This window comes from Anabas testudineus, chromosome 1 (assembly GCF_900324465.2).
Source record: "Anabas testudineus chromosome 1, fAnaTes1.2, whole genome shotgun sequence".
Taxonomy (NCBI): domain Eukaryota; kingdom Metazoa; phylum Chordata; class Actinopteri; order Anabantiformes; family Anabantidae; genus Anabas; species Anabas testudineus.
Genome location: NC_046610.1, coordinates 4083159 through 4227337, shown reverse-complemented (window position 1 = coordinate 4227337; position 144179 = coordinate 4083159). Strand labels below are relative to the sequence as shown.

The 144179-nt window shown below is 38.1% G+C and overlaps 10 protein-coding genes across 10 annotated transcripts; 7 read left to right on the top strand and 3 right to left on the bottom strand.

Moving 5' to 3' along the window:
* The first annotated feature begins 7853 nt into the window (after positions 1–7853).
* Positions 7854–9936, top strand: LOC113162287 (cationic trypsin-like). Its single transcript, XM_026360345.1, has 6 exons — positions 7854–7917; positions 8168–8354; positions 8740–8940; positions 9049–9110; positions 9362–9519; positions 9644–9936. The coding sequence occupies exons 1-6, from the start codon at positions 7881–7883 to the stop codon at positions 9818–9820; spliced, it is 822 nt and encodes a 273-aa protein (XP_026216130.1). The 5' UTR covers positions 7854–7880; the 3' UTR covers positions 9821–9936.
* Positions 9937–50296: 40360 nt separating this feature from the next.
* On the top strand, positions 50297–53229 carry LOC113162288 (cationic trypsin-like). Its single transcript, XM_026360346.1, has 6 exons — positions 50297–50413; positions 50648–50834; positions 50984–51163; positions 51254–51315; positions 51544–51701; positions 51856–53229. Exons 1-6 carry the CDS (start codon positions 50368–50370, stop codon positions 52033–52035), a joined length of 813 nt encoding a protein of 270 aa, XP_026216131.1. The 5' UTR covers positions 50297–50367; the 3' UTR covers positions 52036–53229.
* A 1069-nt stretch (positions 53230–54298) lies between these two features.
* On the top strand, positions 54299–55876 carry LOC113161794 (kallikrein-8-like). Its single transcript, XM_026359597.1, is given in 7 exon segments — positions 54299–54344; positions 54446–54626; positions 54755–54940; positions 55511–55640; positions 55723–55729; positions 55732–55769; positions 55772–55876. Coding segments are annotated over 7 exon segments (693 nt in total).
* A 6788-nt stretch (positions 55877–62664) lies between these two features.
* On the top strand, positions 62665–65023 carry LOC113161792 (trypsin-like). Its single transcript, XM_026359594.1, has 5 exons — positions 62665–62735; positions 63469–63649; positions 64381–64433; positions 64549–64718; positions 64841–65023. Exons 1-5 carry the CDS (start codon positions 62687–62689, stop codon positions 65021–65023), a joined length of 636 nt encoding a protein of 211 aa, XP_026215379.1. The 5' UTR covers positions 62665–62686.
* A 3604-nt stretch (positions 65024–68627) lies between these two features.
* LOC113162289 (anionic trypsin-2-like) lies at positions 68628–70574 on the top strand. The gene is made up of 6 exons (XM_026360347.1): positions 68628–68737; positions 69063–69246; positions 69483–69668; positions 69763–69818; positions 69925–70073; positions 70191–70574. Exons 1-6 carry the CDS (start codon positions 68701–68703, stop codon positions 70368–70370), a joined length of 792 nt encoding a protein of 263 aa, XP_026216132.1. The 5' UTR covers positions 68628–68700; the 3' UTR covers positions 70371–70574.
* A 10657-nt stretch (positions 70575–81231) lies between these two features.
* LOC113162158 (anionic trypsin-2-like) lies at positions 81232–83147 on the top strand. Its single transcript, XM_026360186.1, has 6 exons — positions 81232–81284; positions 81513–81699; positions 81849–82028; positions 82114–82175; positions 82406–82563; positions 82760–83147. Exons 1-6 carry the CDS (start codon positions 81239–81241, stop codon positions 82937–82939), a joined length of 813 nt encoding a protein of 270 aa, XP_026215971.1. The 5' UTR covers positions 81232–81238; the 3' UTR covers positions 82940–83147.
* Positions 83148–84420: 1273 nt separating this feature from the next.
* On the bottom strand, positions 84421–94381 carry rac2 (Rac family small GTPase 2). The gene is made up of 7 exons (XM_026360026.1): positions 94245–94381; positions 88808–88879; positions 87712–87829; positions 87200–87262; positions 86143–86302; positions 85463–85596; positions 84421–84855 (listed from the first exon to the last, which is right to left on the bottom strand). Exons 1-6 carry the CDS (start codon positions 94277–94279, stop codon positions 85466–85468), a joined length of 579 nt encoding a protein of 192 aa, XP_026215811.1. The 5' UTR covers positions 94280–94381; the 3' UTR covers positions 84421–84855; positions 85463–85465.
* Positions 94382–96328: 1947 nt separating this feature from the next.
* On the top strand, positions 96329–106367 carry cyth4b (cytohesin 4b). Its single transcript, XM_026359648.1, has 13 exons — positions 96329–96467; positions 98760–98842; positions 99029–99093; positions 99680–99746; positions 100554–100672; positions 100978–101058; positions 102104–102216; positions 102433–102581; positions 103215–103326; positions 103738–103814; positions 104455–104526; positions 104618–104772; positions 105484–106367. Exons 1-13 carry the CDS (start codon positions 96449–96451, stop codon positions 105563–105565), a joined length of 1194 nt encoding a protein of 397 aa, XP_026215433.1. The 5' UTR covers positions 96329–96448; the 3' UTR covers positions 105566–106367.
* Positions 106368–107273: 906 nt separating this feature from the next.
* On the bottom strand, positions 107274–115501 carry fam83fb (family with sequence similarity 83 member Fb). The gene is given in 6 exon segments (XM_026359646.1): positions 107274–108068; positions 108437–108863; positions 108865–109180; positions 110535–110656; positions 110974–111141; positions 114939–115501. Coding segments are annotated over 6 exon segments (1563 nt in total). The 5' UTR covers positions 115422–115501; the 3' UTR covers positions 107274–108021.
* A 1273-nt stretch (positions 115502–116774) lies between these two features.
* On the bottom strand, positions 116775–120954 carry grap2b (GRB2 related adaptor protein 2b). Its single transcript, XM_026358817.1, has 7 exons — positions 120916–120954; positions 120310–120397; positions 119497–119588; positions 119014–119136; positions 117707–117869; positions 117444–117524; positions 116775–117284 (listed from the first exon to the last, which is right to left on the bottom strand). Exons 1-7 carry the CDS (start codon positions 120924–120926, stop codon positions 117045–117047), a joined length of 798 nt encoding a protein of 265 aa, XP_026214602.1. The 5' UTR covers positions 120927–120954; the 3' UTR covers positions 116775–117044.
* Between the last annotated feature and the right edge of the window lie 23225 nt (positions 120955–144179).

Below are 144179 nucleotides of genomic sequence, written 5' to 3'. Positions count from 1 at the left end.
TTAATTGTGTCAAGATCCACATTTTACTTTAGTTTTTCAATCTCCATTTGTTGTTTCAACTGCATCTACAATAAATACTTCTGCTGTCCAAATGTTAAAGGGTAAGCAACTGGGCTAAACACTGCATGGTATTGGACACTAACAGGTTGCATCCTAAAAACTTCCTAGAAAAGAGAGAGAGCTCATAAAACTTACCTAACGGAAACCTACTACATAGTGTCACCATATGAGGTCAATGACCCTCCATGAAAAAGAAAGAAATGAAAAGAAAATTAATTTATTTTTTAAAAGAAATTAACAGTCAGATTTGATTTTCACACTTTCAAAGTGTCTATATGGGTCCACTGCATTATTGTGTGTGTATAAGCTGGAGTGTTGGTATATTAACACTAATAAGACTCATTTTTGCCTCTTTTGAAGTAAAAAAAAAAAAACACTTCTCTGCACTAATCAGTGTAAGTTTTTCTCATCACTACTGTTCAGTGTTAAACGTAAATTCTCCAAGTGTCATTTGTTAACTACACAACTGTTACATGATGTAACACTATAAGGTCTAGAGTTATTATAAATTATTAAAGATTACTTGGACCAAAAATATTGTAAAATAAATGTAAAGTTTTGCTCATAACATTTATTTTAAAACGTTCACCACATAATATTTTTAATAACTCCACTGTGTAACAGTATACTTGTTCTGTCACTGTGCACAAATCCTAAACAGGACTGTTGATAAGTAATCAGAGTTTTGCTAAATACGCAGGTCTGTCCAGCCAATAGGGTTGATCTGAAGGATTTAAAAAGCTGCCACTGTCTCACAATTTCCATCATCGAAGGACAACAATGGCTCTTCTGTCGCTTCCCCGCCTTCTGCTGTGGAGCTGTGAGTAGTGATCTGGACAGAATGTTTCTTTATCTGCTTTATCTGTACAGTGCATGTCTTTTTTAGCCTACTTATGATACTTATTCCTTTCATTTAGCACTCTTGGCTCTGTCAGCTGGGGACTATAGATTCTTAGGTGTCCTAAAGTCAGCGCCCAATGAAGACACGCAGCTGCACCATGTTGAATTGATCCTAAGAAAAGGTACTGAAGAACTGTACTGTGGTGGCTCTCTGATCAGTCCCAAGGAGATTCTCACTATAGGCAACTGCTGGCAGGAAGGATGGTGAGAAGGATTTACTATTAACCATTTATGTCTCAATATTTAGCTTGAATCTCTACTGCCTTTAATGTAAAGTTAGCTCCATTACCTTATTTATACTGTGATTTGGTGATACAATAACTCAACAATACCATGAATGTTTGTCTCTCTGCTTGAAGGACCACATATGCAGTTTTGCCTCCAGCTGAGGTACAAATCACAGACCCACCAATTGTCTATAAAGACAACAAGGACGATTCTGATAACATCATAATACTGACGCTACCTCAAAGCGGAAACACTGAAGCGATGTGAGTTGTGATATTTGAACGTTTGTGTTAAAGGATTCATCTATAAAGACAACCCAGCTGTTAACAGTGATATAATATCAAATTGATTTGGTTTTAAAATGACATGTAAACTTTGATCTTGTAACGACAATTTAACAGAAAAATATTAGTTTGACATAAAATCTATTTAAAAGTCTAATTTAAAGACTTTGACTGCTGATTATTAAACAATTGATTGTGAGGGATTTTTGTTTAGTTTCAGTACATTTTTTTACTTTAAGCTTTTAATGTAGAAAAAGTTAAAAAAAACTCACAGCTTACCTAAATAAACTGAATATGATACATTTTATTGATATTTTTAGTTTTTAAGGAGTTGTAAAAACAATGTTGTGTTTTTCAGAGGTGACATAGGTGAAGCTACGGGTCATGGAGCCTCTCATGATGGTAAACCCATTTTCATCATTTGATTTTTGGTGGTTTTAATTAAATTGATGTTTTCTATTATATAAACCCATTTATTTGAGTTAAAATGTTTGAAAATTTCATATGAACGTTTTTAAAATGTGTTTTCATATGAGTACATTTGTAGAACCCATAGGTAAATTTAATTTGTCCGTTAAATGCTCCTGAGTGATGTGGCAGAGTCCAGGTTAACTGGAATATTCTAAATAGGTGTTTGTGGGTTTGTGTAGAATAGAGTGGAGAAAAGAAAGAGGAGGTGAAGAGGAAGAGAACGTACTAAAAAACTAAATAAATAAAAACTGAAACAGGACAGGAATGGAGACAGTTATTTTTGTTTAATGAATGTTTAGAATGTTAAATGCATTAAAATGTTAAAATGCAGTTTCTTATTTCCTGTTTCTCGTCATTGCTCTACAGAAACCCATGGACATGGTGAAGCCAAAGTTTTGAAGCTGGATGATAATCCGCGAAATAAAATAGGCCAGGTTCTTCTTCGTCCTTTTTGAAATAAATACATGAACATCTTTATCCTGACAGCATATACAAATAGTCCAAATCATTCTACTCTTAGGGATAAATAATAATAATAAAATCTTTCAGCAGTAATAATTATTTAATAGTAACATAATTATTATTATATGACCTTGTTAGTTATAAAATTGTACTGCTTAGAAAGAGTATCACAACTGAGGTCTCTGTTACTCATTGTTCACAAAAATCTATATAAAAAAACACTGCTCATCACATTTCACATCTAGTTTAACTCACATTATCTTTCTTCACCACTTTTCAACTTTTCAAGCAAATAAAAAATACACAAAAAACTTGTTGGTATTTGTTTTTTTCCTTGTGTTTGTTACTAATAGGGCAGGGTTGGAGTTCAAGGACATTCAGTTGGATTAACTGGTTCTGCATTTAATCTCAATCTGCTGAATGTGTTTTAGATCCCAGTTAAACACCAGGGTTGCACAGTCTACTTAGACAAACTGGTTATACCCTACCATCAATACAATCTGAAATGCTTTGACATGACATGGTGATGGTATCAGCCTCCATCACAGACACATCTAGTGGCCATAAGTTGTCTGAGGAGCTCAATAGACACCTGTACTGTAGGACTAATTTATGGAAATACATGATGTATGTATTTTCAGACATTGTGCACAATGGTATTATATGGTATTAAGTGGATTTTAGAGGAATGATAGTTTTTGCCACAGTATATTCCTTATCAGGTGGAAGTGGACGGGGTTTATATTAGTCACATTTTCAAAATTGTTTTTTGGTCACTTATGCTTCCTTCTCTTCATCCTGTTCTGTTTATTTCTTGTCATTCCTCACATCACATCGTCTTTTTCTGTCTTGTCTTGTTTCCTTTCTAAATACCCTCTCCTGTGTAAGGAATATAGTGCACGAAGGAAAGGGGAGGAAGTTATTTGTGTTTAATCAATGGTTACCCTGCTTTTCATACAATATAATACACAAAATTTTACTCTTTTTCCTTTTTTAATTACATCTGTCTGCTAAGAATTGTGTTTCTTTTTCAACATAGGTAGGCTGTGAAGGGGAACTTGTGTAGCAACACTTCCCCTTCTTGCTTATGCTGTAAAGATGAGTAGGTGTTTTTTTCTGTCTTGCTAAAATATAAGCTACTGGTGAGGCTAGGTGAAGCTGTCTTGCTAACATTTTGTTAATCCAGTCTGAACTTTATAGCCTTTTAATTACTCAGACCTTAATAATTGCACTAGTTGCAATAATTTGAACATTGTGAAATATGTGTGTAAAATGTTACTTATTAAGCTACCTAACTTTTGTACCCTTAATCATACATATTTAGTTGTCCTCACATATGTTGCGCATCCTTGTTTTTCTGTTATTCTTGTCACCAAGACCCTGATTTACTAAGATCACAAATAGGAAGCACTGAATTGCATGTGCAACCTTGAAAACTGCAAATTTTTTTTCCTTGTGGGTTTTGGCCAATCATGCTGATTCTGACTCTAATGTAGTTTGTTTCCATTTTACTTGTATAGTGTCACACAATACTTTTTCCTGCATTTAGGACATTTTCAACATCAACATACATTTTGCAATTTTCTGCGAAAATTATCTCTATTTTGTTATTTAGGTATTTGTCAATTCTTTGAACATATAGAGGCTAATTACTTTCGGAACATGTTTACATCCACATTAATATTTTCATTTAGTCATCTACGCTTTCCAAAGTGACTTGCAAGGCAAGCAAAATATCTAAGCCAACAAGAAGAACTTTAAGAGGCCCAGATTATGGTAAATCTGCTACTTTGGTGAGGGTCTGTTTGTGCACGTTTTCAGACTTGCCACTCAATATATTCTACACGGTTGTCAGCATGACATGGTAAAAGCATATTTTGGAGATTGCTCTATAAGGGACATAGTATTAGCACTTTTAAGTGAAGTGCTCTAGGAAGAGCTGTATCTGTTTCATGGGGTGTAAGTGCAAGATTATTATTATTATTATTTATTTATTTTTGTAATGATTTAAGTGCAGAAAAAGTTAGGAAGAGTTGTGTTTCAGCAGATTTTTTAAAATTGAGAGTAAGGCAGCTGACTATGGAGAGGTGGGTAGCTTGTTCAACTCTCATGCAACCACTGAGCTAAAAAGTTGCCTGGGATCTTTTGAGGTGAGGGGACTACAATACATTGCTTGCTGGCAGACAGGAGTGGGTGGGAGGATTTAAGATGTGAATGATGGAGTTCAGGTAGGCAGGTGCTGTTGAGTTGCCCATAGGCAAGGGTCAAGGCTTTGAACCTGATGCAGGCAGCTACAAGAAGCCAGAGCAGAGATCTGAAAAGTGGTGTAACATCTTTTTGGCTAATAAAAAATAAGACATTTTGCATTTTTGATCATCTGGAGGGGTTTTATTGTGCATATTGGTAACCTAGATTCAGTGGAGATAATCACTGTAGACTCTGTTAATGCTGATTTTGTGTTGTATTGAAGGTCCAGATGGGAAGACAAGAACTTCAGTGTTGGAGAGTTTGAGTTAAAGATGCCGTTCTCTCATGAAAGCACTGAGTAAGCTGTGAAAAACTTACAAAATTACACAATAATTATCAATAATGTTCTTGGATTACCACCATTAGGTGCTGCTGAGTGTTTCAAAGCGATTCTTGAGCTCAAGCTTGTACTGTTCTTGTACTTTTGGAATTCTTAGTCTTAGTCTTAAATAAACCAACATAAGTCGATTTCAAGCTCAAAATTAATATTATAACTAATTTTAAGTTGTATAATTGTATAAATGTATTTATTTTTTTAAAGTACATTTTATACTGATATTTTTAACGTTTTTGTTTTGTTATTGTTACACAGTTATTGGTACATCGGACACTCTTCAATGTTTAGACATTGAAGTTGTTGGTTGTTAGAATCTCCAAAACTCTCTGGAGACTGATGACCCATCTGATGACGATCTATCAACATTGGTTCTGTGCCAAAAGTGGACGTAAGGTAAGGTGAGTTGGCTTCTAAACTTACAGCATAGCTTTGTTAACGTCATTACGGTTTTATTTTCTATTCGATTTAACAGCAATCTGTAAAGAATATCTATAACAAGAAAGATATATTTTTCTTGTACAGGGTGACTCTGGTGGAGGAGTGGTGTACAAGGACAGGATTTATGGTGCTATCACTTTCTCTGGTGCTCGTAGACACGCCGTTGTTGAACCAGCTGCATTTATGAAAATCTGTCATGAGCCATACTTAAAGTGGATCACACAGACTGTCGGTGTTGATGATAAATGCTGTATCTTATAACAGGAATTTTACATCTATTTAGAAAACTGTTGAATTGAAACAATTAACAGGTTCTCATTAAATGTGTAAATCAAAACTGTGAAATTTAAAATTCTGTTTAAAAAACTTATTTTTCTCCTATGGTATTTCTTGTCATTAGTGCAGTATAATATATATATATATATATATATATATATATATATATATATATATATATATATATATATATATATATATATAATATACCTAGGAGGTGGCGGACAGAGGGATGTTGTCAAAACTGAAATCCATCATGGATAACCCCTCCCACCCCCTCAATCACACTGTGGAGGTTCTGCGTAGCTCCTTTGCTCACACACATCCTGGTGCAGGGAGTGTTTTTGCTTTCTTCACATAACTCCACATGAGAGTCAGTTCAAACCTTGAGAACAAATTCTGTCCTAAATGCCCCTTTGGAGTGTATTCTTTAAAGTTAGAGTTTTTATCTTTTACAGCCAGTGAGCTTGTGCTGTCTTTTACTGTTCATGCTGATGTGCAGATTGAACATGGAGATTTGACATGAAACACATTAACACAACTAAGAAAACAGCTACTCACAGCAGAAGTTAAAAAGGGGAAGTTTTTGAAAACTAAAAAATAGCTAAAGTTTTTCACAACTCGTGGACGTAAACAAGATTAAAAAATAATCTGTAATTAGACTCTGTATATTCAAAGGAAATATAATATATATATATATATATATATATATATATATATATATATATATATATATATATATATATATATATATTCATATGGAAAGGTATATGTAATTTCAAAGAATGGACAAAATAAATAAATAACCATGGTTTAATGAAATATATAATTTTCACAGAAAGCTGAAACTTTGACTCTGGTTTCTAGTGGTTCTCAACATACTTAGGCCCTGACTTACTGAAGGTTTGTGTGTACTAAATCACAATTTGCACATTTGCCTTCATAAACATGCAAAGTGAGTAGCTTTTTCACAAGTGCAAAAAATACAGGGACGGTAAAATGCAAAGACACACACAACGTTATTTATCAAGCCTGAAAGCGAAATGCAGTGGCTGATATTACATCTAAATATAATACCTTTGAAAGTCAGGTGAAATACACAGAGTCCTAACTTTAATATGATTGCGGCAAAATACAGCTTAATCAGAGAACATTACAAATTTAAATATTGAGTTTTCTTCTTCTTCTGAGCACCTTCGGTGCTCACAGAACTGCTAAAGACTTTTTACAGCACTGTGCTGGCTTCTGCAGTCCCATATGCTGTGATGTGCTGGGCAGGGGGCAGTACGGAAAGAGACCGGAAAAGACTTAACAAGTTGGTTAAGAGAGCTGGCTCCATCCTGGGCTGCCTGCTCGATACCATCGAGGAGGTGGCGGATAGAAGGATGTTGGCAAAACTGAAATCCATCATGGATAACCCCTCCTACCCCCTGAATCACACTGTGGAGGTTCTGAGTAGCTCCTTTGTTCACACACAGCCTTGGATGTGACAGGCAGTGTTTTTGCTTTCTTCACATAACTCCTTATGAGAACCTTGACAACAGGGTTTGTTTGGAGTGTATTCTTTAAAGTTAGAGTTTTTATCTTTCACAGCCACTCATTGAGCTAATGCTGTGCTTTACTGTTCATGCTGATGTGCAGATTGAACATAGAGATTTCACATGAAACACATTAACACAACTAAGAAAACTGCTACTCACTTTCACAGCAGAAGTTACAAAGGGGAAGTTTTTGAAAACAAAAAACAGCTAAGGAAGTTTTTCACAACTCATGTGGACGTAAACAAGTTCAAATAGAATCTTTAATTACCATCTGTATATTCAAAGCATGGACATGCCTGCTGCTAGTCAAACAGCAGAGCAGATATAATCAGAGGATATATATATATATATATATATATATATATATATATATATATATATATATATATGGCAGTTAAGACTTCAGAAAATGTAGGAAAAAAAACAAAAAAAAACATGGGGTATTGGCAATCACCCAAAGTTCCCCATAGTACGTTTCTGCAATCTATTGCAAAAATAAAAATAAAAATTTTTTTTTTAAGCCAAACAGGTTTTATCTGCAAATCTTCACAACATGATTGGTGTTTCTAAAAGTTAACAGGAGAGTGAGAACGGACTTAAAAAGCCACCTCTGTTGCACCAGTACGTCAAACTGAAATGGCTCGACTGGTTCTTCTCTATCTGCTGTGGGTTGGTGAGTCCTCGAGTATTTGTTTAGTATAGTATTTGTGCTAGTATTTTGCAAATACTGTATTTTACTGTATTTTAGAAACGTCATAATAATTTGATATTTTAATGAAACTGTACATCAGTTGTACTCTACTGATCTTCTCCCTCATTCTTTCATGAGTACTATGAATGTGTGTACTGTGTATGTACATTTACCAGTTTCTATTCCACTGAGAGCAGCTCACCATCACTGGGTGGGGAACTGTCTCTTTCAGGTGTCACAGTGAGCACAGTGGTGCATCTGCAGAAGAGAATTATTGGAGGTCAGACATGTGGACAAAATGAGCGTCAGTACCACGTCAAACTGTCCACTGATGCTGATGGGTCTTCCCTCCATTGTGGTGGCTCTCTAGTCAGTAACCAATGGATTCTAACTGCAGCTCACTGCAAGTATCCGGGGATGTAAGAGAAGTTTTCAAGCCTTTAATACAATTTGAATTCTCATTATCAATATACCTTATATACAGGATCATACAGGTTATACAGGAAATTAACCACATGAGCATCTTTAATGAAGCTGTCCCTTTTATGTATTGATTGAAGTCTGTGATATGACGGTAAATCCACCTTGTTTTTTTAAACACTTCTGTCTACTTCTACTTTTAAAAACGGTTAAGACAAAGGCTAAAACAGAAGATGACTCAAAAGCAAAATGGCGCACTAACACCCTCACTCCTCCCCGCAAATATCATCAATATCTGAATGACCTGAGAGATATGGGTCCTTAAAATCCTGCCAGATTTACAGCTGATGTGTGTATTTGTGTGATGTTGTTGTGTTGTTGTAGGTATGCTGTTTTAGGTGTCCATTCAGGCACAAAACAAGTAGTGGAAATTAAAGACCCACCTGTGATCTTTACGGACAAGGACGAAAACAACAACGACAGAATCCATGACCTGATGCTACTGAAGCTGCCTTCACCAACTAAGATTAAACCTGTTGGACTTCCTGACTGTAAAAGTCCCCAAAGTACCCCACCTCCCAAAATGTGAGTTTTTAGACAATAAAAAGTGCACTGGACTCTTGTAAAATGTATTTTGAATTTTATATGTGTGTCTCTTAAAATCTGTGATTATTTTTAATATGTTTTTCCCAGAGGTGATAAAGTACAAGTTGCAGGTTATGGTGCCACATCTGCAGGCCCAAATAATGAATTAGGTGAGTAAATTTAATTTATCTATTTATGTTAAATTATTTGTATTTAATATTTTTATTGCTGGCTAACTGTATGTGCAGTATGCATATAAATAAACCAACATAAGTAGATTTCAAGCTCAATATCTATACTTTAACAGACCAGTAACCCAAAATTGAAATTTTAAGTTGTATAATTGTATGAATTTCTATTTTTTTATTTAATTACATTCTACACTGACATTTTTCATGTTTTTTGTTACATTGTTACACAGTTACTGGTACATCGGACACTCTTCAGTGTTTAGATATTGAAGTTGTTGATTGTCAGACTCTCCAAAACTCTCTGAAGACTGATGACCCAAGATTCTACCAAACTATAATCTATCAACATTGGTTCTGTGCTAAAAGCCCAAAAGTGGACATATGTAAGGTGAGTTGGCTTCTAAACATACAGCATAGCTTTGTTAACGTCATTACAGTTTTATTTTCTAGTCGATTTAACAGCAATCTGTAAAGAAAATCTATAACAAGAAAGATATATTTTTCTTGTACAGGGTGACTCTGGTGGAGGAGTGGTGTACAAGGACAGGATTTATGGTGTCGTCACGTTCTCTGGTGCTCGTAGACACGCCTTTGTTGAACCAGCTGCATTCATGAAAATCTGTAACGAGTCATACTTAAAGTGGATCACACAGACTGTGGGAGTTGATGCTAAATGCTGCATCATGTAACAGGCATTTTACATCTATTAAGAAAACTGTTGAATTGAAACAATTACAGAGACAAATTGACAATTAACTGATTCACATTAAATATGTAAATTAAAACTGTGAAATTTAAAATTCTGTTTAAAAAACTTATTTTTCTCCTGTGGTATTTCTTGTCACTAGACAATACGATATATTATATATTATACAATACTATAATGTTATTCTTCTAACAGGACTGTAAACAATAAACCTATATGACTTTAAAATAAATAAGCAAAATGAGCATCATTGTGTCAATGATGTTTTTATTTTATGTCATGTAGGAAGAAAATATACACAGAAATATTTTTATGCAATTTAGCAAGTTTTGCTAATCAACATCTAGAGTTTCATTACCATGAGTCTAATTATTACCTGTAGAGTATTTAGCGATCATTATTAAAAAGTGAGGAGTAGAGAAAGTTATACTTGTTGGCTTCAGATCCAAACCTCTAGAGACTTCAGGGATTCAGTATTTGATACTTAAAGAGTTCAGTTTTAGTGGAGTGGTGCTTTAGTGTTTCCACTCTACTCTAGCTCCAGTCACCATTTCTGTGTTGATCATCAGTTCATCTATTGAGCTTAACAGGTCACATTTCTAGAACCTCTCTCACAGATAAAAGAGCACCTCTACAGAGATGGCAAACACATTCAAATGCATCTTTCACAACCAACCACGCAGCCTTTCAACACATTTCAACATCTGAATTTACTGAAAGCAGTCGGCACTGTTACACTGACAATACTGTTGACTCTGCGCATATGAGAGAGCTTTTCATGATTATATGGTTGATACTGGGGTGAAGAGCTGCTTCCTCCTCACTGACTCTAAGAATTCCTGCGTAATTATGTCAGAATTATTTAAGTCACAGCTTAGTACAAACAACCAGCTAATGTGATGGAGAGACCACAAGGTCAACATAAAAACAACCTTATTGTTAACTGTACAGACCTGACCTGACATCATTACTGAGCTTTGAGCACTTGACATTAATAAAGGCCATCTTCACTTCACATGTTTCACAAAGTGATAACTACATACACAGATACACCTGATCTACTGTAAGTTGATGGGGACAAGGACATGATACCACTACATCCATCCATGAGACTGAATTTTGTAGGATAGGAAACATCCTACAAATTGCAACTATGCACATATAATTATTTACTTGAGCCGTAAACAACCTCTTACATTTGTGAACATGCAACATGTGACATCGAAATATTGCTGCTGTCTGCTACTAACCTGAAATGTAACATTCAGGGACAATATTACTTTTATCAGAAAATTAATATGAAATTAAGTTATATGTTCTAATTTTCAACTTCACAAAATGTGCTTTAACAGTTAGTTTTTTTATTTCTGTCCCATGTTCTCTAATGTTTCCTAATAAGAAACCTTTTATTAAAGGTGTAAAAGTCCTAATTAATGACTGTGTTAATGTTCAAAAAAATCATTATGTAAAATTCAACCTTAACACAACAAGGGACCATTTTTTCTGTTCTTTCTGAGTTTTGGAAGTTTTAAAAAAACTGAATCCATCTAAAGAATAACACAGAATGAAAGGGATGAGCTCAGGGTCCAGTATATAGAGGCAACAAATCAGAAACCAGGCAAATTATCCTGTGAATACTAACTAGTGATGTGTGTTGTGGCAGTGTCCAAGTTAACTGGAATATTCTAAAAAGGTGTGTGTGGGTTTGTGTGGAATAAAGTGGATAAATAAAAGAGGAGGTGAAGAGGAACAGAACGTACTAAAAATCAAAATAAATAAATAACTGAACCAGGACAGGAATGGAGACTGTTATTTATGTTTAATGAATGGTTAGCCTGTTTTTTTTAATACATAAACTGTTTTTTATTTCCTGTTTCTCATCCTTTCTCTACAGAAACCCATGAACATGGTAAACATGGGTCAGAAGCTGAGATTACTGCCATCCTGAGGGACACAGTCACTATAATGATTAAAATTATCATGAACAGGACCATGATAAATACTGGTACATGATAAATGATAAATACATGCATCATGTATTTCCATATGTTAGTCCTACAGTACAGGTGTCTAGTAAGCTGCTCAGATAACTAAACATCTCTGGAGGCTGATACTGCCATCAGTTTGTGCAACCTTAATCTTTAAGTGGTTTTAAGACACATTTATACCAGTTCAGGTCAGTCTAACTGGTACAGACTAGCCCTGACTGTTCTTTTGCTGCTTTGAGTCATAATTGATTTGAAGTGATAAAGCAACAAAGACAGCACTGAAGACTTTACCACTTTTGTTGTGTCAAATTATTGTTCTACTTCACTGAATGATCAGAATACACCTGCACACATACATGTAAAGCAGAAAATCAAAAAGATGGAAACCTGAGCACATAGTTTCAGTTCTAATCCTCAACCATCACTGAACTTCTGATTGTACTCAGAATGTAAACATGTTCGGGCTTCCTTCAGCAGCTATGCTGACAGGTCTGGAACACATCTGTAGAAAATCAGAGTGTTCATGTGTTTCTTTCACATTCATTTCATGTTTACATTTGTCTTCTTTTCTACTTCAAACAGGTGTTGAATCAACTTGTACAGGCAGCATCTGAGATTCGTGGGGTGTGTACAGCAGCTGTTCTGTGAATCTCATGGTTACTTAATTAAATGTTGTTTTTTTTGTTCTTGTATGATTAGAAACACAGAAATTCTCAGCAATGTTACACTACCAGAGACACAGACAGATCCTGATGTTCCTCCTGGGACAACACAGAAACCCTGGGTTACTAATAAGAGTGAAATCAGTCCAAAAAGGACAAAATCACCGTCTCAGTTTTCTCTCAAGCTTTTGTTTTCATAAAATTAACTTATCACAGCTATTTGAGATTTTTATTTAAAGTAATGACAATTTCTACTCTGTGTGCAGACAGTTTATCAGTGTGCCCTTGTGGTGATCCTGACTAGCAGAGACAATTCTAAAGTGTGCTGGGGCCCCAGGCAACAAGTCACAAGGGGCTCCTTCAACCAGGGTTCATCACCATTATGTTATAATAACACCAACAAAGAGAAAATGACCAAAAAAGAAACATGTCATTTATTATCATTAAGAATCTTTTGAGGGTTTGAAGGTTCTTCTGGGTCATAACTTTCACTTGTCATTTTTTGTTATTCAAATTTCATTTCATATGGACAATTTCATTTAACTTAGGTCTAATACAAATCTTGCACCATAGGATTTGACATTTACAGCTTAAAGTATCATAAAACCACTAGGCTGTCACTACAGATATGGAAACCATAATAAAATACACACCTCTCACTGCCCTCTTAGTACTCAGTACTCTTCTTCAAATTTCTTTGCATCTAAATTTCATAACTTAGCATTTACCTTTCCGTTAGTTCATACACACTTTTAATCAGTTAACAGAAAAACTATTGTCCAAGGTAGCTGATTTTTTGCAACTAAATATTCGACTATAAAATACATCCCACCTGTGCATGCTCTACTCAGTCAAGGCAAATTTTTTAAGCTGTGGGAAATTAAGCATATTGTGTTGGAGAAGTTATCACTGAGTTAATGTTTATGTGATATTGTGGAGAAGATGTGCCTGTATTCAAATGACTGAGAACCTCTCTAAAAAGTCACACTGAGATGATGGGTTAAAGATTACTAACTCTGGAGGGATTTCTTGTTTTGCCCAGAAGAATGGTTGCAAAATGTATTAGGAAGGAAGGATATCTGGGTTTTATGTCCTCAACAGAGTAGTTCATGTCATCTGAAAATACTGATTTTCCTGTTCCATCATCTTGTGAGGATGGGACCTGTTCTGGGAAACAATATAATAGCAGGGCCTTTGGAGACCCTGGTCAGGGACTGTGACAGTGACTTAGGAGGAGCTTTATCCCCCCATGCCAATACACAGATACACATACACTTTATTTACATAGTGTTGACATTGTCACATGCACACAGCACCTTGTGTATGCTGCTAGATAACAACAGACAATATTGTACTTGCTTCTTTGCACAACAGACTCCTATTCATATATATATATCAATTTTTATTGTGATCATAGTTATATCTGTATACTTTCTTAAATGTCTTTACTTCTTTTCCTTTTCTTTATAGCCTTGTTTTTTTTTTCTTTATTAATAATTTGCACAGTCTATGGAGTGGACCTGATTCACATTTCATTGCTAGTTATATTACTCATATAACTGTGTCTGTCACAAATAAAGATGTGGAATCTTGAATCTTGAATCAGAGACCACTGGTAAAGTCTTCTCTTAATGCTGCATGTATTGAGGTGGATCATCGCTGGTGATATGCCTCAGGCACCAACTCATACATTTTCAACACAGCTGACTTCACCATTTGATCATTTTGCTGTCTGAAACACTTAAAGCAGACTAGGCCTCTTGCACTTTTCCAGTTAAAATGCACTGCAGAAACATAGTTTTACCTGAATCATTCTCTAGCATTTGCCACACATTCAAACAATGAATGAAGGTGTCTAGATCTTATTCACTAAACGTGAACTACAAGCAAAGGTTTGGTAACTAGATCAGATCGATCATCTTTAAAAACGTTCTCCCTCACACAACCCTTCAGGCTTTCCCTCTCTTGCAAGCTCCAAACAGCACTGTTGTGCGTCTATTTGTGCCTGTTCAGTTTTATGTTTAATTGTGTCAAGATCCACATTTTACTTTAGTTTTTCAATCTCCATTTGTTGTTTCAAATGCATCTACAATAAATACTTCTGCTGTCCAAATGTTAAAGGGTAAGCAACTGGGCTAAACACTGCATGGTATTGGACACTAACAGGTTGCATCCTAAAAACTTCCTAGAAAAGAGAGAGAGCTCATAAAACTTACCTAACGGAAACCTACTACATAGTGTCACCATATGAGGTCAATGACCCTCCATGAAAAAGAAAGAAATGAAAAGAAAATTAATTTATTTTTTAAAAGAAATTAACAGTCAGATTTGATTTTCACACTTTCAAAGTGTCTATATGGGTCCACTGCATTAGTGTGTGTGTATAAGCTGGAGTGTTGGTATATTAACACTAATGAAGAGTCATTTTTGCCTCTTTTGAAGTAAAAAAAAAAACACTTCTCTGCACTAATCAGTGTTTAGTTTTTCTCATCACTCCTGTTCAGTTTAAAACGTAAATTCTCCAAGTGTCATTTGTTAACTACACAACTGTTACATGATGTAATACTATAAGGTCTAGAGTTATTATAAATTATTAAAGATTACTTGGACCAAAAATATTGTAAAATAAATGTAAAGTTTTGCTCATAACATTTATTTTAAAACGTGCACCACATCACATTTTAATAACTCCATGTGTAACAGTATACTTGTTCTGTCACTGTGCACAAATCATAAACAGGACTGTTGATAAGTAATCAGAGTTTTGCTAAATACGCTGGTCTGTCCAGCCAATGGGGTTGATCTGAAGGATTTAAAAAGCTGCCACTGTCACACAATTTCCATCATCGAAGGACAACAATGGCTCTTCTGTCGCTTCCCCGCCTTCTGCTGTGGAGCTGTGAGTAGTGATCTGGACAGAATGTTTCTTTATCTGCTTTATCTGTACAGTGCATGTCTTTTTTAGCCTACTTATGATACTTATTCCTTTCATTTAGCACTCTTGGCTCTGTCAGCTGGGGACTATAGATTCTTAGGTGTCCTAAAGTCAGCGCCCAATGAAGACACGCAGCTGCACCATGTTGAATTGATCCTAAGAAAAGGTACTGAAGAACTGTACTGTGGTGGCTCTCTGATCAGTCCCAAGGAGATTCTCACTATAGGCAACTGCTGGCAGGAAGGATGGTGAGAAGGATTTACTATTAACCATTTATGTCTCAATATTTAGCTTGAATCTCTACTGCCTTTAATGTGAAGTTAGCACCATTAACATATTTGTACTGTGATTTGGTGATACAATAACTCAACAATACCATGAATGTTTGTCTCTCTGCTTGAAGGACCACATATGCAGTTTTGCCTCCAGCTGAGGTACAAATCACAGACCCACCAATTGTCTATAAAGACAACAAGGACGATTCTGATAACATCATAATACTGACGCTACCTGAAGTCGGAAACACTGAAGCGATGTGAGTTGTGACATTTGAACGTTTGTGTTAAAGGATTCATCTATAAAGACAACCCAGCTGTTAACAGTGATATAATATCAAATTGATTTGGTTTTAAAATGACATGTAAACTTTGATCTTGTAACGACAATTTAACAGAAAAATATTAGTTTGACATAAAATCTATTTAAAAGTCTAATTTAAAGACTTTGACTGCTGATTATTAAACAATTGATTGTGAGTAATTTTTGTTTAGTTTTAGTTAATTTTCTTTCTTTAAGTTTTTAATGTAGAAAAAGTTTAAAAACTCACAGCTTACCTAAATAAACTGAATATGATACATTTTATTGATATTTTTAGTTTTTTAGGATTTGTAAAAACAATGTTGTGTTTTTCAGAGGTGACATAGGTGAAGCTACGGGTCATGGAGCCTCTCATGACGGTAAACCCATTTTCATCATTTGATTTTTGGTGGTTTTAATTAAATTGGTGTATGTTTTCTATTATTTAAACACATTTATTTGAGTTAAAATTTTTGAAAATTTCATTTGAACTTTTTTAAAATGTGTTTTCATATGAGTACATTTGTAGAACCCATAGGTAAATTTAATTTGTCCGTTAAATGCTCCTGAGTGATGTGGCAGAGTCCAGGTTAACTGGAATATTCTAAATAGATGTATGTGGGTTTGTGTAGAATAGAGTGGAGAAAAGAAAGAGCAGGTGAAGAGGAAGAGAACGTACTAAACTACAATATAAATAAAAACTGAAACAGGACAGGAATGGAGACAGTTATATTTGTTTAATGAATGTTTAGACTGTTAAATGCATTAAAATGTTAAAATGCAGTTTCTTATATCCTGTTTCTCGTCATTGCTCTACAGAAACCCATGGACATGGTGAAGCCAAAGTTGTGAAGCTGGATGATAATCCGCGAAATAAAATAGGCCAGGTTCTTCTTCGTCCTTTTTGAAATAAATACATGAACATCTTTATCCTGACAGCGTATACAAATAGTCCAAATCATTCTACTCTTAGGGATAAATAATAATAATAAAATCTTTCAACAGTAATAATTATTTAATAGTAACATAATTATTATTATTTGACCTTGTTAGTTATAAAATTGTACTGCTTAGAAAGAGTATCACAACTGAGATAGTCTCTGTTACTCATTGTTCACAAAAATCTATATAAAAAAACACTGCTCATCACATTTCACATCTAGTTTAACTCACATTATCTTTCTTCACCACTTTTCAACTTTTCAAGCAAATAAAAAATACACAAAAAACTTGTTGGTATTTGTTTTTTTCCTTTGTTTGTTACTAATAGGGCAGGGTTGGAGTTCAAGGACATTCAGTTGGATTAACTGGTTCTGCATTTAATCTCAATCTGCTGAATGTGTTTTAGATCCCAGTTAAACACCAGGGTTGCACAGTCTACTTGGACAAACTGGTTATAACCTACCATCAATACTGTTTGAAACGCTTTCACATGACATGGTGCGGTATCAGCCTCCAGACACATCTAGTGGCCATAAGTTGTCTGAGGAGCTCAATAGACACCTGTACTGTAGGACTAATTTATGGAAATACATGATGTAAGTATTTTCAGACATTGTGCACAATGGTATTATATGGTATTAAGTGAATTTTAGAGGAGTGATAATTTTTGCCACAGTATATTCCTTATCAGGTGGAAGTGGACGGGGTTTAAATTAGTCACATTGTCAAAATTGTTTTTTGGTCACTTTTATGCTTCCTTCTCTTCGTCCTGTTTTGTTTATTTCTTGTCATTCCTCACATAACATTGTGTTTTATCTGTCTTGTCTTGTTTCCTTTCTAAATACCCTCTCCTGTGTAAGGAATATAGTGCACGAAGGAAAGGGGAGGGAGTTATTTGTGTTTAATCAATGGTTACCCTGCTTTTCATACAATATAATGCACAAAATTTTACTCTTTTTCCTTTTTTAATTACATCTGTCTGCTAAGAATTGTGTTTCTTTTTCAACATAGGTAGGCTGTGAAGAGGAACTTGTGTAGAAACACTTCCCCTTCTTGCTTATGCTGTAATGATGAGTAGGTGTTTTTTTCTGTCTTGCTAAAATATAAGCTACTGGTGAGGCTAGGTGAAGCTGTCTTGCTAACATTTTGTTAATCCAGTCTGAACTTTATAGCCTTTTAATTGCTCAGACCTTAATAATTGCAATAGTTGCAATAATTTGAACATTGTGAAATATGTGTGGAAAATGTTACTTATTAAGCTACCTAACTTTTGTACCCTTAATCATACATGTTTACTTGTCCTCACATATGTTGCTCATCCTTGTTTTTCTATTATTCTTGTCACCCTGATTTACTTATTTAAGATCACAAATAGGAAGCACTGAATTGCATGTAAAATCTGGAAAACTGCAAATTTCTTTTCCTTGTGGGTTTTGGCCAATAATGATAATGCTGATTCTGACTCTAACGTAGTTTGTTTCCATTTTACTTGTATAGTGTCACACAATACTTTTTCCTGCATTTAGGACATTTTCAACATCAACATACATTTTGCAATTTTCTGCGAAAATTATCTTTATTTTGTTATTTAGGTATTTGTCCATTCTTTGAATATATAGAGGCAAATTACTTTCGGAACATGTTTACATCCACATTAATATTTTCATTTAGTCATCTACGCTTTTATCCAAAGTGACTTGCAAGGCAAGCAAAATATCTAAGCTTACAAGAAGAACTTTAAGAGACCCAGATTATGGTAAATCTGCTACTTTGGTGAGGGTCTGTTTGTGCACGTTTTCAGACTTGCCACTCAATAATATATATACATGGTTGTCAGCATGACATGGTAAAAGCATATTTTGGAGATTGCCCTATAAGGGACATAGTATTAGCACTTTTAAGTGAAGTGCTCTAGGAAGAGCTGTATCTGTTTCATGGGGTGTAAGTGCAAGATTATTATTATTATTATTTATTTATTTTTGTAATGATTTAAGTGCAGAAAAAGTTAGAAAGAGTTGTGTTTCAGAAGATTTTTAAAAATTGAGAGTAAGGCAGCTGACTATGGAGAGGTGGGTAGGTTGTTCAACTCTCATGCAACCACTGAGCTAAAAAGTTGCCTGGGATCTTTTGAGTTGAGGGGACTACAATACATTGCTCGCTGGCAGACGGGAGTGGGTGGGAGGATTTAAGATGTGAATGATGGAGTTCAGGTAGGCAGGTGCTGTTGAGTTGCCCATAGGCAAGGGTCAAGGCTTTGAACCTGATGCAGGCAGCTACAAGAAGCCAGAGCAGAGATCTGAAAAGTGGTGTAACATCTTTTTGGCTAATAAAAAATAAGATATTTTGCATTTTCGATCATCTGGAGGGGTTTTATTGTGCATATTGGTAACCCAGATTTAGTGGAGATAATCACTGTAGACTCTGTTAATGCTGATTTTGTGTTGTATTGAAGGTCCAGATGGGAAGACAAGAACTTCAGTGTTGGAGAGTTTGAGTTAAAGATGCCTTTCTCTCATGAAAGCATTGAGTAAGCTGTGAAAAACTTTACAAACAAACAAAATGACACAATAATTATCAATAATGTTTTTGGATTACCACCATTAGGTGCTGCTGAGTGTTTCAAAGCGATTCTTGAGCTCAAACTTGTACTGTTCTTGTACTTTTGGAATTCTTAGTCTTGATCTTAAATAAACCAACATAAGTCGATTTCAAGCTTAAAATTAATATTATAACTAATTTTAAGTTGTATAATTGTATAAATGTATTTATTTTTTTAAATTACATATTATACTGATATTTTTTCATGTTTTTGTTTTTGTTTTTTTATTGTTACACAGTTATTGGTACATCGGACACTCTTCAATGTTTAGACATTGAAGTTGTTGGTTGTTAGAATCTCCAAAACTCTCTGAAGACTGATGACCCATCTGATGACGATCTATCATCATTGGTTCTGTGCCAAAAGTGGACGTATGTAAGGTGAGTTGGCTTCTAAACTTACAGCATAGCTTTGTTAACGTCATTACAGTTTTGTTTTCTAGTTGATTCAACATCACTCAGTATTTAAGTTAAGATATATTTTTCTTGTACAGGGTGACTCTGGTGGAGGAGTGGTGTACCGGGACAGGATTTATGGTGCAATCACTTTCTCTGGTGCTCGTAGACTCGCCTCTGTTGAACCAGCTGCATTTATGAAAATCTGTCATGAGCCATACTTAATGTGGATCACACAGACTGTCGGTGCTGATGCTTAATGCTGTATCTTATAACAGGAATTTTACATCTATTTAGACATTTTGAGACAATTGAGACAAATTGACTATTAACTGATTCACATTAAATATGTAAATTAAAACTGTGAAATTTAAAATTCTGTTTAAAAAACTTATTTTTCTCCTGTGGTATTTCTTGTCACTAGACAATACGGTATATTATATATTATACAATACTATAATGTTATTCTTCTAACAGGACTGTAAACAATAAACCTATATGACTTTAAAATAAATGAGCAAAATGAGCATCATTGTGTCAATGATGTTTTTATTTTATGTCATGTAAGAAGAAAATATACCCAGAAATATTTTTATGCAATTTAAAGTTTTGCTAATCAACATCTCGAGTTTCATTACCATGAGTCTAATTATTACCTGTAGAGTATTTAGCGATCATTATTAAAAAGTGAGGAGTAGAGAAAGTTATACTTGTTGGCTTCAGATCCCATCCTCTAGAGACTTCAGGGATTCTGTGTTTGACACTTAAAGGGTTCAGTTTTAGTGGAGTGGTGCTTTAGTGTTTCCACTCTCCTCCAGTTGTAATTTCATTACTCATCCAGTCACCATTTCTGTGTTGATCAGCAGTTCATCTATTGAGCTTTAACAGGTCACATTTCTAGAACCTCTCTCACAGATAAAAGAGCACCTCTACAGAGATGGCAAACACATGCAAATGCATCTTTCACAACCAACACGCAGCCTGTCAACACATTTCAACATCTGAATTTACTGAAAGCAGTCGGCACTGTTACACTGACAGTACTGTTGACTCTGCGCATATGAGAGAGCTTTTCATGATTATATGGTTGATACTGGGGTGAAGAGCTGCTTCCTCCTCACTGACTCTATGAATTCCTGTGTAATTATATCAGAATTATTTAAGTCACAGCTTAGTACAAACAACCAGCGAATGTGATGGAGAGACCACAAGGTCAACATAAAAACAACCTTATTCTTAACTGTACAGACCTGACCTGACATCACTACTGAGCTTTGAGCACTTGACATTAATAAAGGCCATCTTCACTTCACATGTTTCACAAAGTGATAACTACATACACAGATACACCTGATCTACTGTAAGTTGATGCTAAAGGACATGATACCACTACATCCATACATGACACTGAATTTTGTAGGATAGGAAACATCCTACAAATTGCAACTATGCACATATAATTATTTACTTGAGCCGTAAACATACTCTTACATTTGTGAACATGCAACATGTGACATCGAAATATTGCTGCTGTCTGCTACTAACCTGAAATGTAACATTCAGGGACAATATTACTTTTATCAGAAAAGTAATATGAAATTAAGTTATATGTTCTAATTTTCAACCTCACAAAATGTGCTTTAACAGTTAGTTTTTTTATTTCTGTCCCATGTTCTCTAATGTTTCCTAATAAGAAACCTTTTTATTAAAGGTGTAAAAGTCCTAATTAATGACTGTGTTAATGTTCAAAAAAATCATTATGTAAAATTCAACCTTAACACAACAAGGGACCATTTTTTCTGTTCTTTCTGAGTTTTGGAAGTTTTAAAAAAACTGAATCCATCTAAAGAATAACACAGAATGAAAGAGATGAGCTCAGGGTCCAGTATATAGAGGCAACAAATCAGAAACCAGGCAAATTGTCCTGTGAATACTAAATAGTGATGTGTGTTGTGGCAGTGTCCAGGTTAACTGGAATATTCTAAATAGGTGTGTGTGGGTTTGTGTGGAATAAAGTGGATAAATAAAAGAGGAGGTGAAGAGGAACAGAACGTACTAAAAATCAAAATAAATAAATAACTGAACCAGGACAGGAATGGAGACAGTTATTTATGTTTAATGAATGGTTAGCCTGTTTTTTTTAATACATAAACTGGTTTTTATTTCCTGTTTCTCATCCTTTCTCTGCAGAAACCCATGAACATGGTAAACATGGGTCAGAAGCTGAGATTACTGCCATCCTGAGGGACACAGTCACTATAATGATTAAAATTATCATGAACAGGACCATGATAAATACTGGTACATGATAAATGATAAATACATGCATCATGTATTTCCATATGTTAGTCCTACAGTTCAGGTATCTAGTAAGCTGCTCAGATAACTAAATATCTCTGGAGGCCGATACTGCCATCAGTTTGTGCAACCTTAATCTTTAAGTGGTTTTAAGACACATTTATACCAGTTCAGGTCAGTCTAACTGGTACAGACTAGCCCTGACTGTTCTTTTGCTGCTTTGAGTCATAATTGATTTGAAGTGATAAAGCAACAAAGACAGCACTGAAGACTTTACCACTTTTGTTGTGTCAAATTATTGTTCTACTTCACTGATCATTCAGAATACACCTGCACACACACATGTAAAGCAGAAAATCTAAAAGATGGAAACCTGAGCACATAGTTTCAGTTCTAATCCTCAACCATCACTGAACTTCTGATTGTACCCAGAATGTAAACATGTTCGGGCTTCCTTCAGCAGCTATGCTGACAGGTCTGGAACACATCTGTAGAAAATCAGAGTGTTCATGTGTTTCTTTCACATTCATTTCATGTTTACATTTGTCTTCTTTTCTACTTCAAACAGGTGTTGAATCAACTTGTACAGGCAGCATCTGAGATTCGTGGGGTGTGTACAGCAGCTGTTCGGTGAATCTCATGGTTACTTAATTAAATGTTGTTTTTTTTGTTCTTGTATGATTAGAAACACATAAATTTTCAGCAATGTTACACTACCAGAGACACAGACAGGTCCTGATGTTCCTCCTGGGACAACACAGAAACCCTGGGTTACTAATAAGAGTGAAATCATTCCAAAAAGGACAAAATCACCGTCTCAGTTTTCTCTCAAGCTTTTGTTTTCATAAAATTAACTTATCACAGCTATTTGAGATTTTTATTTAAAGTAATGAAAATTTCTACTCTGTGTGCAGACAGTTTATCAGTGTGCCTGTGTAGTGATCCTGACTAGCAGAGACAATTCTAGAGTCTGCTGGGGCCCCAGGCAACAAGTCACAAGGGGCTCCTTCAACCAGGGTTCATCACCATTATGTTATAATAACACCAACAAAGAGAAAATGACCAAAAAAGAAACATGTCATTTATTATCATTAAGAATCTTTTGAGGGTTTGAAGGTTCTTCTGGGTCATAACTTTCACTTGTCATTTTTTGTTATTCAAATTTCATTTGATATGGACAATTTCATTTAACTTAGGTCCAATACAAATCTTGCACCATAGGATTTGACATTTACAGCTTAAAGTATCATAAAACCACTAGGCTGTCACTACAGATATGGAAACCATAATAAAATACACTCCTCTCACTGCCCTCTTAGTACTCAGTACTCTTCTTCAAATTTCTTTGCATCTAAATTTCATAACTTAGCATTTACCTTTCCGTTAGTTCATACACACTTTTCATCAGTTAACAGAAAAACTATTGTCCAAAGTAGCTGATTTTTTGCAACTAAATATTCGACTATAAAATACATCCCACCTGTGCATGCTCTACTCAGTCAAGGCAAATTTTTTAAGCTGTGGGAAATTAAGCATATTGTGTTGGAGAAGTTATCACTGAGTTAATGTTTATGTGATATTGTGGAGAAGATGTGCCTGTATTCAAATGACTGAGAACCTCTCTAAGACGTCACACTGAGATGATGGGTTAAAGATTACTAACTCTGGAGGGATTTCTTGTTTTGCCCAGAAGAATGGTTGCAAAATGTATTAGGAAGGAAGGATATCTGGGTTTTATGTCCTCAACAGAGTAGTTCATGTCATCTGTAAATACTGATTTTCCTGTTCCATCATCTTGTGAGGATGGGACCTGTTCTGGGAAACAATATAATAGCAGGGCCTTTGGAGACCCTGGTCAGGAACTGTGACAGTGACTTAGGAGGAGCTTTGTCCCCCCAGGCCAATACACAGATACACATACACTTTATTTACATAGTGTTGACATTGTCACATGCACACAGCACCTTGTGTATGCTGCTAGATAACAACAGACAATATTGTACTTGCTTCTTTGCACAACAGACTCCTATTCATATATATATATCAATTTTTATTGTGATCATAGTTATATCTGTATACTTTCTTAAATGTCTTTACTTCTTTTCCTTTTTCTTTATAGCCTTGTTTATTTTCTTTGTTAATAATTTGCACAGTCTATGGAGTGGACCTGATTCACATTTCATTGCTAGTTATATTACTCATATAACTGTGTCTGTCACAAATAAAGATGTGGAATCTTGAATCTTGAATCAGAGACCACTGGTAAAGTCTTCTCTTAATGCTGCATGTATTGAGGTGGATCATCGCTGGTGATATGCCGCAGGCACCAACTCATACATTTTCAACACAGCTGACTTCACCATTTGATAATTTTGCTGTCTGAAACACTTAAAGCAGACTAGGCCTCTTGCACCTTTCCAGTTAAAATGCACTGCAGAAACATAGTTTTACCTGAATCATTCTCTAGCATTTGCCACACATTCAAACAATGAATGAAGGTGTCTAGATCTTATTCACTAAACGTGAACTACAAGCAAAGGTTTGGTAACTAGATCAGATGGATCATCTTGAAAAACGTTCTCCCTCACACAACCCTTCAAGCTTTCCCTCTCATACTAGCTCCAAACAGCACTGTTGTGCGTCTATTTGTGCCTGTTCAGTTTTATGTTTAATTGTGTCAAGATCCACCTTTTACTTTAGTTTTTCAATCTCCATTTGTTGTTTCAAATGCATCTACAATGAATACTTCTACTACTGCTGTCCAAATGTTAAAGGGGAAGCACCTGGGCTAAACACTGCATGGTATTGGACACTAACAGGTTGCATCCTAAAAACTTCCAAGAAAAGAGAGAGAGCTCATAAAACTTACCTAACGGAAACCTACTACATAGTGTCCCCATATGAGGTCAATGACCCTCCATGAAAAAGAAAGAAATGAAAAGAAAATTAATTTATTTTTTTTAATTAAAAGAAATTAACAGTCAGATTTGATTTTCACACTTTCAAAGTGTCTATATGGGTCCACTGCATTAGTGTGTGTGTATAAGCTGGAGTGTTGGTGTATTAACACTAATGAACAGTCACACTTCTCTGCACTAATCAGTGTTTAGTTTTTCTTCAACACTCCTGTTCAGTTTAAAACATAAATTCATCAAGTGTCATTTGTTAACTACACAACTGTTACATGATGTAACACTATAAGGTCTAGAGTTATTATAAATTATTAAAGATTACTTGGACCAAAAATATGCTAAAATAAATGTAAAGTTTTGCTCATAACATTTATTTTAAACGTGCACCACATCACATTTTAATAACTCCACTGTGTAACAGTATACTTGTTCTCCTGTCACTGTGTACAAATCATAAACAGGACTGTTGATAAGTAATCAGCGTTTTGCTAAATACGCAGGTCTGTCCAGCCAATGGGGTTGATCTGAAGGATTTAAAAAGCTGCCACTGTCACACAATTTCCATCATCGAAGGACAACAATGGCTCTTCTGTCGCTTCCCCGCCTTCTGCTGTGGAGCTGTGAGTAGTGATCTGGACAGAATGTTTCTATATCTGCTTTATCTGTACAGTGCATGTCTTTTTTAGCCTACTGATGAATCATATTCCTTTCATTTAGCACTCTTGGCTCTGTCAGCTGGGGACTATAGATTCTTAGGTGTCCTAAAGTCAGCGCCCAATGAAGACACGCAGCTGCACCATGTTGAATTGATCCTAAGAAAAGGTAATGAAGAACTGTACTGTGGTGGCTCTCTGATCAGTCCCAAGGAGATTCTCACTATAGGCAACTGCTGGCAGGAAGGATGGTGAGAAGGTTTTACTATTAACCTTTTATGTCTCAATATTTAGCTTGAATCTCTACTGCCTTTAATGTAAAGTTAGCACCATTAACATATTTATACTGTGATTTGGTGAAACAATAACTCAACAATACCATGAATGTTTGTCTCTCTGCTTGAAGGACCACATATGCAGTTTTGCCTTCTGAGGTACAAATCACAGACCCACCAATCGTCTATAAAGACAACAAGGACGATTCTGGCAACATCATAATACTGACGCTACCTCAAAGCGGAAACACTGAAGCGATGTGAGTGGTGACTTTTGAACGTTTGTGTTAAAGGATTAAGACGACCCAGCTTTCAAATGTGATTTTTGTTTAGTTTTAGTAAATTGTCTTTCTTTAAGTTTTTAACGTAGAAAAAACTCACAGCTTACCTAAATATAACTGAATATGTTACATTTTACCGATGTTTTTAATTTTTTAAGGAGTTGTAAAAACAATGTTGTGTTTTTCAGAGGTGACATAGGTGAAGCTACAGGTCATGGAGCCTCTCATGACGGTAAACCCATTTTCATTTCCTATTTCATTTTTGGTGGTTTTAATTAAACTGATGTATGTTTTCTATTATTTAAACACATTTATTTGAGTTAAAATTTTAGAAAATTTCATTTGAACTTTTTTAAAATGTGTTTTCATATGAGTACATTTGTAAAAGTCATAGATAAGTAGATTAAATTTATCCGTTGAATGCTACAGAGTGGTGTGGCAGAGTCCAGGTTAACTGGAATATTCTAAATAGGCGTTTGTGGGTTTGTGTAGAATAGAGTGGAGAAAAGAAAGAGGAGGTAAAGAGAAAGAGAACATACTAAAAAACTAAATAAATAAAAACTGAAACAGGACAGGAATGGAGACAGTTATTTTTGTTTAATGAATGTTTAGACTGTTAAATGCATTAAAATGTTAAAATGCTGTTTCTTATTTCCTGTTTCTCATCATTTCTCTACAGAAACCCATGGACATGGTGAAACGAAAGTTGTTAAACTAGATGATAATCCGCGAAAAAAAATAGGCCAGGTTCTTCTTCCTCCTCCTTTTTGAAATAAATACATGAACATCTTTATCCTGACAGCGTATACAAATAGTCCAAATCATTCTACTCTTAGGGATAAATAATAATAATAATAACTTTCAGCAGTAATAATTATTTAATAGTAACATAATTATTATTATTTGACTTTGTTAGTTATGAAATTGTACTGCTTAGAAAGAGTATCGCAACGGAGATAGTCTCTGTTACTCAATATTCAAGAAAATCTATATAAAAAACACTGTTCATCACATTTCACATCTAGTTTAAAGCACACTATCTTTCTTCACCGCTGATTTGATCTGAGATGATTTGTACTCAAAACTTTTCAAGCAAATAAAAAATGCATTAAAAAAAACATTTGTTGGTATTTGTTTTTATGTATGTTTGTTATTAATAGGTGAGGGTTGGAGTTCAAGGACATTCAGTTGATTAACTGGTGCTGCAGTTAATCTCAATCTGCTGCATACACATGTATGTCTGCAGGTGTGATCAGTGAATTGTAACAAGAACTTATCAAAAAGCCAAAAAAACTGAGGTAGCAAAGTCGTCAGTGCGAAATTGTGAAATTACTGCATGTCTTTGCCATGTTAATATTTTACTCCAATTTAAACACTTTCTGAACTGTTACAAATGTGTCTTAGATCCTAGTTAAACACCAGGGTGGCACTGTCTACTTGAACAAATTATTTATAACCTACCATCAATACAATCTGAAATGCTTTGACATGACATGGTGATGGTATCAGCCTCCAGGCACATCTAGTGGCCATAAGTTGTCTGAGGAGCTCAATAGACACCTGTACTGTAGGACTAATTTATGGAAATACATGATGCATGTATTTTCAGACATTCTGCACAATGGCATTATATGGTATTAAGTGGATTTTAGAATAATGATTATTTTTGCTACAGTACATTCCTTATTGGGTGGAAGTGGACAGGGTTTATATTAGTCACGCTTTCAAATTTGTTTTTTGGTCATTTTTATGCTTCCTTCTCTTCGTCCTGTTCTGTTTATTTCTTGTCATTCCTGACATCACATTATGTTTTATTTGTCTTGTCTTGTTTCCTCCCTGATTTCCCCTCCTGTGTAAGGAATATAGTGCCGAAAGGAAAGGGAAGGAGAAGAGAAACAGAATGAACAAAGAACCAAAATAGCTGAAACAGTTTAGTAATGGACAGTTATTTGTGTGGTGAATAGATGTTTTTTTGTGTCTTTTTTCAGGGTTCTGTCTGGCTACCTAACTTTTGTACCCTTAATCGTAAATGTTTAGTTGTCCTCACATGTGTTGCTCCTCCTTGTTTTTCTGTTATTCTTGTCACCAAGACCCTGATTTACTTATTTAAGATCACAAATAGGAAGCACTGAATTGCATGTGCAATCTTGAAAACTGCAAATTTGTTTTCCTTGTGGGTTTTGGCCAATAATGCTTTAAAATGCTGGGACAACTGCTGGGAAAATATGTAACTATGAGACTCTTTAAGACATGACAGAGTTTATTAGGTGCTTTTTATGTTAGGAGAAGGTTTTTAAATTCTATTATCGATTTTCCAGGGAGCCAATGGAGAGAAGCTATTGTAGGAGAAATATGATCTCTCTTGCCAATCCCAGTCACAACTTTGCAGCGTTTTGGAGTTATTGGGACAAACTGTTAATAACGAATTACAATTATCCATTCTGGAAGTAACTTTGAAACAGGATACTCCTAATTTTAATTTGATGCTAGGAGAAGTCAGTACCAGTGCTGTTTCTGTACAATGATGTACTCTTAATCCTGACTGTAAATCTTCATACAGGTTATTACTGTTCAGGTGGTCACATACTTGCTTTAAAACTACCTTTTCTAAGACTTTAGAGATGTAGGGCAGATTGGATATTGGTTTATAATTTGCAAAAACCCTCTACAGAGTATGCTTGTAGAGTAGAGGTTTGACTACAGCAACCTTAAAAGCTGTGGTACGTAGCCAGTTGGTAAAGATAGATTGATCTGATTTAATGTGGACATCCTAATAATACAGCTATGTTATTCTGTTACAAAGCAAAATATCTTATTTGTCACCCTCTTAACATCTATCATTTATAGTCGTACTTCTCTCACAACCTCACGTAACTATTGAAAGATGTGCCACTCTCAACCCATCCACTCTGCCTCCTGTAGCCACAGATGGAGCCCCACATTATTGTTTACAGCAAATTGAGAAATCTGTTTTACCTGTTTTTAAGACCTGTTTAAAAAATGAACCACTCAAGTCAAAACTAAGTATGTTTGTAGCTGGCTCCAGCAGAAGGAACCTACATGGGTGAAGGGCCAAAGGCTATGCAGCAGTAACAGCAGATACACAGATACCTTAATTGCAGGCACGCGTTACCCAACAGTGGAAAAATAGGGGGATGATAACATCAACTGGCAATAAAGACATTCATCACCAACCCATAATCTTCCTGATGCTATACAACAACTAAAAGTTGCAATTTGTAAGTGTGCAGCACACCGTTGGGATGGTACATATGATAAATCACATACTTGCTAGCATGTATTTTGCAGTGAAGTGATCTCAATAAAATGAACTAATTTACTCAATGAACACAACATAATTTAATGTAATTGCCTAATACAAAGTTGACACAGACAACACTTAAATGTAAAAACTCAGAGAGCATGTTTCTGACTTCTCATTCTGACTTGCAGCTTAACCATTCTTACTAATCACTATATCATTTCAAAGTAAATTAGGTTCAGTGCTAATGATAGAAAGCCAATGAGTCTGGTGTATAATATTAGCTTGTTTCAAGATGATGGTACTGTATGAATAATAATCTCTCTCATGATATGCATGGGTTTGACTGTGTGATAAACCGTGAGATTAATTTTCTTTGACTTCTCCAGTACTTTTGTGACAGATGGAATAACATGCACTGCATGCTTTGCATCAGTGCATTTTTGATCATAGTTTTGTTTGTGGTTTTATGTTCTGTTATTGTCAGAACTAAAACACTGTATTTTGTGTTATGTCTTGTGCCAGTATCAGTTTCACACTGGATTGAACGGGATTCAAAGAGACTGTAATTACAGAGAGAGTCCAGCAGAGAGAGCTCTAAACTACTGAGGTACTTGGGTCACGTCGCTTAATTTCCTTCACTCAATGCATACATGAGCTGAGGAGAAGTTGCCGTGCATCATTCTCATCCCTTTTCAGGGCTTTTACACTTTCAACACCATCCAACTGTGACTACTGAAGGGGAAGCTAGAGCTGAGCAAAACCACCTGCTCCTGAAAACTAGCAAGATTGTGGGCACCTTGAAATACCTGGGCGTTCACCTCAACAATAAACTGGACTGGACTAATACCACAGATGCCCTGAAGTCTTTGGTTTGTGCAGGACACTGCTACAGACGACACTGTGTGCTCAGCAGGGGGCAGCACGGAAAAAAGAGACTGGAAAAGACTTAACAAGTTAGTTAAGAGAGCCAGCTCCATCCTTGGCGGCCTGCTCGATTTCACCGAGGAGGTGGCGGACAGAAGGATGTTGGCAAAACGGAAAATCCATCATGGATAACCCCTCCCAACCCCCTTAGGTCTGCTCCTAACCTGACTGTTTTTCATATTTGATTTTCACAGGCTTTTGGTACTGGTACAAATTAAAGCATTGGTTTGCTCTTTAATAATGTTGTGGGGAGTTGTATGATTAACCAAGGTTTTAATCTTGTTTCATCGTTAAGCAACCTGGAATTAGAAAATGCTATTTACATAACCTTTGCTACTTGTTGCACACGTAAGCTTTGCTTTATCAAATAGCAATATAACGCTTATTTGCTCAAAGCATCGAACATAAGGTTATTTTTATTGATTATTGTTGATAGTAGAAAATTATTTTCTCAGACAACTTCCGTGTTATGTTTTTGCTTTTTTCACATAATTCCACAGTAACTCTGCATTGAGATGTATTTAATAATCTTGAGAACATATTCTGTCATAAATGTGCTTTTGGAGTGTATTCTTTAAAGTTAGAGTTTTTGTCTTTTACAGCCACTAATGAGCTTGTGCTATGTTCATGCTGACTTGCAGATTGAGATTTGACATAAAACACATTAACACAGCTAAGAAAACAGCTACTCACTTTCACAGCAGAAGTTACAAAGGGGAAGTTTATAAAAAGAAATAAACATAGCTAAGTAAGTTTTCACAGCTCACTTGTGGACGTGAACAAGTTATAAAATTATCTGTAATAAGACTCTGTATATCCAAAGATTAGACAAAATAAATAAATAACCATGATTTAATGACATATATAATTTAAAAAAAACATATAAAAGTACTATATAAAAACAGAAAGCTGCAAATTTGACTCTGGTTTCTAATGGTTCTCAACATACTTAGGCCCTGACTTACTCACTTCATCCTGAGGTGAGTAGATTTTTCCTAAGTGCAGAAAATTCAGGGATGGTAAAATGCAAAGACACATACAACATTATTTAGTAAGCTGATATTACATCTAAATATAATCCCTTTACAAGTCAGGTGAATTACACAAAGTTCAAATTTTAATATTATACCAGTGAAATACAGCTTAATCAGACAAGATTAGAAATTTAGGTATTGAATTTTCTTCTAGGCTGTCAGGTCTGACACAATTAAATCAATTCCAAATATCTCTCATGAGAAGAATTGCCACTGCAAAAATTATAGTCCTACAAAGAATCAGTTATCCGTTCCAAATAGTTCCTCACTTCTCCAGTGCTTTCAACAACATCCAACTGTCACTACTGAAGGGGAAGCTAGATGCAGCTGGTCTGGACCAACATCTGGCTAAAAGGACAATCAACTACCTCACAGTTAGACCACAGTACTTGAGGTTGTGCAACTGGTTCAGATGTGGTGGTCTGCAGCATGGGGGAACCTCAAAGGACGGTGCTTTTTCCCTTCCCGTTCCAAATGCTACACATCGGACGTCAAGTACAACTTCCTCCATTGTCACCTGCAGAAATTCCTACAGGAATGCAATGATACTGCAATTGTTGGCTGTGTATGTGGGGGGAAAAACAAAAACTTAAAACTAGCAAAACAAAGGAGTTGGTGATTGACTTTCGACAGGAAACCTCCAGGTGAGCATTCAGGGCTACGTCACCTTGAAATACCTGGGTGTTCACCTCAACAATAAACTGGACTGGACTAATACCACAGATGTCCTGAGGTCTTTGGTTTGTACAGGGCACTGCTACAGACTTTTCAGGACACTGGTTCGTTATCCATCATGGATAACGAACCAGAATCAACAGGGAACCCATCCTCATATGGGTGATTGCATGCTGTGTAGGCAGCAGGCAGTTCAGTATAACAGTGTCTTAAACAATGTCTTTAAGTTAATGTGGAGTCCAGTTAGTTATTGGATGCTCGAGTAGACTTGTGGGAAACTCCAGTCCTGGACTATCGAGAGTTGAATTGAGACCTCAGATAAGCAGCTGCCGACTTCCTTCGAGGCCAGGACTGTCTTCATGGTAGAGTGGAACCAACCCCAGTCACCACACGCATCCAATGGTCCAGATGGATTAGACAGGTCCAGAGGGCAGAGGGTGGAACGACGTGTAGCTCAACAGAGAGAGACAGGAAGAGGGAAAAGAGAGAGGGAGTGAGAAAAAGATAGAAGAGGAGAGACGACAGTTAGATATGATCACAGTCAGATAACGTAAGAGGTGAATGTACATTTAGAATAGTGCAACAGGGACTCCGGCAGGACTAACTATGACAGCCTAACTAAAAAGGTGAGCCAGAAGGAAACACAGACATGAGTGATCCCTGGGATGTAGAGCAACCGAACACTTCACCATCAACAAACCTGAGTGATTAGTGAGAGTGGGGAAGACAGCAAACTAACTGAAGCTTGTTTAAGCACCTAGTTGAACAACCAGACAGTAAGGCATTACAGTAGTGCAACCAGGTGATGAAAGCATGGACTAATTTTTCTGCATCATTTGATGACAAAATATTCCTTATCTTGGCAATATTTCTGGTGTGAAAGAAAGCTGTCCTGGTGATATTATCTACTTGAGCTTCAAATAAAAGAGTGGAATCTAGAATCACACCAAGGTCTTTCACTGTTGCACTAGATGTAACAGAAAGGCCATCTAGAGTTACGGCGTGATCAAAATCTTGCTTCTAGCTGCAAGTGATCCTTTGACTACTACATCTTTCTTATCAGGATTGAGCACAAGGAAGTTAATTAATATCCAGTCTCTTATATCCTTTACACGTTGCTCAACTGTATTAAGCTTATTAAACTTCTTATTTTGATTTGCAGATTCATCACACTCACTATCTAACTCACTAACTCCACATTACAAGTAACGCTGCATTAAGATGTATGTATATAACTTTGAGAACAAATTCTGTTATAAATGTGCTTATGGGGTGTATTCTTTAAAGTTAGTGTTTTTATTTTTTACAGACAGTGAGCATTAGTTGTGTTTTACTGTTCCTGCTGATGTGCAGATTAAACGTGGAGATTTGACATGAAAAACATTAACACAACTAAGAAAAGCTACTCACTTTCACAGCAGAAGTTACAAAGGGGAAGTTTTTGAAAACAGAAAAACATAGTTAAGTAAGTTTTTCAATTTACATTTTCCGTATGTGGAAGTAAACAAGTTATAAAATGATCTGTAATAAAAGTATGTATGTTCAAAGAATGATAAGGAAAGGTACCAACAGCCATCACCCTGTACAATGACCATATTCAAACAGTGAAAAGCTCCGCTCCAGTCAATCCAAACTCGCTAGTGAGATAGTCATTAATCACTGTGAATGCTGTTGAGCATTCACAGTATTGTTATTGTAATCTTTATCACTGTGAATGCTGTTGAGCATTCACAGTATTGTTATTGTAATCTTTATTATTATCACTGTGAATGCTGTTGAGCATTCACAGTATTGTTTTCCTAATCTTTATTATTATCACTGTGAATGCTGTTGAGCATTCACAGTATTGTTTTCCTAATCTTTATTATTATCACTGTGAATGCTGTTGAGCATTCACAGTATTGTTATCGTAATCTTTATTATATATTATTATTATTCTTCCGTACGTTTTTCGGCGCGTAACTACTCCTTCATACTTTGAGCTACAGAAACCGTTCAGGTATCAAAATGTTCAGCTTTTTAAGGAGAAGTGTGCTTCCATTCAGAATTTTTATAACTTTTATACTTTTTAAAATATTTAACTTTTAATAACTATTTTTTATAATGGATTCCTATGGGAGAGTCTCTTCAGCAACTCTTCAACTTCTTCTTCTTTCAGCTTTAACTACTTCAGCATACTTTCAGCTACAGAAATCATTCAGGTATCAAAATGTTCAGCTATTTCAGCTCTTTTAATCTTCCATTCAGTTTTTTAATATATTTTATAGTTTTTTCATAATTACAGTTTTTGTGACTTGATGTTTTTGTCTGATTTTGGACTTTATAATGGGAGTGGATGATGGAACGTTGGTGCAGCTAGAGTGGATGACGTCACAGCTTAGAGTGGAGAGGCCGATTTTTGTAAACCGAAATCTTTCTCAATAAACTGTCAGCACGGCCGCAATTTTCACTCTTTCTGAATAATTTCTTCACAGAAACGTAGATAAACTTGTCCTGATTCTGATAAACTATTTATCTCAGCTCTGAGACAAATCGTTTTTTCTCTGTGAGCCTCAGAGTGACGGGAGTCCCCCTCCGCTCTCCCATTAGCGCCAATGTTAAATTCGGTCTGAGATTCTGTCCGACAAGCTGAAGGTTGCACTTGGATCTCTCGCTCCTGTGACCACAATTTTCAGTCCTCAAAGATAAAATTCACACTAGTGGTTCATTAAAGTCTTGGCTCTCTCGTAATTCACTTTTTATGACGATACCTATCGTAGATTTGCTGTAAAAAGCCTGTTTGTAAGGGCTCCAAATCAGTTTTCACCAGTGAAAATCTTGGCAGATGAAGTTTCCCGCCTCTCCCCTACAGTCTCCGTGGCAACGGCTGTGTCGGGTCACGTGATCAGGGCTGTTTATAAATCAGCGTCAGGCACTTGTACAGGCTCGTGTGTAGTTAGCATGTTTATGCTAGCGGCTCTTTGCTAACCTGCTTCAGTTTCTTCTACTTTCAGCTCTTTTTAACAAAACTGTTTAACTATTCTTTTAACTTTAATATTTTAGATCAATTCAGCTATGTTTTATCAACTTCAGCAAATTTATTTCAGCTTTTTTAACTAAACATTTAACTTTAAATTTAAATGTTAATATGTGTTAAAACACTTCCTGTTTCTCTTCAGCTAATTTCAGCAGCGTTTTAAAACGTTTCAGTCTTTATCTAAATTACTGTTTAAACAAATTCACCTATGTTTTAGCAACTTTAGCAAATTTATTTTAACTCTTTTTAACTTAACATTTTAACTTTACCTTTAACTTTAACTGTTATATTTTATTGTTTAGATAAATTCAGCTATGTTTTATCAACTTCAGCAAATCGTTTTAAGCTTTTTTAACTAAACATTTAACTTTACCTTTAACTGTTTAGATAAATTCAGCTATGTTTTATCAACTTTAGCAAATTTATTACAGCTTTTTTAACTAAACATTTAACTTTATCTTTAACTGTTTAGATAAATTCAGCTATGTTTTATCAACTTTAGCAAATTTATTTCAGCTTTTTTAACTAAACATTTAACTTTACCTTTAACTGTTTAGATCAATTCAGCTATGTTTAATTAACTTCAGCAAATCGATTTAAGCTTTTTAAAGTTAACATTCAGCTGTTTTAGCTTCTTCTTCATGTGTTTATCTCTGTTAAAACACTTCCTGTTTCTCTTCAGCTAATTTCAGCAGCGTTTTAAAACGTTTCAGTCTTTATCTAAATTACTGTTTAAATTAATTCAGCTATGTTTTATCAACTTCAGCAAATTGATTTCAGCTTTTTTAACTAAACATTTAACTTTAAATTTAACTGTTTAGATAAATTCAGCTATGTTTTATCAACTTTAGCAAATCTATTTCAGCTTTTTTAAGTTAACATTCAGCTGTTTTAGCTTCTTCTTCATATGTTTATCTCTGTTAAAACACTTCCTGTTTCTCTTCATCAACTTTCAGCAGTTCTTCATGAATCGATTCAGCGTTTCAGCATTCACAGTGCATTTTCTTCAGGAAATGCTTTATCTAGTTATTATATATTATATATTATTCTTCCGTACGTTTTTCGGCGCGTAACTACTCCTTCATACTTTGAGCTACAGAAACCGTTCAGGTATCAAAATGTTCAGCTTTTTAAGGAGAAGTGTGCTTCCATTCAGAATTTTTATAACTTTTATACTTTTTAAAATATTTAACTTTTAATAACTATTTTTTATAATGGATTCCTATGGGAGAGTCTCTTCAGCAACTCTTCAACTTCTTCTTCTTTCAGCTTTAACTACTTCAGCATACTTTCAGCTACAGAAATCATTCAGGTATCAAAATGTTCAGCTATTTCTGCTCTTTAAATCTTCCATTCAGTTTTTTAATATCTTTTATAGTTTTTTCTATAATTACAGTTTTAGTGACTTGATGTTTTTGGCTGATTTTGGACTTTATAATGGGAGTGAATGATGGAACGTTGGTGCAGCTAGAGTGGATGACGTCACAGCTTAGAGTGGAGAGGTCGATTTTTTAAAACCAAAATCTTTCTCAATAAACTGTCAGCACGGCCGCAATTTTCACTCTATCGGAATAATTTCTTCACAGAAACGTAGGTAAACTTGTCCTGATTCTGATAAGGTATTTGTGAAAGCTGTGAGACAAATCGTTTTTTCTCTGTGAGCCTCAGAGTGACGGGAGTCCCCCTCCGCTCTCCCATTAGCTCCAATGTTAAATTCGGTCTGAGATTCTGTCCGACAAGCTGAAGGTTGCACTTGGATCTCTCGCTCCTGTCACCACAATTTTCAGTCCTCAAACATAAAATTCACACTAGTGGTTCATTAAAGTCTTGGCTCTCACTTGGTTCACTTTCTATGACGATACCTTTTGTAGTTTGGCTGAAAAAAGCCTGTTTGTAAGGGCTCCAAATCAGTTTTCACGAGTGAAAATCTTGGCAGTTGAAGTTTCCCGCCTCTCCCCTACAGTCTCCGTGGCAACGGCTGTGTCGGGTCACGTGATCAAGGCTCGTGTGTAGTTAGCCTGTTTATGCTAGCGGCTCTTTGCTAACCTGCTTCAGTTTCTTCTACTTTCAGCTCTTTTTAACAAAAACTGTAACTATTCTTTTAACTTTTTAACTATTTTAGATAAATTCAGCTATGTTTTATCAACTTTAGCAAATCGTTTTCAGCTTTTTTTTAAGTTAACATTCAGCTGTTTTAGCTTCTTCTTCATATGTTTAGCTCTGTTAAAACACTTCCTGTTTCTCTTCAGCTAATTTCAGCAGCGTTTTAAAACGTTTCAGTCTTTATCTAAATTACTGTTTAAATTAATTCAGCTATGTTTTATCAACTTCAGCAAATTTATTTAAGCTTTTTTAACTAAACATTTAACTTTACCTTTAACTGTTTAGTTAAATTCAGCTATGTTTTATGAACTTTAGCAAATTTATTTAAGCTTTTTTAACTAAACATTTAACTTTACCTTTAACTGTTTAGATAAATTCAGCTATGTTTTATCAACTTCAGCAAATCTATTTCAGCTTTTTTAACTAAACATTTAACTTTACCTTTAACTGTTTAGTTAAATTCAGCTATGTTTTATGAACTTTAGCAAATTTATTTAAGCTTTTTTAACTAAACATTTAACTTTACCTTTAACTGTTTAGTTAAATTCAGCTATGTTTTATCAACTTCAGCAAATTTATTTTTAGCTTTTTTAACTAAACATTTAACTTTACCTTTAACTGTTTAGATAAATTCAGCTATGTTTTATCAACTTTAGCAAATCGATTTCAGCTTTTTTAACTAAACATTTAAATTTATCTTTAACTGTTTAGATATTTTCAGCTGTTTTATCAACTTTAGCAAATTAATTTAATCTTTTTTAAGTTAACATTCAGCTGTTTCAGCTTCTTCTTCATATGTTTATCTCTGTTTAAACACTTCCTGTTTCTCTTCATCAACTTTCAGCAGTTCTTCATGAATCGATTCAGCGTTTCAGCATTCACAGTGCATTTTCTTCAGGAAATGCTTTATCTAGTTATATATTATTATTATTCTTCCGTACGCTTTTTGGACTCTAACTACTCCTTCATACTTTGAGCTACAGAAACCGTTCAGGTATCAAAATGTTCAGCTTTTTAAGGAGAAGTGTGCTTCCATTCAGAATTTTTATAACTTTTATACTTTTTAAAATATTTAACTTTTAATAACTATTTTTTATAATGGATTCCTATGGGAGAGTCTCTTCAGCAACTCTTCAACTTCTTCTTCTTTCAGCTTTAACTACTTCAGCATACTTTCAGCTACAGAAATCATTCAGGTATCAAAATGTTCAGCTATTTCAGCTCTTTTAATCTTCCATTCAGTTTTTTAATATATTTTATAGTTTTTTCATAATTACAGTTTTTGTGACTTGATGTTTTTGGCTGATTTTGGACTTTATAATGGGAGTGAATGATGGAACGTTGGTGCAGCTAGAGTGGATGACGTCACAGCTTAGAGTGGAGAGGCCGATTTTTGTAAACCGAAATCTTTCTCAATAAACTGTCAGCACGGCCACAATTTTCACTCTATCGGAATAATTTCTTTACAGAAATGTAGAAATACTTGCCCTGATTCTGATAAACTATTTATCTAAGCTCAGAGATAAATCGTTTTTTCTCTGTGAGCCTCAGAGTGACGGGAGTCCCCCTCCGCTCTCTCATTAGCGCCAATGTTAAATTCGGTCTGAGACTGTGTCCGACAAGCTGAAGGGTGCACTTGGATCTCTCGCTCCTGTGACCACAATTTTCAGTCCTCAAACATAAAATTCACACTAGTGGTTCATTAAAGTCTTGGCTCTCACGTAGTTAACTTTTTATTACGATACCTATCGTAGTTTTGCTGAAAAAAGCCTGTTTGTAAGGGCTCCAAATCAGTTTTCACTAGTGAAAATCTTTCCGTTTCCCGCCTCTCCCCTACAGTCTCCGTGGCAACGGCTGTGTCGGGTCACGTGATCAGGGCTGTTTATAAATCAGCGTCAGGCTCGTGTGTAGTTAGCATGTTTATGCTAGCGTCTCTTTGCTAACCTGCTTCAGTTTCTTCTACTTTCAGCTCTTTTTAACAAAACATTTAACTTTAACTGTTATATTTTGCTGTTTAAATAAATTCAGCTATGTTTTATCAACTTCAACAAATTTATTTCAGCTTTTTTAACTAAACATTTAACTGTTCTTTTAACTTTTATATTTTAGATAAATTCAGCTATGTTTTATCAACCTCATCAAATCTATTTCAGCTTTTTTAAGTTAACATTCAGCTGTTTTATCAACTTTAATCTATTTCAGCTGTTTTAAGTTAACATTCAGCTGTTTTATCAACTTTAATTTATTTCAGCTTTTTTTAACTAAACATTTAACTTTAAATTTAACTGTTTAGACAAATTCAGCTATGTTTCATCAACTTCAACAAATCTATTTCAGCTTTTTTAAGTTAACATTCAGCTGTTTTATCTTCTTCTTCATATGTTTATCTCTGTTAAAACACTTCCTGTTTCTCTTCATCAACTTTCAGCAGCGTTTTAAAACTTTTAAGCCTTTATCAACATTACTGTTTAAATACATTTAGCTATGTTTTATCAACTTTAGCAAATTTATTTCAGCTTTTTTAACTAAACATTTAACTTTAAATTTAACTGTTTAAATAAATTCAGCTATATTTCATCAACTTTAGCAAATCTATTTAAGCTCTTTTTAACTTAACATTTAACTTTATCTTTAACTGTTTAGATAAATTCAGCTATGTTTTATCAACTTCAGCAAATCTATTTCAGCTTTTTTAAGTTAACATTCAGCTGTTTTATCTTCTTCTTCATATGTTTATCTCTGTTAAAACACTTCCTGTTTCTCTTCATCAACTTTCAGCAGTTCTTCATGAATCGATTCAGCGTTTCAGCATTCACAGTGCATTTTCTTCAGGAAATGCTTTATCTAGTCACTGTGAATGCTGTTGAGCATTCACAGTATTGTTATCGTAATCTTTATTATTATTATATATTATATATTATTATTATTCTTCCGTACGTTTTTTGGACTCTAACTACTCCTTCATACTTTGAGCTACAGAAACCGTTCAGGTATCAAAATGTTCAGCTTTTTAAGGAGAAGTGTGCTTCCATTCAGAATTTTTATAACTTTTATACTTTTTAAAATATTTAACTTTTAATAACTATTTTTTATAATGGATTCCTATGGGAGAGTCTCTTCAGCAACTCTTCAACTTCCTCTTCTTTCAGCTTTAACTACTTCAGCATACTTTCAGCTACAGAAATCATTCAGGTATCAACATGTTCAGCTATTTCTGCTCTTTTAATCTTCCATTCAGTTTTTTAATATCTTTTATAGTTTTTTCATAATTACAGTTTTTGTGACTTGATGTTTTTGGCTGATTTTGGACTTTATAATGGGAGTGAATGATGGAACGTTGGTGCAGCTAGAGTGGATGACGTCACAGCTTAGAGTGGAGAGGGCGATTTTTGTAAACCAAAATCTTTGTCAATAAACTGTCAGCACGGCCGCAATTTTTACTCTATCGGAATAATTTCTTCACAGAAACGTAGTTAAACTTGTCCTGATTCTGATAAGATATTTGTGAAAGCTGTGAGACAAATCGTTTTTTCTCTGTGAGCCTCAGAGTGACGGGAGTCCCCCTCCGCTCTCTCATTAGCTCCAATGTTAAATTCGGTCTGAGATTCTGTCCGACAAGCTGAAGGGTGCACTTGGATCTCTCGCTCCTGTGACCATAATTTTCAGTCTTCAAACATAAAATTCACATTAGTGGTTCATTAAAGTCTTGGCTCTCACGTGGTTCACTTTTTATGACGATACCTATCGTAGATTTGCTGTAAAAAGCCTGTTTGTAAGGCTCCAAATCAGTTTTCACGAGTGAAAATCTTGGCAGTTGAAGTTTCCCGCCTCTCCCCTACAGTCTCCGTGGCAACGGCTGTGTCGGGTCACGTGATCAGGGCTGTTTATAAATCAGCGTCAGGCTCGTGTGTAGTTAGCCTGTTTATGCTAGCGTCTCTTTGCTAACCTGCTTCAGTTTATTTTACTTTCAGGTATTTTTAAGAAAACTGTTTAACTTTTCTATTAACTTTTATATTTTAGATAAATTCAGCTATGTTTTATCAACTTTAGCAAATCGTTTTCAGCTTTTTTTAAGTTAACATTCAGCTGTTTTAGCTTCTTCTTCATATGTTTATCTCTGTTAAAACACTTCCTGTTTCTTTTCAGCTAATTTCAGCAGCGTTTTAAAACGTTTCAGCCTTTATCTAAATTACTGTTTAAATAAATTCAGCTATGTTTTATCAACTTCAGCAAATTTATTTAAGCTCTTTTTAACTAAACATTTAACTTTAAATTTAACTGTTTAGATAAATTCAGCTATGTTTTATCAACTTTAGCAAATTTATTTAAGCTTTTTTAACTAAACATTTAACTTTAAATTTAACTGTTTAGATAAATTCAGCTATGTTTTATCAACTTCAACAAATCGATTTCAGCTGTTTTAAGTTAACATTCAGCTGTTTTATCTTCTTCTTCATATGTTTATCTCTGTTAAAACACTTCCTGTTTCTCTTCATCAACTTTCAGCAGTTCTTCATGAATCGATTCAGCGTTTCAGCATTCACAGTGCATTTTCTTCAGGAAATGCTTTATCTAGTTATTATATATTATATATTATTCTTCCGTACGTTTTTCGGCGCGTAACTACTCCTTCATACTTTGAGCTACAGAAACCGTTCAGGTATCAAAATGTTCAGCTTTTTAAGGAGAAGTGTGCTTCCATTCAGAATTTTTATAACTTTTATACTTTTTAAAATATTTAACTTTTAATAACTATTTTTTATAATGGATTCCTATGGGAGAGTCTCTTCAGCAACTCTTCAACTTCTTCTTCTTTCAGCTTTAACTACTTCAGCATACTTTCAGCTACAGAAATCATTCAGGTATCAAAATGTTCAGCTATTTCTGCTCTTTTAATCTTCCATTCAGTTTTTTAATATCTTTTATAGTTTTTTCATAATTTCAGTTTTTGTGACTTGATGTTTTTGGCTGATTTTGGACTTTATAATGGGAGTGAATGATGGAACGTTGGTGCAGCTAGAGTGGATGACGTCACAGCTTAGAGTGGAGAGGCCGATTTTTTCAAACCGAAATCTTTCTGAATAAACTGTCAGCACGGCCGCAATTTTCACTCTTTCTGAATAATTTCTTCATAATATTGTAGATAAACTTGTCCTGATTCTGATAAGATATTTATCTAATCTGAGAGACAAATCGTTTTTTCTCTGTGAGCCTCAGAGTGACGGGAGTCCCCCTCCGCTCTCCCATTAGCTCCAATGTTAAATTCGGTCTGAGATTCTGTCCGACAAGCTGAAGGATCCACTTGGATCTCTCGCTCCTGTGACCACAATTTTCAGTCCTCAAACATAAAATTCACACTAGTGGTTCATTAAAGTCTTGGCTCTGACGTGGTTCACTTTTTATGATGATATCGATCGTAGTTTGGCTGAAAAAAGCCTGTTTGTAAGGGCTCCAAATCAGTTTTCACGAAAGAAAATCTTTGCGGTTGGAGTTTCCCGCCTCTCCTCTACAGTCTCCGTGGCAACGGCTGTGTCGGGTCACGTGATCAGGGCTGTTTATAAATCAGCGTCAGACACTTGTACAGGCTCGTGTGTAGTTAGCATGTTTATGCTAGCGGCTCTTTGCTAACCTGCGTCAGTCTCTTCTACTTTCAGCTTTTTTTAACTAAACTGTTTAACTATTCTTTTAACTTTTATATTTTAGATAAATTCAGCTATGTTTTATTAACTTCAGCAAATCTATTTCATCTTTTTTAAGTTAACATTCAGCTGTTTTATCTTCTTCTTCATATGTTTATCTCTGTTAAAACACTTCCTGTTTCTCTTGATCAACTTTCAGCAGTTCTTCATGAATCGATTCAGCGTTTCAGCATTCACAGTGCATTTTCTTCAGGAAATGCTTTATCTAGTCTAGTTCATTATATTACTGTATATGCATTTCTGTATTCTTTGGTGGAAATCTTCTCAACATAGAACTACACAGAATGCTTAATAGTTTCCTGTTTTGCTCTGTTGATTTAACTGGGTGCAATTAGTTTTCTGTCTAGTTCTGTTAGATGTGTACTTCTGTTTTCTTCTATTCTATACTGTATCTTCTGTTATCTTTTATTATCATCTATCTATTCTGATCTAACCTAATGTATTCTACTAGGCAATTTACTGTAGGTGTGCATGATCTGGAGGTCACAGCTACTTCTCACCGCCCCCTACGTCACAAAGAAAACTATTGTCATGAATTGGTTCGCATGCTCTTCCCATGAAGACCCTTAATATTACTACTATTATTGTTTTTGCTACAGTTAATATCAATACTATCAATAATAATGTTATTTTCTACATATTTTTTTTTATTTATTATTTGATTGTTTGTACTCTTTTTAGCCAGGTGTTTGCCTCCTTCTCTATGGTCCCCTCTTTGCTCCCCTCTTCTGTGGTAAGGGCTCTTCACCATACTGGGCTTTAAGGTTGTTGTCCAAGACACTGTTGCTCATGTAAAAGCACATCAACACCCGACTGAAGGTTGGTTGTGGATGAGTTTTGTGAAGTCTTTCCTTGGGTCTGATGAGAAAAAACTTGAGCTGCTTGGGTACACGCATGCTGCTTTTTTGGGGAGCAAAAAACTGTGGGGCTGTTTTGCTGCCTCAGGTACAGGAAACCTTTCTGAGGTGCATTCGATCACAGAGAAAAAAACATTGCTGTTTTCATCCTCAAGACAATGTCTGGAGAATGAGGTATGGACATTGTGTGGAGTTGTGCAGAACAAGTCTGGGTGACACACATAGGTTTTCACTGGGGGAAATAACCCGTTTGATTTGACATGACAAAAAAAAGTACACCGTGGAAATCAATTATGTTTTGCTTACAGATGATCCAGTTTCCTCACTTCCTGTCCCACGCTTTTATTTTGGTTTTCTTCCAGGTTTCCACCTTGCCCCTAGTTTCCAGATTCCCGTTATCAGATCCACTTGTCCCTAATTTCCGACCTGCTCTCCTTACCTTGCATGTCTTCTGACCCACCTTCTATTTCAGATCTCTGCCTTGTTGTCCCCTGAATGAAAGACTGTGCTGCCTTGCCTCTCTGTGTATGGACCCTTGCTCACTTTCTAAGATTTGGAACCAGATCTTCTCAGACTTAACTCTTGGACTGATCTCTGATCTTTTGTGACTTTTTCCTCCCTGCCGATCAAGAAGCATCTTATGTTAGTAACGTTTTGGTGATCATCTTGTTTTTCCCTAATCTCATCTTTTGATCATAGGTCTTTCTGTTTCTTAAGTTGATTGCAATAGAACCAGTAAAACAATCATTTTGACGTGTAAAAGATCTAAACCATCCAAAGACGTCAGACCATGGAGAGCATGTAACAACAAACATGAATTTAGTTAATCCTGTAATGTACATACTGTACAGCAGGGAATTACATACACAAAAAAAGGTGATTGTATTTACATGTTTACACATAATGTTTGTTAAAAAAACAGTTGGAAATGGTAAACACTTTTTCACTTGACAGAGTTAACCAGTTAGTAAACGTTGTTTTACTTTATCAAGTTAACCAAGTAATGGGTTATAGTGGCAGTTAAGACTTAAAAAAATGTAGGCTGCTAGGATGAAAAACATGGGGTGTTGGCTGGCACCTAAAGTTCCCCATAGTACATTTATGCAGTGTTGTGCATAAATGACATTTTTTAGCCAATCAGATTTTGTCAGCAAATCTTCACAACATGACTGGTGTTTCTAAAACTTAACAGGACATTGAGAACTGACTTAAAAAGCCACCTCTGTTGCACCAGTACGTCAAACCGAGATGGCTCAACTGGTTCTTCTCTCTTTGCTGTGGGTTGGTGAGTATTCAAGTATTTGTTACCATGTAATTATATTCTGTGACTTTTTTCGTGAATACAATATTTTTGAAACGTGATAATAATTCAATATTTTAATTGTTCTGTACATCAGTTGTACTCTACTGATCTTCTCACTCATTCTTTCATGAGTACTATTAATGTGTGCACTGTGTATGTACATTTACCTGTTTCTATTCCACTGAGAGCAGCTCACCATCACTGGGTGGGGAACTGTCTATTTCAGGTGTTTGACATCTGAACATTTCAACTCACACAATTTATCAATCCACAAAGAAAAAAAAAGTAACACGTTTTATAAACACTTTACACTGTCCTCCCAAACAAAACATACCCTTTATTTTTTTAACCAGAGTTTAAATTTAGTATACCCAATGAAGTCACCCACTACGATCTTGATATCTCTTTGTAGCCTGCTGTCGATGGTTTGCTGCAGCGTTTGGTCAAGGTCGTTGACAACTTTGTCGCTATAGCTTGTAGTTGGTGCGTACACCTGGATAGTGGTGATGTTGTGTCCTTGACCAACGAATTGTGCACTGATCACTCTTGATGCCTTCTTTGAAAGAAGTAAACCTGCAAAGTTACTTTGGTTGTGTGAAGCTGCTTTGCGACAATGTGAATTGTAAAAAGCGCTATACAAATAAAATTGAATTGAACTGAACTGCAAAGCTGCAGGTCCTGATGTAGTCAGCCCAAGGCTGCTGAAAGCCTGTGCTATGTGGTTTTCTCCAACCCATCTTCAATCTCAGCCTGCACCTGGAGAGAGTTCCTCTTGGGGGGAAAAACTTGTGCATGGTTCCCATGAATAAGATGCCATGTCCCAGAGTCCTTAATGACCACAGACCCGTGGCTCTGACATCACACATTATAAAGGCTTTTGAGAGGCTGAGTCCCTCCGACCCCTGGTCAAACCCTCACTTGACCCCCTCCGGTTTGCCTATCAACCCCAAGTTGGAGTGGATGCCATCATACATCTGCTCCATCCCACCTACACCCACCTGGACAAGCCTAGGGGCTTAGTGAGGATCATGTTTTTTTATTTCTCCAGTGCATTCAACACCATCCGGCCTGCACTGCTGGGAAAGAAATGAAAAAAACATGCAAGTTGACACTCCTCTGATTTCCTGGATCATGGACTACCTCACCAACCAACAAAGGAGCTGGTGATAGACTTCAGGAAATCTGGGAGTCCTGTCATCCCTCTCTTTATACAGGGAGAGTAGGTCTTATCAGAGTGCAAATACCTGGGAGTGTACTTGGACAACAAACTGGACTGGACTAAGACTGGACCAAGTACAAATGGTCACTTGTGGTGGTGTGTTATTTTTTCTATAAACTAGTGGGACAATCGCCACCTTCCATGTGGGAGACTGGGGTTCAAATCCTAGCTGTGTCCTATCTCCAGTGGGGTCCTGTGGCAGCCTGTCAACTCTTGTAAGTTGCTTTGGATAAAAGTGTCTGCCAAATGTAACATGGGCTATGAAAACTGCTTTCTATTTTAGACAAATAATAGTTGAATAGTTATATCGGATAAAGCAAAGCTTATGTGTGTGCAGTGAGTAGCAAAGCTTATTTATATAGCACATTCTAATGCCAGGTTACAAAACACAGGTTGCTACAGAATAAAAGAAGAGTAAAACTCTGGTTAATAATACAAATCACTTAACATCATACCAGGGCAAACTAATGCCTCAGTTTGTACCATATATAATTTTAGAATAGTTATGGAGTTACTTATGATCCAGACACAGATAAATCTTGAAAATTTAAATCCATATTTGTTTTCATTTCAGTATTGAAACTGTCACTGCCACTAACAACAATTATTGAGAAACATCCACAACTCAATCAATTGCATAATTTTTCTTTTAGCTAATCAGGTTGGGTCAGCAAATCTTCACAACATGATTGGCTTTTCAAAACGCTGACAGGACAGTGAGAACAGACATAAAAAGACACCACTGTTGCACCAGTACAACAAACTGAGATGGCTAGTCTGGTTCTTTTCTCTCTGCTGTGGGTTGTTGAGTATTCAAGTATTAGAGAGTGACATGTAGTTGAGTAGAGCATGCACATGAGGTTAGTCTGAGAAGGACTAGGGCTGAGAGGGATCCACACAGAACAAATCATTCTCGGAGCTGTGGTCACAAAACAATTCAGAATCCAGAGAGAGCTAATGAAGTCCGAGGTCCAAAGAGAGAGAAATCCAAAGACAGAAAAGAGGTCAGAGAGGGGACTCATGAGTACCAGGGTTTACGGAGAACCAGAGGTAAAGTGAGTAGGTCTAGTTGGCAACAGGAAACAGATTGGCTGAAGAGTGGCTTTGTGGCACAATCTGGGAGGGGAATGAGGACTGCAGACCTGCTTATATGGTAGAAGGTGTTCACAGGTGGAGCAGATCAGGAGATAATTAGAGAGAGCAGAGGAAGAGACACAAACAGAGAGCACTAAAAAACCCTGGTCCTGAAGTGAGACTGGAGACCATGACAGAGGCCAAGAAAACAGAAGTAGCTTCAAAAGGGTCTTCAGTGCTGATTAGAGAAGTTACAGCAGGTCGTCACTGTTCACTGTGCTGTTTTTACTCTTTGGCCTATTTTTAGGTTAAAACACACACAGGATTACAAGATTGTAATACATTGTTATTCTAACTGTTCCAGTTCATTACTACTACAGCCATTACAACTCCAGTCTTTATCAGAGCCTTGCACACCTGGATGAGAAGGAGAATATTTATTTTATAGATGTCCCTTTTAACTTTAAAATATTACGTGGTTAACTAAATGAAAGACTCATTTAAAGTTACTACATGGTTTTATTCATGGTTTTATAAGAGCAGTTCACAACCAAATAGTTCATGCATACTATTCCAGTGGTGTATTTATGTTCAGTAACAACATCATGTTTTTTTTTTTTTATTTAGTTTCTCACACAATATCAGACAATAGACATCATTCTGCACAAGATTTGTCATCTCTATTACGGACAGACATGTTGTAACTTTCTGATAAAATTCTTTATGGTCTTCAACAGTAAGTGTCCATTTTATTTTACGTATCGAGAGAATGGATGCAATGTCTTAGATTTACTGTAAAACAATATCATTGAAATGAAATAGATTAAGTAATGATGCACAGCAGAAAAACTGTTCACAAGTGTATTGAGTAAACTATGAAGGATGAACTTACAGATTATGTGCAAATAACTTATCTTTTTTTTTCATTCCCCTCGTCACGTATGCCGTGATGGTGAATAGATGTTTTTCTTGACTTTGGTTGCAACAAAGATTTCTCTATGGATAAACTCTAAACAAGACAAAAGCAATGGCAAGAGAAAAATGTTGATGTTAAATTAACTAAAATGTTCTGTACTGGTTCTGATCATTACTCGATGAACACTGAGCTAAAATTTCCATTTGTTAGTTCAACTTCATTTAGAACTACTCTTAATGTTGTAATTCTGTAAATAGTTTCCTTAATCATTTAATCATAAATCTATGTAATAGTTAATGCAACGGAGACATGTTGTATGTGCAGGGGATACAGGCAGAATTGCAGAAATGTCACAAAAAGTATAATTTCCATATTATACCTGGTAGCTACTGTATAACTGTATGTATGTTTTAACACAGTCGCATAATTTAAAGACTCAGATGCAAGTGATAAGAGAACGTGTGATGAAATAATAGGTTTAAGAATAACAAGACACAGGAACAAAAGCCACCAAGGGGCAAAGCGTCCAAAAAAAAACAAGTATGATACACAAAAATAAGACTAATAAACAACACTTAACTAACTTTAGGCTAACCAAGGTCAAGAAGAGGAGCAAGATCCTAATAACTGAACAGATGAGTACAGAGTAGTGAGGCAACAGGTGGATGTGCTCTTTGAATATACAGAGGTTAATTACTGACTCTGACGGTCTTCACTTCCGTATTGAGTAAGCTGTGAAGGACTTACAAAATATCATGGGAAGAACTGTGTTATCTATTTACAAACACTTCCAATTGTTACTTAAGCTCTGAAGTGAGTTGCTGTTTTTTCTTAAGTTTGGTTATGTGTTTCATGTCACATCTCCATGTTCAATCTGCAAATCAGCATGAATAGTAAAAGTCAACACAGGGTCATATTGAGAAATAAAACTCTAGCTATGAAGAATTCATAGCAATAGCATAATTTTAAGATAATTAATATCAGTGCTTTAACTGGTCAAATACATATTGATGCATTTACAGGAGTAAAACATATTGAAATCCAATTCTGAAAAGCTTTTATGTTTCTATTATACTGTATATTTAGCAGGTGGTTGTTGAAGCCTGTCTGGAGTTGAATTAGAGGTTTTAGAAAATGATATGTTATATATATGATATATATATTTTATTTTTTTTTTGACAGAAGCTTCCACAGTGCAACAGAGTGAGTGGCGGGACTAAAAGATAACATAACAGATGATAAAGAATAAAAATAGAACAGGTAGACAGGGAATTATAATATACAAGTTGATAAATTGTGTGTACAGGTGTATTGTAATAGACAGTTTTGTATTTGCAGGTTTATGATGTGCAAATTCGAAATGTAAACTAAGTATGTGTGTTACATAAACAAGTTTATAGATAGTGCGAAGAAACTGTTCCTGTGCCTGGATGTTCTGTAGCGTCAACCAGGCCTTTAATCAAGTTTTAGTAGGGAAGGTTGTAACAATGGTTCACTCAGCATCTGATGTAGTCTTCTGAGGTCAGATTTTGTAGCCGAGCTGAACCAGACTAGGTTCAGTTTAAAGCTACTGTCTATGACTTGGGACCCAGTGTAGTGGGGAAAGAACTAGAGTTATATATGAGGGTTATGTACTCACATATAAACCTTCAAATAAAACGAACTAATGAAACTTAAATCCATATCTGTCCATTAGATGTAGGAGTAAAAATGTTGGAGACTGTTCTCATTTCAGTGTAACTATTACTGCCACAATCAACAATTATTGAGAAACATCAATAAATCAATTAATTGCATAATTGTTCTGATCTTTTTTAGCCAATCAGGTTACATGATTGGTGTTTCGACAAACTGACGGGACAGTGTGGACAGACTTAAAAAGCCAACACTGTTGCACCAGTACGACGCTCAGTAGAGTGTTAAACTGAGATGGCTCGACTGGCTCTTCTCTCTCTTCTCTCTCTGCTGTGGGTTGGTGAGTCCTCAAGTATCTTCTAATAAAGATTTGTCACACCTTACTTCTGTAAATGCTGTATTTTATGAATGTGATAATTTTCTATTTTAAACTGTCTACCAGTTATACTCTAAGGATCTTCTCAATCATTCTTTCATTAGTACTATGAATGTGTGTACTGTGTATGTACATTTACCTGTTTCTATTCCACTGAGAGCAACTCACCATCACTGGGTGGGGAACTGTCTATTTCAGGTGTCACCATGAGCACAGCGGTGGATCTGCAGAAGAGAATTATTGGAGGTCAGACATGTGGACAAAATGAGCGTCAGTACCACGTCAAACTGTCCACTGATCCTACTGGTTCTTCTCTCCTGTGTGGTGGCTCTCTGATTTCTAAACAATGGATTCTAACTGCAGCTCACTGCTGGAAGTCAAACATGTGAGACAATTTTAATTCCTAACGTGAATATACCATAAGTTTCATTCACTGGATATTAACCACAAGTGCAACATAATGATTGATGCTGTCAAATAATTAAAATAAATACTGGATGTGTGTAATTGTGTGATACCATTGTGTTATCGTAGGTATGCAGTTTTAGGTGTGCATCCAGGTCCAGGACAAGTGGTGAAAATCATAGAACCAGCTGTGATTTTTAAGGAAAAGAACACCAATGAGAGGACTCATGACCTCATGTTACTGAAGCTGCCTTCCCCAACTAAGGTTCGACCTGTACGCCTCCCTGAATGTAAAAGACAACCCACAATGTGAGTTTTCAAACTTCAGATGAAAATGTGCTGTTTTTCAGTGTAGTTGTGTTTGCATGTTAACTTTTAGATGTTATTATTTTTCCCCAGAGGTCAAAAAGTCCAAATGGCAGGTTTTGGTGCCACAGCTGTGGGTCGAAACAATAGAAGAAGTAAGATACATTTAGTTTATTGTATTTGTTAGTGAAATAGTAGTTAGTTATGTATATACATAAATCAACATAAATTTGTCTGTAGATTTCAAGCTACTGGGCATATTAATAACACAGATCACCATCTGTTAATGTTTGCTTTTTTTGTCCATAATTAAATTTACTGATTATGATTTTTGATTTAATATATTTTTGTACTAATGACATGCGTATTATCCATTATCATAGTATCTGGTACATCAAACACTCTTCAGTGTGCAGACTTTGAACTTGTTGACTGTCAGCGGCTCCAAAATGTTCTGAGGAATAATAACCCACAGTTCTACAATAAAAGGCAGCATCAAAGTTGGCTCTGTTACCAAGCTCCAGGAGTGGATACATGTCCTGTGAGTTGGCGTAGCTTCTAAACTTACAGCATAGCTTTGCTACAGTGATTACAAATTTACATATACATATATGCATATATCATTTAGTATAAATCACTGTTTCAGCTAATGAAGTAAACATCTATAATAAGCAATATGTATTTCTCTATTACAGGGTGACTCTGGTGGGGGAGTGGTGTTCCAGAACAGGATTTATGGCGTCCATTCTTTCACGGGTGATGCTAACTTTGCCTGTAGTGAATCAGCTGCATTTATGAACATTTGTCATGAGCCGTACTATCAGTGGATCAAAACAACAATTGCTAGTCCAAAAAAATGTTGGTGGTGTGGTTAACTGAAGTCTCATATCATTTAACAGGCATTGACAATTCGCTGGTTCACATTTAATCTTCACATATCAAGTCCAAATCAACTTAAATCATGATTTATTTTAAAAACTGTTTCTGCTACAGTATGTGAACACATTCCGCCTTTTACTGCACTGTACACGTATTGTTCTTCTTCAAACTGGACTGTAAACAACAAAACTTTAAAATAAAATGGACATAAATCTTTATACTATTAGTTATTATTATTCTGTTGTCAATGCCTGAAAAAAATATACACAACTATACACTGCTGTCCAAAAAAAAAGTCTCCGCCTGGATTTAACTGAGCAAATGGGTAAAAGCCTTCCATTGGATAATTACTGCATGGATTATTATTTTTCAGCTGGCAACATGTTCTTTTACCCAAACTGATGCAGTGAGTAGCCTCTCATTTCTTAAAAATCCATGTCTCAAGACACATCCTGTGGTCGAGGAAAAGATGTTAATTTGTTGTCATCAAATTGGGCAAAATTATTGGCATGAATCAAGCAAAGACAACATCTAAGGAGATTAATGAAACTACTAAAGCTGAGTTAAGAACTGTCCAACACATTATTAAAACTGGAAGGATAGTGGGGTAGAGAGGCGGATGAAGTGATGCACCAACCATGCCTATTACATACAGTACTGTACAAGCTGTGGGGGCAGTGCTATGATCTGGGGTTGCTGCAGTTGGTCAGGTCCTGGTTCAGCAAAGTTATGTGTCTAAAGAATGAGGTCAGTTGACTACCTGAATATACTGAATGACCAGGTTATTCCATCAATGGATTTTTTCTTCCCTGAATGTATTCCAGCAAGACAATGTTAGGATTTATCAGGCTAAAAAAACTGTGTATTTTTTTGCATTGTGAAGATTTGCTAACAACATCTCATATTACCTTTAGTCAAACGAATTCCTGTAAAAACGTATTAGTGAGGAAGGGGCAGTGAATAAAGTGTTATACATATTATCCATGTGTTGTAATTAAAACCAAGAAGTGAATTCATAAAAGGAGGTAGTTTTGTGGTAGGTTAGCCTAGGCAAAATAATTTGGCTACATTAATCAAGTTAAACAGTAATGTTTTGAATGTATCCTGTATTGTTTCTAAATGCTGGGCTTGGACAATATCGATGTAATTCCTCAGGACCGTGGACAGTTTTAATTTTATGAATAATTGTATCAGCACATTTAATACAATAAAAGTGTCAATCTAAGTTCTACATAGTATAAAGTGCACAGATAATGTGATTCACATTGTTGAGCTCAAAAGATAAAAACCCACGCGTGGATCTAAAGAGTATAGTTTAATTTGCTGATACCTTGGGGAGAACAAAGACAGCAACTGTTGATAAATAGAGAAAACTTTGCATAAACGTGTAGAGCTTTGGAGGGCGGTAGGGGGGAGTTTATAAGTCTTCATGAGTGACTGTCTCTCTGTCACAGTGGCCACAACCAGTCATTATATGGTGAAGGACAGCAATGACTCGTTTCCTGCTTCTTTTCTTTTTGCTGCGGGTTTGTGAGTATTAAACAAATTCTTCAATTTTTTGGTTTACACATATGATACTTTAACAGTACTGTATGGCAGTGGTCCCCAAACCTTTTTGCACCACTGACCGGTTTAATGTCAGACAATATTTTCACGAACCGGCGTCTAAGGTGTGGTGGATAAATACGACAAAATAAAACTGATATTTTCTAAATATATAGCAGTTTTCAAACAAAATTATTATCAAATTTCTTAGCAGTTTTGAAGGCTTCATTGCCTTTTTAGACAGACGGTCACTGGTCGTCGTATATTTGCAGAGCAGACTTGGTGCTCCAAAATTAAACATCGTTCAGAATCAGATAATAAATAAAATGGAAATAATGTAAGTTATGAATTCTTTCTGTGCGTAGTTTTGTACACAATGCATTTTGAAAGGCTTAACTTTTGCAGCTAGGCAGAAAAAGCTGGAGGGAAAACAGGGACAATCTGAGGTTAAAGCAGGCAGAGATAACTGGGTAACATTAGGGTCGTAGTAAGACAGATTGACTGGGGTCAGTCTGGATCATATTGTAAGTGCCAGGATAATCAGGTGTATGTGGAAGAATCTCCCAGCAGAAACAATCCCAGTAGGTGGTCTGACATTCATAACCATAAAATGAGTGTATGCACTCATGCACAGAAGTGAGGTCAGGATGTGAGATTGGTGAATGACAGACAGGTGAACAGGTGGGTTACTGGTGAGGAGACCAGAGACAGAACATGGGAGTTTGGAGACATCTGGTGGACAAAAAAGGAGTGAACACACGTAGAGGGGCAGATTAATTAATTTGAGTAGTTAAGGTGCTACTCTGGAGTTCTTCAGAACTAATGACTACTAATAATCGGGTGGATGACTTTTTATTTCAGGGATCCCAGTTAATACAGTGATGGATCTGCAGAAGAGAATCATTGGAGGTCAACAGTGTGAGCGTCCATACCATGTTAAACTGAGAGGGGTCAATGCTGGTAGATCTTTCAATTTGTGTGGTGGCACGTTGATCAGTAGTCGGTGGATTCTCACTGCAGCTCACTGTCTGAAGCCAGGACGGTCAGATTAACTTCTAAATTCTTTTGAAACAGTGTAAAGTCATGCAGACTAAATACATGACTCTGGTCTTTTTGATAAGAAACAAGTAAACATAACTTACCATGTGATATGTTTCTACCTTCATGAAGGACTATGTTTGCAGATTTAAATGTGCATCCAGCACAGGAAGTGCAAATAAGAGCAGAACCTGTGATCTATGCAGACAAAGACGACAACAACAACAAAAGGTTTCATGACATTATGTTGCTTCAGCTTCCGAGCTCCACTGACATTAAACCTATGGCTCTGCCTAACTGTGAAAATCGCCCTAAAATGTGAGTGAAAATATAATCATTTTGACAGATACTGAAGCATGTGGAGCATGGTACAGCATACTGTATACAATATTTCAGTATGTTGGTAATGGCAGCTTTTTAGATTTGACTTACATGAAAAGGTAAATTATAATGGGAACTAAAAAATGACAGATGATAGAAAGATAGATCTGTGTTAGCTAAGCTACATATCAGATCCATATCAGTCTTGTTTTCTCAGACTACTTGTATTATTGACCTTATTGTTGTGTTAATGTTTCTGAAAGTCGTTCCAGAGTTCACATAGCTGGACATGCTGCAACAACTGGAGGCCCTAACAGTGAGAGAAGTATGATCTTTTGATAGTTAAATTGAGTTAAGGAAGCAATTTTAGTTTAGCAAAATGTTTGGTTTGTGAGAAAGTTGATTTGAAAAATATTTTTATTTATTTTTTTTATAATTTGAATATTAGTAATAACAATTGTATTGAAAAAAAATAGAATTTTATTTCATTAATTAAGGTTTTTGGTTTGTTTGTTTGTTTTGTTTTCCTTTTCTGCTCCAGGACCAGGTTCATCATCCACTCTCCAGTGTAGACATTGAAGTTGCTGACTGTATAAATCTCCACAACACTTTACAGAAAAATTTCAAAAAGGCCTACGAAGTCAAGATGTACCAGCACTGGTTCTGTGGACAATCTCCTGGAGTGGATATATGTTACGTGAGTTCCTCTAATGTCTCTCAGTTCTGACTATTGAGGACACATTAGCATTTAAGTAACTTCATCTATTTCTTTCACACAGGGAGACTCACTGGAGGAGTGGTGTTCGATGGCAAGATTTATGGCGTCATTTTTCTTTTCTTGGTGATACTGAGTATGTATGTAGAGAAGCAGCTGCATTCATGGACCTCTGCAATCCAGGATATGCAGCTTGGATTAAAAAAACTATTAGCTGATAGGAAAAATATCTACAGTGTGCTTTCACTGTAAAATGTTTCAGACTCTTTCATAATAACAATGGCATAGGTTATCAACTGTATGTATAACATTTAATTTACAGGGATTATTAGAAAATGCAAACAAATGTCTTATCAGGGGTTTGTGAGTGTCTCTAAACGCCTCATTGACAAATGAGCATTGAAGCATCTAGTTAGTCCCCTTCCTTAAGAGATGAGCAGAACACAGAAGTCAGGCAAGTGTGGGCAGAAGTGTTTGCAAAAGTCAAACTATTGCAATTGTAACTAGATATTTGCAGCAATGCAGGCGAGTTGCACCTGGGAGAAACTGCTAAGCTAGTGAAGATGGACGAAAGGGGAGCATCTGTCATGAGCTTTCCTATCAATTATCTGAAAGTAATGCTCAAAGCAGGATCCTGTTTCTGTGCTAAAGAGCAAAGTAGTTAATTGTCAGCTTATTAATGGATTGCCTACTAAGCTAGCTAATTAATTAACCGACTCTGTTGGCTAAGCGAGCTTACAAGGCCAAGTTCACTACTGTTTTATATTGATGGGTCACATTCATGTTTGTAGGTTAGTTGTTCTAACTGCACCATGGTCCTGAACTGCATCACCCATTCCCAGATTTAACTAAAATGTGAACCAACAAAATCCAGGGAACAATTCCATTTTCCTCAAAATGTTGCAGAAAAAGAACATCTTTAAGACAGGGTTGGATCATGACATAATGTGCTAAAGAAGTGTTTCTACAATGTGGCGATGCCTCAGAAATGGACCTCTACAATACATTATATACTGTAGTTCAGGGGGTTCCATAAGGAAAAGTAAAGTCAATTTCAGATAACAAGATAGAGGAGTCAAACCCTGGATTTGAGCTACTTTCTACAGGACACACACACAGTTACACAACATTATTACATTATTACATTCCATTCATTAGCCACTGTTAATTAGTGCCAACAAGTAAGTCAGATGATCAGATCTATGCCTGTGTCTGTATTAATCACTGTAGTGGTGGCATGCAAAAGTGAGACAGATGATGCCTTTAACAGATGTATAAGCATTACCTTTGACAAGCCCTCCCCACTTTGCTTATTAAGTTTGTTGCTTGTGGATCATGTGATATAATGAGGCTGTATTATAGGGAAATCACAGTTTTAATCCTCATTGAAGCCACATGTTTTAACACTCTGGAAACACTCATGAAATTTGAATTTCTCTGCACATTGTACTTGATCAAATGTCTTTTAAATTTTTGTTTTTTAGTTATTTTATTGTGATATCACAACAAATAATACATTTGTTGATAAACGGTATTCGCATATAACTTGTTCAGCTAATTGTTCAGCTCTCCACTCCTGCAGAACTACATCTTTATCTTCATTGTTCACTCTTAAAGCAACAAGTCAAAACACATCATGAACCAATCTTATGTTTTCGCTCACATTGTCATTATTTGTATTGAAATTTGTTCTTAGAATATGCTGTACAGAATAACTTGCTGCTGTGTCACTATAGTAAAATCATTGTTTTATTTGTTAAACTACAGAAAATTTAGTTGTAGTTTCTCATTAAAAACACAACAAAAATATTCTTTTAAAGTTCAGCAGTTTGGATCACTTTCTCCTTTCTGGTCCTGTGAGAATCTAAAACAAAAGTCACATGAATCTCTAACACTTTTTCACAGTGGCAGCTACCAGTCAACTCAAACCCAGAGAGGGATCACAAGAGATACATTTTCCTTTTTTGCTCCTACTCAATAGTTTGAGCTTTCTTTATCAGCCTTGTGCAAACAAAACTGATAATAAAAAAGTGAAGAGAATATAATAATATGAATGTGACGAGGTCCAGTGATGTCACAGCTGAAGAGGGGTGGCTCGGATGTGGTGGTGTAGAGGTGAAATGACGTCAATGTCCAAGATGACCGGTGTGGATTGGCAGGTCCATCAGCTGAGTAGAGCGGACAGTCCGAAGTCATACACAGTAAGGTCCAAAGACAGAGACAGAGTAGGGTAAAGGACTGGAAGGAACAGTTCCGGTACAGAGAGGAGGGGAAACAAATCAGGTTATGTGAATACACTCACAGTACCGGAGCTTCAGTCAGAGAGATCCAGGTGAGACAGAGTGTGGGTCCTCTCCTGGGAAGGAAGAATAAGGAAGAGCACAGTCTAAGTAGGATAACACTGGAGGTTCAGGCTGAAGAAGGTCAGAACAGAACGCAGGTCCAAGTAGGGGGGGACAGGCGGAGACAGGTTTCAGGTCCGGCAGGGTTTGTCTCAGAAAGCAGTCCGAAGATAAGTGCTGGATAGTAAGTTTTGATCTGATGTTAGAAGTGTGACTATTTGAATGTTATATAAACACCAAAATGGAGCCATTCCATTTGTATATGATAAATCCATGCTCCAAATGGTGATTTGTACTCAAAACTCCACAAGCAAATAAAAAATGCATAAAAAACTTCTGTTGCGAGTGCTAAAGAGTCTTTAGTTGTTTCCTTTCTTGCATTTTCTATCAAAAAATAAAAAGATTAATTAAATATGGTGTGGAAAAAAGAGAACACACTAATTTTTCCAGTTTGGAAAATTTGTTGAGATCTCAAACTAGGTAAAGGTGTGTTGTTAACAAGGCTACACATTTGCCCATATTATCTAAATATTTTATTAAAAGTTAAATCCAACGTGCCCTCTTAAAGGTGGAGAAAACAAAGGGGAAATCTGCAGAAGGCAGGCCAGCTAATGACTGATCTGAACTAGCCATACAAACACAGCATAAGCTGGCACAGACCAAAAAAAAAAACAAAATCACAACAGAACGCTGGAGCTGACTAAGAAAACAAAATCATAGCAAAGCTGTAACCGACTGACAATACGAACACTAACTAGAAAAAAATAAAGAAACAAGCTGACTAAGCTGTGAAGACTTAAAAACTGTGAATAAGCAAGATAGAAGTCGGGAAAAAGGTAAATACAACTTAAATACAAACGCAGTAACGACAAACACAACCTGCTAAAAACACACACCTGCAATTAGCCAGCTGAAACATGCTAAAAAATAAAGGGTTTCTATAAATATATATTATATAAGATATATAATATATATAACTACTTTGATAAAGAGGAATATTTTATAATAGATAAGAAAGTTTTAGGTGGATTTAGTGGACTTATGAGATCCTTAAAATGAGAAACACACTGAAACAAGTAGCGTTTTGAAAAGAATCTAAAGTAGTAGAATGTGAGGGAAATCGAAAAAGTCAGACAGGACATTCTAAGAAGTTAGAAAAAGAAAGTCATAAGGAAGTGAAATGATGGCATGGTGGCTCAGTGGGTAGATCATCTACTTTGAATGCAGAAGGTTCACAGACACCAGGTGTGTCCTTGAGCGAGACACTCCACGCTAGCTCCCCAGGCGCTGTATGTAGCTGCCCACTGCTCCCCCAGAGGATGGGTTAAATGCAGAGGGCAAATTTCATTGTAACATGTGAATGTGACATATGACGATTAAAGGCTTTCCTGTCCTGTCTTGTCCTGAATTCAATTCAGTTAAAAAGATTTGGAGAGGAGGACGAAAGGCAGAAAGTTGTAAGCCTAGCCCTAAATGTTTAAATGTTCAATGTCTAAATTCAGAATTTTACAGGGAGCCAATGAAGAGAAGCTAATGTAAGGGAAAAATATGTAATAATCTCTCTTGCTAATTCCAGTCAGAACTCTGTCTGCAGCATTTTGAAATAGCAGGAGGCTTTTTGAGGAGTTATTCGGACAAACTATTTTTAATGAATTACAATAGTCAGTCTGGAAGTAATAAATACATGGACTAGTTTTTCAGCATCATCATCTGAGTCAGGATGCTTCTAATTTTATCAGAGATTTCTTGTATGTATGATTTAAAGGAGATAGTCAAAGATAACTCTGAGTTTTCACAGTATTACTTGAGGCCAAAGTCATATTATCTAGGGTAAAATTATGAGAAATCATGTCTCTGAGGTTTTTAGGACCAAACAAAATAACCTCTGTCTTGTCTGAATTTAGGAGACTGTAGGAGAAAAGAACAACTTCAGTATGAAGGAAGGCAAGAGATACTAGTCAGGACAAGGGTATACACAGAGGACATGGTTAGGAGATTGGTTCTGGGTCACAAGGTTGTAAGGAGTGATAAACACGGACCTGAAGTGAAAATTTATGGTCTAAACCAGGGGTCTCAGACATTATGAGTCAAAGTGATGCGTTCGTGGCGGGTTAAAAGAAAAGTGAGGAACTCAGTGCAGCCTAATGTAGTCTGCAGTTACACTGCAACACCTGTCCATCGATAATAACAGTCCCTGGTAACCCGGACCAATTATAGGGTTGCAGCGCTATTTGTGGGTCATTGTTTTTTATTTGCATCGCGCTATTTGGAGTTTTTGAGAGAACTGATCCCCAGATTCTCTGAGCTGAACTTCAATAAGTCCAAGTACACGTCCAGACTTACTGATGATCGTCTTTGAGCCATACTGAGGGTCTCAGCTGCTTCCTCCCACAAGCCAAATGTGGTTCGACTATGGGAGAATAAGCGCTGTCAGGTCTGTAGCAGCAAGGAGAGGACAAGAGAAGAACAGTTGATGTTCTTCAATGTTCAATTCATGTACAGAAGAAGGTTAAAGAACTGTTAATACAGACATTTGAATCTGAATACAGCAGATATACTGTAGAAGACTGAAGAAACCACATAGGCCTATAGTCGCTGACTAGAGGAATATAATTATTTTTTTTTTCATGATTATTGTTAATACTTTATTTATTTATTGCTAATTTATTTTCTTATAAATATTTTATTTTTTCTATTTATTTTGTATTAAAAAATAAAAATAAAGAGATTTGAGATTTTTAAACAAAACTTTTCTTGTGGAAAATCTGATGCGGCCCAGCCTCACCCAGACTCTGCTTCCCGCGGCCCCCAGGTAAAATGAGTTAGAGACCCCTGGTCTAAACAGTGAACCTATGTGTAGAAGAATTTATGTTTTCTTCATTGTACACATATACATAGTTCCTCAGGAACTATAAAATCAATATATTGATTGCATATAAAAATCATTATGTCACTCATGTTTTAATTTTATGTTGTGAAAATATGGAGTGAAATGCTTTTTTGCAATTGTTCGGATAAATAAGTTACAAATAATAAAATATTCATATAAAATACAATGTATAACAACAAATAAGAATAATATATAAAATATAAAATATGCCAAAAAATCTATATTTATAGTGTCAGGTATGCAAATGTCAGTCCAGGAAATAAACTATGTTGTTCCTATAGTGCCAGTAACAGTGAAGAAGAAACTCCTCCTCATTTTCTCTTTGTTAACCTTCAGACAGCGAAAACATTTTCCTGACAGCAACAGAGAAAAGAGTCCATTATTGGGATTCTTGAGGTCTTTCACAGTGCAGATGATACGCTCAGCTGATTGCACCAACCTCTGAAGAGCTGGTCTGTCCTCCTTGGACCAGGACAGGTCCTATGAGATGTAAACACCTAAATACCTGAAATTGTCCACTTTTTCCACTGTGCTCCTGTTGATAATGAGTGGCTGGTGGCTCCTGGGAAGTCTATTGTCAACTCCTTTGTCTTCAGGAAGAGAATGTTGTGGTGCCAGGTGTTTAATCTCGTCTAGATAGTGTGTCTCATTGTTATCAGTGAAGTCCAGACTCACTAACAGAGGAAATTGACAGTGTAAATCCATCAACACAAGATGGCACTAAAGATGATACGCTAGACAGTCAAAGTGTGAATTCAGAAAATGATAATGACAATGTATGATTTTAAATACTATAAAAGTTAACTGCCAAGCTCAGCTGCTTATCTGTTTTGATAAGCAAATGAAATGAAGAAATATTTTACTATGACTGATAACACTGACATTCAAAGATGGCAATATGTTCAAACCTCTTTAGGCCTTTCAGTTTGTTAAAATTCACATAGCCTGCTACTAAAATTCTCTTTGTACATGGCAGAAAAAAATCAAGTAACAGCTACTTAAATCTTAAAAGGACAAATAAATATACTTGTGTAAAGTTGAAGCATTATGCCAACTTTTCTGTGACACTACATGGGTCTGTAAGCTTCATGCAAGTTTTATTCAAGTGCACACCATTTTTTTATCTGGTGGTTGTACTGTATAGAGACTGTACTAGAGATTTAAAATTTTGAAGTACGTCACTCTTTTTCAAGTTGGGACACAGATAATAATAAGAATAATAATAATAATAAAAATTTAGTTATTCCTGCACATAATTGTGTACAGTGCACTTTCATCCATCCATCCATTTTCAAATTCGTATGCAAAGTTCCCTGAAAACCTCCAACAGTAGGTGCTCAGAGTGCATCCTGATAAGATAAACCAACTCATCTGGTTAAGCATAATACTGTCTAATATGTCAGATCATTTGCCTGTCTCTCTAAGGAGATAGAGCAGGTCGTCCAGGGTTAGCAGTCCCACCCTGCTCCTGTGGTGGTGTGCAGCCCAAATCAATAGATTATTTAGCTCCCAACATGCTTTGTTTTAAACAGAGACACCAAAGGTATTGTATATTAATAAGATGATTACAAAGAACACAACTATTCTGTTTGTACTGCACTGCTATTCTCATACAGACAATAACTGGAAACGACAGGTGTCTAAACTTTGCATAATTGTGCAGCACTGTATAACCAATGGGAATTCACTGATAAATCTTCACAAGGTGATTGGAGGTTTCACGGCTAACATAAGAGTGTGAAGAGAATTTAATTAGTGCTGCTAAGCACACCAGGACAGCATTCATTGGAGGTTGAATGATGGCAGTGTCTCATCTGGTACTGGTACTTCTTTTGCTGTGGGCTGGTGAGTTTGAAATTATTGTGCACGTTTCATTTCTGGACTCTTCCATACATTTTATATTTTAATATATTTATCTAAATAATGAATTTAAAAACACAACTATGGTCATTCTATACATTTTATATTTTAGCATGCAATAATATGTTTTTAAATGTTGGCCATGTTATGGTTCTCTGATCCATCACATCACTCTTGCTAGTTTGTCAGGATTTTAAGAACATTTTAAAATATTATGTTAGAGTTGCACCATTAAATGGTAAATGGTCCGCACTTATATAGCGCTTTTCTACCTAGCAGGCACTCAAAGCGCTTTACACTGCATCTCATTCACCCATTCACACGCACAAGCACACACACATTCACACACCGATGGCAGAGCTGCTATGCAGCTGACCTGACTCACCGGGGGCAACTAGGGGTTCAGTATCTTGCCCAAGGACACTTTGGCATGTGACGTGGCAGCCGGGAATCGAACCACCAATCCTATGATTGGCAGTACCTATTGAGCCACAGCCACCCCTGGTTGGCTAACTTTGTTTTTAGTAAACATGTATGGTTGTTATTTTTTGTGGCTAATTTATTTAAAAATCTTGTTCTAGACAATGACAGTCACTTGTAGTTAGCCGAGCTGTTCTTCCAATGGGCTGTCACCTCTTTCTGTTTGCTGACTACGTTGTTCTTGAGTTGATTAGCAACAGCTAACTTAGGACTCACAATAGATAACTTTATCTTGCAGATGTCACAGTCAGCATGGACTTACAGAAAAGAATCATTGGAGGTAGAGTCTGTGGTCCAAATGAGCGCCTGTACCATGTGAACTTAGAAATTACTAAAGGAAGACATTTGACCCACTGTGGAGCCTCTCTGATCAGTAACCAGTGGATTCTGACAGCAGCTCACTGCCGGAGAGATGGATGGTAAGAAAACATAACCCTGACATTTCACAGCTGTAATGCCTCAACATATATTGTATACTATTATTTATAAACATCTCAAACCTGCAGAATCTATGATGAATATTATATAGTGTATATATATCCAGAGTGCGGAAACAAATATATATATATATATATATATATATATATATATATATATATATATATATATATATATATATATATATATATATATATATATATATATATATACACACACACAATATATTTACAATCAATATTTACTTACAGGTCTATGCATCCTAAATTCAGAGTACCACAATTACATCTACCAACTATAACAGAACATGAGATCTACAAAAACAGAAGCAGCATTGCACAGGAGGACCATGACATAATGCTACTGAAACTATCTCAGACAATAACAAACATCAGACCTGTCAATCTTCCAAACTGTAGAAAACGTCCAAATGTGTGAGTAGTAGAAGAAATATGTACCGATGTATGTTTTTTCTGTTAAAAGTTAAATGCTTTTATCATTTGGCGTGACACTATTGACATCTCCGTAAATATATTTTATGTTTTGAGCAATTACATTTTTTTGTTTTGTTAAAGACCTAGGAAAAATTCTTCAAGTATCAATCATCAGGACATCTGTTTTGTGGTTTAAAGCAATTTTTTTTACATTTTAATCACACTTTTACATACTGCTATAAAATACCTAATATAATTTATTTATCTGTTACGTTAAGGGTGCAGGTTGCAGGACATGGTCCCACTACTGTAGATGCTAATAATATTAAACGTGAGTTGATGACATTATTGAACTAATATAAAGGCATTATTCTATAGTAGTATTAAGAAAGATTTTGTTTTGATACCTTTTGTGTCTTTGACTCTTTTTTGAAATTTTTCTTTAGATGGCAAGGCTTCACCAACTCTTCAATGTGCAGAAATGGATGTTGTTGACTGTTCAACTTATAAAAACAGTCTGAAGAACAGTAATAATCCAGACACAATAGAGTTTTACAACAAGAAGAAGTATCAACATTGGTTCTGCGGTGCAGCTCCTGGAGTGGATACATGCCGTGTGAGTTTTCATGATTTCTAAGCTTAGAAGTTTTAAACATTTTTAAAACACATCTATATTTAACGGAAATAAATGTGACAAAACTTTAACATAAACATTCTAATTTCTACTTTTTCTCACAGGGCGACTCTGGTGGAGGAGTGGTAGCCAACAACATGATCTATGGTGTCATTGCTTTTGGGAATAATATAGTACGTCACAGACCAGCTGCATTTATGGACCTCTGCCATCCAGATTATGAAAAATGGATCACAGACAATATCAGCAGTAAAGAGAAGGTGTGTGGTCTTTTTGGTTGTGGTTAAGAGTAATGAAACTCTTCCAGAATAAACATGAAATGATGAACGAAATCAATGAAATTACAGAATAAAAATCCTTCATTTTATATCGTTTCAATGAAAATGTGAGAGTTTACCCAGGTGAAAAAAATATACTTAAGTTGTGCTTTTTTGATGCACTTATCACATTTTGCTCATTGTTCTTTTAGTGATACTTAAGTTCAGCTTAAAGCTGATCACAATATATTTTAGCACACTTGTGTTAAAATGAAACAACTTTAAGTACTATTAGTGCTATTACATATTATTGTAAAGTTACTTTAAAATAGGTCTACTTTGAAAATATATCAGTTAATTATTAGCAACTTATTATCCATTATCCATTATCCATTATCAGATGGATATGAAGTAAATATTTGTAAAAAAAAAAAAACATTTTTTAGCAAAAATTTAATTTAAATTAAATTTGATTGAAGAATATGTTACAACATGCACACAAACTGTTCCAACTCATTTGAACTGTATGAAATACATGTGTATAATGTTAATTATTAAGCTACCTAGGTGTTGTAGACTAATCATACATGTTATTATACTGCAGTTATAGTATGGTTATAGTTATCCTCACATACGTTGCTCATCCTTGTTATTCCTGTCACCAAGACCCAGATTTTAAAGTATTCATTATTATTATTATTTACTAAGATCCCAAATAGGAAGCACTAAATTGTATTTGCAATCTTGAAAACTGCATGCTTTCCTTGTGGGTGTTTTGTGGGTTTTGGCCAGTAAAGCTGATTCTGACTCTAATGTGGTTTGTTTCCACTTTACTTCTTAAGTGTCACAATATTTTTTTCTGCATTTAGGACATTTTTAACATCAATATACATTTAGCAACTTCCTGTGAAAATTATCTGTATTTTGTTAAACCATGTGTATTTATTTTTTTTGTCAATTCTTTAAATGCATAGAGTCTAATTACCTGATACAGTCAGTGCAGGGATCTGAACAGTGGCGTGAAGTGTCCTTTTTAGCTGATCAAAAATAAGACATTTTGCATTTTGGATTATCTTTAGGGATTTTATGGCACATGCTGGTGACCCTGTCATTAAGACATTGCAGTAGTTGGGACGAGATACAACCAGAGCCTGAACGTTGTGTTTTATAAACTGAAAGGTAGGATCTGATCTTTCTGATGTTGAAAATGGTAAATCTGCAGAGGAGATGTGGTTGATAAACATTGATCATCAGTGATTACCCCCAGGTTTCTGGCAGATTTAGTGGAGATAACCATTGTAGACTTTATGTGGATACTGATGTTGTGTTATAGCTGCTGCAGCTAGGAAGACAAGAACTTCTGTCTTGATGAATTTAAGTTCATGATGCATTTCTCTCATCCAAGCATTGCGTAAGCTGTAAAAAACTTACAAAATTACACGAGAAATGCCACGTTTTTTTTCGAAAACTTCTCACTAAAAGCACATTTATAACAAAATTTATTCTCAAGGTTTTAACTGATTAAATCAATTTAGAAGCCCTAACAATAGAAAACTAACAATCCCATTTGATCAAGCTTTAGACAAAAGTGGAGAGGATAAAACTCCTTTTAGAGGAGGAAACCTCCAGCAGAACCAGGCTAATGGTGGCCGGTCATCTGCCTCGACCGGTTGGGGTGAGTGGAAAGAGGAGAGAGAAATGAACAGCAGTTAACAAAAATCAATACCAAGCAAGAAAAACATTTGGCAGGTCAACTGGATTCTGGAGATATACAGCTCCAGGGTCGAGGAGCGGAAGCCAGAGAGGAGGAAACACAACTACAGGAGAGAGAAGACACAAAGTTAATTACATGTAATAGTAGCATTTGAATGGATAGAGGAGGAAGGAGAGAGGAGAGGAGCTCAGTGTATCTGCTGTCCAGATCGTTCATCACTTTCAAGGCTGTGGCTGTTGTCACTCTGATGTCCTTTGAGCAATCGCAGTACTTAAAGCTCTCCACATGCTAAAGTTTCTTTCCTCAGACCAGTAGTCCCTACTCATACCTTCTCTCAACTGTTTGCCCAGATTTAGAGCTTAATAGCATCCATAGCATCAGTTTGCCTTAAATGCCATCAATACCAGGGGGGCCTTGACTTGATTTTGGCAAGTAGGAGGAGGTTCGGTTCATGTTCATCTCTCTTGCAGTTTGGCCAAAGTTGTTCGAGAACACCCTCATCTACTTCTATACTTGCATTGTGGAGACCTCTGTCACACTCAAACCACCTCTTGAGTATGTTAGTAAGCAGGTTTTACCACATCTTTGGTTCAACTATTCATCATGGCACTTCTCAACTTTGTTGTCAGTCACGTCTTTTTGCTGCACATATAATTGCTTCAAGTTTTTGTCTTGTTGATTGTTATTCTTGCCCACCTTCACTGCTCGACATTAATCATCAAAGCTGAGTACATTCTAATTCTACAAGCTGTGCGTGCTGATGAGTGTTTTAAAGCGACTCTTGAGGTCAAGCTTGTATTGTTTTTGTACTCCTGGAGTTTTTAGTCTTTCATTGTCCACCTTCTTTGTAGGTGATCTGTTGCGCTGTGCGTTGTTGGTGATGCTTCTCCATCTCCGATTGATCATGATGAATTTGATCAACTGCTACATTTGATCACCAGTTGACATCCAGGTCCATTTTCTTGATGACTTGTGGCTGAACAAAGTGTTAATGATGGTAAGCTTGTTAAGCCTGCAAAATTAGAAAAGGCGCTTGCCTCTTTTATTCATTGATCCCTACCTGTCCCAGTATTCCACTTCGTGTCGGAACCAACCTGCAAAACTGAAGTCACCCACTTTGATCTTGATATCTCTTTCTAGCTTGCTGTCGATGGTTTGCTACAGCATTTGATAAAGGTCGTTGACAACTTTGTCGCTATGGCTTGTAGTTGGTGCATATAACTGGATAGTGGCGATGTGTCCTTGACCAACGAATCGTGCACTTATCACTCTTGATGCCTTCTTTGAAAACAGGTAACCCTGCAAAGCTGCTTGATCAACACTGTAAAGTCATGCATGTAATGAGTGAAATTATTGTTCATACAGTATCATAATTTAAACCAGCTGATATGATACATCAGACTCATTTTCTACAATCAACATAGAACTTACTAGGTTATGAAAATTGTTTGATACTTCAGACAAATAATAGTTGAATTGCTATAATATGACAAAGCAAAGCTTATGTGTGTGAAATGAATAGCAAAGCTTATTTATATAGCACATTCTAATTCCAGATTACAAAATCACAGGTTGCTTCACAATAAAACAAGAGTAAAACCCTGGTTAATCTTACAAATCACTTAATATCATACCGGGGCAAACAAATGCCTCAGTTTGTACCAAATATATCAAATATAATTTTAAAATAGTTATGGAGTTACTTATGATTCAGACACACATGAGTCTTGAAGACTTAAATCCGTATTTGTACATTAGATGAAGAAGTAAAAATGTTGGAGGCTCTTCTCATTTCAGTATTGAAACTGTCACTGCCACAAACAACAATTATTGAGAAACATCAACTCAATCAATTGCATAATTGTTCCTTTAGCTAATCAGGTTGTGTCAGCAAATCTTCACAACATGATTGGCATTTCAAAAAGCTGACAGGACAGTGAGAACAGACATAAAAAGACACCACTGTTGCACCAGTACTGTACGACAAACTGAGATGGCTTGTCTGGTTCTTCTCTCTCTGCTGTGGGTTGGTAAGTACTCAAGTATTTTTACTCTCTCATTCCATTTTGCTGCATTTTTTTTTATAAATAATACTGTATATTTGTTGTAATTACATTTTGTAATTACCTATACTCAAGAGTCCTCAAGTATTTTAACTTTTTGATTACACTTTGTGACATTTGTTATTACTATATTTTTGACATTTTTAATTACACTGTACATCAGTTATACTGTACTTATCTTTTTACTCATTCTTTCATGAGTATGCATGTGTGTACTGTGTATGTAAATGTACCTGTTTGTACTCCACTGAGAGCAACCCACCATCACTGGGTGGGGAACTGTCTCTTTTAGGTGTCACCGTGAGCACAGTGGTGGATCTACAGAAGAGAATCATTGGAGGTCAGACATGTGGACAAAATGAGCGTCGGTACCACGTCAAACTTTTAGCTTATCCTGATGGAGATTTCCATTGTGGTGGTTCTCTAATCAGTGAGCGGTGGATTCTAACTGCAGCTCACTGCAAGTATCCAGACATGTGAGTGAAGTTTTAAAGCCTTGTATTGCAATTATAATACTAACAAAACATGCTTCAACAACAAAGTTTTCTGTTAAACAACCACACATTCTCTCAGTCATTACACAATGACAGTAAAATATGACTTTCAAAATAAAGCATTTCGACCTTTTTTTTGTTTGTGCTTATAAAACTGTTATTTTCTGGTACTTTACTTGGTTATAGGACAAGTGTGTAATATTATTGTGTTGGTCTAGGTATGCAGTTTTAGGTGTCCATTCAGGCAGAAAACAAGTAGTGCAAATTAAAGACCCACCTGTGATCTTTACGGACAAAGACAAAAACAGCAATGACAGATTCCATGACCTCATGTTACTGAAGCTGCCTTCCTCAACTAATATTCGACCTGTTGGATTTCCTGACTGTAAAAAACGACCCGTAATGTGAGTCTTTATTAATTAGTTTTATTTTTATGTTCACTGTTAAAATCTGTTGTAAAAACATAATGATGATGATTTATGTATTATTTCTTTCCAGAAAGAATATGGTCCAAGTTGCAGGTTATGGTGCTACATCTGAAAATAATAAAGAAAGTGAGATACATACATAGATTCCATGTTAATTTATTATGTTTATTCATTATGTTGATATGTATACTCATAAGTATAATAACTTGTTTTATTTTCCATTCTCACAAAGCATCAAGTACTCTTCAATGTGCAGAGATGGAAGTCGTTGACTGTGAGATACTCAGAAACATTTTGAAAACAGAAGAACCAGAGGTTTACAACAGAGGGCTATATGAACATTGGTTATGTGGCCAAACCCAAGGAGTGGAAATTTGTAATGTTAGTTGGCATGGCTTTTACCATCATTACAGTTTTATTTTCTAGTCTAAATTAACATAAATCAGTATTTCAGTCAATGGAGCAGCAGTAGAAGCAATACATATTTTTCTCTTACAGGGGGACTCTGGTGGAGGTGTGGTGTACCAGAACAGGATTTATGGTGTCATTTCTACATCTGGTGTTCATAGACGAGCCTGTAATGACCCAGCTGGGTTTATAGACATCTGTCATGAACCATACTTCCAGTGGATTAAAACAACTATTGCTCCTCCAAAAAAATGTCAGTGGTGTGGTTAACTGAGACGTTAAATCATTTAAAAGGCATCTCACATTTATCAAGATATTTTTCAATTTGTTGTTCTAAATATACAATTGCATAAACTATGTAAATTAACACTGTTTTTATTATTTTTCTTTTATTTTAAAAAACTCTTGATTTTCTCCTATATTAGGTGTCTTTTAACAGGACTCTAAACAACAAAACAATGACTTTAAAATAAAATGAGCAACAATAATAATGTCATTTGTTTTTATTTTATGTTGTCAGTATCAGAAAAATAAATTACACATATATATATATATATATCTATATATCCATACTCATATGGACTTTAACTATAAACTATTTGTGAGGAATGAAAGGATGCCACATGAAAATGAAAACCTTCAGAGGACGGTTTTTCAGACATCCTGAAAATTAAAGTGAAAAAATTATGTGGCAGGTTAGTCAACTTCACATAATGGCATTCATAATGTGTGGTCTATGTGTAGTTTACGAGGGGTGCAAGTATTTGACACACAGCCTGTAAAGTAATGCTAACTAGTATTGTCAGTTAAGTCAAGTCAGTTTTATTTATATAGCACTTTTCCTACATAAGCTATTTGAAGTGCTTCACATCCACATCATAAAGCTAATTGACTGATATTAAAATAATCAGAATCACAATCAGCTTTATTGCCAAGTTTTTCAACAAGGAATTTCACTCCGGTTCACTTCGCTCTCAGGTAGAGTTTTTCAGGAAAGGGGAACATAATATGAAAAACAATGTGATTATTTACAACATACTGTCAAGTGTCTTTGTTGTGCATGTGCAAAATGTACAAAATACTCGTGTGCATATACGCATATATAGAATTTCCTTGTAATTATTTATCCTTGTAAACATATTTTTTCAGGTGCATGTGTAGATGTGCAAAAATTACTTGTGTGCATATACGCATATATAGAACTTCTTGTAAACATTATACCCTCTGTAGGGTATAATTTACATACATGCTTTTGTATACATTATGTACAGTGTGAGGTAGGTTGTGTTTTTTACCCGTGTTTTTGTGTGAGCCTATTGAAAGTCTCTGTTTAGCCATAACCTTATTTACTCTATAAATATTTACACGGACACAGTGCACCCATAAGTCTTGACACAGTTATTGGTGAGGACCTGTTGTCACTCAGTGTTCAGCAGAGCTACAGCCTGAGGGAAAAAACTGTCTTTGTGACGTGTTGTTTTTCTGTATAGTGCTCTGTACCGTTTTCTTGAGGGGAGGAGTCTGAACAGTCCATTACCAGGGTGTGTGGGGTCTGCAGAGATGTTTTCTCCTCGTTTCCTGACTCTGGACCTGTACAGGTCCAGGATGGAGGGAAGATCTGCTCCTATGATCCTCTCTGCAGACCGAATAGTCCGTTGCAGTCTGCTCTTGTCCAGTTTGGTGGCTGATCCAAACCAGACGGTGATGGAGGAGCAGAGACCAGACTGTATGATGCCTGTGTATAAGGTGACCAGTAGTTCCTGTGGCAGGTTAAACTTCCTGAGCTGCCTCAGGAAGTACAGCCTCTGCTGGGCCTTCTTCCTGATGGAGTCTATGAGTCTATGAGGACCATTTCAGGTCCTGGGAGATTGTGGAGCCCAGAAATTTGACAGTCTCCACTGTAGGTACTGTGGTGTTGAGAATGGAGATAGGGGGCAGAGTAGGGGGGGACTTCCTGAAGTCCACTATCATGTCCACAGTTTTGAGTGGGTTCAGCTCCAGATGGTTCTGACTGCAACAGTGAGCCAGCTGCTCTACTTCCTGTCTGTATGCAGACTCATCGTTGGATCAGTCCAATGACCGTGGTGTCATCCTCGTACTTGAGGATCCTCACAGATGGGTCTCCTGAGGTGCAGTCGTTGGTGTAGAGGGAGAAGAGTAGTGGGGAGAGTACGCACCCCTGGGGGGCGCCGGTGCTGATGGTTCTGATGCCAGATGTGATGCTTCCCAGCCTCACCTGCTGAGTCCTGTCTGTCAAGAAGCTGTTAATCCACTGACAGGTGGAGTCAGGCACTGTGAGCTGGGTAAGCTTCTGGTGGAGGATTTCAGGTATGATGGTATTGAAGGCTGTTTAAAAGACCAACTTAACTACAATTAACACAAAGTGACAGCTTCTGTAGTAGATACTGCATTCTAGATTTCTGTGTGATTTATCTCTGTATCTAATCATTACTTCCCTGATGGGTGGACAGCCAGTATACTATACTTACCAGTAGGTGTTGATGCAGATTTGTCCACCCACCTGTAGATGGTTGCCCCTTCTTCACTGGTGAAAATAATATTAGCTAAATAGGTAATAACTAACAGGTAGTTTTAAGGGATTTTGTCTGACTGTCTCTTAACCACATGCCTAACCTCCCAGCCACACACACAGATACACAATACAGACAGAAACAGAGTTTCAGAGTGTTTGCCTGTTTTCTTGCTAGTTAGTCATTTTGCATCTTTTCATCTCTTGCTGTGATTCTAATTTTAATCTCTATTTTTGTTCAACAGATACAGATGATATATTGTACACTACAGAGTATTGGCCAATTTAACAAATCTTTGTTTGGCTCACACTGCAACAGCAACAATGGAAATATCAAACCTGTTTGAAAATTCCAGACTTGTTAGAGAGAGTAGGGTACCAATTATCCTGGGTTCATAACCCTTTACCTGTGTGCAAGCAACACTACTGATGACAACAATAATGATGTTATGTTGTGTTGTTAGAAAAAACAGTGCAGTTTTTTGTTTTGTTTTTCTATCAGTAGCTTTAACATTTGTCTTGAACATTTCAATAGATGTAGTCTTCTGTCCATATGATATAAAGTCTGAATAAAACTAATTCAGAAATCACTTCATATGTAGGTATGTATGTTTAGTTTAGTTTCACTTCAATCAAACATTTGAACATTGATCATGAAGCAATATTGTTACAGTTCCTCCCTCTGCCCCTGTCTGCGGCTTTTGTTTTGTTCTGGTCTCACACCATATATGGACTTCCTCCACTTTCCACCCTCCACTCCACACACCGGACTAATTACTGACTCAGTTCACCTGTGCCCTCCCTCTGCTTTATAAGCACCCCTCAGTCCTCAGTTGATTGCTGGTTTGTCGCACATTGACTTTCACGCTCATTCATGACACTTATTCATTTATGCTGCACACTACTCCTCCACAATCTGGTCAGTCTGTTTGTTTGTTGGTTTGTCTGTGAGGCACTGTTCTGTTTTTGGTTTGTCGGTTTGATTTGTTCGGTCTGCGTTCATGCAGTGTTTTTCAGTTGATACTTTGTCCTGTTAGTTTTGTATGTTTTGTTCCTGTTTGCCTGCCTTGCGCAGTGATTTTGGTTTGTCATTTTGTACATTTAGTTTGTTGGTTTCATGTCCACATTAGTGCGTGGTTTTTTGTTGGTACTTTGTATGTTGTAGTTAGAGTTATGGTTTGAGTTTTGCCTGTGTTTCCACAGTGTTTTCTTTTGATACTTTGTTAGTGTTTGTTAGTTCCCTGTGTCCCCTGCCCTTTTTGTTAAATAAACCTTATTTTTGTTCCCACCTGTTTGTTCGTCGCCGTCCGTCAGTCCAGTTCGTAACAGAACAAACCAGCCATGATTGCAACCATGGAACCACCACGTTCCACCACTGGTAGCTTCTCCCTTCCGTCTTGCCCCAGTTTTGTGCGCTATGGGGGCCTGGCGGATATTCTGGAGGAGGAGTATTTGGACCTGTATTGCAGTGCAGAGCATGTGGTCGGTTGGCTACACTCGGGTGTGGACCCCGAGTGTTTCGAGGCGCTGTACAGGGCAGCAATCGGAACCTTTGTGAAGAAGGGATACATGATGACGTATCCAGAATTCCAGTGTCTTAAAGACACTGTGATGTCTGCTCTGAATTCCTTCAAGCAGGGGTTTCGTTTGACTGCCCTGCCTAGCCAGCACCATTTGCTCTCCTCCTCCAGTACTCCCCGGTCCCCAGCGTTTGTTAGTCCTGCAGCTAGTGCTGCTTTTGTTAGTTCAGCAGCCGAAGCTGCTTTTGTTAGTTCAGCGGCCGAAGCTGCTTTTGTTAGTTCTGCGGCCGAAGCTGCTTTAGTTAGTTCTGCAGCCGAAGCTGCTTTAGTTAGTTCTGCAGCTACTGCTGCTTTTGTTGGTCCTGCAGCTAATGCTGCTTTAGTTAGTCGTGCAGCCGAAGCTGTTCTTGTTAGTCCCGCAGCCCCTGCTGCTTTTGTTAGTCCCGCAGCCCCTGCTGCTTTTGTTAGTCCCGCAGCTCCCGCTGCCTTTGTTAGTCCCGCAGCTCCCGCTGCTTTTGTTAGTCCCGCAGCCCCTGCTGCTTTTGTTAGTCCCGCAGCCCCTGCTGCTTTTGTTAGTCCCGCAGCCCCTGCTGCTCATGTTAGGCCCCCAGCTAGCGCTGCTTTAGTTGGTCCCCCAGCTGCCGATGCCGGTTTTGTTAGTCCAGCAGCCGATGCCGTGTGTGTTAGTCCAGCAGCCGATGCCGTTTGTGTTAGTCCAGCAGCCGATGCCGTTTGTGTTAGTCCAGCAGCCGATGCCGTTTGTGTTAGTCCAGCAGCCGATGCCGTTTGTGTTAGTCCAGCAGCCGATGCCGTTTGTGTTAGTCCAGCAGCTCCCGCTGCTTTTGTTGGTCCTGCAGCCCAGGCTGCTTTGGTCTCGGCTCCTGTTCCTGTCACGGATCTGGCTCCTGTTCCTGTCACGGATCCGGCTCCTGTTCCTGTCACGGATCCGGCTCCTGTTCCTGTCACGGATCCGGCTCCTGTTCCTGTCACGGATCCGGCTCCTGTTCCTGTCACGGATCCGGCTCCTGTTCCTGTCACGGATCCGGCTCCTGTTCCTGTCACGGATCCGGCTCCTGTTCCTGTCACGGATCCGGCTCCTGTTCCTGTCACGGATCCGGCTCCTGTTCCTGTCACGGATCCGGCTCCTGTTCCTGTCACGGATCCGGCTCCTGTTCCTGTCACGGATCCGGCTCCTGTTCCTGTCACGGATCCGGCTCCTGTTCCTGTCACGGATCCGGCTCCTGTTCCTGTCACGGATCCGGCTCCTGTTCCTGTCACGGATCTGGCTTCTGTTCCTGTCACAGATCTGGCTTCTGTTCCTGGTCCTTCAGCTGTCGCCGCAGTTGCAGCCACCTTGATTGCTGCAGTCACCGCTGCTCTGGTGTCAGCTGCTGCTCCGGTCCGTGCAGCCGCCAGGTTCCCAGGCGGGTCGACGCAGAGGTCGCCGTCGTCGCCGTCTCTTCCGTCTTCGGACGGGTCGACGCAGAGGCCGTCGCCGCCGTCTCTTCAGTCTTCGGACGGGTCGACGCAGAGGCCGTCGCCGCCGTCCCTTAACTTTGAACTTTGTTTGTCACCCCAGGAGATGTGGTGGGATGACAATGAGGACACCACCACCCTGCTCCTGTCTCCTTGGGGGGCCCCTGAGAACTGTGCTCCTGTCCTGGCCCCTCAGCTCCAGCTGGCTCAAAGTTCGTCGCCGCCGGGCAGTCCGCCCGGGGCTCCCCAGCCTTGTTCGTCGCCGCCGGGCAGTCCGCCCGGGAGTCCTCAGCCGTCTTGCTGTTCCCCGGCTCACTGCTCGCCATCCGGCAGTCCGCCTAGGGGTCTCCTGCCTCGTGGGTCGTGTGCTGGCCCCCGGCCTGGGGGTCCTCGGCCTGCTTTCCGGCTGGCTTTCCGGTCCCCGGTTCTCCAGCCGGCTCAAGGGTCTCCTGGTTCGTCGCCTCCCGGCCGTCCGCCCGAGGCTCTGTCTTCTGGTTCGTCGCCTCCCGGCCGTCCGCCCGAGGCTCTGTCTTCTGGTTCGTCGCCTCCCGGCCGTCCGCCCGAGGCTCTGTCTTCTGGTTCGTCGCCTCCCGGCCGTCCGCCCGAGGCTCTGTCTTCTGGTTCGTCGCCTCCCGGCCGTCCGCCCGAGGCTCTGTCTCCTGGTTCGTCGCCTCCCGGCCGTCCGCCCGAGGCTCTGTCTCCTGGTTCGTCGCCTCCCGGCCGTCCGCCGGAGGCACTGCTGGTCCGTTTGCCGCCTCCTGGCCGTCCGCCGGAGGCACTCCTGGTCCGTTTGCCGCCTCCTGGCCGTCCGCCGGAGGCACTCCTGGTCCGTTTGCCCGCTCCTGGCCGTCCGCCGGAGGCACTACTGGTCCGTTTGCCCGCTCCTGGCCGTCCGCCGGAGGCACTACTGGTCCGTTTGCCCGCTCCTGGCCGTCCGCCGGAGGCACTACTGGTCCGTTTGCCCGCTCCTGGCCGTCCGCCGGAGGCACTACTGGTCCGTTTGCCCGCTCCTGGCCGTCCGCCGGAGGCACTACTGGTCCGTTTGCCGCCTCCTGGCCGTCCGCCGGAGGCACTACTGGTCCGTTTGCCGCCTCCTGGCCGTCCGCCGGAGGCACTCCTGGTCTGCTGCGCCCGGTCCCTCCACCGGGCCTCCCTCCGCCCGCCCGGTCTGGTGTTTCGGGCCCTCCTCCGGGCCTCCCTCCCCCCGCCCGTCCTGGTTTGTTTGGGGCCGTCTGGGATCCGCCCCTTGCCGGGGGGGTTCTGTTACAGTTCCTCCCTCTGCCCCTGTCTGCGGCTTTTGTTTTGTTCTGGTCTCACACCATATATGGACTTCCTCCACTTTCCACCCTCCACTCCACACACCGGACTAATTACTGACTCAGTTCACCTGTGCCCTCCCTCTGCTTTATAAGCACCCCTCAGTCCTCAGTTGATTGCTGGTTTGTCGCACATTGACTTTCACGCTCATTCATGACACTTATTCATTTATGCTGCACACTACTCCTCCACAATCTGGTCAGTCTGTTTGTTTGTTGGTTTGTCTGTGAGGCACTGTTCTGTTTTTGGTTTGTCGGTTTGATTTGTTCGGTCTGCGTTCATGCAGTGTTTTTCAGTTGATACTTTGTCCTGTTAGTTTTGTATGTTTTGTTCCTGTTTGCCTGCCTTGCGCAGTGATTTTGGTTTGTCACTTTGTACATTTAGTTTGTTGGTTTCATGTCCACATTAGTGCGTGGTTTTTTGTTGGTACTTTGTATGTTGTAGTTAGAGTTATGGTTTGAGTTTTGCCTGTGTTTCCACAGTGTTTTCTTGATACTTTGTTAGTGTTTGTTAGTTCCCTGTGTCCCCTGCCCTTTTTGTTAAATAAACCTTATTTTTGTTCCCACCTGTTTGTTCGTCGCCGTCCGTCAGTCCAGTTCGTAACAAATATAAAATGCAAATATTAACTGATGCTGTTTGACTGAGATCACCTTTTACTTCAGCTGTTCAGAGTCGTGCCTCAGTTAATGTGTTGGTAGGACAATGGGAACAGAGAATATTTGACTGGACCATGTTAATGATATGATTCATCTGAACATTTCAACAAAATAGACTCACACAGATTTTATCAATAGAGAAAGGAAAAAAAAGGAGATCATTTTATAAAAACAAAACATACTCTGCATTCTTTTTTTAAACCAGAACTTAAAGCTGATTTACCCACTGAATCACCACATACATCAGAACTCGAAAGAGTATTATATGTTAGTGTCAGTGTACAAAAAACCATTTCCTGTATGCTACGTCCATGACACACTACTGACCACTTACAAAAATAAATTATTTTAAAAAGCTTGGGAAGTGAGGGAGATCTGGGGCTGGTCTGCTAAAACGGTCTGGGCAGGATTGAACAGGATCTGTAAAAAGAGAGTGACATGTGGTGGAGTAGAGCAGAGCGTGCTCAGACGTAAATGAGGTTAGTCTGAGAACGACCAGGGCTGAGACGGATTCACACAAACAAACCGTTCTCAGAGCTGTGGTCAAAACATCCCAAACAATTCAGAATTCAGACAGAGCTAACAAAGTCAGGTCATGTGAGAGACTGGGAGACTCATGAGTACCAAGATTTACAGCGAACCAAAGGTCAAGTGAGTAGGTTGGCTGAAGAGTGGCTTTGTGGAAGAAGTGGCACAATCTGGGAGAGCAATGAAGACTGCAGACCTGCTTATATGGTAGAGAGTGTTCACAGATGGAGCAGATCAGGACATGGTCAGAGAGAGCAGAGGAAGAGACACAGACAGAGAGCACTAATCAACCCATATATGGTCCTGAAGTGAGACTGAAGACAGACAAAGGCCAAGAAAACAGAAGTAGCAGAGTCTTCAATGCTGAAGTTACAGCTTCACTTTTCACTGTTTGTGTTTTTTACATTTGAAATCCAGTGGCGTATTTATTGTTCATGTCCTTCTGTTAGTACTCTGCTCTACACTTCCTTTTGACTTTCTTTCTCTTCCTGTTTCTGCCCTGTCCTCACTTTTCCAGCTTTTCTAATCACCCCTCATTATTTTCACCTGTGTCTCATTTCATTTTGGTTCCCTTTATATACCCTCCCTGCCCGAGGTCAGTTTCTGCACTGCTTCCAAGCCATGTTCTTGCCCAATGTTTTTCCCAGCCTAGGCAATGCTTTCCCTGTTTCTTTGTTCCCTACTTCCCTTCCTAATCCTCCTGGTACACTTTGCAATAAACTTCTTTTTCTAATTAACTGCTTTCTGGTCTTTTAATCAGGTCCACTACTACTACAACCATTACACCTACACTCTTTACCAGAGCCTGAGGAGAAGACTCACATGAGGATGTTTTTCACAGATGTCCCTTTTTTTTTTTTAATGTTAAATGGTTAACAAAATAAAGGACTCATTTAAAGGATTATTATATGGTTCTATTCCTTTGCAGCCTGTAAGAGCAGTTAACAACCAAATAGTTAATCCTTACTATTCCAATTATGTATTTATATTCAATAACAACATCACCTTATTAATTTAACTACCAATTGACATTATTCTGCACTTAACAAAGTAGATTGAGTAATGATGCACAGCTGAAAGACTGGTGACAGATATATTGAGTAAGCTTAACTACTACAAATTGTGTGCAAATAACTGTTATCTTTTTTTCAAACACTTCCCCTTGTCACATATGCTGTGAGGGTAAATAGATAGATATGTTTCTTGGCTTTGGTTGCAATTGAAATCTCAATTTGCAATTTTTCAGCAAAATGCCAAATATAAATAATTTTCAGTAGAATGGGAAACAAGACAGGAGCAATGGCAAAAGAAATTGTTGATATTGATGTTAAATTAACTAAAATGTTCTATACCGATTCTGATCATTGGTTAGTTTAAGGATGAACACAGAGCTGAAGTTTTCCATCGGTTTGTTCATCGTTGTTGAATACATCAGCTGAAATATAGGTTGATGTAACACTACTCTCTAATATTGTAATTCTGTGGGTGATTTCTTAAATCATTTCATCATAATCATATGTAATAGTTAAGGCAGTGGAGACATGTTGAATGTGGAGGGGATACAGACAGAATTCCAGAAATGTTATAAAAAATATAACTTTCATATTATACCTGGTAGCTACTATATCACTATACAGTATGTATGTGTTAACACAGTCGCATAATGTGTGGTAATGTAACAGGTTTAAAAATAACAAGAGACAGAAACAAAAGCCACCAAGCGGCAAAGTGTGGGGAAAAAAAGTTACTCTCCTAGCAGAGAGAGAGGAAAATATCAAAGATGAATACTACACAAAACAAGCAAGATACACAAAATAAAACACTAGTAAATGAAACAAGAAAAACTAACTCTAGGCTAAGGTCAAGATGAGGAGCAAGATCCTAATAACTGAACAGATGAGTACACAGTAGTGAAGCAACAGTGGATGTGCTCTTTGAATATACAGAGGTTAATTACTGACTCTGACGGTCTTCACTTGCATATTGAGTAAGCTGTGAAGGACTTACAAAATATCATGGGAAGAACTATGTTATCTCTCTTCAAACACTTCCAATTGTTTCTTCAGCTCTGAAAGTGAGTTGCTGTTTCTTCTTAAGTTTGGTTTTGTGTTACATGTCACATGTCCATGTTAGTCTGCAAATCAGCATGAATAGTAAAAGTCAACACAGGGTCATAATGAGAAATAAAACTCTAGCTATGAAGAATTCACTGCAAAAGCATGGTAGTATGTGTATGTATGATGTTTCACAATAGAAAAAACATCACAAACACTAAATCATACAAAATCACCATTACATCATAACAAAGCAAACAAATGCCTAAGTTTTGACCTAGCCCTAGGTCTCTAGCAGCAACTGACTGGAGATCTTCTTGGTGTTTGAAAATGTAAAATCTCATGTATGTCTTGTATTTGCAGGTTTATTATGTGCAAATTTGAAATGTAAACTAAGTATGTGTGTTACATAAAAAAGTTTATAGATAGTGGGAAGAAACTTATCCTGTGCCTGGATGCTCTAGTGCGCAGTGCTCTATAGTGTCAACAAGACATTTAAAAGAGGGAGTGGGCAGGATGTGAGGGGTTTAGAGAGATTTTCATAGACCTTTTGTTCACTTCAGATGAATACAGTTTTTGAAGAGTAGGGAAGGTTGTACCAATGGTTCACTCAGCAGTCCGGACTATCTGATGTCTGTAGTCTTCTGAAGTCAGACTTGGTAGCTGAGCTGAAACAGACTAGGTTCAGTTTAAAGCTACTGTCTTTGACTTGGGAGCTAGTGTAGTGGGGCAAGAACTAGGGTTATATATGAGGGTTATGGACTTACATATAAACCTTCAAATAAAACGAACTAATGAAACTTAAATCCATATCTGTCCATTAGATGTAGGAGTAAAAATGTTGGAGACTGTTCTCATTTCAGTGTAACTATTACTGCCACAATCAACAATTATTGAGAAACATCAATAAATCAATTAATTGCATAATTTTTCTGATCTTTTTTAGCCAATCAGGTTACATGATTGGTGTTTCGACAAACTGACGGGACAGTGTGGACAGACTTAAAAAGCCATCAGTGTTGCATCAGTACAACACTCAATAGAGTGTGAAACTGAGATGGCTCGACTGGCTCTTCTCTCTCTTCTCTCTCTGCTGTGGGTTGGTGAGTCCTCAAGTATCTTCTAATAAAGATTTGTCACACTTTGATTTTGTAAACGCTGTATTTCATAAATGTGATAAAATTTTCTATTTTAATTAAACTGTACATCAGTTGTACCCTACTCATTCTTTCATTAGTACTATGAATGTGTCTACTGTGTATGTACATTTACCTGTTTCTATTCCACTGAGAGCAACTCACCATCACTGGGTGGGGAACTGTCTATTTCAGGTGTCACCATGAGCACAGCGGTGGATCTGCAGAAGAGAATTATTGGAGGTCAGACATGTGGACAAAATGAGCGTCAGTACCACGTCAAACTGTCCACTGATCCTACTGGTTCTTCTCTCCTGTGTGGTGGCTCTCTGATTTCTAAACAATGGATTCTAACTGCAGCTCACTGCTGGAAGTCAAACATGTGAGACAATTTTAATTCCTTACGTGAATATACCATAAGTTTCATTCACTGGATATTAACCACAAGTGCAACATAATGATTGATGCTGTCAAATAATTAAAATAAATACCGGATGTGTGTAATTGTGTGATACCATTGTGTTATCGTAGGTATGCAGTTTTAGGTGTGCATCCAGGTCCAGGACAAGTGGTGAAAATCATAGAACCAGCTGTGATTTTTAAGGAAAAGAACACCAATGAGAGGACTCATGACCTCATGTTACTGAAGCTGCCTTCCCCAACTAAGGTTCGACCTGTACGCCTCCCTGAATGTAAAAGACAACCCACAATGTGAGTTTTCAAACTTCAGATGAAAATGTGCTGTTTTTCAGTTTAGTTGTATTTGTAACTTTTAGATGTTATTATTTTTCCCCAGAGGTCAAAAAGTCCAAATGGCAGGTTTTGCTGCTACAACTGCGGGTCGAAATAATAAAAAAAGTGAGATGCATTTAGTTTATTGTATTAGTTAGTGAAATAGTAGTGAATTATGTATATACATAAATCAACATAAATTTGTCTGTAGATTTCAAGCTACTGGACATATTAATAACACAGATCACCATCTTAATGTTGATGTTTGCTTTTTTGTCCATAGTTAAATGAATGGTTATGATTTTTGATAGAATATATTTTTGTACTAATGACATGCTTACTATCCATTATCATAGTATCTGGTACATCAAACACTCTTCAGTGTGTAGACATTGATCTTGTTGACTGTCAGCGGCTCCATAACATCCTGAGAACTAATAACCTACGGTTCTACAATAAATGGAAGTATCAAAGTTGGCTCTGTTACCAAACTCCAAGAGTGGATACGTGTCCTGTGAGTTGGCGCAGCTTCTAAACTTACAGTATAGCTTTGCTACAGTGATTACAATATTTATGTATATGTATATGTATATGTATATGTATATGTGTGTGTGTGTGTGTGTGTGTGTGTGTATATACTTATACAATTTTGTTTAAGTTACTATTTTAGTTAATGAAGTATTTCAGTATTATGTATTTCTCTATTACAGGGTGACTCTGGTGGGGGAGTGGTGTTCCAGAACAGGATTTATGGCGTCCATTCTTTCACGGGTGATGCTAACTTTGCCTGTAGTGAAGCAGGTGGATTTATGAACATTTGTCATGAGCCGTACTATCAGTGGATCAAAACAACAATTGCTAGTCCAAAAAAATGTTGGTGGTGTGGTTAACTGAAGTCATTTAACAGGCACTGACAATTGACTGGTTCACATTTAATCTTCACATATCAGATGCAAATCAACTTATATCATTAATTTAAAATAACTGTCTACTACAGTGACTCTACTATGTGAACACACTCTGCCTGTTACTGCACTGTACACTCATTGTTCTTCTTCAAACAGGACTGTAAACAACAAAAATTCTAAATAAAATGATCAAGAGTCTTTGTTATTATCATTATTCTGTTGTCAGTGTGTATATATGTGTTATATATATTCACACACGTAATAGTCCACCACAGAGTGCGCACCTTAACCCCATTGAGAATCTTTGGGGTTTGCTGACTTTGCTCCGGGCAAAAAAGAGACTGCAACTCTGGATGAAATGTATGAGTGTGACTTTTTTGGGGGATGGACAGTGTATTCTTATGCAATTTGAAGCTTTGCTAACAATCTCTAATATTACCTTTAGTCAAGTCAAGTCTAGTTTTATACAAATTATACATCTGTGTTGTAATTAGAACTACATTATGTCACTTTTTTTGTACTAATCTCTAAGAACTGGGCAGAGCAGGGAAAGAGATGGCAATGGAGACAAACGGGCCAATGTTATATTAATCAAAAAACTAAATTGTTAACCAAGAAGTGAAATTCATATAAGGACTGTTAGTGTTAATGGAGGCAAAATAATTTGGCTACATTAATCTATTGACACAATAATGCAAACATGTCATTCTATGGTGAAGAACATTGACTCGTTTCCTGCTTCTTTTCTTTTTGCTGCGGGTTTGGGAGAATAAAACAACTTTCTCTAACTTTTAGTTTACACTTATGATACTTTAACAGGACCGTATGGCATAGTTTTGTACACAATACTCTAGGCTAAACTTTGGTGGTTTACTGGTGAGGAGACAGAACGTGGGAGTTTGGAGACATCTGGTGGACAACAGAGAAGTGAACATAATGTGTTAAAGAACTGTTACCACAATGTGGCGATGCCTCAGAAATGGACCTCTACAATCCATTAAATACTGTAATTCAGGGGCTTCCATATGATGCTTAAGGAAAATTAAAGTCAATTTCATGACAAAAGAGTCATTTTGTCAAACCCCGGCTTTGAGCTACTATCTACAGGATGGACACACACACACTTACACGTTAGCCACTGTTAATTAGTGCAAACAAACAAGTCAGATTAATCCATGCCTGTGTCTGTATTAATCACTGTAGTGGTGGCATGCTCTCTAGGAAAACAAAGTGAGACAGATGATGCTTGTAACAGATGGCAACAATGCAATCAGATAGATCAGCATTACCTTTGACAAGCCCTCCCCACTTTGCTCATTAATTTTGTTGCTTGTGAATCATGCCAGATAATGAGGCTTTATTATTGGGAAACCACTGTTTTGATCCTCATTGAAGCCATGCTTTCTAACACACTGGAAACACTAATGAAATCAGAATTTCTCTGCATATTGTACTCAACCAAATGTCTTTTAAATGTCTTTTATTGTGATATCACAACAGATAATACATTTGTTAATAAATTGTATTCACATATAACATTGTTCAGCTCTCCACTCCTACAGAACTACATTGAAAAACCTGATCTTTATGCTTTAATCATTGTTCATCCCTCTCAAAGCAACAAGTCAGAACACATCATGAAGCAACCTTACTGAAATATTATGTTTGTACTCTGTCATCACTTTTATTTTATCATTAAAATTAATTCTCAGAATATGCTGTACAGAAAGGCTCGCTACTATGTCATAACAGTAAAAGCATTGTTTGTTTTTGTTTTATTTGTTAAACTACAGGAAATGTAGTTGTAGTTTCTCATTGAAAACACAACAGAAATCTTCCTTTAACCCAGGGTCAGCAGTTTGGATCGTTTTCTCTCTTCTTTGTGGTCCTGTGAGAATCTAAAACAATAAAAGCATCACTTTTATTATCGTACATACATGGAGAAATGATGGTGTCAATGGAAAACAATTTATCCTTTGACATTAATCACAAAAATAGACCTTTCTTTTGACAAAAGAGAGAGTCATTATTTTTATTCTGTGAAAAAAAAAACGTTTTAAACTTCTCTGTACTGTACCTTTGCATATTGAAATGCCAATACAATGCAATTATTCTGGGAATTTTAAATGACAGTTAACAATTTTATTTTCTTTGAACATTGTGCATTTCAGTTGCTAATGGATCTCCTGTGAAGAAATAGCCTGGATTGCTGTCTTTCAAATTATGTCATCCTGTAGGAAAATTGAAAATCTGTGCTAAAAGTATAAAATCGTTATGCAAGTGCTGTGACAGAAGCTTTTATTTCCCATATCAAATGTGTCTTAACATATACAAAACTTTTCTACTGCATGAAAAAGTCAGTTCTAGCTGCACAGTATGGGGTCAAGATTTTCAAGATTTCACAGGTTATGTAGATGCATCGGAGGTTAAGATGTAGGAAAAGAAAAGGACTACAGTAACTGTTTTTTTGTTTTTGTTTTTTTACCCTTTTGGCCTTTGTCTTACCATTTACAGTAGGGAGCAGGGCTTCTTTTTGACTTTGGTGGGCTGTGGGCAGAGCACGGCACGGATGGCCTCATCGAACACAGTCTTTAGACCACGCTGGGTTAAAGCCGAGCACTCCAGGTACTTTACTGCGTCTGTATGTGCAGGCAAGGACACACAGAAAAACACATAAATAAAGCTGCAAATAGAAACATAGAGATTAACTAAGTGAAGCCTGCATAATGCTTTGTATATAGTGTACAAATTTCTATTAAGCCAAAGTAGTTTTAGTCACATCGTTGGAGTTTCTGTTGAGCTGACTGAAAGTGCAACATTACGCTTTTAGCTTAATAGATAATTCTTTGTGGGTATAAAAGAAAGAATGATGCCCCTGCATAACGTGGAGTTATTGAACCTTTATAAGTAAATAACATCACATATGCTACTTTCATCTGTCACAAATAATTATTGTTGGACATGCCCAAACCAATACTTCATACTTTTACTGCCAATGAACTTCATATTACCGCAGTAATAGTAGTAACTAACTCTCAAGAAGTAGTAATGGCAAAGCCAGTACATCAACAACAACCTCATGTATTTATTACACAGACTGGTTAATATAACTTCATTTACATGCTGCAGAGACTCCAAACTCCCATCATATAAGACCTGGGAGAACCCCAAAGAGTGTGACTGACCTATCTCCTTAGCCAGAGCAAGGCCCTGAGGGTAGGTGATTGGTGCCAGCTTCTTTTCCTTCAGCTTCTCAATGGTGTCCTTCTCGTCCCTCAGATCCAACTTGGTGCCCACCAGGATGATGGGTGTGGAGGGGCAGTGGTGGCGAACCTCTGGGTACCACTGGTAGAGGACAGAATGAAAAGCAATTACAGAAGGGAATGAGTTGAGGATACACAGTCAAGGTATGTGTCAGATGAGGGGAATAACAGGGTGAAGAGAGATGAGAGGAGAAAGATGGAAGCCAGGAGGTACAAACATGTAAATGGAGTCTTCTTACATTTTCATAAAATATGCATATAAATGCAAACAACTTGATGAAGTGCTGGGAAAATATGGCTGTAGTTAGGTGTGGGCTCCACATGTGCTTTTTCACTCAAGCAATCCACATTTCACTACCAACTTGAAAATCATTTTTAAAGTAAGTGAAGTTTTCATTTTTAATCTTTTACTCGTGGTGACCACTTTCTACCACTTCTTCAAACTTCAATAATCTTTTAGAAATTCTTACTTTTACTCAGTGACAGGAGGCAGGGTCCATGAATTTTAACTACTGCACTTCCTTTTTAGTATGCTTATTTAACAATTTGGAAGTGAGGAGCAAATCAGGGGTAAATAGGACTAAAACAAATTAAATTTTATATTTCTGATGTTCTCTCCTTGTTAAATTGCATGTTCTAATAGGATATTAATTGGGTAAAGGGGCAGTGAATAAATCCTTATTGCATCTGTAGCATAGGAAACTGCAAATCCATTAAACCAAGAGAGTGCTTATAGGGTTAAGTGCCACACTTAACCCTATAAGTGTGTAATTCACGATGCCAAATTTACAATTCATTGTTCTTTTTGATGTGCTAGGATTGAAATTTAGATTGATTTTAGTCCTATGACCCTAAATTGATCAATAGTCAATAGGTGCCAGTGGTTTTGAAGACAGTTACATAGGTCAGCAAAAGGTAAAATATTTAAATGAATACATTTAAATCAGATTGCATGCAGAATAATGGAGAAGAGGCTCACCTTAGCTCTGACGTTCTCATAGGATGCTGGGCTCACCAGGGAGAAACAGATCAGGAAAACATCCTGGATGGACACAGAGTGAGGCAAATGTATAAATTGGATAATAGATGTAACCAAACTCTCACTGTGACCATGTCTATTGCATGTTGAATTAGTTTACAGAAATATATGTATATTATTTTATATGGTAATGGAATAACATCAGCCCCCAATCAGGAGGCTGGGGTGGATGAATGGGTACGCAAAATACAGGACAGGCGTTCTGTTTATTTAAACAAGATTTTTTCCATAATATTAATATTTCAAATAAACCAGTTAATTAAGTAGAAAATGTGTCACTTATGATAATATTAGATACACATTTAGAACATTTCTAAATATAGATGCTCACATGATATCCACTGATTGTTAAATTACATCCTCAACTGTGTTTTTAAAATTAAATATGTATCATCACGAACATTGTTAATATTAGTAGTAGTTAATTTCAGTCATGTATGACAATATCATACCGTCTGTGGGTAGGACAGTGGGCGGAGCCTGTCATAGTCTTCTTGTCCAGCTGTATCCCACAGACCCAGGTTGACCGGCTTGCTGTCCACCATTACATTAGCTGAGTAGTTGTCAAATCTGTGGGGAGCAGAGGAGGTCAGCGATCATTGATTGAGTCAGTCAGTGAATCATTTGGTTCAAGAGCCATAAATATTCATCATGTCAAATGAAGGTCAGACAGTCAGACAATAGTCCTCTGACAAATGAAAGAAGAAGCTTTTTATTAGTGAAACTCCAGAAAAGGGATTTACACACTGATTCATATGGGTTTAGGATCATGACTAATTATATGTAATCTATTTTAGTTAGATGACGTATGAATCTAAACTGTTGTTGCCTGTTTAAGGAGAAACGTTCCTGTAGACCTGCAGCTGCTGTTAACAAACCTGCATGTTTATTGAATTGCTCTAGCTCCTAATAGTAAAGCAGCACTGCCTCTGTGTGGTTACATACTGAAACACTACAACTGTCAGCTTACACTTTATACTTTTGTTGCTACACATAAGACATAATGATTTTATGCTGCTGACTGCGTATAAGGGCAGTGACACACAGTTTTTAACTTAGGTTGTCTCATTATTTCAGTTTTCCCTTAAGCAACCTTGATGAACACACTATTTTGAGCAACATCCTGCTTTCGTGTCATGTATTTGCACGCATTTCATGTCTCAATTAGTAAAAAACATCAGCCATTTAAAGGCATGCAAAGAGATGTGACTGCTAATCGTTGTTCTCTTTAATAGTTTCCAGCTTGATTTGTTTTAATTATTATTAATTTCTCACTTATTAGGATCTTACTAATGTCAGTCTTAAGTTCTCATTTGTTAGTTCTAATGCAGTAAGAATACAGTTTTATTAACTTTCTTTTAGTGAGTTTACAGTACGTGTATATGTGAGTCTTTGTTTCCATGCAGGCATAAAATTGAGTAAGCATGTAACACATGCGTGTTAATATGTATATGTGCAAGTATACGTTTGTTTTAATTATGTTTTTTTGTATACCTTCTATTAGGGTAACTGAGTATGTGTGTGTGTGTGTGTTTGTGTAATACTTACACAGTAGGGATGTACTCCCCAGGGAAGGCATTGGTGGTGTAGCTGATGAGAAGACATGTTTTTCCCACAGCTCTAAATTAAAGTAAAGTAAAAAAAAACACACACATTATAAAGAGACAATAACAAAGTTTAAGGCCATAAAATCTGAACCTAAATGTGCACAGAGTCTGATCAGCACATATACATTTTGACCTAGTTCCATAATTTGGTGCTTTTTATTACAGAAGATGGCAGAAGATCTTATACAAACAGGAAATGATGCAATACACACACTGACAGACATCAGTAACACTTTGAATTTTAAAAGCAACAGTCCCAAGCACAGAAATGTGAAAGTATCTATTCTAGGAGGACAAGGAAAAGGCTATTTCTTGTACAGCATCAAAAAATGTATTGTACGCAGTGCTCTGAATTCACCTTTTTTTAAATTGAAACACGCATTAGACCCAACATGTTCATTAAGGGAGTAGAATGGACAGCTTGTCTCAGCATGTACAGTGATGAAACAGCATGGCTGCAACCAGAAGGTGGTCAAACAAGTATTAACTAGCCCTGCTTTGATTTTGTTCCAGAGCTTTGCTGTCAGTGTTTCAACAACAACAACACCAGGACACGTGCCCTGCCTTTATCCAGGCACTCCTGCACTGAGCAGATAAGATTCTGGCTAAATCAGATTGGTTGCCAGGTATAAGAGGCTGCTTCCACTTGGCTCCTTTCATTAAACAGTGGAGATACACTGACACTACACAATCCGATGCTCAGGTACCTGAATCAATAAAATACTATAGCTCTAACTTCTCTCTAAAGATATGAGGTATTTAGGACCTGATTATTTTGTATATGGTATTGTTATATTAATCAGCTTCTTTGTATCCTTTATGCTCTTGCAGGTAAATTACAGGTAAATATATGTTGCTTACATAATAACACTTATACAGAAATGCCCAAACAAATCCAAACTGATCCCGATTTGCTAAGAGCCCATAAGCTTATTACACAAAATCACAGTCATTTATTCCACAACACTGACTTAATAAAAGTCTGAAAGCATATTTCTTCATTCAGCCTTTTACTGTGAGTAATAGCTGGAGACATGAACATACACTTTTCTGACAAAGGCCAAAGGTTAATATATATATATATATTTTTAACCTTAATTTTCAGCTTACTTAGTCCCAAACAGAACACATAAGAGAACAAGTGGTTTTATGTGCACCAAATATATAAAACAAAGTATCAGATGCTTTAATACCAAGTAAATACACAATCTTTCAATTTATTCCATCAATAATTTGTTAACGGAACAGTATATTGAAGTTTAGTGGACATATATTCCAAAATCCAAGTGTCTTAATGTGAAGAGGTGCTGTCGACACCTTCTGTGATATCGAGTCATTAAACAGCATGTTGATATATTTGCTTCTAAAAGTGAAGGGAGTTAAGTTAAGCCTGCTCCGTTTCTGTGATGTCTGCTTCATTAGTAGGCTGTGCAGCATTTTTACTTTTGAAGTGACGCAGAGCATAAAAGTCCAGGTGCTAAACGACCATAGCAGTGCACAGACAGCAGATTGTATTGATTTGAAGCATCATGCTAGCGTTAGCTTAAGTTACATATTGTAGCTATAATTAACAAGGTTCTCTTATTGGGTCTATCTTAAAAAAATGTGAGAGACCTTTAGGTGTAAAAGAGAAAACCTTGGTGTTTTACTATTATGACATTTTATGGTTGGATCTAGGGATGAAACAGGTGCATTTGCTTGCACAGTTCATTATTAAGCTTCTTAGACATGTTTAAGTAATGTTTTATAATAGTCTACATAAAGCAGTCTGGAAAATGTTCTAAACAAGACAGATAGTAATTAATTGCCAGTAGTAAGCAAAGTGTCAATACTGGTATGACTTACATATAGTATAACGAGTTGGGACTTTACCTGCTTTCCATAAGTCTCAGTTCACCACAATTACAGACAAAAAACTATCCAAACACTATCTGGTATTTAGCAGACAGTTTCAGTTGGTTTTTTTTGCAGGTGCATGGCAAGTACACAGATAACCTGCTGCCAATAGTAGCAGTACGTCCAAAGTTCTTCACTAGTTCACTAGTCTATTTATATATGCTATATTTTTATATCACTGATTCTCAAGCAGCTTCCACTAAAATTCACTCCATCAGTGGCACGAAAAAAAAGTAGTTTCTTTAAAAAAGTCACACAATCTGGTTGCACGACTATATACAGCTTATGATAACTGTGCTTTGGGTAAAATGAACTGAAAAAAACTTCTGTCACACATTAAAGACTTTGTGAAGTCAGGATAATCATGAAGTCTCGCTTTTTGGAACATATGAAAATGAATCATACTAAGAACCGATGCAGAGTGTAAAAAAAAGCTCTTCTTACTTCAGTAGCAATATGACTGCTCAGAGGTATGAGCAGTTGACAAGTAAGAACAGTGCGTCTATGTAATTTTATCTGCATGGCGGCCATTTCGTGTTTTCGATGTTGAGTTTGATGACATTTTGTCACTTCCCCACTCTGTGGATTTAGACGTACTTTTATGATTGCAGTCAGAATAAGGTTTGCGTAAAAATCTAAAGGTTAGGGTTAGGTATGCAGTTGTGCTACTTAATGTAATGGGGTAAGGAGTGGATTGTGTCAGTGAAGGCTCTCAGAAGGATAGAAATACAAGCGTGTGTGTGTATGTGTGTTATGCTGTGGTTATGTGAGTCAAAAAGGAACTGATCTGTTTCAGAAGTTAGCGCCGAAAACAGGAACCAGCCAAAATGAGCGATCAAGAAATAAAAGGACTTCCAACTCAGATCTGTCTTTTTGCTTTTTCTTATCTGGTTTTTCATCAGCTTTTCTGTCCTCTGTTGACACAATCCCACATAATCTGAGATTCAGGAGAGTCTGTTTCTACCTTCCTACTCTTTACTCCTATTTTGTCCCACACTTTTCTCTCCTGTGTTTGTTTTTTCTATGTCACGGTGTCTGTTGATCGTAGACTCTCATAACTACGACATTCTCTGTCGTCTCCAATAACTTTGTTTGAAACACGTTTCCCTTTGCTTGAACCAGTCCAAAAAAACAGCACCCGGTGGTGATCGTGGTAAAGGTTGATGTTTTATGTATTCAACCTTTTGCTTTTGAATCCCTCTAGATACAGTTTTTTATGGCTGCATCACTCCAACAAATAAAAACATCTTCTGGTAACAGGTAAAAGATATTTCTATGTTGCTGTTGGCAAGGGGACTATCAGAGGAACAAAAAGCGTTACATTTCATCTAAAATACATTGTACTCAGTGGGACTGAAGTTTCATGTAGCTCTTGGGTGGACTTTCACACATTTGAACAGAATGAGAGGCTGCATCCTGAGTGTAAACATTGACTCTCGCTCTGGAAGGAAACAGTCAAGACGTTATTAAACCTACATTTATTTATTTTGTTCCTTTACAGTTGGGCTTTGTGTATTCTATCTTTTTGTCCCCACACCATCATCCATCCTTCCAACAGGCCAGAACTCTAACAGGACTATATATCAGCAGCATGACTTGCTAAGAGATGACAAATGTCCCTGCAACTTATGACCAACTTCCTCTCTGCTCTCTGTTCAATAAATAAATCATAATATCTCTATTTCACACCTGTTTTTGACACATGTGTACATATCACCCAAGCACTGTAGATTCTTATAAAAGCCTGTTCTGTCTCGTGCACAGAATTCACACTATGAAGCTACAAATTTAACTTGGGGCCACAGCACGATGCCACACTGGCTACTACCAGAGTAGGTCAGTGAAATAATGACAATTCACAGCAGAAATTAGTCACAACAGCTCCAGCTGCAACTGTCAGCTTCTCTACTCAGATTTGCTATTTGAACAGTCTGTAAAGTTCCTTCCAGTCATGTCAACAGGGAATTTGTGCCATCCATTTTTTGTCACCATACAAACACGTAGTGTCTGCAGTGATTGGCCAGGTGTGCACAGGTGAGAAGCTGGGCCGAGCTCCAAGCTCAGATTCTTTTCTTCACATTCTTCACATAACTTCCTTTACTGTTGTATTCCCCACTGTTCTGCACAAGTTATATCACCAGTGGGTTCCAGGAACAATTGGGAGGAGTGTGACAATCTGGGTCAAGTCCTGGACATGAGCCAAGACTGACAATGTGACTAAACAAAACCCACGAGATTATGATTTACAAAAAAAGAAGTCAAGCCTGACATTCAACAATTTTAACATATGAGAACATGTTATGAACCACTAACAATTTACTGCCTCCTTTCAAAATAAGGAAGGGTTGTACCTTTTTGTATTTCAACCTCGTGTTTGTTTGTAGTTGCTGAGAGTTAAAAATCAAGTTATATAATGACAAACACTTCTACAGCTAAGGTAATGACAAGCTTTTGAATTGTTCATTATCCATCCAACCTGGCCTCATTCCCTCTGTAGACTTTGTAGGTTTTCTTTCACGTATCAGTGTGATGCTGCTCAAATGCACAGTCATAAGCTCAGTCAGCACTTTACTCTCAGGGACATTTGTTTTAGATTTAGTGCTCTGAAGGAAAGCAAATTAACTATAATAACTCCATTGCTATACCTCCTCTCAGCAGTTTTCAATCACTGTCACACTCAACACATACAGGAAGCCGGCTACCTGTAAATGTTACATTGTCTGTAACTCTTACTGATCTCGTACAGCGGCAGCTACAGCTCTTCCGCTTTGCAGTTTCCTCTCTCATGACATCTCTCTTTCCCCAACTTGAGGGATAAAAAAGAGCTTTTTCTGATGTGGTAGGTGACATACTGTTCAAACATGTCGAGAGGAAAAATGTTTCTCTAGACTGAAAAAAATTCACCAAGTGTTTTGGGAATTGTTGAGCTAAAGTATGAAAACACCCCAATTTAACAAAAAACAAACATGTACTTTCCCTTTTTCTTTTTTCTTGTATTTAATTAATTAATATTTTTTTTAGTTTAATGAGCTCTTTTTTTCTGCATTTCTGGGATGTTCATCCACAGCAAAGAGCTTATATTCAGACCTTGCGGCATTACATTTTCCTGCATGTTGTGGCCTGCACCACTCAACCAGCACCCTCACTCCCTGAATGAGCCCTGTCAAATGTCAGACGTCTAAAAATCCACACACATTGAGACAAGCTGGACAAACTGTTTGTTCTTAAACAAATGAAAGTTCACAGTATCTTTAAAAGTTACTAGTGAACTTCATATCATGCAATCACATCACTGCGGAAGTTTCTCAAACTCTTACTCAAGGGTGTTCACACCATTGAAAACAAACTTTGAAACGCCCGTCAAATGGCTCCAAATTATGAGCCTTAGGCCAAATGGACATCAGCTGAGTAAACACTTAGTGATTGAATGTTGAAGGCAGCTTAAGTTGTATCAATTTAGGTAAAGTAAAATGATAGCGTACCCATCTCCAACGACCACACATTTGATAGCCTGCATCCTGTTCCGCTCAGCTTCGTCTGTGCTCTTCACTCTGACAGAAACAGACTCAGAGAGGAAGGTGCAGAGACGCTGATCAGCAAGCAGCTACAGGAAATTGTTACACACCTCGCTCACTCTCCTCCCTCTGCTGCCTCTTTTTTTTTTCTTTCTCAGCCTCTCTTCCTTCATTTTGCACACATCTCTTCTTCCTGTTTTGTTCAGCTTTTTTTTTATTCTTGTAAATAAGCAAGAATCTGTTAATAATGTTGTAAGATATAGTATAAGTAAAAGAGGTGAATGATGCAGAAAACATCACTGTTGCAACAGATAAGAGCTTTGAAAGAGCTTTGAAAAGTTTTTCAAAGGGGAAGGTGTTGCATTCACACAAAGCTTTATTTAAAACTTCCTCATTTTGCAATCATACGTGTCATGTTATGTATATATATTTAAACGCGGAACCACTGAAACTCACATGCATTTTATTGTAAAGGAGTTTAAATGTAGTGAAGAGTGTAACTTTACATTTTGTGCACTTTATAAAACCACTTTAAAAAAACTTTAAAACTTTATAAAGTGATTAAAAAAAGAATAACAACAACAATCAGCTATACATCACTCACACCTACAAAAAACACACAAATAGACATAAATCTGCATTTACGGGACGGGATTGAGTATTTGTAGTTAGAATTTAGGTCAATTTGTAAATGAAAAGTAACATTTATGAAAAGTGGAAAATATAAACGACAACCATAGTAATACACAATCTCATTACTACTACTAAAACACACACAAACACGTAATAATGGTTTAATGTGTAACTTAGTTTAAGTAGTTAAAAGTTTAGTTTAAATGCGTAAAATTATAACATAAAAATATATCAAAATTAACATATATAAACATCAATACACAGTTTTATAATTGGTTCATGTACTGGAATTTAAGAATAATTAATTTATAAGTTGATGAAGAAAGGAGATATCGTTGAAAAATAAAACTGAAAAACAAAACACGTCTCTTCTTAGATCATACCCTGCAATGTCTTGGTCTGTAATGTACTGCGATGCCCATTTGTTACCACTAGATGGTAGTTCAGCTTCATTTTGGTAAATATCTCATAAACTGTATGTAGGTCTGCACATTTGTATCTTATTTTAATGCAATTTTAATCATAGTAAAGTTTGAGCCTTTAGGCAAACAGCTGATGCATTTGTTAGATATATGTTTCTATAATAGATATTCTGGCAGTCATTATGTCTATGGCACTTCTGATAATCTGACTGATAATCTACATACATGTTCAAAATTATTTGCTGAGACTTTTCTCTGTGTGCTATAATGCAGTCTTTTTAAATATTAGCTGTATATTGCTCTAGTGTCCTGAATATATTGTAACATGACTTCTATTCGTTTTCTGTGTGTTTGTCTTTGTATTTTAGTCATTTAGTCATGTTGCATGTTAGTTTCAACGACCACTCAAGGTTACCACTGCCAGCTGCCAAATTAATGACTGAATGCTGCATGCAAAACCACCCTGTAAACCACTCGTGACTACAGCTATCAAGCGTCAAATGTCAAGTTAGCACTGTTGTAATGCAAGAAGGATGGTGATCTCCTCTACAGAATAAAAGTATCAAATCATTAGTTCATCCTTTAAAATACTGCACCAATGAACCAGGTATTTCTGTTAAAAATAACAGGAGTGGCATTCAGTGCTAACCTCACCATTTGGTACAGTACTTGACTTTCAAAACTTGCTTCCTTGCTTGCACTGCATGTTGCAACCCACTTTCATTGTCCGAACTGGTTTCAAAACCATCTGTGTCACATCCTCTTCAAACTTTCAGCCCTTTAACATTGATGATGCAATCCCAGTGCTGCAAGAAATCAACAAAACTAACTAAATAATAACATCAAATTACAAGCCTGTATTATTTTACTGTGCTTTACAAGACATTTGTCTACAACAGCTTTATTTTGTAGGAAGGTCTGCTTCTTATGTTTTCCGACTGCGTGATGATGTAAGCTTGACATTGTGATAGATGGGGAAGAGGTGAGGTTAAAAGAGAACGTCTACTTCACTCAGTGTCATTGCACTATATGCTGAGACACTCTACATATGTTAACTTCTTAAGTGTATTCAAGTGCTTTGCTGTTGCCTTTTTTCTCCTTTTTTCTTGGATATAAATGACTGATTGCCAAATGGGTAAGACCCGTTTTTCTTTCCTTTCCTCGTGTATTGTATTTGATATTGTTTTTGATCTTATTCTCCTCTTGTGTTGCTACATTGCTACGTGCGTATTTGGTCTCATTTTGTTTACCCACAACACAGCTGTAGACACTTTATTTATCGTGTGTGCTAAAAATGTTTGATTATTTAAAATTGATGATTATGAGATTGTTTTATGTCCTTAATCATTTTAATAATAGGGCGCTAATTTGTGGTTATCGACTTAATTGATACAAAATAATCACGACACAGTAAACCCCACAGTAAAACCTTTATCTTAAATAGACTCTCAGCTTTTTTATGCAGCAGCTTTAATTTCTCCCTAATGTTTTCTCATTTTGAAACGTATGTAATATAAAAATACATTTAAAAAAATAATGTTTTTAGTGTCACTTTCCAGTACACTACGAGATAAGCTGCTCTTTAATTACTTAGTTCTATGTTCAACAACGTTTTGTATACCGCTTATCACCATCTGCACACTGTGACAAAGCAATGCACATGTCACCCATTGTGGATCTGTGGTGGAATAGGGAAGAGGCATTCAAAACTCATCAGTCATTGTATAAAAACAGAACTTGATGTCTTTGATTAGACCTCTGAACAATCCACTGTGAGAAATTCAGCAGTGAAGTGGGGTAAATTCAGCAAATTGCTATTTTGATGACTAATGCTGTCACCTTGTTGCACAAGAAGTGGCAGGGCAGAGTGGAAGTGCTGTGGCAAGATCATTAACACCAAACAGTTCACAGATCTTTACAGAATGTGTTGGCAGTTACCATTTTTAAACTATCTGTAAAGCTCGTACTTCTGAAAATACACTACAGGTCACGTAGTCTAATGTCTAGTTTCACTGGTAGAAACACTGTTGTGCTACAGAATGACACCTTCTACTCTAATAGAAACGCATGAAACAAGCAACTAAAGTCTGATGTTCTTCCTTATAATGGGTTTTAAGTCAAACAGAAGCCCGGTGTGCTTGTGAGATGTAGTAGCATCTGAGAATGGAGACATAGGTGTGCAGCAATTTGCGTTAACAGCTGAAAACAAACCTGTATCCCTTAAATGCATTAGACAAGTAGAAATTCCTAATTAACTTGAATATTACAAACAAAGATAAAATGATTTACAGTGTAACAAAAATAAAAGCTAGCAATGCAGATCCAGAGACTGTTGTTTGGTTTCACCAAGTCGCCACCTCGTAAACAGCTTAAGAAAGAAAAACAGAGTAATTGAGCCTAAAATCCTCCAAACAGGCCGTCTAAGAGGAACAGGTCCCTCTTTGTAGGTGGAGGGATTTATAAAGTTACATTTATGGAAAAAAGTTTCTGACAAAGAGATTAGACTTTGAGTTTTAATTCTAACATTTCTCAAAAGTATTTCTTGTAATCCACTGACCACAAGTGAGTTGAATGTGTGATAGGAAATCGCTATTAAGTGTCAGGTTTAAGGAACTCTGGTTTGCCTGATGCGGTTCTGTATCCACGTCAGATTATGATACTGAACCCACAAGTGCCCTTTGTCGCTACAGTTACAGCATACACTGCTGTTTATGAAACATGTTGTTGTGGATAAACAACAACTGCAGCATCCTGTACGTGTATTATTAGTTAACCTAGAAAATTTCTACCATCACTTCTTGTGGAGTGCGTCTTCTTAGTGTGACTGTAATGATTCACACATTTCTGTACTTAGACACAGACTGTCTGTGAAGATGTCTGAAATATAAATGGAGACAGATGTTAGTTGACACTTGGACAGGGTCTTCTTCACTTTGTCTGTATATATATAGACACACACATTCACTTGCTCATGTCTGAATGTGTGTTTTTTAAGAAATGTATTTATGGTACTGTTGTGGTACCATGACCTGTAATTTTCATGAGAAAACCACAACACCTGTGTGACATAGTTTCCTGTGAAACCTTTCTTTTTTGTGCAGTAGTTTATCTTAAAATACACAATACTCTCATTACTCCATTAAATATTCATTCAAATCATTATATTATTTATTAGAGCAGCTCTACTCATAGTACACAGAGGCACCATAACAGTGACAACAAACTGAGACTGAAGCTAAAGTGTAATACTTTCAAATTTGAAAAAGACAAGTGTGTAATGGATGATTAAGCCATCAAACTAATGTCATCATCTGAAGAAAGTTTTGTTGGCTGGTAATTAAATACAAGTAGAAGTGACTCTCACTTGCATGTCCACTACAATTTGAAATGATTAACTCAATTTAACACGATTCCAACTGTTAAACAGTTTCCTCAGATTTTACAGAAGAGGAGAAGATGGAGATTGAGAGCATTAAGACGTATAAGAAGGACCTTCTGGATGATATCCAGGTACACACACCCTTACACTTTTTGACACAGTCACAGATGTGTTTATGTGTCAGTGTTACAGTTTGCACATAGCTAAACCACCCCTTTTATCAACATTTATTAACCTTTGACCTTCACAATGACTTGTTTTGCTTTGAACATTAAGGAGACAAACATTAAAAGGTTTTATTTCTTTGTCCTATCCAGAAGTTAAAGATGGAGATAGACAATGTGATGGCAGAAATACTCAACTTTGAGTCTGCAGAAGAAAAGTGAGTTGGACTCTGTTTTTCTTTCAAAGAACCCATCTTTATAATGCTCACTATAAGCTAGTACATGTGTTTTTGAATGACATGCACACACTCTATGGTTCTGTTTCATAGTGGCTGTCCAACAAATTTAGCTTAGCTTCTGCACCAATACATTTTGCTTCCCGAAGGATTTTGTCTTTCTTGACAAGATCACTCCCTTTCAGTTAAATATACCTATAGCTTGATTAGGTCAAAATAATAAAGGGTACATGACATTTCATTATAAGAAAATGGAGAAACATTTGCACTGTGTTGCAATACTGGTATTGGGAACCCCTGAGGAGGAAATACATCGTGTGGCTGAGGCTGGTGGCACGGTTTCTAATTTGATGGTGCTGGCTGGTGAAATTGTGCCAGTCAGGTTGAGCTAAATAACAGTTCATAGCATCACACACTACTGCCTCTGCTCTGAAATGATCATACCTTTGAATCAACACCTAAAGATAAATCAACACTACGACTTTCATGAAGTGAGAGTTATTACTGCATTAGATTTAGCTTAAGAAACAACTTGATAATTGATTGTGTGTATGTTGTTTTCCTCCAGCAAGACAATAGAAAAGAGCAAACGATTTTCAAATGGGAAGAAGAAATTCAATATGGATCCCAAAAAGGTGAGCTCACAAGTGTGTGCACGTTGCTAATCTCTTAAGATACATTGCAAACATACAGTGAACATGGTTCTGACTAAAACTAACTATGGTAACTAAAATATGTTGATAAGCATACAGTAATGCACCATGAGAAACAGAGCTTTGGTATTTTCTCGAAGGGTTTGATAATGTCTCGCTGTGTGCCTCTGAGCTTTTTCAAGCGAACATTCTCAGCTAGCAGCTCATGTTTGTCACTGTATGTGGACTTCCTCTCACTCAACCACATGTGTGTGTGAAACGACTGACATAGGCCCACAGTTTCAGTGGTTTCAGTGGCAGGTCAAGCTTGTCACTGCTGTGAACACAAATACTTGCCGTAACAAATTTGAAGTAAAAGCATGAGCAGTTTTGCAGCGTGAAAGTCCCTCTGCCCTAGCAATACAACTGCTAGAATATCCAAAGATAATAGGGGGGTGGTGGTGGGGGGTAATACTTGGCTTTTTTTATTTTCATAGCAAATATATTATTAATAACCCTTTTCCTCTTTATTCTGTGTGACAGAAGAGAAAAAGGAAGAGAAACTGGTTTTAAGGAATTAGGATAACAGAAGCTGCAAGACTGCTCAGTCTTACCAACCAGAAATGAGATCATTGTGAAACTGAATATATTTAACCACAGCACAGCACGCAGTATTTGAGGAGCTATGTCATTAGTTAAAAATGTTAACTTACCTGTGTAATGCACTGGAAAAAGCATTGCAATGCAAAAGCTGAAGATAAAATACAAATGTATAACAGTTGACCTACACATGTCTGTGTTTTCATGCAGGGTATCAGTTACTTGGTGGAGAATAAACTGCTGGATGAAGGTCCCCAGTCCATCGCAGAGTTTCTCTACAAGGAGGAGGGACTCAACAAGACGGCCATTGGTGAATTTCTTGGAGAAAGGTGAGGACGAGGAGAGAGGGGTTTATAATGATGGGACTGAAGAAGACGAAGAGGCATAGAGTTGATGAGGTGGAAGAAAGTAAAGGCAAATGAAAGAGGAAAAAAATAAACTGCAGATGCGTGTATCGGGAGTTGATGGGAAGAGGTGCAGGGTGGGAGGAAGAAGTTAAGATTCATAATAAAGACAGTTGTCAAGTAGGTGAGGGAAGAAGAAAGGGAAGAAAAATATAAATAATGGGAAAAGGGGTTAGAAGGATCCTCTGCCGCTGAGTTTCATGAGTCTTCTTCCCTACTTTTTCTCTCAGAGAGGAGCTCCATCTTAAGACCTTGAAGGCCTTTGTGGATCTGCACGAGTTCTCTGACCTCAACCTGGTCCAGGCCCTCAGGTGAGTTCCCTTCATCTTTACTTATGTCTTATTTTTCATCCTGATCTTCAACAAAAAAAAGACAACATTGGGAAAATGTTTAGTTTTTTTTTCTTTTTGAGTTGGCTTTTTTTTTAGGTAAAGTCTAGTTTCTAACAAACTAACTGTTAACACAGTTAACAGATTTAAATGATTACTATATATTGATCATAACTTTGTGCACCTGCCTCAAACGTCATTTAGCAGCTGTAAGTGGAAAATGACACTGGTACTCAGTGGTACCTGGGTCAGTGGTTGACAGAGTTAGAAGACTGTAGGTAGATTACCATTTACTGGAAGAAAGCAGGGGAGGGAGAAAATCTTACTCAGAGCCTCTAAAATACAGGGTTACAATGGCTGTCAATTGGTGGTAATCAAAGCTCATTTGTAGTTACTTTGTGTGTATAGTAGTTTTCACTTGTTGCTTAACTTTGGTAACATTACAAAACTTTCCTCTTCTTGTGGAAAGTAACCTCCTGGAACATGCCTCCATATGAAGATGATGAAAGAAATAAGAGATTGCACTGATTTGCCGAAGATTTGCCGGGTGTGATGTAACTCTGGCTCTCTCTTTGTTGCATATTGGGAAATGTAGGATCCAAAGGTTTTTCAGACTTGGGACATACAGTACTAGCGTCTTAATGTTGCAAAGTCTTTCCTGCCTTTAACGTGCTCACATGTTAAACATTGTACCCACTAAACACTGGCATGTTACAACAGATTTGTCATTGCCAATTTTCTTTTGCTTGTTTTATCTCTGTATCATTCTTATGTTTTGTCCCCTTTTACATGTATCAAGTTCTTCAACTTGATAGATGTGCAAAATAACTTGCATTAGATGCCAGAGAGCTCTTTTGTCAGAATTAACTGACCATTTATTTTGACAATAAAAACCTCAATAACCCACATCTTTAATCAATTAAAATAAAAATACATTTCTCTAATGTACGTAGTGAAGCCATGATGCATATGTGTGTGCATGACATACACATGTCTCATCTAATTGATTGTGGTGGGCATGTGACAGACAGTTCCTGTGGAGTTTCCGTTTGCCTGGCGAAGCCCAGAAGATCGACCGCATGATGGAGGCCTTCGCCACGCGCTACTGTGACTGTAACACTCATGTCTTCCAGTCGACGGGTGAGCTTCATTTAGGTGTCTTCTTCCTCTCTGGTAGTTCTGAACTGCGTGTATGGAAAAATTTGTGTTTGCATGCGTAAGAATGGATTGTTTTGACTGACCGCTTCATTTCTTGCTTTCTCTTTCTGACTTCTTTAGGTTTTTTTTTTGTCTGTATTTATGTATATTTTACTTCCACTTATTATTCTTGTGTGTGCACTTTTTTTGTAACACCAGATACATGCTACATCCTGTCTTTTGCCATCATCATGCTGAACACCAGCCTTCACAACCCTAATGTGAAGGACAAGACCACTCTGGAGCGCTTCATCTCCATGAACAGAGGCATCAACAATGGAGAGGATCTACCCAATGACCTGCTTTCGGTGAGATCTTGCAGCCAGCTGCAGCGGGAAGTTAGAACCTGAGGGCTAACACAGCTGACATGTAGCTACAGGAAATCTGCATTTAAAATTCCATTATTAGCACCTAGTGCAACAAAACACTCCTGACTTGGTGCGGTACATCAAGACATTGAGCGTCCAGTGTCATCTGAAAAAAGTTACAACAAAAGCAGATTACTCTGTCACTATAAAAAAGACACCTCAATCTAAATCTAAAGTAAACCGAGAAAAAAATAAATATGATATATAAAGACAAAATTGGTAGTTTTAAAATTAAATGTACACCATACGACAGACCAACTATTAGCTGTTAGATTTGAAATAAAAGATTAATAATAATAAAGGATTATTTAAATGATTTTTAATCCCCATTAAGAAGCCCTTTTGTGTAGCACTTCATTTGGAACAAAAACACCCATAAAACTACTTTCCAAGTTGTTCTCAAACCTAGTTTCCACCTGTAAGGGTCAGTCAGAACAGAAAAACCAGGCAGCAGTAGGAGGTGGTGACATGTGTCTAAGAGCGTGGGCTGGTGTTACACTTAAGATTCATTGTCACCTTCTAGTGTTTTTTATTGTGTACCTATGTGTTTGTATTCTACTCCTTTCTACACAGAAACTGTATGAAAGCATTCGCAATGAGCCTTTCAAAATTCCAGAGGATGATGGCAATGATCTGACTCACACCTTCTTCAACCCTGACAGAGAAGGCTGGCTCCTCAAACTCGGTAAAGTCTCTCTTTAACTAACATACTGTACCTTATGAATTATCTCTTTAATGAATACACAAAGTGGAACCTAAAGAAGCCTTAAGATGCAAAAAAGAAGCTTAGAAGAGAAGTGCATCTCGCCACAGTGCTACATTTAGTCATCGTGAGCTGCTACACAGCGTTTAAACACGGGAAAGTAAAGAGGAAGCAGTAGAAAATGACCCAATATTGGAGTATACCCTTATGCGTTGTGCATGTGCACGCAACCGCAGAACGTCATTAGTAGGTTACACAGGAGTTTAACTCAAATCACCTTTAACATTTGTGTTCTGGTCTAGCTTGTTGTCAAGTTACACAACTTCTAAACGATTATCAGTTTCCATGAGAGCTGCGAATCACAATCTCCATTTTTTGCTTTGTGTATTTCAGGAGGACGAGTGAAGACGTGGAAGAGGCGATGGTTCATCCTGACTGACAACTGCCTCTACTACTTTGAGTTCACCACTGTAAGATTCCCGAACAGCTATTTTTAATTTGTGTTGTCATCTATTATATGTGAAAGTATTACAGGTCTTAGTTTCAGTCCTCACTTTTCTTTCACAATAACTGAACCAGTCAGAGGGAGATTATCCTCAACAGGAAGTTACCATTATTACTCATATGTTCAAACATTTCACATAACCTGCCAGAGACACTTGTTGCGATCATTCCTAAATTCTCCTATGATCCAGTAGTGTGCAGAACAACCTTTTAAGAGAGACACAATTACCCTTAGCGAATAACTTTAACTCCAGTGACGTTTAATATTGATTGGATAATAACCTATAGTGGTATTTTGTAGATGTGAAAATCTAACCAGACCTTAACCATAGACGTAGCTGATAAGAAAACCCTCACGAGCTGTTTCTTGAAACTCACACGGGTTCTATCACAAGGCATTTTGCTAGAAAGATGACACAGAAACAATCTGATGAATGCTTTTAATCTTTAAGGTGTGTGAGCACACCATATAGTGATACATATTTAATCAGTAAATGTCATCAACCATCATCTCTTCTACTTTCCTCATTTTCTCATTGCCTTTGACATTTTTCACCCTCCATTCTTGCAACTGACTCAGTTTGTCTTTTTACTGTCTGTCTGCAGGATAAAGAGCCCAGGGGCATCATCCCTCTAGAGAATCTGTGTGTGAGAGAGGTGCCATATGCTCGCAAACAGGTAGGTCACTCTCACCTTTGTTATTAGATAGACACTGATAAATTAGGAGATCAAATAAATAGACTGATTGTGGTGGTCTGGTGTCATCTAGTACTGTCTAGAGCTGTACAATCCCAACAGTCGAGGCCAAAAGATCAAAGCTTGTAAAACAGAGACGGATGGTAGAGTGGTGGAGGGGAAGCACCAGTCTTACACCATCTGCGCATCCACCGCTGAAGAAAGAGACTCTTGGATCGAGGCCATCAGGTCAGACCACGTGCACACACACAGACATATGTGGATGTAGGTGATTGTGCAAACGTCAACACAAACACAAATCAGCAAACACTCAATAGCACTCACACATCCACATGCATGTACAGTTGAAGCTACACTCAGTAGCTTCATTTGCATTTTACATCCAGCCTCAAAGAGTTAACTCTGTATGAGTTAAAAACAACAAACACTGCTGTCCTCACCTGTGCAGCTTGAACTGTGCAAGTGATAAACATCTGTCCACACCCAGCATCACAGCTGGGTGAACTAAGGTGTGGTCTGCTCTGGTTGAAACCACAACCACTCATGATCACAATTTGTATTACATTGTAGTAAATGGTGCTGTGCTCCACAGGAAGTGGAAAGAGCTTGTGTTTACCAGCAGTTGGCATGGGGTACAGTTGATGCAGGATGCTGGATGTAATCACCCCAATAGGAAGAATCAGGGTTTTTACAAAATACATATGTTATGTCTTTAGAATTATTTTCACTACATCAATAAGAGATGTACTTAATTTATGCAATTCATCAGAAATGAACTCTGCAGATAAATGCTATGCAATTCCACCCATGACCGGTGGGGTAGCAGCTAATAAACTTGGCAACAAAGGATCCTCACAAAGATAGCAATGCACACCCACATGCACACTAATATTGCTGCATTAGCCTTTTCATAACGGCAGTTTTCTTTACTTTAAACAGAGCAAGTATCACCAAAGATCCTTTCTACGACTTGGTCTCTGTGCGTAAGAAGAAAGTGATAAATCAAGCTCCTCAGGACTGAGCTGCCCTCGTGCTCAGTCTCATTCAACACTCATTATAGACACACATCTGAGTGAGGGCACTAGAGGCCAGAAAGAGAGACAAGGACAGAGGTGGGTCAGGAAGGACTTCTTTTTCCACTTCTGTTTTACAGGCCTCGCTAAACGGTGTCAGAGGTGACAAATGATGACTCATTCTTGTTGGTATCATTGTGAGCCTGACAATTCAGGGGAATTGTCTGCAAGATGACAGTAATGAAAACTGTGCTGTGGATTTGGTATTTTCCTGTTTTTTTAAGTGGCTGTGTATTTAGTGCCTATATCCTGCCATGAGAAGATAGTTGCTTTTTGGTTGGTTTGCTTTGTATTGGACCAGGAAGACGAATCAAGAGTGGACAGCATTAAAAAAAAGCCTACTTTCATTCTCAGCTTCCTCACAAAGCTCAGAATGTGGCACTTACAAGTAAAGGAACAGTAAACCACTTTGCTTCTGTCCAGCAGGGCACATTAAATGACCATGAAATGCTTCAATTTGTACAGAAATCATGTAAAATATTTTTGGAATTCACACATTTCAGTTGTATAATTTGTGATACTTTATAGTGTAACATAGGATTTACAGACATTTCACATGTATTTAAAGCGTAGTGCAATAAGTGTAATATATATTATCTGATTTTCTTTTTATAAATGCAATGAGTACACTGTCATTAAAGACTATTTTTGTAACTATAACTACTGTACACCTTACACTAAAGTGTAAGTGTTGATGTAAAAACTGTTTTTCTTAAATAATTATTTAATAAAAAGGATTCAGACATGTAAGATGCGTCCTGTTTGTGATTTAAAGAGCATATTTGACAGCTGTGTTTCGGTTGATTACACTGTAACACCAACAGACCACACCTCACTTCCTCATATTTGCTTTATCCGCACATTGCTAGGCTCAGTCCACATACAGTATATGCATGCGCCTCTTGAAGTGTGAAGCATTTTGATGTCATCCACCTTTGTGGTTTAAAGCAGCATCACATATACCAGTTTAGAAACCATCTAATCTTAGCTATTTTAATCAAACGGCTCACGTGCAGCTTTCTCAGCCCTCTGATATCCTGAACACTTGTGCACGGTGTTACACTCGGAAGCACAGAAAGTTTCAGACAGTGACTTCCTATTGGGAATGATTTTTTCCCCCTTGCACGTGAAATCTGAGTTTGTTTTTGATACTAAGTGTACATAGCATTCAGCAAAATGCACCATCTAATTTGTTGATAAGAGCTATAATTTTACTCTCTGTTAACAACAGGAAGAATGTTCGGTGATGGACCGATGAAGTGTTTCAGGATAAACGCTGCCTTCAAAGCATCACAGGAAGTCACATTTTCATGTTTGTTGCATGTCAGTAAAACTAGTTTATAAATTAGTGTGAGAACGCCTCTTCCTGCAGTAGTTCAAACTTCCTGTTTCAATGTTGCACCACATCCCACTCTCAACCCTCTCCGCCCTGGCCGCCCCCCCTTCAACTCAACTCAACTCTGAGTTCCTATCAGGCCTGTGGTTCCTCTCTGAATTCAGAAACATTAGCAAACACCCAGCAAAAAGAAGCAACAAGGCAAGGGGGACAGCCAGCGGTCGGTTTGTGTTGTGCAACAACTGTACAGCTTTTATGTTGGGGTATTGCTGTGTGTATCCACCAGGTGGAGCTACAGCCAAAGTGATGCTTCCCATTTAAAAAACGTATATAAACATACACAAAATCTTCTCCACTCATTTCACACAATTTTGGTGATTAAAAAATAAAATGTTCATGTTTTATTAGTCATCATTTGTCCTGTCCTAATGAAGAATAAAACTATAAAAGCATGACATGGGGTGCTTCTGGTCCACCGAACAATATTGCAAGTGTTTAAAACCTTTTTTGGCCCTGGAACAAAAAGATCCACAACCTGTTAGTCCATGAGACAACATTTACATACATTTACATACATATAAAACATACAAAAATAATAATGGTTTGCAGTACAGTAAAGCACAAGTAACACTTGAGTGTTGAAACGTGCACAGCTGACACAGTCTGACAAAGTCCTGAGTGGCTCTTACAGCAGAACTGGTTCTTGTAAGGGCAGGTGAATTTCAGGTTTCCAAATAATGACGGATCAGGAAAAATCTGTCCACTTGTCTAAGGCCACTGTGACTTACTTCATATCTTGTGCACTAATCTAAACATAATAAACTAGGGGAGCAGGCCCCCCGACAAGGTTCACAACAAAGAAGTTGAAAGTTATCACATTACACCTTTCTGCACCCCACCAAGGTTAGAGATACATTTTCCTACAATCCTTTTTGATTATGCATTTGGCACCAGACATACAAACTTCATCAGTAGGACTGTACATTCCTCTGGTCTTAAAGAAGTCCTTTTGTTGTCCATCTTCAGACTGTAACTGCTGTTTAGCAGTCAGAAAGTGTCAGATTCACCTCAAGACACTTTACATGGTTGTTTTGATCGACGTTTACTCTGAAAACCTGTATAAAAAAAACAGACAGACTTATAGAAAGCAGATATCGGTAAGGAGAGGAGACGTAGAATTCATCACAGCATCTGTAAACACTGTATTGTAAAGTAATTTACCAATAATCTAAAAGTAATACTGAGGATTCAAAGTTTATTTGCAAACTTGTGGAGACCTGTGATGTCATCAGCCTATCTACCTGAGCAATCAGCTGACACTGCTGTTATTTATAAGCTGTCCTGTTTTAGCTACCTGTAGTAACTAGTCTTATACTATACTACCTGGTATGGGAATATTAGTTAAACCAGCATTATTCGAAACTAACTCTCTTCTTACCGATCATTTTACTCAAGAGTTAGATTAGACCCAACATTTACTTACTATCATTGTCCTGTGCAGTGTCTAGCATTTGCTTAGAGTCTGTCCTCCGACCCAGTTTAGATGGATTCTTCTTGATTTTGGATGGAGATCTCACAATCACCTCAAAGTTGTCCTCGTTCTCATCAAACTGTTTAGTTTCTGTGGGTGAGGGGCATGCACTGTTCGTCAAGCTGTTAACAGAAAGCTTACTGGATGTTCTCCGGCTAAAGAGTTTCTTCAATTTAGACGTCCTCTTCTTGTCCTGCGTGATCCTGTTGGGGCTTTGGAATATTTCGCTCGGTGCTTCCGAAGGCAATGGACTAAGCTGGCCCATCTTCTCGCTACTGGCCTGTCGTGTCTTCCTCGAGTCCATGTCCTCAAGAACTTCAGCCAGAACTGAACCTCTCATAGGCCCTGGCCCCTGCAGAGACCCCGGTGGACGTGGGGATCTCCCCAAGTGCCAACAGGTATTTGGGGTTGTAGTATTTGTGTGCAGGCACCTGGATGTTGGTATTCTGTGTGTCACCCAAACTAACTTGGAAGCGGGATGTGGTTGCTGGTAGTGGCGGGCGTATGGACTCTGCTCTGGATCGCGTCACGCCGGCTGCCTTAGCAGCAGGTGGGCTGACATGGAACTCCTTGTAGAGGTTCAACTTCTCTGAGACAGCATAAAGCTCTCGGAAGTCCCGGTCAAAGAAGTCGACTACCTGTCCCGTCATCACGGTGATCATGTTTCGGTCCATACGAGACGTACACCAAGAAAAACTGACAAGACAAATGAAACGACAGTTAGACCATCAGAGTGCGTGTCCTCATGGGTCCACTGACTTTACAGCAAACAAATAATAACAATGACATGCTATATTGATTGTTGTTGGACCACTTACAGTCATGTTGGTGCTATTCTGGCGTTTTCATGTCTTATCCAAGGACATAACAACAAAGGATCAATCCACCAACCCTGAGGTTCTGCTCTACCAACTAATCTACTGCCACCCCAACAACACACAAGCATCAAACACAAAGTCATGTTTGTTGACAAGAAGTTCAAACATAAAACACCTGAGGATAGAGAGTTTACTGCTAGAGCTGTATTGTTTTAGCTATGACCATATTACTAGTAGTAACTACCACTAAGTAACTTAGTCTTGATGCGTGTTAGTGTTAGTCTGGATATTCTGTTGAAAATACACATGAAATGTGCTTGAAAATCATTTTCTGAACCTTGTGATTTCCTAGAGTATTTGCAATTACTAATACTGTGGGATTTTAAACGACTGTGCCTTTATTTTTCCACACTAATTCTGCATCATCATCCAATTGTCGCTGTTTCTTTCACATTTCAATAATAATAGGATTTCGTTTGCTTGCCTTGTTCCTCATTTGTAAGTCGCTTTGGATAAAAGTGTCTGCTAAATGACTTAATGTAAATGTAATAATAATAATAATAATAATGACATACTTTATTGATCCAATTGCTGAAATTGTGGTTGGACAGCTGCCAGACAGTACATATGGGCACTATCACAGGGTTTTGATGTCTTGTCAAGCAATATATTACCAATATACCAATATTCCAGATCAATTAAACTTGGAAAGTATATTATTAGTGATAATGACAAACTTATATGATTTGTTATTCGAGTTAATCAGTATGAAGTAATGAAGAAACATCGGAATCAGAATATGGCCGCAGAGCTGATATTATAAACATGTGGTTGGATGAGAACAGTGTGATGTGCTGCAGTGCACGATGTGACAGAAAAAGCAGAAACCACCAGAATGCAGCACAACCAGGATTATTGGACTGGGTAGAGTTACTGTTTAAAGGTGTTTTCCTTGTCACGTACCTTTTTCGGTTTAAGGTTAAATTTTCTGTTACAAAGCCACTGTGTGTAGTTTTCTGTTTGATGAATATAATGTGATGTACATCGGTTGCTAACTGACCTCAGTCTGTAGTCACATCTTTCAAATTCAGAAACCTGAGTTTGCTTAGTACAGAGTTAAATACAACATATGCATTACACACATTCTCTGTAAGGGAACAGGAAACAATTGCTGTATAAAGCAACAATAAAACTGATCCACATACAAACATTCACACATATTTAGACCTCACCTGTAAGAGCCAAACAAGACTTTGTCCCCATCTACCAGCATGTACTTGTTACAGAGTGAACCAGGCAGTCTGCCGAAGGACAAGCCAAAGCCGATTCCCTGCAGTGTTCTAGCTCTGATGTTCTGAAGTTACACAGTAAAACAACACAGTCAGAAGTGTCAAGATGGTGACATTGCACCAGAGTTGGACATAGAAGGTACTTGACTTTTATGTCTAAGACATTTCAGGATGAGCTAAATCTGCATAAAAAGCACCAAACCTGGTGGGGTTTCCAACCTTTAAATAGGTAATTTCTGTTGTTGAACCAATAAAGCCAAACTGTCATAAACTTTTGAATGGTGGGTTTTATGGGAGTTGTAGTATGTCTGTAGGTGTCCAGGGTCACTTTATTGCTACAAGTGCTGTGCTACATCACACACCTATGAAAAAATTCTCTTACCCGAAGGTGCTGAGCGCCAATCTGCAGCCTGTGGCACATATCCAGGAAGTGTGGCACACCTTGCTCATCTAATAGGATGTAAACAGGCACAGAACGACGCCAGGCTGCATCCATTAGATCCTGTAGGATGTGGAGGTCTGTCAATATGTCCATCACTATCGCTATCACCTGCAGGAGAAAAACGGAGATAGATTTGAAAAACAACATTTAAAATGTTCTAATACAGCTCCTGCTGGTAATATCTAAGGTTGCCCAGAGTTCAAGTGCATGTAATATCAGATTAATGTAATTGTAGCCTAACACAGTAGCATAAACAAAAGCCAAAACATGTTAATTACATTCTGAGCCCAACTTAAACACAGTTAGCGACTATTCAAGATTAGAGACAATTAGACTGTGGTTTCACAGTGTCCTTTTTTGTGCGTTATATACATAGTCCTCGCAACCTAGCATAGCATTTTTACACTTTCTTATGTGTAACATTTGTGTTGTCTTATACAGCTCCTCTGGGTAAGATCCAAAGATGTCCGGGTTCCAGTCCACTTCTGAGAACAGCTCAATAATGTAATGTGACACAGTACCATGTATATAAGCCAATTCCAACATGCTAATTACATTCTGAGTACAACTTTGACACAAATGGATACTTAAAAACCAAAGTTAGTGCATTACATAGCAAACAAACTTATTTTGCAAATATTTTAATATGACCCATTAATGATTAACGTGCCAGAAAGATCTTAATTACATGCTTCACGCTGTAAAATGCAAAAAGAAAATAAAACATAAAAAAAAAAAAAAAAAAAAACGGTACAATGCCTACAGGCAGGATGGTTTCCAAAGGTTTCCAAAGAAACCAGCAGGTGTTAAACTGAAGCTCTCTGCCACCTACATACACCCTAAGGGCACAGCAGTAAGGCCACGTTCAAAGCGTATCAGCTGTAGGTCTTGAAACAGTGGTGAAAACCACTGTAAATTCCCTCTGTTGTGTTCTAGGCAACCTGGCACATCACTGAGATAAAGCTTTACAACAACAGAAGGAGATCAGTTCAGGGGTTTAGCACTTAATCTGTGTCTGACTTGATAATTGTGCCCATATTGCATTTGCTTTCTCTGCTATGAGAGTGCTGGGATTAGCAGAGGTTTGTACTTTTACCAAATGAACGAATTCCTTAGAGGAAGTAGTTGTGTATGCAGGAAAACCAGAATAATATTAAATTACCTGCATTTATCTGTAACTGGTTAAACAACTAAATTAAAAATTAGCTGGAAGCAGTGAAACCTTAACTGACACTCATTGTGCAGCACCATGTTGTTGTCTTTATACAGGCATTTTTTTTCTACTAGACGTTTTTACACAGGTTAAGGGGTATTGTGCTGAAAACCCTTCAAAGAGGGTAAATGATTAAAAACCAATTGAGAACAACTGGTGTAGATAATAAATGGATGGATACTTGACTCTAAAACCACTGTTCTGCCTCCATAAATGTCCTGTGTAAGTAACTTTACTCTGAGACTGGTGCTATGTAAAATATTATGTCTCTTATGAAATGCTTATAAAGAACATGAATCAACATGTTCCATTGTTCCTTGAAAACCCCCATCACTGAAAAGTGTCTCTTAACATTAACAGCAAATGTTCCCCTGTCAGACAGAGAAGACCTGTTGTTTCCATGCAGTGTCTCACTGAGGAAAAATGCTGAACAAACTTCTGAGGAAAATAACAGAGGAGCGAGCTGAGACATGTGGACATTATCTGGTACTGTGTACTGTACAGCCTGGATCTTTATCAAACGAGGGAAACAGAAAGAAACCAGCAAGGAGAACGTATATATGTAAGTGCAAAGATCAATCTGTTGGAGAACAGGTTCAGCAACACGTGTTATCTCAAGCGTGTGCCTTTTATTATTTTGAGAATAGTCTTGCTGATAAATACACACTACAAAGGTGAATATCAATCATCATCATATAACTTTGGGAAATGCCCAAAGAGACAGAGAACCATGAAGTACATGAAATGGGTTGAAAGTTCTTATTACAATAAAAGAGAAAGTGAACTAGTAAACAACACAGTCAGGTGACAAATACCTTCTGTTTGCACGATAATAATAATAGATAATAGGTTGAGGGCAGAACAACCAGGAAGTAAAGGAAAAGTGAAATATGCTTACTGTAAATTACTTTCTGTGTCAGTGAAAGTACACAAACAGGGAAAGGAGCAGCAGCTTAGAGGTCAGAGATCTACTTTTAGCACATGCAACACCTCTGAGGTGAAAACCAGGAAGAAGCAACAAGAGGGAGACCATAAAAAAAGAAAATGAATAAGTGCCAGCTGAGAAAGAAGAAGTGAAAGAAACACAATGACACAAGAACCAAGGGATGAAGGAGATTTCAATAGAAACAGGGGAAGAGCTAACCCCTGACTGAGGATTTTACACACTCTCTAACCCAGCTTTAAAGAGGCTCGGTGAGGCAGCGTGAGCCGAGCTGAGTCAGTCACTGTGTTCATGTGAGCGAGTGGAGCGGATGACTCAGCTGAGCTTTGGCAGTCTATGAGTCAACATGACAACTGAAGCACTCAGACCCACTGCAGGCCCTTAGTTACTGTGGAGGCATTACTCACTCAAACATTGTTGCATCCGGTCTGGACCTTAGCCCCTTTGTGTTAGGCTGTAAAGGGAAGCTTGTCTTTGTAGCTCTACGAGCCACCTTGTAGCCAAAGAAACAAGTTTGTGTTGGTAAGTAGCAGTACACCAGGTAGAAGAGTAAAATGTATTATTATTACAACACATTACCACAGCATACACACAGCAAACTCTTTAATTGGCAACCTCGTCACCCTCAGTGCTACTGTGTTTGCACACGTTCACAGTCTGGTCTCCCTCAGGATCCATCCTTTTTTAAAAACTACTTAGGTTTGCTTATCTGAAGTGAGGCTCTAAAATTATATGACATCATATGCTGTGAAGCTTGTTTTTTGTAGAGACTATAGAAGTAAAACCGACTTTAACTCGTCGATTTGGAAGAAGATCTTTGGTGATGACACTGAGTTGGGGAAACTATTGTAATGTAACTTTGCAAGCTTCCAATTACTGTACTTCACACTGCCAAAAATTAACTTCAGTTAGTGAAAGTCTAAGGAACATCAGCATTGTATAGAGTACTGAAATGAATGCAGATTTGTACACACCCTTGCAGCAGGGTGTGTATTTACTCTCTGCTTGAACAAATCAAAAGTAAAACCACAGGTTTTGTCTTTCGAACTCCTCAGTGTCAAGTATTTGCATAAGTATGGTCGTGAAGATCCTTCCTCAAGCTGAGATTCAGGTTTGTTCACATGATGCTGTCTCTGTGTGAGCACTCAGCAACGCCCACCCTTTTTGCACAAGCACTATATAAAGGTCAGCTATGAGGTTGACCTTTCACGCTGGCTGACTGATGCATTGCCCGGACATGCCTTCCCAGCAGTGGAGAAAGAAAGAAAATAGGGGCTAGTCAGAGAGAGTCCAATTACAGTAGAGAAACAAAAGATAAAAAGATAAAGACAAAAAAAAAAAAAATTCCTTTCATTTTATGGCTTAAAATAGAATAAATATAGTTGAATGGCGTTTAACTCAATGTATATGAATATATGCAATTATGCATGTAGCTGAACTATCCAGCTACTGTTAGTTAAAGTACTAGTTTGACTTTGAGTACCAGGCTGTGGCACCACTGACAGACTCCAACCAGCCACACAACTCTTTTCTTATCAAATGTATGTATTTGGACCATGTGCAGCTTTACGCACCCTTTTATCCACCCATCAACCATTCAGGATACTCACCATTCATTCAACCTTTGAACTGCAGTGTTATCAAAACGAAAGGAAAATAAACTGTTCTCAGTTCATGTTGGTTTAGTGGTTACGTGTGTTTTCACCACTGTTATTCTGCTTATTATGGGATGATCAGTGCCCCCCTCACCTTGCTGGACTCCTGGATGAGCCGACGCACCACCTCCTTGATGTGGGGTCCATTCTCTTTGGGTGGGTGCGTGTGCACGGCCACCCGGGTCACCCCTTTGAACATGCCCCCGCTGGGCCAGCCGATATCCAGCGGCGGCACCTCGGTGTCTGACATCTGGGGCCAGTAGGTGGAATGGACCCCCGAGTCCGCGTCGCTGCCCGGAGGGTCCTGCTCCGAGCGGGACTTGGCCGCTTTGCTGCTGCTGTCATCTTCAGATTCATACTGTTTGAAAGTGTTCAGCAACATTTTGACTTCTCTGGCTGATAGAAAGTCCGTCACGTCGTCCTCTTTGAGGCGCGTCTTGAAGGCACCGTCCCCGTTCTTGAGGAGCTCCTCGATGGCGACGCGCTGCTCTTCGCTGTAGTAAAACTCCGGTTTGGTCTCCGGGACTTTGGCACCGATGTGGCCGTCCTCCATGCACATGAGCTGGGATTCGGCCATGGCTGCGCTTACCCCTCCTGGAGGTCGCAGGCTCTGGCTCACAGCGGGACAGGTGAACAGCGCTGGGGAAGGTTTCTTACCTGGCCGGGAGGGAGGGAGGTGGAGAGGGAGGTGGGGCGAAACTAATGGTGCCTTCAGGGGCCGGTGGAAAGAAAACAGTACTGGCTTGTTTAAGTGTAAGATGAAGCCTTGAAAGTCTCACTGAGAATAGGTGAAAAAACATCTGATTTTCCAGTTGAACCCACTTTAAGGCGGAACTTGAATGCAGCATTCAGCATTCAGCAATTGCCTGACTGGTTCTGTGCAAACAGTCAGGGCTGTAACCAGTCTCTCTTTCCTTGGAAACTCTGTAAAGGCCACATAACACAAGGAAGTATGACAAGTTTAAACTGACAAATAATTTCAACCTCTTTGTTTCATTTCCATAAAAGCTTCTCTTCACACGCAGGCCTCTAACTGGATCCTGAGATGTACATGTAGCCACAGCTCACGGCTTTAAACATGAATGACACTCTGCACACTGCATTTAATGAGTGTTAAATGTTGACACACAGATACAACTGGAACAGCTACTGATTTATAATAATGTGGGTGATTCTTACACCAGGTTGTAGAGGAGAAAACTGCAGAGCTGCATAAAGACACAAAACGTATAGATCTATGTGATACCCTCTGACAAAAACAAAGAAACAACAGAAAAATCTGAAATAAATTAAAAATACTCCTTTATTGGATTGTTTAAAACTACTCTGTTGAATCACAAATCCAAAGCAAAGTCACATGTTTTACATCTTTTATTGATTTTTATTTGTACTTTTATTGATGTTTAAAATTACACTTGATTAAATGAAAGCTTCACACAAAAATACTTGAATGCAGCATACTGTATTTGCCTGAATAGTTCTGTGCAAACATTTTGGGCTGTTAATGTTGACAGTAAATATATACATTTGGATCATAATTTATATGATATATATATGGTCAAATATTTTACATTTACACACAGAAAATGTAATGTAATCAAATAATCAAAGTAACAAGTAGCAGGTTAATAAAAAAGTACAATATTTCCCTGTCAAAGGTAGTGGAGTAGAAGTAAAGATACCCAAGTATAAGTACTTCTATGCTGTTTTTAAGTAAATGATTGTAAATATGCCGCCCCACTGTACAGGATAGATGAATAAATATATATATAGTCAATACGCGTATGTCTTGAAATTAAATGTTTAAAGTATGTATATTGTAGTTGATGTTTTAAAAATAAATACATACTTCATAAATACAGTACATGAACTTGTGGTTTGACTTTTTTAATACCTTTTAAAAGGAGATGACACTTTTTCAAACAAACAGCATTCAAACACAATATATTTGGAATTACTGTGTTATAAATAAGTTTAATAACACTGGCCCCATTTCAAGTTTTCCTAAACAAGATGGGAAAGTATGGCGGTATGTGTGTATGAGTCTGTGTTAGTCAACATGTTTATTCCAAACACTTTCTTTCACAAGACGCAGAGTCGTTTCCTGTTAGTTAAGTTGTGACTTCCTGTAGGGTTAAGTTGCTAAATTAGTATTAGACATTAGTCTGGAATCAAACCTGTCTTCCCTGGTGTGTTTCCCTCAGATTGGTTTTGTGTAGTTTGTGGGGAACAGTCCTGTTTTGCCTCTGAGCTGGCCTTTCCACCACGTCTCGTCCGAACTGTCCAAAACTTGGATAATATCACCGGTGCTGAACTCCAACTCGTCAGGCTCTTCAGCATGGAAATTGTACAGAGCTTTGACCAGCACCATGGCGGAGGGGGCGGAAGGGGTGGAGGGGGTGGAGGGGGCGGAGGAGGCGGAGGAGGCGGAGGTATTGATCTGGGCATGGAGGAAGACATACAGGATGAGACCCGGGCGTATGCAAACATCGAGTTACCTCTTTTTATTGCATAGAAAATAGAATTTTCCACACAGTCATTCACACCGACAGGAAGCACAAAACCATCTCTGAATACATGCACACAGTTTGTTGAGTACCTTTCTTGGGGAGGGTGTAGGTGGGCATTTGGGGAGTGGAGGAACGGGAAGAGGTGAACCCTTGTGTGTGCTTCCTTTCTCCTGGTGAGATATGAAACACTTTTCTTTAGTTTTAACATATTTTGTTATTCATATCCAAAAAACTATTCTTAACCTCACATCGGTTTAACACTGCTCGTAATGACTGATCTCCTCCTACAGGTCTCCTCATCATCTTGTGTTAACATGACTGAGTGAATGTGCAGCATGGCTGCAGTTCTTACCTGCTGTGGCGCCCTCAGCAGGAATATCTGACTTTGTTTGGAGACAGAGTTGTGTTCATAATAATCCACCAGCTGGTTGAGAGAAGGGAACTTTTCTGACCAGACAGAATACTGACCCCTGTTGTTCCGCAGCACCTTGAAGTGCTGCACATCTTTTGTATGTCTACAAGAGAATAGTGGTTTAAAAAATGTTAACTTTTTCCCACATTCACCTCTTTTCCTTTTGTAATTCTTTTATCAATTCTTTTTTCTTTAATTTAACTGTGTGTAAAGGCTGAATTTGTGCTATTCAGAACAAACAGGCCCAGTGACACATTTTGAAACTGGTAGAGAAACAGAAATGTGCTGACAAAAATGGAGATTATACCACTGTGACATGATAAAATTAAAACTTCCCAGCAGAGATGAAATTACAAAACGTTCAGTCTCTCCCTCACACATATACGGTCCCTCTCCTCCACCTCTTTCTAATATGCAGACACAGTGTCTCTTTATTTCACTCTTTACCACATTGTGACTTTTGCCCTCCCCTTTAATTTCTGTCAATACAGCTATTTCAGGTTTGTCATTGCTGACTGTCACACAAATTAGCCTTTGATGTTCAGTCAACAAGATCCTGTTGATCTGACGTCACTGTTTCCACATTAACCTGCTGTTTATTTCTGTTGCATTTATTTAGAACTGCTACATTCACCTACACCATAGGTCTCTGAATATGATGTAATGAAAGCTAATTCACACCTTCTATTTGAGAATATAGGTGATAATGCACAGACAAAAGGGTCTGACAGTGGAGGCCGTCGTCAAAACTGCTTATCAAAACTGAAACACTTTCACTCAGTCTCTCCAGGTCAAAAGTTCTGCTTCTTTTTTCATACGTCACAACATCAGCATCAACTTGGGGTCTTCAGTGATCATCCCCACAGAGTGTGCTGCAGGTCATTCCTGATATGATATTCCTGACTACATCTCCTCCATCTCTCAGGCATGCAGGCACTAATCACTGTTCTTCTCGACTTCTGCAATGACCTGCTAACAGGGTTAGCATCAAACCACAATCATCAAGTGCAATCAAACCTCTGATGATTGGAAATGTCACACTGCTGTTTATATCTCTGTACTGTCTTCCAGTAGCTGCTCACCTCAGGTTCTATCTTTCTACTTAAAAACCCCCGTTTCCACTTCTACAATCTCTCTCTCTCTCGCCCACTGAGCCCACAACTTATTTGACATCTCAAAACCAAAAATATTTCTTTTCATGAACTGCAGGATCCACACACACACATACACACACACTCAGATTTAACCTGACTGAGATGGAAAAGTTGCCCGGGCCAGCATTTTGTCTGGCTCGTATGAGGAAGGCTCCCAAAGGCTGCGGCATTAGCCTCTCCTGGGCGTCACTGCGACTGACGTCTTCCTGGTACCAGCTGAAGTCATGGACGAGGGAGGTAGAGGGTGACAAATGCTACCATTAGGAAAAATAAGCTCACAGAGGAACAGAGTGATGGCAATGAAGAAGTTAATCACAACAACAAGGAGAAATAAGAGAATAAGGCAGGATAAGGGACATATGAGAAAGTGTAAAAGGCAAAAGAAGAGGACGGGGTGCATGGTAATGAAGCTATTTATAACAGTCGGTGAAATAAGAAAAAATACAGTTAGAAATAAATGCAAAGACAGATCAAAGCAAATAAAAAATACGGTGTTATTGTTCTTTTTTATGCATGACTTCAGACAGGCGTCTAGCTGTCTATATTTATCTCTATGTCTTTGGGTGACGGTTTTACCTGGGTAACTGAAAGTCGATGAAGTTTTTAGGTACAAATCCCTCAGCCCCATTGATCTCTGCTTTGTACCAGTTTCCAGTGGTGTGCAGGATCTGACAGAGAGGGTAGCAGGTACAAAAGCAGTGAATATACTATAGACTCAAAAGCTGGATCAGTTCATAAAGTACAGTTACTACAGACACATTTTATACTGAATGTTACTAATTTAAACTCTCACAACTTTGGCTGTTCTCAGTATGAAATTGTTTCATGACCTGTGCAAGCATAAAATTAGTCTCCTCAGTCTTACAATGCGAGTATGTGTGACTTTGTGGTTTGTGCCTGTGGGGTAGTTGTGGGCTTGGTGAAGTCTTACTAGCTTTTCCTGCACTTTATCCTAAATTATTTCTGTTGCTGTCGTTATACTTTCTTAATTAAGGCTGAACAAAACAAGTATACATGTTACTATAACATATAAAACACTTCTCAAGTAGGAAGAGAATTGGTGGTTTAGAGACGACAGTCCCGTCCCCTAAATATAAGATTTCTCTGTGTCTGTGTCACGTATACAGACCTTTAGACTTGAGTGCAAATAGGAACTAAAGTTGAATTTGGGCGACATGATGCAGTTTCATAACACAATTTCAAAAATAGCTGTTCAAACTATGGAAAAGTGCACAACAATTCAAAATATGCAAACTGCACTTGAATGACAATGCTACTGGTACTGTACTGTGTCTAAACACTCCACACATGAATATTCATCATACATTCAGCTGTAAATAACTTCCTAGTTTGTGACCACTTGTGTTAAATAAAAAAAATGCAGCTTACTTTTATTTGCTGTCCTTGCACGAAACTGACTTCATCATCACCCGTAGCCTTAAAGTCATACTTCGCTGTAGCCTCCATGGTGAATAAGCTAGAAGAGAGGAATACATTTAATTAAAAGAAAAAGGTGTTGCAAATGGAAAAAAAAATCAAATCTAGGACACGGCACAGAGTTTTTTTTTAGGTTTATTTACCTTGTGAAAAAAAAACACTGACACTGTTATGTGGGGCATCAACAGTCAAACCACCAGGGTAAATATGGACGGTTAAAAGTTACGTTTAACCTCTTTTGTGAATGCAAATCAGTACTTGTTGATTTATCTTGTACTTGTTGAAATATCAGCCACAAAGGGATCAACATCAAAGTGGTGGTCAGCATGTCTTAAACAAAATTCCGGTCATAATCAAAAGCAGCAGTACCCACTGTTGACACCACTGCTGCAAGGTACATTTAATGTGGAGACAATAAAGAGCTGCAGATACGGCAGCTACATCTGTATCCTGGACATCTACAAAAAGTTGAAACCTGTATGTAGTGTGTATTGACAGCTCAGAAAACAGAAGACGAACAATCAATAATTTTATTCACAGAAAAGTTGCTTTACTCACCACGTATGCATGTGTTCTTGTCCACGGGGTCTTTGCTCAAACAGCCTATGAAAAGAAGTGACAAACTCCTACCTCACAGGAAGTGTAGTCATGCTGCAGCTGTGGTTGAAACACGCTCTGTCTTATTGATGACCACTTGTCACCCATGCACACACACACACACACACATAAATAGACACAGCTGCATAAGTACACAGAAAAGAAAACGTGCCCAGAACACAAGGGTAGAACAAATTCTGTGTGAAGTGAAAATATTCCACTTGCACTACTGTTCTTTGCTCAGTTGTCTGCTGTAACCTCATATCAACCTAAAGGATGCATCAACTAAACTCCAAAGCACATATTTTCAACATGTGAGCAACTGCAGTTTAGTGTACAGTATATACTCATGATGCTAAAGACCCACATCTGGAGAATTTGGGATGGTGTCTTGCAATTTGAGGACACATTAACAGTGTCTAGAAGTCTATCTGGGTTTTAGCCGTATAAAAAAAACATAAAAACTACTGAATGACAGGTGCAATATTTGCCTGTTGAATTGAAGAGTTCCATCTGCTGCAGTGACTATATTTGCCACACGATGGCGGCAGACTGTAATGAAAACAGTTCAACATTTAGTTTACCACCAATTAATAGATCAGATTAACAGACACTAACTTTTCCTAAATCAGTTGTTTCATTCCTCCTCAGGTAGACATGTGGTTTAGCTGTTTGCAATTAGTCAAGTCAACTTAAGCAATAGATGATAAAAGCTGGAGAGGCAATATAACGGATTTTTATATATTCATTGAGGAACAGCACTCTGTCAGAAGATGGAGAAAAGGTTTGTTTAATGTGTCTAACCTGCTAAAACACACACTCCATAACTTTTACTTCTTTCTTTTCTGGTTTTTGATGAAATCTCCATTCACATAAAATGTTTTTGTGAGGTTTTATCATGTTTTACTACACTTTTGTAGATTAGACCGATGGCACCAAGAAAAGAAAATATACAAAGGACGTGAAGAAACTAAAGTCTCTGAAATGTTTATGCCTCTATGATGGTGCTAGCATGAACATAACATTAATTAGAAGAGGCATGTGGGGCTGCCCTAGCTAATTTAGTTCACTATGAACCCCAGGGTCAGTGGCTCGACTCCTGGTTCCTCCTAGTTTCTACTTTGAGATGTAGCCTTGAACAACCGTCCAACAACAACCTCTGAAAGAGGACCAGTAAAGTATGTCATTTTTATTATTATGAGGTAATCCATCCAACAGACACAGACATGGTTCTTAGGAACAGGAGATTGTTGAGACACTATGAAAGTCTGCATCAAATTGTTTTGATTTTGAGATCTTTCATTAGATAACAAATGTTTTCCACTAACACTGAGTCACATGGTTAGTTATTGACCCTTATGAGTCACATGGATTTCTCTGAAATAACCACTATGTTTCCTTCACTAGAAACCAAACTGTGTGATCACACTTGTAGTGTCAAGTAAATTATCGGAACAGAAATCGAAAATATACCTGACAGAGGAAGGAAGGAAGTAAGTACGACATTTGGTTGAAAAGAGGAAGGTGGTAAAACGTTCTTTAAAATAAATAAAGTATAATAAGTATAATATAAAAAAAAGGAGAAGGAATAAGAAAGGACAGACTAGACAGAAGGAGTGCAGGGCAGAGATTGAGAAGTGCTGCAGGTGAGAAGATGCAGAAATGCAGCCGAGGGCAACACGAGCAAATTCTGCCAACACCAACACTCTGTGTCTGACTCTGTCTCTCCCACTGATATTCACAGTCAGTCTCAGCGGTCGGCCTGCCATGAATGCTCAGATCCCCGTGTGGCGTGCGCTGGGGATTTGATCCTGCGACGAGACTGAAAAGCAGAAAATACAAATTGGAGGAAAAAAAAAAAATCCAAGCAATCAGCCATCCCACCATGGGAGGGTTGACGAATAGATTTTCAATTTTATAAGGTGTGTTAGTGTTTTTGTTTTCTTTTAAAAAGCCAACATGACCATTTGCCTTGGTAGCTGTTGCCACGGTGACCTACAGTCTTTTGTTATGCAGCATATTATGCAGCATCAGGACAAAACAGAAGAGGTGTAACTATTCGAATGTACATGTCACCATCTGTTTGTCTGGATGCATATCACACTACTGACTGTGTCGCATCCAGTTCATGCCAGAGCTCATAAAACTTTGTTCACAAAGGTGGAGAGGACTCGTATGTGTCTGTGCAGAGCATCAACAGGTCTGTTTGGTGTGCGTGACTTTGTGCACGTCTTTGCGTGTTAACGCTCTGCAGCAGTGACAGTCCCATCTTTTAGGTGTCGAGAGACTTCAGACTCTGCAGAATGAGTGAGTGCAAAGGGAAGAGGGAGAGACTGAAAGCAAGATGAATGTATTTGGCAACACAGAGTGAGATTTATGATAAATATTCTATGAACAAACACTTTTTATTCTGTTTACCTCTGCTCTCCTGCCATCTCCCAAACTCTCTGTCCAGAAGAAGCAAAGGGGGAGAAGGGAATGGAAGAAGAAAGGAAAGATTCAGACTTTTAAAATTGTTCAACAAAACAACTCTCTGAAAAACTAAAGAGACGAAAAAGGAGATATCCCGCGAGGAATTGAAAACAGTTAACAAGACCAACAAGTGTCAGCACTACAAAATTCCTCCTAACATTTTCTTCAGTGTGACACGACTGTTCCCAGTAAGGCGACTGATGGAATGCAGGTACAGACTGCAAAAGAAAACCAGCCAATAAACTTCACAATCTTCAAATCAAAGTTACTTCAATTCTCCAATGCTTCCTTTTTAGTAGCTGGATGGTTGGATGACCAGTGTAGACGATAAATAAATGTTTATAAATAAAGAATTAGATTTAGATTTCATCCCACAGAAGAAAAACACATAAAAGAACAAAGAAGAACAATGTCAGTTCTGAAGTACATGTAGTACTTTAGTTCATACTTATGTGACACCAATTATATCTTTTTTGAATCAAGCTTGGCTATATAGAGCGTGATGTACTGTATACTCTGCGGATCATAAAGCCCTCTGCACAAAAGATATATAAGGATAGAAATATTAATAAAGTACTTCACCACACAAGTACAGTGGTTAAAATGAGACTGAGATGCCTCCAGTGTAGACACACAGGAAAGATGTCGCTCATCAAACATGAGGGAGAAACATACAGCACATGGCCATGAATTTAGCTGCTGCAGTGACATTATTTAGGTTTAGGAGTGATGCATAGTCCTGGACCTATGTATCAAAACTGATAAATCTTCATTGTCACTGGCCGACACACAGAGAGCAGAGTCGGTCTCAGGCGTCAGCCAGCCGTGAATGCTCAGATCCAGAGGACTACAGCACTGACCCTGTTGAATTAACTCCAGCTCCACTGGTGGTTGAACCCGACCTCCCTGCAAAATGGGCCTAAGTGAAAGGATAATTGTACGTGAAGAATCAATAAAACACTGTGTATCAGCGGGACACCCCTGCCATTCGGTATTCTGGCCTTGTCCTGGACATAATGATGAATAAGAGGCTTTTTGTCTCTGTCAATGAGAGTCCATACCTCACTCTCCACTGGACTCATACATCACCAGCACAAATCTGTGCATCATACTGCATAACTCCAATAGTTGTTATGCTGCATGATGCATGGTGCTGTGAAAGGAATGGTCCCTCTTGCTGCATGGTGGGGTGAGACCACAGAATAATCCATCAAGTAAAGTGGACTCGTAGCTTAGAGAGATGCTGGAATACTTTAAGAGGGTCTGTCAGGGTGGGTCAACTTTTGTACTGTAGTTTCTTATTTATCTAAAACTCTGTAAGCTTTATAAGCTGATACTGATATCCTCTCATTGCTTTTAAGCCCCCTCCTCCCTGAACTAATTATCTTACACTGTGAAATAGCGCCGTTGTGTTCAAAGTCTCATTTTGTTCTTTAAACTTCTTAACCCAACTTTCATTACAGTTTTTTTTTTTTCTTTTCATGTTCACTTGATGGGTCAATCCACATAAAAATCTCCTCACCATGGCAACAGCTCTCTGTGTGTCCTGCCGCTGCAAACAGTGCTGAAATGACCCTCATTTTAATACCATGCATATTCATCTCATCTGGATGACACATAGGCAGAGGCTGGGTCAGAGTGGGTGGAGGTGGAGATAAAGAGAGGAGATGGAGGGAGGTGTACAGGTAATATGCCGACAAAGGCAATGAGTCTGTGCATACACACACACACACACACACACACACACACACACACACACACACACACACACACACGACCCCCTGCCAGGTCAGAGAACTGAATAATTCAACAGAACAGAAGCGTTGCTGAGGCTGTGGTGTGTGAAGTGTTGACTGTCAATCTCACACACAAACTAAAATATTCCATTACTCAGTCTGTGCCATACCCCGTGACATGTTTAAGATGTTTTCATACCCCACGGAGGTTCAGACATGATCTTGAATATGGCAGAGAAATAAAACAGCGGAAATAAAAATTTCAGTGGTTGGCTTTAATGGGTCGGTTATCCACTATTACCACACTGAGTTGTACATTAAAAACTAACGAAGTTAACTAACTCAACATCAGTTTAAGCAATTAAGTACATTTTACAGGCTGAATCATCATTTAACCAGGAGACGGAAGTCAGACGGACATTTGATGTAGAGTTAGACTGACTGATTTCTTCCTGTGGGGAAATTACACGCACGCAAAGCTGCTGTACAAGATGCTCAACTTGAAGGACGACACTGCAACAGGAAGAACCGGGCATCGACTAACAACCCCATCATGAGAGAAATCTACTGTAGTTTTTATATATGACTACTAGAATAAATGTGTACCGATAGTAAAATATCAAATATTATTTTTTAACAGATGCTGCATTAGGAGCTTTTTTTTCATATTGCTGGACTAGTAAGTCTGCTTACAGTGAGCCATTTGAGTTGGAACCCTTAAACAGTTTTGAAATCCTACTTCAATATACAATCTACAGGACCTTCTCAAGGTTTATGCATTGTCTTTCATTGCCACATAGGAAATACAGTAAATTCCTGATGCATGAAAATGAGTTAAAAGCATCTCTTGACATCGACTGCAGAAATTCACCGTCTGTCAAGCAGCCGAGATGACGAGTCCAAAAAACAACTCCATGTGTCAGAAGTCTGAAATATTACAGAAAACACTTTCAACCACTTCCAACAGCCTGACAGCTCCACATACGTGAGATTTATGTTCTGCTTTAATGGAAGCGAGTCATGTTTTAAATCAAGTCTTAAATCAAGGTTCACTAATATAATAATATTAACATTAATGTGGTTGATTTCTGTTTCGTGTTGTTCCTTGATCCCGGAATCTGGACTCACTTGATCTGTGAACAGCACGAGAGACCACGTCACCAGTGTCATTGCACATTCGGAACAAATGGGCATTTATGGCAGCAGGAAGTGTGTGTGGGATTGCTTCAAAATAAACTACAGTGTGTCTGTTCTTGGTAATGAAGGAAAACTTCCCCCAGTGAAACAGTGTGGATCACTGATGTGTTTTAATGGCTTCTGGACAAAATTGGAGCTCTATGGTGCAAAAGAACACAAACCAGGCTTTAGCAACATAGGCAACACTTGTTAGTGGGATTAATACATAGCTGTTTTTGGTCTTTTAATTGGATGTGCCAATTATAACACAATTGTAGAGTATTACCAGGGTTATCTTTTAAGTTTAAATTCAACTTTTATCTAAATAGATATTCATTAGAGTAGAATAATAGTTTATTTGTGTAAGTTTAATTTGCCCTCGGCTCTCCCTCCATAATTATTTAGTCTAACACTTTTCTCTCTCTGAAGTCCACAGTGTTTGTGTTTCTCATCTCTGTGCTGTCAGTTTTACTTTTTACTCTGTGTCAAAAAGAAAAAAAACACACAGTAGCTTTTGGGTTTATACAGCAGGAGATAGAATAAGAGAGAATGACAAAGAGAAGAGGGAGGTCAGGAGGAGAAAAAGCAAACACAAAATGGAAACACAAAGTCAGAGTGACAACAGGTGGATTGGATAAATCAAGCAACACATGCTTGACAAATTAGGACTTATTACAAGTCCGTTTGCACCATTCAAGTCGTCCACCATTTACTGCCTGTGAATCAGACAAAGCAGGCACAAACAAACTGGTCCTCACTGTCAAATCCAATTAGGACAAGGATTTCCATAAAGCTGGGAAAACACGAAATTGGCTTGGAGAGTGTGATCAAAGGGAATGGCAACCAGCAGCACTGCTATAAAACGTGAAACAAAAAGGGAGCCACTGAAAACAAAAGAGAACAAAACACTGGGAACACAGGGAACATAAGACAGCACTCACTGTTATTATTCATGTAGATCATAAAACAGGGAACTGAGCTGCAGTGGCATTACACTGTCCTGTAACAAGCAAGGAAGAGTATCATCAGCTGCTCCTAGAGACAAAATCTAGTTTTGGGAAGAGTGTAATTCAGTTGCAGGCGCAGTCATCCACAAACCACAAGATCAGTGGTTGGAGTAGTGCTTGCTACTGGTCGAGGTGCCCTTGGATATAAGATGGTTCCTCTTGCCCACATGTCGAAATGTCTTTAGACGAGACGCCGAACCCTGAACCTGTGGTCTCCTAACTGTAGCTGAATTTCCCGGTGGGGGTAACATTTACATCTAGCCATTTGGCAGAGGCTTTTACAAATCAACTTACAACTTGAGATTCAAGGGATTTTTAACGGCAGTCTCCAGCACTGAGGGTGGCAATCTTACAACTACACTCTTCAGCCACTTAATGAAGTGATTAAGTATACTTAGTATATATATTTAAGGATTTAATAAACCATGCTACTCAGTTTGCAGGACTACATCTTTAAGTGGACTACAGCACAAAACCACTAATGAATAGCGCATGAGGTAAGAGATAAACCAATGCATTAGAGAAACACAGAGGTTCAGGGTTACCAGTTTGGCTTGACAGTTTCTACTGGACAAAAACGTCAGCTATGTATCTACTGTAGGTTGGCTTTTAATTCTTTTCTGAATTAACAGTGTTTGAATTTCAGTCACTATTTTATTAGCATGAATTATTTCCATCATGTCTCGTGTCATTGTTTTGGTTTGCAGGACTACATCTTTAGGTGACTTACAGCACTTACTCTGTATGTCTGCAAACATCGATGTATGAATCATCCAATGCAGTTATAAACTAAACCATGTCAACATGCAGCGTTGTGTAGAGTTAAACATAGTAAACAACTGACCTTTTAGTCCAAGTATTACAAACTTTATATAACACTTTGGAAAATCTTCTGTTGAATTATTTTGAAGTATAACAGCAGATCTTTCCACGCACACTGTCACTATATACTGTATAAGATTTACTTGTGGGTTAAACTTGCACTGTACGAGCTTTGCACGTGAAAACAGACTTTTCAGTCTAAAATCATAAAATGGAGCTTCAGAGGGAAAGAGCTCCCATTTCCAACAATTTGTGACACCTACATTCACGCCCAAATGAAACTCTGAAAGACTTTCAGCTGCAGTAAATAGCAGCCAGAGAGCACATCATGCAGAAAGATGTCGACTCTGTGTTGATGGTTGCACCACTTCACCACCATCAGACGCTGGGAGGGAAAGCTGAATGTCAAACTCTCTGCAGAACTCCCTGCTGACATTACATTACCCAATTTTGAGCCAATGAAATCCTTCAAATGTTCAAAAATAAAGTTGTCTTTCATTTTCACTTTCAGACGTCAGGGGTTAGCGTTCATTGATGCAGCTCTGCTGTAAAAGACAAATGATCTGGATGAAAGAACTTGATGCAGAAAATACAGCTTTTTATAAACCCAGAGGTTAAATCAGGTAAAAAGTTCTGCACCACATTGATTTTCCATTTTCCTTATTAGGTTTCTGCCAATCATGAAAGGCAATATCTAGATAAAAGGGCGATCACAGAGATAAATCCAAACTATCATGTAACTGAGGTGTGGATTCTACAAAATGAGATTCATTAGGAGGAAGATTAATATCAAATAATTTGTACACGCAGTGAATTCTGAGGGGTGCGGCAAAGCTTTTTGACACTTCTGATCCTGATCAGCAGGGGTCAGTAGAACAATGTAATGCAGTCCAATTAAATATGCAACCGCTGGAGGTGAAAGGAAAAGCTGTGTGAAAGCGAACAGACTTTTATTGCTAGAGGTGAGAGTCACACACCACTCTCTCCCTCCCGCTCTCTCTCTCACACACACACACACACACACACACACACACACACACACACACAGAGGCTAGCCTGTCCATCAGACACATAATTCAGCAGAGTAATGATATCACAGCATGGACACACTCCTCTGCACTTGACAGCCACCAGGCTTGACAGTGTGGTCCTGTGTCAAACACAGATAAACACACAGTCGGGTATTTGATCCTTTCTCACACACTATATCTATCTTCTTTCACTCTATCGCACACACACACACACACACACACACACACACACACACACACACACACACACACACACACACACACACACACACACTGGTGACTTGTGCCTTGACTCTTAACAGATGCTTTGAGAAGACTAGCTGTGAACAGGTCTTACGGTTGTCCGACAAACGAGTCAGGAGACGCACAGGTCACGAGTGCAGTGACGTTCAGTGTTACCTGTTTGGTTTCACACATTCTACTGGAACTGAACATAAACAATATATTTCTAAATCCTGTAGGTTTGTATATTTTCATTATTTTATTAGCATGATCAAACAGGACTGATTTCTCGTGTCGTCCTTTTGATCCTCTCCCTACTCTACCCATTATCCTTCTCTCTATGTGCTCAGTTTGCCATGTTCTGTATGTCGCTCTGCACAGTCCAGGTCATACCGTTGCCCTTGTTTGCCAGGGGCACCAGATGGTACATCCACAGGAGTTGGCCAGCCCACCGGGCCTCCATCTCCCCATCATACAGCACTGATGCTCACCCCAAGACCCAGCCTGCTCCACCACAGAGAACTGGGTCTAAAAGGAAAATAATGAATTAAAGAAACATATGTAACTTGAACCATCTTATTGTTCCAAGCATTTTACGATAAAAGCAAAACAGTGGATTTCGATCAAGGCAACTGGTCCACTTCCATCTGTATGAAGTTACATTTTCACCTCTTTTACTGACACGTGTTCAGATTGTCCAGTGTAATTTATAGGCTGCGTCATGATACCAGTGCACTGTCTTTACTGTGAGGAATTGAAAAATCGTATTTTTGTATAATAAAAAGCCATGATTTGTGTCCCCTACTTGTTCTGGGTGATGTATTAAAGGGGCCTTAATTTGTTTTTTGGTATTTTTAATATCTTCTGTATTGTGTTGTAGCCATATTAAAAATGCCCAGCTGAACATAAGGAGGAGAAATGACTCAAAAACACATCTTGTCCCTCTGTGTATAGTTATTTTTTCTTAGCATTACATAGGTCATAAACAGTGATCAGCCACAACATTACAACCACTGACAGGTGAACATTTATTGTCTTGTTGCAATGGCAGCTGTGAAGGGGTGAGACATATTAGGTCAATTCTTGAAGATGATGCTGGATATGATTGACAAGTGTCACACAGCGTTTGAGGCTGCGTAGCTTCGGACTGATCAGCGTACTCATGCTGACCCCTCTCCACAACACTGTCTCCTGAAATTTACATTCTTATGCAACTAAAATGCAACTCTCATTATGTTTTCATAGCTTTTAAATGGTTTGGGAAACATAACAAAGAGTTAAAGGAGGCTCCATCTTGTATCTTACAGGTTTTAAAAGAAGCGCTACTGACATCTTGGTGCACCAGACACCAGAGGATGCCTTCAGAAGTAAAGTCCGTGCCTTCATGACACATAGGGGAACCTATGAAATGTTAGGCAGGTGGTTTTAATGTTGATTGGCATACTTGCTGCTGTTTTGTCTTTAAAGCAGTGCCTCGTAATGCCAGAACGATTACATGAAATGATCGGCTCAGTTTATAAGCGCTGCGGCAGCTGTGAACACACCCGCAAATGTCACCTTCACTTGTCTTAGCTGTGTCCTGTATATTTTAACTCCCATCCTTAACCCCCCTTTTAGATAGATCGCCGACGATGACAAGAAATTACACAGAAGACAACTGCACACTGTTAAATGTCGAGAGACACAAAAGAAGGGGAGAAAGAGGAAGAAAGAAAGGGGTGTGAGTGCAGAAGAGTGGAGAGGAGAAAGTTTGTGTGTGTGTGTGTGTGTGTGTATGTGTGTGTGTGTGTGTGTGTGTGTGTGTGTATGTGTGTGTGTTTGTGTGAGAATGGTTGACATTTGAGCTGGGACCAGATTGGTGCTTGGAGCTCAGTCCCTTCACTTCAGGCTCTCTGTCAGCTCATTTACAGCACTGAGGGAGCAGAGAAAGAGAGGGTGAAGAAGCCGAATGAAAGAGCAAAAGGTTAGAGGAGATGGGAAGAGAGAATTTCTGTGGATTGAAGGATGCAGGCATAAAGTTTAGTTTACTTCAGTTTTTCAAGTGAGAAAGAGGATGCAGAAAAAGCACAAGAGATAAAGATACCTAAAAAAACAAAAAGAGAGCTGCTGCATTTTCCAAAGCAAATAACAGGAAGGAAAACAACTGATTCTGGATAAAACTAGCAGGATCATCTGGACTGAAGTGTCCAACTGAGACAAAAGGAAGTAGTGGCCTTTTCACTATGAAAATGAGAAAGCTGCTTGGGCAAAGTCCACACGCTGTTGGTCTCAAATGGCAACAAGAAATGAACTGCTCCAATTCTGTTGACTTCAATGCTCAGAATCCTCTAATGTGCAATCAGAACACTGCCCACAGCACGCTCATCTCTGGTCCAGCTGTTCTGTGCTAAATGGTACCAAAGGATTAGGAGAGGCACGAGATCTATTGCTGGCCTGGATTTCTTTTGAACAACTCTTAATTCAGCTGAATACTACAGATTTCTGATGGCAGCCAACACGTACTGAACTGCAGAACAACAGAACAGAGACAGTAGCTGATGTTTTTAAGTGCAGTCACAAATTTTGTTTAAATACATTTACAAACCCATCGTTGTTATTCTCTATTAAACTTAGAGCAACAGCATATTGATTTAAACATTTAATGCCCACGCTGTGCAGTTGTGCAGGAGACAGTGAACCTGTTTCCTGGTTACCTGAGGAGGTGTGCAGCCTGTCGTCACTGAGGATGCTTCTTGTTCCATTTCTCCCAGTTATATCTAAAACTGGGCCTTGGTTAAAATCTGCCTATGTTTGTTTCGTAGACACATTTTGTTGAATAATGCTGTGACAAAGTGACAAAAACATGACATTTCCTGTTTCCGTTTCACAATAAAAGACCACCAGAGTCATGAAAGTTGAAGGCTTTTAATGTGAAGCATAGCAGCAGGAATTGGTTTGCAGCAGTAACAGTAACGAGCACTGGGATCGTGCATGATAAGTTTAAACTGGTCAGGGTGGATCTGTGCTACAAGCAAGAGCAGCTTTAAGTAAGGTAAGAGGGAAACACCTGAAAACAATGTCAAGTATAAATGCAATTAATCATCAAACAGATCTGATTTCACTCACTCAGTGACTTCCAGCGTCCACACAGGTGTTTCAGCTCGTTTCCACAATTACCTCTGCTCCTACTGAGCATGCGTAGACTTTTCCATTGCATGAATTTCAGTATCATCACACAACAGTAGGAGGGGGGAAAAGCAAATGTTATCTGTGAAGTCAAAATGCTGCACTGGAAATTTTAGGAGACAGCAAAAAACAAAAAAACACTTATTTTCTGGGCAGAGGCGCAAACAATGTAATCTCAGCACTGCCATCACACTATATTCTGGTTTATGGCTACAGCAGGAAAAAGCAGTTAGATAAGCAGAGTGAACACGGGGCTCCTTGGCCTCGTTTGGAGCATAGTGTCAGTTCTCGAGATGTCTCAGCAAATCAGGCCATAACTCTGTGCACTCTTTATAATTGGTCAAGTATCATCACAAACACACAAAGAGCAGAAGTCTCCATGTGATGGAAAGATAGAAAGTTTGCTATACATTGGATTTTTTTTTTTAGGAAAGGTTTGATGCCTGCAGCTTCCCCGGAGCTCTGGCATGATGAGGCAGCTCTCTCTGCCGTCACAGTCCAGTGAGGGGCCACTAATCTGGGCTGCACAGCCTGCAAGCACGTCTTGGACAATATCCAGCACCTCCACATTTGACAAAGAGAAGCATTATATGTGCATACTAATGCAGCTACTCACGTGTGTGTGTGTGTTATCTTTTCTTCCAAAGACACTTTATATTATAAATAATTCATGTGCCCACACACAGATGTGCGACTGTCAACTCACACATGTACTGTATGATAAATTCAAGCATGCAGACACACACACACACGCACACACACAGACAAGAAGAGAAGTGCTGAGCCATTGGCTGGCAGTCTGCAGGAATGCAGTGCTGCTAAGTGCAGAGCAACCTCACCACTTGGCCCGACAGCATTACTGCAAAGCACCATTTAACTGTGTGTGTTTCCGTTTGTGTGTGAGTGCTTGGCTGTATGTGAATGTGTGCATGTGCATTTTGCGTGTGCATGCCTCCAGGTAGGGCAAGTCTGTAGGTGTGATGAGTCTGCAGTTGGCAGGACTTGTGCGGCTACATGTGGTGAATCTGTGTGGGCATCTATCTATCTATCTATCTATCTATCTATCTATCTATCTATCTATCTATCTATCTATCTATCTATCTATCTATCTATCTATCTATCTATCTATCTATCTATCCACCACAACAATAAATATATGGGATGAGCTGTAAATACACAAAGAAAACTATATGTCCTTGACATCAGAGACATGATCACCTCTCTTGCTGTTACATTATCACATTATCGGAACCTCTGAACGGCACCAACTAAGCACTAAAGCAGCAGAGCAGTCACTTATCAGACCTCTCACCTGCTTTGAATAGCTGTGCAGTTTCCCCCAAGGAATCCGTCACAAACCACTGACAGAAATCTTGGAGCACAGAGTTATAAAAACACAAATAACCTGTATCATAAGGTTAAAAAATCATACATTTATGTATTCTCAGTCAGTCCACATTTGAACCTTTCTGCTGACTCGCATTAACTGAGCAATAACGTACTGTAAATTCCAATTCCATGTTGCTCTGCTGCAGCAGATGGAGGTTTAGTGCTTTGCTTAGGGGAACCCTGTTGGTATTCAGAGAGGAGGGGGAAACGTCAACAGTACTTTCTTGAGAATGCATTTTCCAACTGGAAGTTCTAAAATCTGGTTTCAGCACTTCACACAAGTAGCTTTTGTAATTCTGTAATATCTGATTTCCTGATCCTGCCTTAATCTACTCTCCCTTTACTTTAAGACTATTCAATACTAAATAATATTTTTGAGAGGAAAAAAACAGAAATGTCTACCTACAAATTGGATATTTATCTGATCAGAGGCTTGTTCACCTGTTATATAAATAACTGCATTTCCAGCAAAACAGTGCTGACTCAGTGGCCTGTGAGGGACAAACCAAGTGAAAAAGTCAGATTGTTATTCTAATCAAACATGAGCTTTCTCTGCATTGAACCACAACTTTACTGGAAGTTTCAAGATGGGAAGTTCATAGCGCTCTTATGTGATTTGTGAAAACTGGATCACTTGTATGCAAAGAACATTTATGCAGATTAAAAGTGACCGCATTACGCCTTTGCAAGCTTTGTTCATAGGATAGAAATGCAATTTCGTCAGAGATACAGAATTTTCTAAACAAAGAATGCAAGACTTCAATCAGCCAAAAAAAAAAAGCAGGTCTAGTAATGATCTCAGAGGGCGAGTTCCAGCGCCATGTTTCCTACATCACGATGCTGCTTAGTAACCGGGGTTCTACTGGAGACTGGAGGCACTGCTGCTTTTACTAAAGGGGAACAATGGCTGCAAGTTAATTTACTTCAAGCCTCTGATGAACACATCAACCCATATGTTATCTGGATGGACGGGATAAAACACAAGGGGAATTGACCTTTTGACTTAATAATAGCTCATAATGTTAAACATTTCTTAATTTTACAGCAAACGTCTTAAGTTCCTCAAGCTTTCCAATTATTTCCTAAATCCTTATCTTTTCACAGATTTTCTAATCATGTCAGACAGAAACTACATAACTTGTCATTTTCAGATGATCTAAACCTACCCAGGAGTGCATGTGGCGATTATGCAGTGGTCAGAAACACTGTGTCATCTCATTTTAATGCTCATAGCAAGCCTTTTCTAATCCACCAACGTGCTGTCCCTTCTGCAGAGAAGCGTCCTCCCCTGCTGCAGGAAAGAGCAACTGCGCTTCAGGGCAACATACAGATAGACAGATGGACAAAGAACACACACACATGCACACAGACAACCATGTGCCATTAGAGCCTGGAGAGCTCCGGGGAGATGCATGAGTCTCACATTTAATTATCTACCTAATGGTCTCACTGTAGTGTTATTACAGAGAAGAGCAGAGGGAGAGACAGATGAAGACAGAGAGGTCCTCAGAGCAGGAAGGAAGATGGAGTTTCGAGCTTGTTCCTCTCCATGTTGCATGCTACAGTATGTGTAATACAAGCAGTTGGACAGAAGCGAGAGGTGCAGCAAAGACACACAGACAGTCAGTTCACGCCTACATATACAGTAGACCAGCTACCACAGGCCACGTCATGCCACCTTTAGGGAAAACATACATTGCATTAATGCGTAGCAGGCCCATGGGCTCTGTCCCAGCTGTCTCAGTTCAATAAGAGGCTTAAAAAACTGAAATCATTCAAGATCATTGTATCTTTCATGTGTCTTTTTAAAGAACCCTCATTTCTGTCTTGCTCTGCATATTGATGAGGGGATTATAGAGATGTGGAGCCGTGATGATGAGAACATAAGGAGGGAATGATGAATAAGGAGAGATACGACACATGAATTCAGGGCATGATGGGAGGATGTGGTCACCTTAATCGTTTCACAGTCTCGGAATCAATTAGCATATTAAGTGTAAAATGAAATTAACTCGTTTATATCGCTCTTACGGATGATACTGAAAAGTGAAAAGATTTCACTGTGATCCATTTTTGGTTATTTCATTCTTGGATACTGCACCAGCACGATGTGAAAAATGACTGATTACATGGAAAATGTCAACTTCTTGCACTGGCTTCTGGCTTCCAGAGCTTAAATATAACAGAGAATTAAAAAAAAAGAAGAAGAAATGACTACTGACTACACCTCAACCATTACAAAAGACGTATTAGACCAAACATCATTCTTGCTCCTCTGGGCCAGGAAAAGTGCTTAATGGTGCTGCACTCCGTGCAGTATTTGAGAATGACAGCTGACCTTTAAAGCACTGATGCGTGTATATATGTTTTTTTTTTTTCTTTGGCTTAATTGTTCTTGTAGTGGTTATTGATTTTAAGTCAAAACTGCATTGATGAAAGTGTATTATTTGATTGATCACTTAATATGGGCTGAATCTCATTTGCACTGTGTCAAGAAAGAAAAAAAAAAGATTCTCACTGTGGTTTGGAATACATAAATATCTCTGATGTTATCTGCGAAGAGTCAGAAAGGTCATGATATCAGTGAAGTAACTCTTGTTTGTCTGTAGTTTTTGACCCATGTCTGTATGTGACCTCGCTCCCCTTTCTCTTTTATTTTAATTTAACATGAATAGGCCCATTTGATGAGGACACTTGACTCCTACATCAAGGTCACTGTGATGAAGGACCACGTGTGAGCTGAAATGGAGCACGACTAGGCTCATCCACAAACATCCTCCTGCTGAGGCTGCTCAATGGGCCGTCGACAAGCAGCATCCAACATCTGTCAACGTGGACTGCGTTGAAGCCTTGTAGGTAAAAAGAAAACAAAAAAAACTTTCATTTTTATATGTTGGTGTCAGTTTTTGGTTGTGTTAACATGACCTCAGTGATTAAAAACCTTGTGTAGTTGATGTCCCAGACTGATGGATTGTAGCTGGCACGTCGTCACAGGGTGAAAGGGTGACCTAGTGGAGGACAAACTGCAGCTAGTCCTTATACTTGTGATGAGGACTTCTCCTCCGGGTGCTTTCTGGATGTGAGATCAGCACTTTGCTGATCGTGACCGGAATATTCCACGTGTGCATGTAGAGCAAGGTTGAGTGATATCCAGTTTATCATGAGATCATCTCCATACTTTTCTGGGATCCGTTGTTTTTTATCATCGCAGTTGCTAAATGTCTGTACTCTGATTTGAACGTCTCGGTTGAAACGAACTGCTGCGCTTTCACTGTTCCCCTGAATTAAAACTGTCAAGCATGTCATCCTCTTTTCAATTAGCTTACTTTAGCAGCTATACACGAGCCAATAAATGCCAGCGTGATATAGAAACATGTAATGTAACATGAATATATTAGGACACTGAATGTGTGATTAAATGATCTTTACGTAAGCTGCTTTCGTAAGATTTAATACATGTGCAGACAGTATGTGCACTTCCGTCTCACCTGTGTCACTCTACATGTAAGCCACTCGTCCATTCAGAGACAGCGGATATATTTCTGTGTGTTTGTTGTAGTCTGAATTGCTGCCCACATTTTGTTATTTTAGTTGCACAGGATGTTTTGTGAGTTTTTTTTTTTCTGGCCCTTGACATTGGTTGCATTGAACTTCTTCTACTGCTGCTCTCCTTGCTCTGAACAAGCGTATGTGCAGAATGCTTACAACAAAAATTATTCAGGGTGTGTCTACCGTGTCATGCTGCCTGTCATATTTCAGTCTCCCTCCCGTTATTCCCTGTGGTCCATCAGTGGTATGTCCGAGGGCCTGATGTTAAAAGAGACAAGTGGGCATTGAGCGGACAGCAGGAACGTGACAGAAGTGCACAACGACTGCTCTGCCTCCTGGGTGGGTTTGCTCACCAGCCTCTTAGAGGCCACTTGACCTTCCTTGTTATGTTTGCATTGGTGGGGGACAAGGTGAAATCCAATAAGATTTTGATAAACCATGCTGTCACCTTCATTGTGCTTCTCTCTGTGTTTTTGTAAGCGGCTGTGTGAGATAAAGAAGTGGAGGGAGAATAGATGTGCCTGAGGCTGCTGGTTTGTAGGTTTGTTGAATAATAGAATCAAGTAATAATAATTGTTGTTTCAGTAAAGATGCCACAGGTTCAAGGGGACCAGTGTGAGGTTTCCTCTTCTATATTATTAATAGGCATTTATTTCTTATAGTCATGACGTGATCATAATGATAATGCCTCATTAGGTCTCCAGAGCCTGATTAAAGCCATCCATACAAATGTGTGATGAGTAGTCAGTTTTCCTTCTATCAACTTGTATTAGTGAACAGTATTTCAACAACAATCGTAGATGGATCTCTGGCACAATCCCCAGATATGTCAGTGGCTTTATTGGCTGTGGAGCGTTATAAGTTTCGACACCCTGTGTTTGAATGCCCTTCATTGTCGAATGGCTTAAAATGAAAGTAGGCAGGAGAGAAGTTGCAAAGTGTGCTGAAATGCCAGGACATCAGCAGTTTTAGTCCCTGGAGAGAGAAAATTGGTTCTGAAAGACATAAAATAAAAACAAAATGCATTTGAATTGTTGCAGCATCAGTATTTATCAGCAAATCTGGCAAAACCCCCTGCATAGATTTACTATAGGCCTCTGTGCTAAGGGACAATAACATATATTATTTCAGTTTCAGTGTGATACCTTTCTAAGTGTTATGACTGGATTCACATAAGCACATGTTAAGTAAGGCCAACTGCAGATGCTGTCTGTGTACTGGTTCTAGTGACTTTAAGTCAGAAACAGGAACTGAATGTTCCATATTAAAAAGCTTACCTATGGTAATTTTCAAGGGTGATATTACCATTGAGCAGAGGTTGCTAACTGCCAGCAGAATGGTGTCTTGAAAAAAGAAGAATAGAGAAATAATTTTCTTTGGCCTATTAGCTTGATCACAGGCTATTTTCCCAGTCTTTGCTGCAAGAGGAGTGAAGAAATGAACCGTAATGACCCGGGTCGTACAAAAATGTATGAGGAGACTTTTTAAAATAAAGATTTCCATCAGATAATTAGCTGCTGCTCCTGCTGTAGCTGCTGTAGCTGCTGTTCCCACTGCTTCAAAGCTCAACAAGCACTTATATTTCGGTTTCAGGTGCAAAGCATGGGGCAAAAGGGAAATGTGAGAGTGTCTACGTTTTCATATTAACCTGCCAAGTCTGGGCCCTAAGGATTCCAGTGTCTGTAGAAGATCAATATCATCAATTAGCCTAACTGAATTAGATAACAAAAAAAATGTTTGGCACTTATTTACTGTCACGAGGTGAATTAATTGATTGGAACGTATCTCGCAGGCACCGTCACTGCAGACTCGCTCTCTGCAGGTTTCACCTCTGACATGAAAAATCAAATAATCTATTCTGTAGGAAATGACATGTTAGAGGATGGTGGATGGTTTAATCCCACTCATAGATGTGAACCCACATGGCCGCGACTGCTGAACTGAAAATCATTTGAAGATGGTTAAACTGAAAAATGAAATATCCACTGCAGCCTTTAAAATGTGAGAGCAGACGACTGGAAGTTGAGTGACTGGTTCTGTCACACGTCCACAGTGTAGACATGTTTTAAAAAGGTACAAAAATAGGAACTGAAAGTAGAAAAAATGACTCCTGTGATTGTTTTAGCCAAAGCTCAAATGCTAAACATTCTCACTCATTACAAGTTAAACATGTATAGTTAGAAGAACTTTCTGTTAAAAGCAAATATATCTGAATAAACTTGAATTAAATGAAAATACAATAAAAAAAGTATATATTCACATAAAGTTAATGAGAAAAGATTAGTTGATTTCACTAAACTCCATTTTGGGGCTTTGCAGTATAGTTTCTTTTAGAATTGGACTAAAACTTCAGTTAATCCTTATTCTGCCCTACAGACTGCTCATGGTAGCTAAACCTAAATTAGTTTTTGAAGATATGCATCATATACTGTTATGACACTAGCTCAGTGTCCTACACTGATAGGATTTCATAGCCTGTGTGGTTATAACAAAATAAATTGAACCCAGCAACATTGTCTTTCTATGAAAACAAGAAGGTTCTTGTTTTTTTCCTGAGAGAAATCAGCACCTCATTAAGTTGTTGTAGCTTTAGATGCAGTTTTAGTACCAAACGTTTTGCTCATTAACCGGGGACGGATCAGCTGCTCGTTTTACTCCCTCAAAGAGCGATCAACTTTTTTTAGGGTGAATGAAATCATTAAGGAGTTCAGAGCTGTCCGTGCTGCTGCTTCATGCCCACACATTCCCCCTCTGTCCTCTGTCCCTGCGTTGTCTCCACTCTCACTTTGTTCCTCTCTCTCTTTCACTTCTTTGCTTTCACTCACTTTCTCTTGCGCGCACACACGCACGCTGCTTGGTGATGCGCTCCATTGATTTTTATTCCCACCTCTCTCTCTCTCTCTTTCTCTCTGTCTCTCTCTGGCACGTACGCGCGCACACGCCTCCCGTTAAATTATTCATTTGCGACACCTCAAAGGTCTTTTCGCCTCCCACCTGTATCCTCCGCAGGAGACACGGAGCCCGTGGCTCGTGGAAACAAACGCAGAATCAAGTATTTAGTGTAAATCTGAAGAGCCTCTGATGGCTTTACATCACTTTATCATCTCTCAGCCTAAATAAGAACAGACTTCCGATCATACAGGAATCACAGGAGTACGATCCGAGGCTAAGTACAGATCAGGGCTCCTGGTTTTCGTTTAGATTAAATTAGAGCCCGTCGATATTTTGTGCGTCGGCTCAAGCGGCGACCGGACAAACTGTTGATGAACCGCTTGGAAATATGCACCGGGGACCCACTACACAACCGCAACAGGCAGGAGTCTCCTCTTCCTATTTATAGTAGGATTAACTGGCTTCACAGTTGTTCATTCAATTCAAGTCGCATTTGCGCCTCAGTTGAGAAATTCCCTGAGTTTGGAGAGAGGATCCGCGCAAGAAGACGCTCGTTTAAAGCCCGCTGTGCAGGAGTTGGTGTACAGTAACCTTGAGATTATGTGTTTTATCTTAAATTTATCAGGGGACATTGATTTCTAAAAGCCCGCGGGGGTTGAGGAACCATAAATTGAGTGTGGAAAGAGACAGAGGCTTGACAGCCTTGAATGCCTATTGCTGCTCTCTCTCCCTGGGAGTTCCTGATGTTTTCCGGTGCGACACCGACCTGCCACCTGGAGCCGCCTATAACCTCTCCAGCCTCCGGGGCGCAGCGCGTCACTTTGCGCTGATGGCGCGACTGTTCCCTTGGTCATCTTGGGTGCTGTATCTGGTGCCTTCCTCAAAGTTAGTTTCCCTAATTCAATGAACCGAAGAAGACTAAAAACACTTTAGAGGAAGGAGGAGAGAGAAGACACGTGGATTCCGGAGACGCATCGTTGGATCCAGTTTTGATGCGCGCAGGTGTCCAATACATCGTCTCTCCTTCTGCCTGTGTGAACTGCTATTATGCAGATTTCTTTGCAAAACTGAAACAATTCAAGAGGGAGACGATCAGTCGGAGTGCCTTGAACACAGGGAAGCTGGTCGGATATTTGCTTTGGATTCGAGGCGAAACGCTCGGATATCAAACGTCTCCAGCGGAGGCAGAGTAGAAGCTCTGGAGTTACAGGGAGCTGAAGAAAGTAGAGCTTATCTTTACGGATTACGGGCTTTTTTACTTCTTCTCCTGAACAACTGTACTCTGCTTTCTTTGATGTATGAAAAGGTAAGAGAAGGCAACATTTTCCCCACAGTTCAAGAATTATAAGCTTTGGTTAATGTGATGAAACCCACGAATAAAAACAGGAGTCGGGAAGGTTTCGTCTGACAGAGGCATTAAAATGTGTTTATAGGTTATATAGTGTCACTTTTTAGGCCTGACACCTTTAGAGGAAGATCATATGATGAGACAAAATGAGAAGACACGATTCCAAAAGGGCCACGTTGGAAACAGTTTGTGCGTCTTTGACATACAAATTCAGTAAATGCTGAGTGTTAATTCTTACTTGTACATCACGTAGAGCGCATAGAGTGTGTGTCATGTGATTGTTAAAGCCTCTGCTTGTTATTAAAGGAAATGGCAAATTGATCTGAATAAATTAAAGGCGGTTTTCAGTTACGTGACGTTCTTGCAGTTCAGCTCAAAAGCGCAGCGCTTAATGAATTTCTGTTTTCTGGAGATGACTCCGGGTCAACAGGTCCGAGGGCGTCTCTCTCTCTCCCTCTCTCTCTCTCTCTCTCTCTCTCCCTCTCTCTCTCTCTCTCTCTCCCTCTCTCTCTCTCTCCCCCTCTCTCTGCACATGCGGACTCCTAAAGAAATGCAATATCGATTTTTTCTGGATAACTGAAACACTGACATGGTTGTTTTAGGCAAGTCTTGGCACTCCTGTATGTATTGATTTTCTAGGAGTATGGTGATCAAACAGACAATAGGGGGCGCTGTTTCAGCTGATTTTGAATAACCTACTGCTTTCTTTTTTTACTCCCGTGAGGTTTACAGCTGCAGGTTAGATATGAGAAGACTTGCTTTGTGTTGACCTATAAGTAATGTATAACGGATACATGGGTATAGATGCACCAATGATAGATAAATAGATGGAGTGGAGGAATCCCATTAAAGAGTAAAGACACATGAGGAGGTAGGCGAGTACAATCCCAGAGGATAAATCACCAAGAATGATCTGAAGCAGGGGTGTAATTGGTTCATTACCTGTTCCCCTGTACATGCTCGGCCTGTCAAACAAGGACAACAACATGGCACCACTATCAAAACCTTGACACCACATCTTCGAAATCTGTAGGTTGTGCTGTGAACTCTTTTCACCTCCACACAGACGGTTGGTGGGCTTTCATTTTACTACCCATTGTGGGGGCCTCAAGCAAGACACCCAATTCTCAGCTGCCTCAGTGGAGCTGATCGACAGTAACCACACTGTCTTTGTCTCTAGATGTGAATATAATACCATATCATTTTTAAGTACAGTTCTCATGGAAGAATTAGTGGCACCAGGGAGGGCTACCCCTCAGACTTTACCAGGGTAAAAACACATATTATATAAACATACAATTTCACTCATTCACATGTGGGAGTTTCCCATCATATCTGCTGTCTGATACCTGTACATCAGCTTTCTAGAGATATATAGCACCAAACTGTTAAGGTTACATCTGTGTGGTGTGTGCACAGCATTGAGGTTCGCTTATGTACATCAATACATTTTCTGAAACCAGACATTACTTATTCATACTGCTGCTATGAGATCCTCCTCACAGTGCTGTGATTTATTTGTTATTGGTAAATGCAGACAAGAGAACATACCTGTTTGTCCCACTGTGGCAGAACCATGTTCTGTGTTTGCTCCCTCAACTATTTCTCCATAATTCACCTTCAGGAGCACAGAAAGTGGTGGGTGGTTTCCACCTCATAAATTAAACCGTGTATGTGCATTTTCTTCTGTGGATGGGAAGAGAGGGCCTGTTATGCCAGAGCTGTGGGACTTTAACAGTGCCTACTTGTTTTTGTAGAAATAGTCTCTCAAGAAATTATTGTAACAGCGCTACAGTAAATTGGAAATTGAGTATACCGCTACGGTATACTCAATATACAAATGGAGCTTGGTGTTTATTCTCCGAGGATGTTGAATGCACCTCGAGGTACAACTGCCAACATACTCATTGTGACTATAATTCAGTGTACCTCGAGCTTGAGTCGTTGTTAGTTCTGTTAGTGGGAACATTCAAAAGTAAACTCCAATTCCATGACATCTGATATATATTAGAAATGTGTGTCTGCACTGTACTGTATGGCAGGTAGAAGTGAAATCATCAGCTTCTGACTTTGAGAAGAAATGATTTAGTTTACTGATGTACAGCAACTCGGTGGCTCATGGGGTTTGTGTGGTTTTAATGAGACTCGGTGCTGCTGTCGTCTCTTTAACTGGATGATCCCTGGATGACTGAATGACAGTTGCTGGGGGTGAGGAAGAGAATAAGCTGTAAGTTGTTCATGGCTGTTTGATGTTTGCAAACAGGAGGAAACTCTTTGGACACTAATGGTACACACTGAAATCGATCCACTGATTAAGTTTTGTTGCCAGGAGACAACTGAAAACACTTTTGCATTTTTTTTTTTTTTTTATTTATTTATTTTTTTGGCGAGCTGCATTGTTAAGGTAACAAAGAAA

Excerpts from the sequence above, each read along its gene's own strand:
- grap2b (XM_026358817.1), bottom strand. Across the intron at positions 119,137-119,496 it reads ATCGACTTTCAGTTACCCAG|CTGGTACCAGGAAGACGTCA; the intron begins GTAAAACCGTCA and ends CCATGACTTCAG. Across the intron at positions 117,525-117,706 it reads TGCTGAGGGCGCCACAGCAG|GAGAAAGGAAGCACACACAA; the intron begins GTAAGAACTGCA and ends ATATCTCACCAG.
- cyth4b (XM_026359648.1), top strand. Across the intron at positions 102,217-102,432 it reads TCATGTCTTCCAGTCGACGG|ATACATGCTACATCCTGTCT; the intron begins GTGAGCTTCATT and ends TTGTAACACCAG. Across the intron at positions 102,582-103,214 it reads TACCCAATGACCTGCTTTCG|AAACTGTATGAAAGCATTCG; the intron begins GTGAGATCTTGC and ends CTTTCTACACAG.
- LOC113161792 (XM_026359594.1), top strand. The coding sequence starts at position 62,687 with ATGATGGCAGTGTCTCATCTGGTACTGGTACTTCTTTTGCTGTGGGCT. Across the intron at positions 62,736-63,468 it reads ACTTCTTTTGCTGTGGGCTG|ATGTCACAGTCAGCATGGAC; the intron begins GTGAGTTTGAAA and ends TTTATCTTGCAG. Across the intron at positions 64,719-64,840 it reads CTGGAGTGGATACATGCCGT|GGCGACTCTGGTGGAGGAGT; the intron begins GTGAGTTTTCAT and ends TTTTTCTCACAG.
- LOC113162158 (XM_026360186.1), top strand. The coding sequence starts at position 81,239 with ATGGCTCGACTGGCTCTTCTCTCTCTTCTCTCTCTGCTGTGGGTTG. Across the intron at positions 81,285-81,512 it reads TCTCTCTCTGCTGTGGGTTG|GTGTCACCATGAGCACAGCG; the intron begins GTGAGTCCTCAA and ends TGTCTATTTCAG. Across the intron at positions 82,176-82,405 it reads GGGTCGAAATAATAAAAAAA|TATCTGGTACATCAAACACT; the intron begins GTGAGATGCATT and ends CCATTATCATAG.
- LOC113162289 (XM_026360347.1), top strand. The coding sequence starts at position 68,701 with ATGGCTTGTCTGGTTCTTCTCTCTCTGCTGTGGGTTG. Across the intron at positions 69,669-69,762 it reads TGTAAAAAACGACCCGTAAT|AAAGAATATGGTCCAAGTTG; the intron begins GTGAGTCTTTAT and ends ATTTCTTTCCAG. Across the intron at positions 69,819-69,924 it reads ATCTGAAAATAATAAAGAAA|CATCAAGTACTCTTCAATGT; the intron begins GTGAGATACATA and ends ATTCTCACAAAG.
- LOC113162288 (XM_026360346.1), top strand. The coding sequence starts at position 50,368 with ATGGCTCGACTGGCTCTTCTCTCTCTTCTCTCTCTGCTGTGGGTTG. Across the intron at positions 50,414-50,647 it reads TCTCTCTCTGCTGTGGGTTG|GTGTCACCATGAGCACAGCG; the intron begins GTGAGTCCTCAA and ends TGTCTATTTCAG. Across the intron at positions 51,316-51,543 it reads GGGTCGAAACAATAGAAGAA|TATCTGGTACATCAAACACT; the intron begins GTAAGATACATT and ends CCATTATCATAG.
- rac2 (XM_026360026.1), bottom strand. The coding sequence starts at position 94,279 with ATGCAGGCTATCAAATGTGTGGTCGTTGGAGATGG. Across the intron at positions 87,830-88,807 it reads GGGGAGTACATCCCTACTGT|ATTTGACAACTACTCAGCTA; the intron begins GTAAGTATTACA and ends TGCTCCCCACAG. Across the intron at positions 86,303-87,199 it reads ATGAGAACGTCAGAGCTAAG|TGGTACCCAGAGGTTCGCCA; the intron begins GTGAGCCTCTTC and ends GTCCTCTACCAG.
- LOC113162287 (XM_026360345.1), top strand. The coding sequence starts at position 7,881 with ATGGCTCGACTGGTTCTTCTCTATCTGCTGTGGGTTG. Across the intron at positions 8,355-8,739 it reads CACTGCAAGTATCCGGGGAT|GTATGCTGTTTTAGGTGTCC; the intron begins GTAAGAGAAGTT and ends GTGTTGTTGTAG. Across the intron at positions 8,941-9,048 it reads AGTACCCCACCTCCCAAAAT|AGGTGATAAAGTACAAGTTG; the intron begins GTGAGTTTTTAG and ends TGTTTTTCCCAG.